The 144,179-nt window shown below is 35.8% G+C and overlaps 4 protein-coding genes and 1 non-coding gene across 9 annotated transcripts; 3 read left to right on the top strand and 2 right to left on the bottom strand.

Annotated features, from left to right (window-relative positions):
- The first annotated feature begins 27,209 nt into the window (after positions 1 to 27,209).
- Positions 27,210 to 27,513, top strand: LOC148845968 (signal recognition particle RNA). The gene has a single exon (XR_016102753.1).
- Positions 27,514 to 44,032: 16,519 nt separating this feature from the next.
- LOC148845967 (receptor-like protein kinase ANXUR1) lies at positions 44,033 to 47,521 on the bottom strand. The gene has a single exon (XM_088955737.1). The coding sequence runs from the start codon at positions 46,866 to 46,868 to the stop codon at positions 44,298 to 44,300; it is 2,571 nt and encodes an 856-aa protein (XP_088811863.1). The 5' UTR covers positions 46,869 to 47,521; the 3' UTR covers positions 44,033 to 44,297.
- An 11,415-nt stretch (positions 47,522 to 58,936) lies between these two features.
- On the top strand, positions 58,937 to 69,048 carry LOC148845966 (uncharacterized). The gene is made up of 11 exons (XM_088956157.1): positions 58,937 to 59,763; positions 61,080 to 61,259; positions 63,197 to 63,333; positions 64,186 to 64,382; positions 64,484 to 64,765; positions 64,872 to 64,930; positions 65,034 to 65,070; positions 65,334 to 65,405; positions 65,571 to 65,721; positions 67,116 to 67,259; positions 68,346 to 69,048. Exons 2-11 carry the CDS (start codon positions 61,097 to 61,099, stop codon positions 68,766 to 68,768), a joined length of 1,665 nt encoding a protein of 554 aa, XP_088812283.1. The 5' UTR covers positions 58,937 to 59,763; positions 61,080 to 61,096; the 3' UTR covers positions 68,769 to 69,048.
- An 8,560-nt stretch (positions 69,049 to 77,608) lies between these two features.
- On the bottom strand, positions 77,609 to 140,588 carry LOC148845964 (uncharacterized). Of its 5 annotated transcripts, none has more exons than XM_088955050.1 (9): positions 140,339 to 140,588; positions 139,843 to 140,251; positions 138,105 to 138,204; positions 117,856 to 117,921; positions 114,188 to 114,305; positions 95,634 to 95,716; positions 81,164 to 81,238; positions 78,272 to 78,333; positions 77,609 to 78,017 (listed from the first exon to the last, which is right to left on the bottom strand). In XM_088955050.1, exons 2-9 carry the CDS (start codon positions 140,064 to 140,066, stop codon positions 77,903 to 77,905), a joined length of 843 nt encoding a protein of 280 aa, XP_088811176.1. In that variant the 5' UTR covers positions 140,067 to 140,251; positions 140,339 to 140,588; the 3' UTR covers positions 77,609 to 77,902. The 5 variants fall into 5 exon arrangements, with proteins under 5 accessions (XP_088811176.1, XP_088811178.1, XP_088811179.1 ...); XM_088955052.1 differs by having other exon boundaries at positions 81,164 to 81,232; XM_088955053.1 differs by lacking the exon at positions 81,164 to 81,238.
- LOC148845965 (uncharacterized) lies at positions 78,313 to 105,671 on the top strand. The gene is made up of 4 exons (XM_088955054.1): positions 78,313 to 78,499; positions 104,728 to 104,826; positions 105,363 to 105,543; positions 105,622 to 105,671. Exons 1-4 carry the CDS (start codon positions 78,320 to 78,322, stop codon positions 105,648 to 105,650), a joined length of 489 nt encoding a protein of 162 aa, XP_088811180.1. The 5' UTR covers positions 78,313 to 78,319; the 3' UTR covers positions 105,651 to 105,671.
- Positions 140,589 to 144,179: the final 3,591 nt, after the last annotated feature.

The following is a 144,179-nucleotide window of genomic DNA, read 5'->3' as shown; positions in this document are numbered from 1 at the left end:
GACAAGAAGCCTGAATTTTGTGAAGTAGACAAAGAATTTGGTGTCGGGGAAATGAAGGTGACATGTTTTTTCCATAATACTCCTCTGCAGGCTGTACACTGCAGCCTGTCTCTTTCTTTTTCTCTTTCTATATTCAACAAGCATAGCAGAACCTAGTGTCACAGTAACTGAGTTCATCTCTCTCACTCTCTACTTCATGCTTGTGCAAGGTTTAAAGTATCGATATGTATTGGGGGCTTCCCAATACGCCCCTATAGAGAGTGCTTTGGGGTCTAAGCCAGTTAAGGGGATGGACAGACCTTAAACCAACCCCTCTGAATCAGATTTGAAAAAAAAATAAAAACTAAAAAAAGTAAAGAAACGGTTACCGATACACTCCAATACACCTCTATCGACATATCAGATGTATCGATAGTTTGAACCTTGCGCCTATGAAGCCAGTATTTAGGGAAGAGAACTTCCCCTAATAATTGATCAAACTATGCGTTTATTGTAGAGAACAGAGATGTTCACACTGTTAAGACTTAAGAATACCACCACCATTATTTGGAACATTACTTTTTTTTGTCATAAAAACCATTAAAGGTAAAAGATTTAGACATACCATGAGCTTTCATAAATTGACTTAAGTATGCCCTCAATTTTTAATTAGGCTTAAATATAACTTATCGCTTGATCCAACTAGACTTAAATATACCCTCTATTACTAAATTGTTAACATGTGGCGTCATGTGACCTATTTAAATTTTTTAAAAACTCCATTTTGCCCCTCTATAAGTCTATGCACTGTTCTCTTCCAACCCAGGTATGCTTGAGCCTATTACAACAATGGTGACAAGTGGAAGAAGAAGAAGCATTAGTAGCACAATTTGCTTTACTAAGATTTTCTTTCAAGGAATCACCAGCTCATTCCATGTTCACACTGAAATGGTGATATAGAGATATTTTTTTTTGGTATAGAGATTTTCTTTCAAAGAAATTTGAAATGAAGAATAAGGATATTAGATATCAAAGAGCTTCATTTAGAGGCCAGCGAATTCCATCAAGGATAATTATTATTTTTTTTGCAATGGAGACACCATGATCATGATGGGATTCATAAATGTCAGGAGATGTTACAACCATCACAAACTTGGGCAAGTGTAGGAGAAGACAAAAGCAAGAAGATCTCCTGTCAATTTTCTTGTTTTGCACTCAATTTGAGATTGAGGTCCTGTTGTTGCAGTTGCACAAGCAACAGAAACCAGCATGTTATAGCTGCTACTAGGGGTGTCAATCGGACTGGATTTGGTCCAATCCGATCCAGTCCAATATGTGAGTCCATTATAAAAGGACTCTTTCTCTCTCTCTCCCTCTCTCTCTCTCTCTCTATCTATCTACCTATCTCTCTCTCTAACCTACCTCCCCCATTATATAGGCCTGTAAGTGGTATCCAAAAATCTGATTCCAAACTCGAGATTCGACTTAAATAAATTGAATTTGGATATTCAAATCGAATAAACAATCAAATTCGAATTTAATTTTCTTATTGATTATTTAATCAGATCAAATTCAAATATGACTTGATTCGATCAAATATATATTCAAGTCGATTGTAATTACATATATTAATATATTATATAAATTTACATACATAACCCCATTGTATCTATGTTTCTTTGATAGTTTAAGGGTATAAAGGTAAAACAATTTTATCCTACACATATTCCAACAAATCTTCTCTCCCATTTGAAAATCTGACACATCCTCGAATAAATCTCCTTCCCCAAAAAATCAGCGAACTCTCCAAGAAATCTCCTTTCTCATTTGAAAATCCAACTCTAAACCCAAACTGAAAATCCCTAACCCTCATCGTCACCTTGTTCAGTACATCTCTTCTGTGTATTCTTTGAAGAGCCATAATGGCAACCGAAGTTGAGAAATCTAGCCACTACAACATTCCTTCACAAAGTTTAGTGCTAACATCTTTGCATAGGCAAAATGGCGAACGAACAAGTTCGAGAAACCTTTGCTGCTGCAACATTCTTCACAAATTTGAGTATTATTAGCAGCTTTCCAGCAAAGATTGATGTCCACATTGAGGTTGTTTTTGTCTAAGATGTGGTTTTTGTCGACTTCTTGTCATGGACAACGAGGAGCATTAGCAGCAATGGCAAATCAACTGATCAACTATAAATTTTCTAGTGTTTGTAGTTTTTTTTTTTCTTCTTTTGCTTACTTTTTACTATAGGAATGGTTGTTGAATTTAGGTTCAGATTTGTCAAAATTGTAGCTACAATATTTTGATTCTAAGTAATGATTTTGTATTTTAATTCACAAACAGAAATAGGTTTGGAACAGCAAGATTTAGTACTCATCTTTCATTTATCCCCAATTTCTTTATTTTTATTAGAATTTGGATATTATGTTTTTTGGCCAAACCTAGACATTTGAATTCGAATCGGTCAAATATTTGATTATTCACATGAATTCAAATTCAGTTACTGATTTTAAATATTCGGCAGATATCAAACTGAATTTGAATCTTTATTTATGCAATCAAATTCGAATTCGGATATAACTTGATTCGCTTTGAATTCGATCCGTTTACACCCGTACCATTACCCCCCACTTTCTCCTAAATTATCTCTAATTCCTATTTATCCTCTCCCCCAATTTTATTCTATATTTATCTAAAGAAAGTCTGAATTATAAAAATTATAATTATTTAAATATTCTAACTAAATTATATAATAAATTTAAAAAAATATTAAAAATACAAAAAAATGATTATAATCGATTTAATAATATTCAAATTATCAATAATTTTATATTTTTACAAAATTCATCATGAAATTATGTACTAATAATATATATTGTGATTTTTCGGATTATAAAATTTAAATGTTATTCAAATTATAAAAATTTAATACAAAAATTAAATATTATTTAAATATTTCAAGAACTAAATATCTTAAATAACAAAATATTAAAAATAGATAAAGGATTATATAACAACATAATTAATATTATGTAATAACTTTAATAGAAAGAAAAATCAAATAACAAAAAATTTTAAATATTTTACATATTATTTCAATATTTAAATAACTAAATATTTTAACTAATGAAATATTTAACAAAACTAGATTTTAAATAGTTAAACTAATGAAATAAAAAAAATTCTAAAAACTAGAAAAAAAGTTATAATATAATATTCAAATTCATAATAATTTAATTAATGGAATTATTTTTTTATGAGATTATTAGATTAAAATTAATATTTGAAAATTTATATTATGTTATAATTATGTTATAACATAACATAATTTTCAATGTAGTTATAACATAATATTCAAATTAATAATAATTTAAATAATGAGATTATTTTATAATGAAATTATTAAATTCAAATTAATATTTTGAAATTTATATTATGTTATAAAATAATATTCAAATTAATATTATGTTATAATTAACTAGAAAAATAGTTTTAATTAATGAGATTATCATATTTAATATTTTAAAATTTAAATAATGAGATTATTTAGATAAGTATATAATATTGTAAATAACTAATTTCACTTATATTAATTAAAAATTCTAGAAAATTACATTAAAAAATTAATATTTATTAATAATAAATCATAATCTTTATTTATTATATATTATTACATAATAAATTTTTTATTTATTGTATTTTGATTAATTATTTATTATTTTTGTGATAAATATATTTTCAATAATTATGTATAAATCTATTTTTGTTTTTATTTAACAGAAAACTTTCAATAATTATTGGAGATTAAACTACTGCTGTTTAACTTTTTAAGTTAATTTATTGTACTTATTGTATTTATTGTATTTTTGTTATAATTTATTGATTAATATTTATTAGAGATTAAAATTTTATTTGAGATTATATTATTATTGACTAATTTAATATATTTTTTAGTATTTATTATATTTTTATTATCAATATATTTTCTATAATTGTGTATTTTTGCTATAAATTTTCAAAAATTATTGGGGATTAAACTATTATTATTTATTAAAGACATATTAGACTATTAATTTATCTAAAATTAGGAGTGTTCACTAATGGTCACCCGAAACTGGCTGACCATTAGTGAAAACTGGATAACTTGGGTTGTATCAGTTTCTTATTTTTCGGTTTGGTTGATTGGTTGAAAAGATTTAAACTTAAAACATTAAATTTAAATTTAAAAATTATAGTGGAATTATTAAAAATAAATAAATTTATGATATAAAATATTTTAGACTAAGAAATATGAGAATTTTTCTACTTTCTCGTATTAAAAAATATAAAATATATTGCTAGGTTGTTTGATTTTGGTCGGTTTACAAATGGCCAAAGCAAAATTGATACAACTTGGGCAGGTTGGGAAATTGTTGAGCAAAAGTCAACTCGGAAATACTAGAAAACCAACCAACTCGGTTCAAGTTGGTTAGTTTCACCAATTTGATGAACAACCCTAGCTGAAATTAATTATTGTTATTTTCGTATTGTAAAAAAATGTTAAAAGTAATATATAAAATATAAGGAAAATCTATGAAGCGGGAAAGGTGTAGTACCAGAAGAGTTTTGATCAATCAAAATCCAGCCATGAATTTTGATAAATAACACCTGATTGGCTACCACATTTATGATACCAGTTTTTGTCAAAAAAAATTCAGATATCGTGCTTTTCCCATATCGTGGTCAAACCCAAAATATAAATAATTATTCATTATTTAAAAGATAGATGTATAAAACAATTATATACTCTTATGTGTTTCTATTGTTTAGCTTTTGCTTAACAAATCCCGTGCATCGCATGGTTCTCCACTAATGTATACTAAAACACAGTAATCTAGAAATTTTCTCATTTTTTTGAACTTTTTATTTTTTCCATGTCATTTTTTAAAAAACCATTAAGATGCACTCCTTCCCCATAAAATTTTACCTAAAATCACACACACACACACTTTCTCTCTCTCTCAAACACACACAAACAGACATACACATTCTTAACTTAAATAATCTCGTCCTAAAATTTTTCATAAATTACCTCCCCCACTTTCTACTAAATTATCTCTATTTCCTATTTATCCTCTCCCACACTTTTTATTTATATCTATTTAAAGAAAGTTTGAATTAAAAAATTTAAGAATTATTTAAGTATTCTAACAAAATTATATAATAATTTTAAAATATTTATTAAAAACACAAGAAATAATTATAATAACTTTAAGGGTAAATTTATTAAACTACTCTTATGGTTTAGCTAATTGAGTAAGTATTCCCTTACTATTTGAAAATTGACTAACACTACCCTTATTGTTTCTCACAATTGATTAACTCCATCACAATCTATACACATGTGACCTATACAATTCTTTTAAAACTCAATATTACCCTCATACCTTGAGCCCCCACTCTCTCTACTCAAGACCTCCCCTTCCGCCTCTGGTATCTCTCCCCTTCTCTCTTCCTCTATTTATCACTTTCTCTCATTGTATGCTTTCCTTATTCTCTCTTCCTCTATTTCTCTCTTTCTCTCATTGTATGCTTTTCCTTACTAGTTTGGCGTTCATCAGATCCACAGCATACTGATCGACTCAGATTAGTACTAATTCAAAATACCTCTTTTCATTTCCTCTGGTATTGTTTAACATTTGAATGTTCATTTTTCTATGCTAGTGTTAGTCTTTGGTTGTCTGCCATGTTCAGATCCGTCGCTGCAACAATGAGTTGCAGCAGTAACAGCGATGATGAAATAGTAAAATGAGAGAGGACGCAAAGGAGAGAAGGAGAAGAAAAAAAGAAGAGAAAGTGTGAGAGAAGAACAAAGATCAGAGAGAAAATTGTCGTCGCTGCTTCTTGTTCGAGTAGAGGTCGACAATGAAAGGTTCTGTAACAATAAAAAGAGGAATGAACATAAAGAGAGAAATGGGAGAGAATGGTGGAGGGGTGCCGCTTGTTCACCGCCGCGCCTCTGTTTTCGTTCGAAGAGAGAGAGAGAGAGAGAGAGAGAGCGGATAGGGCCACCCCTGGCTACACATCCCAATCAGCGTGCAAGCAAGAAGTCGCCATCAACGCTGAGCTCAGAGTGGCCTATTCCTAGTCACCGGATAAAAAGGGACAAAGAGGGAAGCCATGATCGTCTGGCCAAGATCTTTGGTTGCAAATGCATAACCTCTCTTTAAAGACAAAAGATCTTCCATCTTCGGCAGAAACTAATCCGCTAACCAAATTGAAGAACGAAGACTCTTCACTTCTTCGCCACTCTAGAATTGCATAGGGAATGTCGACGCTCTTTTCCATTCAAAAGGTTGCCACCGCTAGTGAAGAGAGAGAGAGACAGCCATGGGAGCATCCATTAACCACGGCAGACGGGACGGGAGCACCTTGCGTCGCACCCTCCGCCCCCTGGCGCGCCGAAGGGGTGCCACTGGTTCGCCGCCGCCGGAGTGAGAAGGCAATCTAACCTCGATCCATTGGTCTTTGATTGGTCCGGACTTAAATAGAATATGCTCACTTTCTCTTGGAAATAGATGTACTTCATAAGGCAATCGCCTTTTCGCTCTCTCTTTTTATCTTTCTTCCATGTCTTTTTTTCCCACCCCTTCCCTCATTTGTTTTTGCTTTTGGGTCATTGTTCACCATCGTCTTCAAACTCCCAAACTTGAGCTACACGTCATAGTGGTGGAAAATCGTAAATTCTCGGCAGGCAGAACCCGATGTTATGAAAGGGGTTCTTAGGTGCAAAAGTGACAGGGAAGTGCTGAAATCACTGAGTTCAGTGTTTCTCCCCCTCTTTTCTTTGTTTTATTTTGAAAATAGTTTTTTTAATTGACGTTACGATAAGGGAAGTATTAGTCAACTCCCAAAAACAGTAGGGGTAGCATAAGTCAATTTTTAAACAGTATGGGTATAATTAGTCAATTAGCTAAACCATAAGGATAGTTTAAGAAATTTACACTAAATTGAATAATATTTACATTATTAATAATTTTATATTTTTACAAAACTCATCACGAAATTATGTAATAACAAAATAAACCAAGATTTTATGATTTTTTGAATTAATCAATTTAAATGTTATTCAAATAATAAAAAATAAAATATTATTTAGATATTTCAATAACTAAATATCTTAAGTAACAAAATATTAAAATATCTAAATAATTATATAAAAATATTTAATTTTATGTAATTACTTTAAAATAAATAAAATTCAAATAATGAAAAGGTTTAAATATTTTACGCATTATTTAATATTAAAACAACTAAATATTTAAAAAAATGATATTTAACATAACTAGATTTTAAATAGTTAAAATAACGAAATTATGTAAAAAATTTAAAAATTTCTTAAAAGTAGAAAAATAATTATAACATAATACTCAAATTACAATTTTATGGATATATTATTAAATTCAATAAATAATTAATATTTTAAACTGAAATAATGATACTATTTAAATAACTAAGTAATATACTAAATAACAATTTTCATTTTTATCAATTAATAATTCTAGAAAGCAAATTTAAAAAAAAATATTTATGAATAATAATGCTAAAATCTTAATCTATACTTATTATATATTTATATATACTAAAATTAATATTTATTGTATTTTTAGTAGTTAATTATGGTTTTTTGTGATAAGCATATCAATAGTTATATATAAATCTAATTTTGTTTTGTTGTTTAACAGAAAATTTTCAATAATTATTGGAGATTAAACTTCTATTATTTAACATTTAAAATTTATTTTATTGTAATTATTCTATTTATTGTATTTTGTTAAAATTTTTTGAGTAATATTTATTAGAGATTAAACTATTATTTGAGATTATAGAATTTTTTAATATTTATTGTATTTTTATTAGTTATTTATTGTATTTTCATTATCAATATATTTTCAATAATTGTGTATTTTTGCTATAAATTTCAATAGTTATTGGAGATTAAACTATTGTTATTTATTAGAGATTATACTATTAATTTATTTGAAATTAGGAGTGTTCACGGGTTTGTTCGAATCGGTTGTAGGATGTTTGACCAACCAAATTGACCTGGTCAGGTTGGGGAGTTGGTCACCCGAAATCAACTAGCCATTAGTGAAAATTGGCCAACTCGGGTTGTATTAGTTTGGGTCGATTTTCTGTTTGGTTAGTCATTCAAAAGATTTAAACTTAAGAAATTAAATTTAAATTAAAAATTATGCATTATTAAAGAGTAAATTTAAAAGTTAAATATCATAAATTATATATATGGTCAGGTCGTTTGATTTTGGTTGGTTTATAAATGGCCAAAGCAAAACTAATCCAACTTGGTCGGGTTGGTCGATTTCATCAATTTGATGAACAACCATAGGTGAAATTAATTATTATTATTTTTGTGTTGTAAAAATACTTATTAAAAGTAGTGTATAAAATATAAATAATTATTAATCATTAAAAATGTTAAAAATAGAAAACAATTGTATACTCTTATGTGTTTCTATTATTTAGCTTTCGCTTAACAAATCTGATGCACGGGTCCCCACTTGTATTCTACTTAAAATGTGATTCAAATCAAGAACAAAGTAAATGTGTCATTGGTTGCTAGGAATAAAAAAACACAGAACACTTAAAAGTTAGAAAGTGTTAGACTTTTAGGCTACATTTGGCATTCCTTATTTTAAAACCCATCATGATTCATACCAGTATGTCCTTGGCCGTATCTCAATGGTGGTTTATTCATCATATTGATTTCTATAATAACTTTCTCAATGGTGTGCTTCATGAGGATATTTTTGAAGACATGTATGCAAACTACACAAAACATTATATGGGTTTTTGAACATTTAGGGTTGACACATCTTGTTGATGATGTTTTGATGATTGGCAACTCAGAGTCGGCTAATTGATAACTATATTGAGGAGATCTCACATACCTTTTCATTAAAGGACCTCGATCTTGCTCATTTCTTCTTGGAAATTGAGCTGACCTGTCATTCTCATGGTCTCAATTAAGAAAACAATATGAAGAAGGTGGTCTTAAAAGAATGGGTCGAATTTCATTAATTTGAGAGTATGTACAAAGCTGAATATATATAGGAACAATAGAGAACAATTTAGAAATAATTAAAAGTATAGAAATAGAAAAATAAGGAAGGAGCTTCAATGAAAAACTTCCTAAGAGGAGAGTTTTCTTTTTGCCTTGATTGGTTTCTCTTTGGTAAGAATCCATTGTATAGTAGCTGTTCCATCTTTAGTAGGAAGACTAGAACCTTCTTTGGTAGGAGACCTAGAGCTCTCTTTGGTAAGAGATCTAGAGCTCTCTTTAGTAGGAAAGCTAGAGTTGTTATTGGTAAGAGGAGGAGGGCTAGGGTTGGTCAGCTCCTCAATACGCCCCCTCAAGTGAAAGTGAGTTGCAAGCACACGAAGCTTAGACTGAAGCCACTCGAACCAGTGAGAGGAGAGCGGCTTAGTGAAAATATCAACAACCTTGTCCTAAGTGGGAAGAAACTGCACCACTAGAGACTTCTTAACAATAAGATCCCGAAGAAAATTAAAATCGACCTCAATGTGTTTAGTGCGAGCATGAAAAATGGGATGAGCTGCAAGGTATGTGGCCCCAATATTATTGCAGTATAACACTGGTGACGATCGGATCTTGACCCCTAAATCAGAAAGTAGAGAGTTTAGCCACAAGAGTTTCATGGTGGCCTTAGCTAGGGCTCGAAATTCAGCTCCTGTTCTTAATCAAGCAATAGTAGGTTGTTTCTTAGCACTCCACGAGATCAAGTGAGAGCCAAGAAAAATGACATATCTGCCAGTAGACCGTTTGTCATCCGGGCATCTGGTCCAATCAGTATTAGAGTACACAGTCAAGTTGTCGGACATGTGTGCTGAGAAAAATAATCCAGTGTCAATGGTACCTTTGAGGTACCGTAGGATACGCTTAACTGCGCCCCAATGCTCTTCAACAGGAGCATGTAAGAATTGACAAACTTTATTTACTACAAAAGCAACATCTGGCCTGGTGAGAGTAACATATTGAAGAGCACCTACAATGCTCCGATACTGAGTAGGATTAGATAATGGTTTGCCATCAAACCGTGAGAGGCATGAATAGGTAGCCATTGGGCTAAAGATCGGTTTGGCCAAAGCAAGGTTAGTCTTTAACAAGAGATCCAATATGTACTTACGCTGAGAGAGAAATAACCCTGTGGTGCCACAATAAGAATCAACACAAAGAAAATACAACGACCCCAAATCCTTTAGTGCAAACGTCTGAGATAAACTACTAATAAGTTGAGAAACATGAGCAGAAGAAGAACCAGTAATAATAATATCATCAACGTAAACAAGAATTTAAATGATAATCTACTCCTGACTGTAGATGAACAAAGAGGGGTCACACTGTGAACCACGAAAACCAAGGTCAATAAGCAGTTGCTCAAATGAGAGAACCAAGCCCGAGGAGCTTGTTTGAGTCCATAGAAGGCCTTGTCAAGTTTGCAAACATGATGAGAATAATTGCTGTCCTCAAAACCCTTTGGTTAACGCACATAAATGGTTTCAGAGATAAAATCATCAAGGAAGGAATTATGGATGTCCAACTGGCGAATGCCCCATCCACGGTAAACTGCAAGTGAAATAACCGTATGCACAGTTGAAGGTTTAACCACAAGACTGAAGGTCTCAATGAAGTCAACCCCTGGAACCTGAGTAAAGCCTTGCGCAACAAGACGAGGCTTGTAGTGGTCAATTGAACCATTAGGGTGCCATTTGATTTTAAACAGCAACTTAGATCCAACTACATTCATAGAAGTATCATAGGGAACCAGCTCCCAAGTACCATTTTGAATCAATGTGTGGAATTCAACAGCCAAGGCAGAGTGCCAATGAGGGGACATAGTAGCTTGTTTGTAAGAAGAGGGCTCCTCTTCATGAGAAGCAACATCATGAAGTAGAGCAAATGGAAGATGATGGCAAGTAGCAGATAAAGCTTGTGCTGATCTAGAGGTCATAGACCTTGTTGCCATGGAATGGGTGCACACAGGAGGTCCTACAGCAGGAGTGGTGTCGAGCAGCTCTTGAATAGGTCTGGTACGGAGAACTGGTAATACATCAGTACTGGTGGAAACTGCCTGTTCTGGTTTAGAGGAAGAAATAGCAAATTCCTCATTAGTAACAGATATAGATGGCAAAGAAGAAGGGGATACCTCAAGAGTAGGATCAATAGGAGCTAGACACGTGTCAGCATTAATGAGACCTAGGGAAGAGAGAGTAACACTAGTAGGAGTAGCAAAGATGGAGGGTGGCAATGAAGGTACCATTCTAGGAAAGGAATGTTCATCAAACACAACATGGCGAGCAATGATTTCTTTGTTGGTAGTGGGGTTGTAACAATAGTACCCTTTGTGATTGTTGTTGTAGCTAATAAATATACAAGGAGCAGATCGAAAATCCATCTTGTGAGAATTATAAGGACAAAGTAGAGGATAACACTTGCAACCAAACACCTTCAACATAGAATAATTAGGAGGTTTGTCAAACAACTTCTCATAAGGAGAGAGATTACCAAGATCTGGAGTCAGTGGTCTGTTGATAAAGAAGACTACAGTTTCAGGCTTTCAGTAGCATTGGCCAGAAGGACTAGGGGAGAGAGGAGGACGCCAGTAGAGACAATGTGGACTCAATAATGTGCCGATGTTTGCGTTCAGCATTACCATTCTGCTCATGCATATGGGGGCAATTGAGACGGTGAGTGATACTAGCATCATCAAGATAGCAAGAAAGAGAGCAAATTTTACCACCCCAATCACTCTGGAACATCTTAATTTTTGTAGAAAAAAGAATCTCAACATAATTATTAAATTTAAGAAAGGTATTAAACACATCCGACTTCCTCTCAAGTGGAAAAATCCAAGAAAGTTTTGAATATGGATCCATAAATAAGACATAATAACAAAAACCTTTATTGGACAAAATAGGGGCAGGTCCCCACACATTAAAAAATACGACCTCAAGAGGAGAAGAAAAAGTTGTATTCAAAAATAGTAAATTTAAACGATGGGCTTTTCCCAATTGACAAGCTTCACACACAAAAGAGCAATTAAGAGATCTAGAATAAGGTAAACCAAACTTAAAAATAATATCTTTCACAACTCTTAGAGAAACATGACCAAGTCGTTGATGCCATTCTGCCAATGAGGTTTTTTCGCCTACAAAAGCTACCGAGTTCTTTGTCTTGTGTTGAACTACTCCAGGAAACTGATAGAGTCCGTCTCTATTGGGTCCTCAGAGTAAAGCTCTACTCGTACGATCCTTCAAGACAAAGAAATTGGATGCAATTCAAATATCAAATTATTATCCTTGGTAAATTTACTTATAGAGAGCAAATTCTTAGTAAGAGAAGGAACATGAAAAATATTCTTCAAAGCAAACTGATTATGATTGCTAACTAGAGAAGCCAACCATGTACTATTTATAGCCAAATATGTTCCATTACCAATCTTGACTTGATCAGAACCTTGGTATTCAGTTCAAAGTTGTAAATTATCAGCATCCGGTGTCATATGATGAGTGGTGCCACTGTCCGGATACCAGATTAGATCAAACCCTAACCTAGACATAGAACCGTTATGAGAGACACCGCCGTGAAAAGCTATAGAATCTGCTGGATGCAAACTGCTCTCTCCTTGATATGAGAGATCAAACCGTTTGTAACACTTCAGTGCTCCATGGCCTGGTTTGTTACAAAGTTGACAGATAATGCTATTTCCTTTTCCACGGCGTTGTTCATGGCCTGAGGGTTGACCACTACGCCCCCTGCCTCTGCCATGGTTGTTGCCACCCCTATTTTGATTATAGGAGTTCTAAGAGGACTGAAAATTGTTTGTCACATTTTTATTAAGCATAACAACATTCGCATTAGGATTCTCACTAGAAAAATTATGTTATAAAAGCCTGGATTCATGACTCAAAAGTAACCCAAGAACATCACTAATGTTGAGTTGATTTGCATGATTGGTGATGGTTGTAATGAGGGATTCATACTCACTTCCCAAACCAAATAAAATATATAGAACCATATCTTCTTTTGCTATTGATTCTGAAGCTATAGAAAGCTTATCTGGAATGGTCTTGGCTTTCTAAATATAACCACTATTGAAGAGATTTTAGTACATTGGATCGAGAATGAGAAGAGAATGACCTTTCAAGAGCACTCCAGACTTTGGCAGTTATGGAAAGCCCAACAACTTGTGCCAGGACTCCCTCAGTTAGAGAAGCAACGAGCCAGCTTAGAACTAGTTGATCTAACTGTACCCAGGTAGAGAATTCTAGGTTTAGAATTTTCTTATTGTTATCATTAGGATCAGGTATCTCTTCTGAATGAGGCTTGGCCAATCCATCAATTAGCTCCACTAGCTTGTGAGCTCGAAGTACTATAAGCAATTGGGCCTTCTAGTGGAGAAAGTTGATGCCGTTAAGCTTGATTGTCAAGTAATGAGAGATGTTGGGAATTGAATTGATGCTCCTAGGTAGAGAAGAGGTTTGGGAAGGAGATGAGCTTGAGCTTATTGCTTCAGATGCAATGGAGGTGTTGTAAGCCATGGCTTTGATACCAAGTTAAGAAAATAATATGAAGAAGGTGGTCTCAAAAGAATGGGTCAAATTTCATTAATTTGAGAGTATGTACAAAGCTGAATATATACAAGAGCAATAGAGAATAATTAGAAATAATTACAAGTATAGAAATAGAAAAATAAGGAAGGAGCTTCAATGGGAAACTTCCTAAGAGGAGAGTTTCCTTTTTGCCTTGATTGGTTTCTTTTTGGTAAGAATCCTTTGTATAGTAGCTAGTCCATCTTTAGCAGGAAGACTAGAGTCTTCTTTGGTAGGAGACCTAGAGCTCTCTTTGGTAAGAGATCTAGAGCTCTCTTTATCAGAAAGGCTAGAGTTGCTTTTGGTAAGAGAATGAGGGCTAGGGTTGGCCGATTCCTCAGTAGTCTCATATTCAGTCATCAGCATTATATCAGTGATCTTCTTCAATGCCCTCACATGACAACTGCCAAACCTATCTCCTCTCCGATGGCCATCAATACTAAACTCTCCAAATATAGTGGTCAACCTCTCTTTGATCCCATTAAGTACAGAAGTATTGTGGGGCCCTACACTATGTTGCCATCATCTATCTTGACATTTCCATTGCTGTTAGCAAGACTTCTCAGTTCCTACAGTCACCATTGATGAACATTGATCTACGGTTAAGCGGATACTCCGCTATCTCAAAATACTGTCACTCATGGGTTGTATTTCTTTTGGGGGCCGTCCTCCTTCTCTATTCAGCATACACTAATGTAGATTGGGTTGGCTGTCTGGATGATTGCTAGTGGTGGCTATGTTATTTACCTAGGTCAGAACTTAATAGCTTGAAGCTCTCGTAAACAAGCTACAATAGCACGATCTAACACTGAATCTGAGTTTCGTGCATGCACCACTATTGCCACTGAAGTGCTTTGGATAACCTCTCTTCTTCGAGCTCGACATTTCCCTATCTGAACCTCCCACAATCTGGTGTGATAACATTAGTACAACCTACCTTGTCGCAAATCCGGCATTTCGAGCTCACACTCACCACATTGAAGTGGACTTTCATTTTCTTTGCGATCTAATGCTCATTCATCGGCTTTGCATTCAGTTCATCTCATCTGGTAACCAGATTGCCGGCCTATATATTAACTAATTAAGCCACTTGGTGGTGACTGTTTTCTCTCTCTTCGTGTCAAGCTCCATGTATGCAGCTTGAGGGGGCGTATTGGAGGTTATCTCCATGTACATGTGTACACATCTGCTGGTTGTGATGTTTAGCACTTATGTTGTTAGACGCCTATTCGAACTGCACTTATCATCTTGTAATCTCCCACTACACTTATCTCTTATCCTTGTAGTCTCCTATAGTACTGGTTGTGATCTCCTTGTGTATGTACAACACTAGTATTAATCATGGGTCCCCATTCTTTCCAAACCACCTAGTATCCTAACTCTACTAGCTGGAAGACCCCCACCTCTTTGGATCGTGCAGTTGATCTGATCATAGTTTTAAACTGTACCAATTAACCCAAAACAACTCCACTCTGTTTATCTTAAGTTGTCAAGTTACCAGAGTTTTTCTACTTGGAGAGATGGTGCAGTTGATCAGATCTGTAGTTTTAAGCTGCACCAATTAACCCAAAACCTCTCTACTCTTGTTTATCGTAAATTGTGAAGTTACCAGAGTCAACCTAGTAATTGAGTTAGTTCGACTTCACTCAATGGTTTCCAAATGGAGTAAGAGATGATTCTAATTTACAGTCACTAAAGAGGGCAAATCAAACTATGGGCAACATATTAAGTTTCCATTATTGGGTATACATAAGCTCTATATAGAATTATGAAATGGGTTCTTCTGCTTCAAAAAACCAGGCATTCAAGGAGATGGGATTTTCTGAAAGAGAAAACTGTGTGAGCACTCTGAGAGCACAGCATTCAGCCACATGTTAGCTTTTAGGTTGAATGGTTCTTTGAGTTTGTATCAGAGTTACTTTGACCAAGTGGTCTAACTAGTGTTTGATTCTCATCACCCCCATTATAATTAATTAAGTTTCAGCACAAGGTATAGGTGGGCCTGTGCTGTCCACACTTCAAGTCCAATGGACTTTCGTGTGAAATGACATATTAGAGAATAAAACCTATTCAAGGACCTCACTTAACGACTTACGCTTTTAAATTGAATGTTTATTTAAGAATAAACATCTCTCCATGAATTTAACATGCATGTATATATTGGAGATATTTTCAGTGAACAGCTAAATGCTATATTCCCAGAGTATTTTCCATGGATTTTGTTTCCAGGAGATCAGTTTCAAATAATTCTACCTTTATTGAATGGTCGGACACAGACCAAGACTAATCATAACTCGTAAGAAGATTGGGTGTAAGCCAAACACAAAGATTTCTTTCTTGGACCCGTTATTGACCAATATTATTAAGCCAACCTGGAAAAGAAATCATTATTCCTTGGGTGGCAGGTCAGTCAACAGTCGTTGAATCGTCTTAATCAAATGGATTAATCCTGATAAAAAAAATACAAAATTATAAAAATTTTATAAAAGCTAAATATATCTATAATATTATATATTCATTATATTAAATAAAAATAAACCATATTTATTATTATTAATGAACAAATTAAATAAAAATATAACAAATAGCTGGTGATTGGGTCAAATGGTTCAGGTTGATGGATTGACCGGCTTAACAATCTGGTTTGACCGTTCTGTTTATGATTGTGTATAATAAAACCTCTCGGCATGCAGGGAAAAGCGCATGCTAAGACATGTATAATAAAGAAGTTTATTCCTTAACCACAAAAGCAAAGGACATTGGCTTGAGAGAATTTCAAGTTTCAGCTAGCCCACTTCATTGCAGTGCAGCAATCAATTATATTTACATCAAAAGCATAGTTTTAAAAAACTATTTGAAAATGGAATTGTTCTGGTTACTGGTTTTTGGGTCATTGGTTTGATCGTTCAATTCAAATGGATGATTCGTTCTGACAATAAAAATTAAAAATAAAAAAAGCCAAAATTATTAAATGGGTCAATAATTTGGTTGCTCAGGTCAATGGGTCATTAATTGATTCAATGATTTTTAACCAATGACCGGATTTAAAGTAAAACAGAATTGATTGCCTAGACGATTTCCAGGCCAAACGGTCTGACCATCCGGATCAACAACGATTTGAGAACCATGCCCAAGAATGATCAAAAGAAATGATATCAGAATAGAAAGCAAATATGTTGTTCATGCCCTTTCACAAATTCATCAAAAGTAACTTGTCTTTTTATTTTATTTTTTACTGTAATTTATCACAAAAACGTTCTTTTCGGTAAAGGTTATGCAAAAACCATAAACAAACAGAGAAACGTTAAGTTTGTAATAAAAGAGTGTCTTTAGCTTCTGTTCCCATTATTACTTCAAGAATCTTTTTCCACATTTGACACAAACATTATTAGTCAAAAGAAAAAAAAAAAAAGCAAAGACTAGATATCAATGTTTATGAGAAAATACATGCACTACATGATGGGAAAGGAATCTTCTTGATTTGATTTGAAGGATCATTCAATTCATTCAAAGGCTGCTAAGCCTTGCGAGTGAGAGATCTCTTTCGATTAGAAGCAGTGGGGAAGGTATTCAGGACCTGTTCTGAAATGGTCGGAGACAAATTAATATTAATATTAAAAGAAGTCGCAGATCGATTGATGGGAAGTGGATTAATTTTATGCAACAAAATGTGTAGACATGTTGATCGATAGGTTCCAACACAGGACGGCGTCACACAAACAAGATGTTTCAATTGATATTTCCATTTGACAGAGAGAGGAAACAAATTGAATAGAATATCAGGATGGTTGTCATACTGACGTGAGGCCAAGAGGCCAAGGCATGTATTGTCATTATATAGTAAAGATCGATGATTGATAGTTTAACTAGAGCTACACATCAGGTTGGACTGTGCTTAAATATTAAATAATGTATTGTTAATACAATAATGTTACAAAATGTTAAAACAGTTTCTACTAAAGCGTTAGATGAGGATTTAAACTTATATAACATTAAGGAAGTGTTCGGTACCATGGTTAATGGCAATTGATGCTGCTCGAAATTGTCTGCTTCCTTTGTTGGAGAATAGTTCGGATGACGAGTGTGTATTGAGATCAGTGGATTAATCACTAAGATGGATAGGATTAGAGTGTATATCTGGGGGTTGGGATTTAGACCAGGGGAAAGTATTCCGATGCTTAAGTTAGTTGAGTTGAAGTGAGTAAGAGAGAAGGAGAGTATTGAGAGCTAGAACAGAGAGCATTTACACTTAATTATGCGTACCTTGTGAAAGAGTGTTGAGGTCCTTTTATAGACGTCAGGATTCAAGTTTTGTGTCTGGGATATCCGGGCATGCCGAGCCTTATCAGTTTGCTATCTTTGGAGTGCATTCATTCCACATTGGTGATGATTCTCATCCAATCTCTCCGAGTCATGCGAGAGCTGGGGTCGTCCATGCCAAGTAGAAAACATGTCATCGCCTAACTCGAGACCAACTGGTGCACTACCCCAGATAAGGGTGATCTGCCACATAGGTTTGTAGCTTGGTACCCCAGATGTCAGCTAGCTAATCAAGTCTTCGGCTACCAAGGTCGGAGTCAAGATGGTCTCCAAGGTCCTCGGATAGATCTCTCGAGGTGGTGTGTGCCATCCTATCGGGGGGCGATCTACTATCTTCTCCAAGTCAAGATGTAAGTTGGGCAGGTTGGTTTAGGTCATCTCGGACCTAGCTGACCTACTCCACACAGTGCGGACGTGTCACCAAACGGTTCATGCTTACCACGTGTCTCTTCGTGGTTGAGCAACCACATCACCCTCCATCAGCAACGTTTGAGTCTTGTTTTAGAAATCGGGGAAGTGGTCAGGTTGTAAACATAACCCGATCGATGCACATTTGTTTATTGTTGGAAATTAGGCATCAATGGGACACCAAAAGTGAAAAGGCCCCTAAGAGAAAGAAACCTCAAAAGGTTGTGCCTATCAAAAGTCACAAAGTGAAAGATTGTATAATTGGTTCGTGGCTCTACTTGAATTGACCCAACTAGGGCTTTGGTTACTTGAGGATAAAATGCCTACATCATGCACGCTAGTTGGTGGTGTTTCTTCAAGAAATGACTAAAGTTCTATAATTAAATTAGATGATGTTTTGTTCCATGGTTATTTCTACTTCAAATGAATTTAAATGTCAATTTTCAATTTGGTTAGCACTACGGGGTGGCAAATGAGTGGGTTGGGTTCAGTTGGATAAGGGTTGAATACCAACTCACCCACATCACCAATCCTTGTTGAAGGATCATATCCCACCCTAACTCTAACCCACCCATATTGACCCTTAGGCCTTAACCACCCTCACCCAAGCTAACCCATTTACCCTCGCTTATAAATACAAAAATGGCTGAGTTGGGACGGTTTGTAAACCCAAAATAATAAACTTTAAGAACTGCCACGTGACAAAAATGAGTCAGGTCAACCCGTATACCCAAAAATGCAAAAATTGTAGATAAATGCAAAAAGTAGTAGAAAATTTGTAGAAAATGCAAAAAAAAACAAAAAATTGTAGAAAATTACTAAAAAAAATATACAAAAAACAGAACTTTTGTAGAAAAATAAAAAAATATGCAAAAAAACCAGAAATTGTAGGAAATACATGAAAAACACCAAAAAAAAAATTATGCAAAAAAGCACCAAAAATTGTAGTGTAGAAAAATACCAAAAAAATACAGAAAATGCAGAAAATAACAAAATGCAAAAAATGCATAACTTTTATAAAAGTGCTTTTGTAAAGTGATTTTGTAAAAGTACTTTTATGAAAGTACTTCTATAAAAGCACTTCTGTAAAAGTGCTTTCATAAAAGTACTTTCATAAAAGCACTTTTATAAAATGTGGTTTTATAAAAGGTGGTTTTATGCTTTCATAAAAGTGTTTTCATAAAAGTACTTAATAAATGTGCTTTCATGTAAAAGTACTTTTGTAAAAGTGCTTTCATAAAGTACTTTTATAAAAGTGCTTTCGTGTAAAAGTATTTTTTGTAAAAGTGATTTCATAAAAGTCCTTTTCATAAAATTATTTTATAAAATTGCTTTTGTATAAAATTGCATGTAAACACAAAAGTTAATAAAATCTATTTTATTTTGCTTTTAATTTCAAGATGAAATGTGGCTTTGTGGTTTTGAACTATGATGAGATGTGAGCACGTTAAGAGGTTTGAGTTTGAATCATTGCAACCTCTTCTTTTGGAGAATTGGCGAGCATAGATAGAGTTGACTTGGACTCAATCCATCTTGACCCGTGCAACCCAACCCATTCTAACCCTAATAGGTACCTTCGACCCAACCCACCCTGACCCTTTTCCACTGACCCTAATGGGTTACTCAACCCATATTGACCCACCAATAGATTCGGTGAATTGGGTGGATCAAATGGGTTGGGGTCAAGATTGCAGCCCTAGTTAGCACTAGTTATTTGATTTAAAACATGAGTCCTAAAACATTTCTATTCATAAAAGGTTTATACAAGAAACATAAACCAGGGGGTGTTGGAGGAACATCAAATTCGCGTTTCCTCCATTAGCTACCCATTTGAAAAAATGGTACAATGATCTCTGGCTCTTATTTGGTGATGTTGCTTTGAATTAGTGACTTGGATGAGCTAAGAACTTCCAGCGACCTGCAAGCACAAGGATGACCAGAGGCCCCAGTGTGGATCCTCGAGTAAAGATTCTCTGCCATTCAAGTCAGTGACCTTAAGGGTGGTTGGCTAGGTCAAGATAAGATGAGCGTGGTGAGGTATGGGCTTAAGACAGCAAGGGAGCTTAGAGTGTCAGACTAATCTAATAAGCACTTATGAACGCTTGGTGAAAAAGCACTTATTTTAAATAGGGATAGCATAGGTATTTTTAAAATGATGTGATTGGTTGAGATAGGCCAGAAAGGAAATAAAAACTTACTGAATAAGCACTTACAAATAAACCCAAAATTTGGACTTCTCAAAAAAGTGCTTATTGATGTGATTCCTGCCCAATTAATCACTCCTAAACTTAGCCCAAGTATGTGACACTTAATGGGCTTAAGTGTAGGCCCAACACCCTATGGCCAACCACACACCTATGAGGTGAATACCCAAACTTGAACTCCTATGTAGGTGGAAACACTAAATTCAGTTGCATAGGTTTGGAATTCCTAACGTATTTGGAATTCATATTAGAATGTTTGATGTGTTTTATAAGGTAACTAAGAGTCTTAATGAAAAAGGTTTCCTATTAATTTCTAACTGGCGGGGACCCGTGCAATGCACGGGCTTTATAAATTGGGTTGGCCTCGAGCTGAGTATGAACTGAGGACAACTTATTAATAGACAATGTCTAGGCCCAAGTCCAAGCCCAGCCCTAAAGTAAAGTCTTAAAAAATGTTAAGTGATTATTAATTATAAATGTCTAGATTTTTCCTCCATAGATAGAACAAACACACTCCAGATCATCGTAATTCATCTTGGTCGACGAGGACCCTTTACCAAAATAGGAGATATGTGATATTATTATCGGGATGCGATTTACAAATGATCAAAGACAAATGAGTAGTTCAGAATTGATAATAGGTCTATATACAACCGTTGGATTAGAATTTTATGCTTCAATACTTGATGCATGCATATCAGATCTATTATTTGTTCCAAATTGTTTAAAAACCTGATAGAATTTTTAAAACAGTAATTAGAAATTACATTAAATTTAAAGCTATTAGTAAAAGGAGTGTTAATCACTACATGGGAAAATATTTTTAGATATCATATCCATGGTTTTTAAAACCGACCCTGTGATTGAACCGGTCAGGGGTCTGGTTATTGGGTCGAACGGTCCGATCGTTCGAATCAAATGCTCGGCCCATTTTGACAGAAAATTAAAAAATTTTCAAAAAAATAAAAAACGATCAAAACTGTTCAAATGGCTCGAACAATTAACTGCCTAGTTCAGCAGTTCACTGACCAAAATCAACTGTTTGGGGGAAAATGAAACCACTCAGGTAACCGATTCCGGTTTTTCTAGTCCGGTCCAATTTTGAAAACCATGATCATATCTCTTCCATATCATAGTTGAACCCATCTATGAAATATCAATTATCATAGTTTGATCAAAGTTTGATCTTTATGGCTCTTCATCGTCCACTGACCCCAGTAATAGCAAGTAGCATGGAATAAAAACCACCCCCTATTTCATGTCATCTAGGTGATCCAAAAAAGAATCATTTAAAACCCGAGTACATTGTCTTCATTCCTCACTTGGAAATTCATAACGGGTTACTACATCGTAATTCATATCGTCGTCCTCACTCAGAATTCAGAAATAAACTCAATTTCAAAACAGGTGATCATTCTGTCTATGTATCCTATCAGAAGAAAGAAGAGGAGGAGAGAGCAATGGAGAAAGAGAAAATTAGAAAGAAAAAAAAAAAAAACTAATTTCATTTATTTTAAATGATATTTGTCAAGTTGGAAAAAGATATTTGTCATTCCCAACTTGTTTAAATGTGTTTTAATCTGGACTTTGGTGTCAGCCTTGGTGAAAAGATAGATAAGCTAATCTTGTTTGGAATAATCATTTGATTCCTGTTTTTAAGAAATAAAATCACGTTTGACAACCAATTTCTTGGAATCAATTCTCGAATTGATCGATGAACAAAACTATGCCAATTCTAATAAATATAAATTCAAATGGAATTACATCGCACTCTATAACACTTAAATCGTTATCAAATACATATAGAAAAAAGGAGAATAGTTTATGTATTCACACATGTTCATTTCAAAAATAAAACGATACATATGATTAATAAAAAAATGCCCAATATGTAATGATCATGCAACACCTGCATTTAGTGATTGCAAAAATTTGATCCCTCCTTATAGTCTAGTTTTGTTGCCCAACAATATATAGGATTATTTTGTTAAAGAAACTATGAAAATACAAAATTTTTCATTGCCAGTGCCTCCATGCAATGCACACGAGCAGCTCACCAAGTGGAAATATGTTGTAGGTGGTGTAAGGTTGTTCTAGTGTTGATTTTATAAAGCAAATGATATATGGTGTAGGACCAAAAATGAATTAAAAACTTGTCTATCATTCGAAGTGAAACCCAAGTTTTACAATATTAAACATTGGACTTGTTTAGATTGGCGAGGGGGGGACTATTAAGTTGCATGATGTAAGGACAGATTGGGTATTTTGAACAATTTGGACTTGTTCAGATTATACTTTTCTATTGTTGATATATATATATATATATATATTTTGCAATAATTACATGTAAATGTTTTATCTTTGGCCTCGTTGTATATATGTTGTCATATTATAAAACATGTTTAAGGAATAAGTAAGTTTACAATTATAATCAAATAATTTAATTTATAACTTTACAATTTCAATAGAGTACAAGAGATGCTCTATAGTTGTAATCTCAATTCTAGCGCCACTTAGTGCTTTATTTGGTTCTAGATTTTGGTTTGTGTAAGAAGACTTTGATTTTTAGACAACCTATCAATGAAAAACAAAGTTAAAATAAGTATATACACATGTGCTAATCAAGATTGCATATGCAAAAGTATATATACTAACCAAAATTGTAAAGCTCTTGCTTTTCAGTATGAACATATTAACTATTATTTTGAGCATACTCTTGTTGAAAATGTATTTTTCCTATTATAAAACTATGTTAAATAAATATATAGAAGAAATTTTAAATAATTCCTACATATTATTAGAGAATTTGTAGCAATGTACCTTTGTATTATTTGTGAAAAACTTTTGTTGCATGGATGATTGGGTTAGAATCCATTTGATTGGCAATAGTCTTGCATTCACTTTTGACAAAACCGCCCCAAGCTAAAAAAAACTATAATTATCTAATTATTGTTTATATTATTATCTAATTATATAAATATATAATAGTTATTATAAATATTGTTAATAACTAGATTTTGAATCGTTCAAATGGTTTTGACCGTTTTTAATTTTTTTTATTTTTTTGTCAGAACAGATTAACTATTCGACCCGATAACCAAACCCCTGATTGGTTCGGTTTTAAAAACCATGATGTTCTGTCATTCGAGCGTGTGACTCATACTACGCGAAAATGGAACCATTCTGGCCACCAGTTTTCAGGTTGACGGTTCGACTGTCCAGTTCAAACGGACAACCTATTCTGACAACAAAAATTTTAAAAATAAAAAAAATAAAAATGGCCAAAAAACCATTGAACGGGTCAATGAGTTGATGGTTCAACCACTCGGATCAATGGGTCATCGACCGATTCAACGGTTTTTGGCCAAGGACCGGGATTGGGGTAAAATGGAACTAGTTGCCTAGACGGTTCCCAATTAAAAAAAAAAAAACGGACGACCCGTTTTGACAATAAAAATTACAGGCAAAAAATTGAGTGTATGAGGTCCATTAAGTAGTACCATACGTGTTATGTCATTCGAGCGTGTAACTCATATGACCTGAAAATAGAATTATTTTGGCCACCGGTTTTTGGGTCGATGGTTCAATTGTTCGATTCGAACGGATGGCCCGTTTTGACAACAAAAATTAAAAAAATAAAAAAATGACCAAAAACCATTGAACGGGTCAGTGGTTCGACCGCCCGAGTAAATGGAATCTACCCGTGTGAGTAGATTCCCACGTGAGAGAAACCCATTCCCTATTAATTATATAAATATTGTTAGATAATTAGATATATATATAATTATCTAATTATAAAAATATATAATAGTTATTATAAATATTGTTAATTCCATTTCCTCTTAATTATATAAGCATTGTTTATATGAGTATCTAATTATATAAATATATAATACTTATTATAAATATTGTTAATAACTAGATATTGAACCGTTCGAACGATTTTGACCATTTTTTTATTTATTTTCATTTTTTGTTAGAACAAGCCGACTGTTCGACCTAGTAACCGGACCCCTAATCGATTCGATCTCTGAGTCGGTTTTAAAAACCATGATGTTATGTCATTCAAGTGTGTGAATCATACGACCCAAAAATGGAACCGTTCTGACCACCGATTTTCGGGTCGACGATGTGACCGTCCGGTTCGAATAGACGGCCCATTCCGACAACAAAAATTAGAAATATAAAAAATGGCCAAAAACCATTGAATGAGTCAATGGGTTGATGGTTCGACCACTCAGGTCAATGGGTCATTGATCGATTCAACGGTTTTTGGCCAAGGACCGGGATTGGGGTAAAATGGAATTGGTTGCTTGGACGGTTCTCAATTAAAAAAATAAGAAAATGGACTACCTGTTCTAACAACAAAATTACATGCAAAAAAATTGAGTGTGTGAGGTCCATTAAGCAATATCATACGTGTTATGTCATTCGAGCGTGTGACTCATACGACTTGAAAGCGGAATCGTTTTGGCCACCAGTTTTCAATCGACGGTTTAACTGTTCAATTCAAATGGATGGCCCATTTTGACAACAAAAATTAAAAAAAAAAAAACCAAAAACCATTGAATAGGCCAATGGTTCATTGACCGATTCAACGATTTTTTGCCAGGGACCGAGATTAGGATTAAATGAAATCAGTTACCTGGATTATTCCCAATTAAAAAAATAAAAAATGGCCAAAAATCATTTTACAAGTGAACGAATCAATGGTTCGACTGCCTAGCTCAATGAATCATTAACTAATTCAATGATTTTTAACCAAAGATTTCATTCCAGCCCCTACAGGGCCCCTCGCTAGTGAGATCATTAAAAAACATATTATTCACCAATCAATAATAATTATTGAACTAATCCATCTATTTCATCTAACTTCTTATTGACCATTTTTTCTTTAGACATGTTCACTGCAATAGCTATGATACTTGCAATTTAAAAATATATTATACTTTGTTATGATAGAAACAAATTATTTATTAATTTATAGAAAAGTATAATTTGGTGGAGAAATTTTCATAGCAACTACAGATGAAGCTTGTAAAATAAGTTGTTGTAGAGGAACAAAGTCGATTTTGTTTTCTAGATGTTTGATGCAATCTTCTCTTTCCTCGTCAACTTGTGAATTTTTGTTTACAGTCATTTGGTATTGATTATTTACGATTCTACAACTTTCAGGATTTGGATTTATTTTTTAATTGATATAAAATATATAGAGTGCTTCTTTATAATGGGCTCGAAGTGATGTATATCATTGTTGAAAATTGTTGCTTGCATTTCATTTCCCTACGTAGATATAAGAAAGAAGAAAGTGTATAAGAAATAAGGAGTCCGCGTTCTCTGCACAGACGCGTGAACCTGCGAATGAGAAAACGACATGTCGACCAGCTAATGTTAATGCCCGTTTGAGCGTTAACGTAGTCTGGTCAGTTTAAACGGACGGTTTACCCAGACATGAACTGGTTCGTGCAGATACGAACCGGTTTGGAACACAGACAAAAGGGTCTCATTTCTTCGATTTTGTTTCCCTTGGAGAGCTCCTTCCACTGAACCCTACCTTTCCTCCATCGGCGGCAATAGAGTTCTGGCGGTTGATCGACAATGACAATGAGACCTCCGGCAGCAATGTGTTCTTCTCTCTTCTTCTTTTCCTCCTCCTCTTCTTCTTCTCCTCTTTTCATCGTCTTCTCTGAAGGTAGGCGGTGATGCCCAGCCTTTTAACTCTTCTCTTCTTCTTTTTTGTTTAATTTCATCTTCGATTTTGTTGTTCTAATGCAAGCTTACCGATAAAACTCTGTAGTAAGATCTTTTTCGTTTTTGTTGTTTGCTGTTCCCGTCTGTAGGAAATCTCAATTTGTTGTTCCTGTCTGTAGAAAATCTCATTTCGAAAATTTCAACAAATTCAACAAATCCCTAATCTCTAAGTGCTTTGTTTTCTGATCTCGTTAAACCCTAAAATTTCCTACGGATAAGCAATTGCTGCATCTACCATATGTCATATGATGCTTAGATATTCAGTCTGATTACTTTGATTCTTCAGAAATCGAGCTTGTTCTCCGCGACACTCATAAAGGTCTGTTATATATATATATATATATAGTTTTTTGAATTTTATTTTATTATTTCGTATATAAACAATTGTATACATCAAATATAAAACAAATTTTTTATTTTTTATAATTTTTATCTATTTTGATAATTTATTTTAAAATTTTCATTATTTTTTATTCAAAATTTTTAAAAAAGATACCTCTCATTGATTGTCTTGGCCAATGACCCAGTCTGGTCCAAGTATTTGCCCGCAGCACGACATGGCATGACCTGAGCTTGCCTGGGCCCATGCCTTGGGCCATCTAGGCCAGACCATTGAAGTATTCCAGAGGAAGCAAGCACGGGCTGGCTTGACCCGCCAAAAGCACATATTGTGTTGAATTGGCCCAACATGGCCTGATTTACACCTCTAATTTCATGCACGTATTTATGAAAATCAAACATACCCTGAAATTATTATTGCTATATGAAAATTTCACGTGCAATAGACATACATCTTAGCGAAATCAAGAAAGTCCCACATCGATCAGATACATAAACTGGAGTTAGTTATCTATTCTTTTGCAAGTAGGCACGTCGCTAAGCTCGGTAACGTGAGCTTGTAACCCAAGCGCATTAAAGTGGTCGGACATTGGCTCGGTTCTGACAGGCGGGATCTTGTAGAGTAATTCGCCGGCACGCCCGTCCCAAGTGGGGAGTTGAGTCATGGGGCTTGAGCGTAGGCTGAGGCTTCTTGGTCCTTAGAGCAGAGGGCACCGCGTCAGGCTGGCTTCACAGAGCCAGCGACAACCTCCCGCTCCCATCGGTGGAAAGATAACAAGTCGGTCCTCCGCTGCTCCACTCATCGCCCATGGAATTGATCTCAATCGAACGACCACTTTTTGCCCTAATTACCATCATCTCCACCACTCCGTCCAGCTTCCTCTCTAAGGTCAGAGTTTCTCAACTTTTTGCGTTGTAGATTTAGATTAAGTTGTCCTAGCTTGTTTCATTCCTTTCCCTCGTTCAAAATCAATCTATTTTTGCATTACCTTCTGTTCTGCATTCTCAAACCGCAGAAAACTGCATTGGCAGCATCCTCCTCTGGGAAAATTGGAATAATCCCTTTGTTAGGTCTGCCAATTAATCCTCAATCGCTGACAATTCAAAATGCTGGAAGTCCAAAAATGAAACTAGCAAAAATCAAAGTGAGCTTAAGAATTGAGACTGCTGTTTCCATCTAACGCTAAAGTGACAAGATTTTGAGACTGGATTGGTAAGATATGTGCATCACGTACCATCTATACAAAACTTATGATGATCACTGTCAAACTTGTTTGTCAAAGTTCATTCCTATTGAGAGTTGATACTGCAATCACTTGAAATTCTACAAAATGCGAAGTACCCTGTTGAGTAATAGCCTTTTTATATGTTTAGGCATTGGCAACCCAGATTAACCAAAAATGCATTATTGTCATTAGACACTGCCTAGCATTATTTTCTGAAATTCTCAGCGAGTTACCTCAAAGCCCATGTGGCATATTTGGGAGGCCGACCATCTTGGTTCCTGGTAGTTCTGCTACCCCTAATCTTTCAGTCCTTCAAATCTTTGTTTTTCTACCATCTTGTGTTTCAATTTCCACAAAATATGATTAAAGCATGTCAATACTAGTATCAACATTAATATGGAGATTTATAAAACATGCATTACTACAAAATTATTAATTTGAAAGATCTTGAGAAAGAACAATAGAATAGAAGGCTCTGATTAACTCATTCTATTCATAGTTTTAAAGGTGTATTTACTTTTCTGCCAAAAAAAAAAAAAATTGAAACACAAAATTTATTTATTCATCGCTAGTTTGCTAATGAATCTAGCACTATTAATAGTTTTTTCTCCACTACTAAATTAATTGGTCTTTTATTGATATGAATAAAAAATATACTTACTTCGATTTTAGTTTTCATATACTAAACTAAGAAGGTTACAATATACAACATTGGTTGCATGTGTCACTATCATCATCAATCCATCTTGGTTTTGTGAGTAGTTTCAATGATGTAGAAATTTTTACTCTTAATAAAGTAACATATAATTATCCATGTAAAAAAGTAGGCGATTATAATAAAAGAAACGGAGAAGTATGGACAGGCCCAATGCAGATTTTTTATTTTCGTTGCAGAGTTATAAACATTCAAAAGGTAAAAAACCCACATTCTATGCACTCATACATACCTGTAAATTGTCATCAATTTTGAGTTGACGCTTACCCCAAATGTACTTTGAGCTTACAAATTCTGATCTTGGGCTGAATCATCATTCTCCCTAAAAGAAACCAGTTCCATGGAAATCTTAAAGAAAAAAAAAATCGTAATAAAGATAATTAGTGTGGACACTCCAGACGGATACTTCAAATGGGCACAAGTTCATGCATCACTTATTCTCTTAAGTTTTAAGGAACGAACTATATATTCACTTAATAGGCGATCAATTGAAAGTTATAGAGTGTTGCTCACATACTTTGTCCCACTTACCCGTCTATGCAATGATGCATCTAGTCTATTTAACCAAGGAAAAATATGATTAAGGGTAACAACAAAGCAAGAAATCCATTACCAAAAAGCCATGAAATGCCATTTGGATTTGTATTGCAGCCCATTCCTGTCTCACAACCTTGAAATCTCTAGGCAAAGCTCTAACAATAGTGGCAAGTACAACACTAAAGACATCGGCTACGAAGGAAGAATCAGAACCCCCCACCCCCTAACCTTTTCTTGCAGAAGTTGAGAAACCCCAAAAACCAAATGTAAGGAAATAAATGGAACAAAATCAAAGAAAGAAAAAGAAAATGGGAGAAGCCCAGAGAACAAATGGGGATTCAAGATTACATGGTTGTCTTTCTCGTGCTTTTTTAGACCCATAAAAGTTTTCAGCTATTTTCCTGAAGCACCCATTTTTGAAAACCTCTTGCTCGAGCTGAACAAAGTCTCAAAAACCTTAAAACCCCTTGACGGTGCGCGATCTGGAAACTCCTAGCTAGAAGATTACTAGGACATTAGTCGCATAGCGAGCTAGACCAAGCTGTAAGACAAAGGATTAGAGAACCTGTGATGGCTAATCCGGCGAGGTCGCTCCGATGCTTAAGTTAGTAGTGTACTCTGATTGCGAGCTGAAAGCTTGAATGCAAGTAAGCTAATGAGCAAGTAATCGCACATACTTGAGTCTTGGGGGTTGATGCCCTTATATAGCTGGGCTGCTGTGGGTCTCCCGAAATGCTCCCATAATCATCACCTTGCGATGTAAGGATCTATTCCACTTTGGAAGGAGGGTAACGTAGCAGTTAATAAGGTTTACCGTTTTCCTTCAATTCGGGTGGGGTGAGGATAAGGCTTACAGTTATGCGACATGATCCTGAGAAGTTCGGAGACAACTGATAAGCTTCTAGGTTCAATTATGTGGCACCTCGGTGCACGTGGGTACCGAGGTGTTCCAGCTCCGAAGTAACCCAGCACCAGAGGTCCCCCGATTTGTTGATGTGGCACCACAAGCTGATTTGTCGTTTGGCTGGTAGGCCGCATCCATGTATCTTTTACTTATTAGGTCGGGCCGAATCACCCCTCATCACCCCCTACTTCTCTAGTTCTAAGAAGGAAAGTAGCTTCCCCTTTATGGGACTTTAAAATGCCTGCTCTTTAGAGGTTGTTAAGGGAGAGAGAGAGAGAGAGAGAGAGAGAGAGAGAGAGAGAGTGCAATAGCCAATAGGTATTCGTAGACAAATCATCCATAGGAAGGCGGACCTCCAATCGCCACTTCCCCTTCTTCGAGAGTACATGTGGACTGTATGAGGATGGAACAATGTGTTCTGGTATAGTCTTTTAAGGTAAAAGACAATGAACAATGTCTTTTATTGAAGGGTAGTTTTGATAATTTTTAAATTTTTAAGTTGTACATATCATCACGTGATATAAATAATTGATGAACTGCTAATGACAGAGACTAAATTGACACATTTTGAAATTTTAGGTATTGAATTAGCACGCTTTAAAGTTCAATGACCAAAGTGACACTAGGCCAAATTAGAGGTACTAAACTGGAAATTTCCCTCTATTTTTGGGAAAATCCGTATTAGTACCTTGTACGTTGGGTCTAGTGCCACTTTGGTTCCCGAACTTTAAAATGTGACAATTCAATACTCGGACTTTCAAAATGTGACAATCCAGTACCTACTGTTAACTAGCTGTTAATCAACTGTTAAGTGATATTTTAAAAAGACATAAATGCCTTTCAAGTGTCATCTAATTTTCTTTCTCAACCATGCAAACATTGACAAAAAAATTAATAGTCCCAAATTCTTGCTTCTTCTATTCAAGAAAGTTGGGATCACTAGAATGTCCACTATAATGTAACCCCAACTTTCTTGAATGGAAGAAATAAGGATTTGAGACTTTTAATTTTTTGTCAATGTTTAGATGGTTGATAAAGAAAATTAAATGACACTCAAAGGATATTTATGTTCTTTTCAAATTTCACTTATAGAATGTTAACTGTGATTAATGATTAATGATAGATACTAAATTTTCACGTTTTGAAAGTTTGGATATTGAATTGTATTTTAATGTTCGGGGACCAATAGACTCAAAATACAGGGTAATAATCGGAAATTTTCCCTTTATTTTTTAAACGAGAGGATGATGAATTGACGCACTTGACCCGATCGTCGGAGGAAACCAATACACCATTTCGTCTCTGCAAGTCGCAAATAACTCATATTTTCTTTCTTGTCGCCTTCGAAGATGTTGAGAACTCGCTTGGTCTCTTTCACGCTTGGTTTTTCAGTTGCAGGTGCTGCGATCTCCCATTTCGTGTGGAGAGATCTATGGGCTGATAGACACTCCCTCTCTTCTGATGTACTATTCCATCTCTCTATCTCTCGTTCTTTGTTCCTTTTTTCTTCTGTTGCTTTATTTATTGGTTCTTATCTTCATTTTCTTGCTTGTTCATTTCCGTGTAGATGAAGGAGAGGTTTGATATACTGGAAGCCAGAGTCTCGAATCTTGAGTCACTTGCTATCATCAAATCTGAAACAATTAAGGTAATTTCCCCTGCTTGTTTCAATATGAAACTAGATGAGAAAACCTAAAATTAAGGAAAGAAGAAACATTAAATCCTTAAATGAGCTTTGGGTATGCTAATGTTTTAATAGCTCTTCATTTGGTGGAGCTTAGAACAATGGAGGCTGTATGTTTCAGTAAAATTTCAGGTCCGAGTTAGCTGAAAAAAATACTGTGGTGGGTTTTATGCGAAGACCCACATCAGGGCCTTCTTAACACGCCCTCTGGTTCTGTTTATGTGTATTTCTTTCGTTAATTAAGGAAAGAAGAAACATTAAATCCTTAAATGAGCTTTAGGTATGCTAATGTTTTAATAGCTCTTCATTTGGTGGAGCTTAGAACAACAGAGGCTGTATGTTTCAGTAAAATTTCAGGTCCGAGTTAGCTGAAAAAAATACTGTGGTGGGTTTTATGCGAAGACCCACATCAGGGCCTTCTTAACACGCCCTCTGGTTCTGTTTATGTGTATTTCTTTCGTTAATTTCTGCATTGATTATTAGTTCTTAATGAACAATACAACGATGCTTCATTGATAGGATGTAGCGTAGATGAAGAGAACTGATAAGACGTAGCATCTGTGAAGAGTGAGAATCATTCAGAATCTAGGCATTTTGGTTAAAAATATTAGTTATCTAGCAATTCATTGCAGAACTTTTTAGATTCATATTCCCAGTGGTACGTGAATTGAAAGAAAAAGAAACGTTTATACGAAAAATGCTATTTTATGGTGTTTGGTTGCACAAAAGGCAGTAAAAAGAAATCATTTTCAGAAACACTCGTGATAGTTCTAGGAAAATGACATTCCTTAAGGGGTGTGCCATAATAAGCCCCGAAAACAGTACATTGATAAAAAAAAAAAGCCCCGAAAACAGTAAAGCAAAATGAAGCTTTCAGTATCAAAGAATTCTGCATGGGGAAATTCCCTGAATTCTTTCTGATAGACGGCCAAGAATGGGCAGCTCCAATTCCTCTTCTTAAGGCAGCTTCTTTGGGAGGGGTCCTGTTCCAAAAACTTTTCATATTTTTTTCTTCCCAGGCTAACCAGAAGATAGTGAAAAGGAACCAATGCCACAAAATCTTTCCCCTTCTGCTTAAACCTCTCAGACGCCAACGAGAGAGGGGGATCCTGAACTGACCAGAGGAAGCACCATTTTGACTTTGGAGATGTTCCAGAAGACAGCCCAAATATGGTGGCTGCAACTACAGTGTTGAAAAAGATGGCTAGCTATTCCATTCTCTCTGAACACAACAGACCAGGTTGGGAATATGCACATTTGTCAAGGTCTTCTGTCCAAACCAGAAAAACTATATTTAATGGGACTGTGATTCCGTACAGAACCTTCTTTCAGCTACATTAATCATTGGATCCATAGCCATTTTGAAGTAAATTAGTTCTGCGAAGATTACATCTTGCTTCACTTCAAAGTCTTTGATATAAAATCACTTGTTCTTGAGGTACATTTGATGTCAAGATGGGGGCCAAACTATTTGGCTGGGAGCCTACCAACTTTGCATCTTAAATTGTAGTTAGATCTACTAAGACTACTCACCGTACTGATCCCCATTAGTTCTCATTTTGACAAGTCTATGTGGATGCTTACACAATTTCAAACCATCTGACAATGAACTTGTAATCAATGTTTTAAAACACTAGAGGCGTGATGTGTAGTTCAAAATGCAAGATGTGTAAGCCTCTTGAGCACAAGGAGGCATAAGCCTTCTCAATAGGAGGAGGAGGAGGAAGAGGAAGAAAAACAAGAACAAGAAGAAGGAACAAGGAGAAAGATGATCTAAAGCTTTGGGTCTTGATGGGTTTACAATGGCATTCTATCAGAATTGTTGAGAAATCTTAAAGGATGATTTGCAGAAGGTTTTAAATGAATTTATTGGGCAATGTATTATCAATCCAGGGATTAATTCTACTTTTATTACTCTAATCCCCAAGAGACTTGAAGAATTGCATCCTAAGGATTTCAAACCAATTAGTCTAATCAATAGTTTATACAAATTCATTGCTTAGGTGTTATCCAGGAGAATTAGGGTTGTCCTGCCTTCTTTGATCCCTCCGTCTCAAGGGGCCTTTGTTTAGGATAGGCAAATTGTGGATCAGACATTAATTGCTAATGAATGTGTTGAACAAATAAGGAGATTTGGAAAGAAGGGATTGGTTTGCAAGTTGGATCTGGAAAAGGCTTATAACCTGGTTGATTGGGGATTCTTGTTGGATGTAATGAAGAGCTTTGGGTTTGGGGACAGGTGCTGCAGATGGATTCTTGGTTGTATAAAATCTTGTCACTATTCAATCTTGGTTAACGGGGCTGTGGTGGAGCACTTTCCTGCTATTAGGGGAATTAGGTAGGGTGATCCCCCATCCCCTTTTCTTTTCGCTCTAATAGCAGATGTACTTGGGAGATTAATTTATAGGGTTGATGCTATAGGTTTGATGAGAGGTTGGAGAATTGGTAGAGAGGAGATTCCTATCACCCATCTTAAGTTTGCTAATGACACAATATTATTCTGTGATGGGAGCGATCGAGAGTCTTAAGTGGATAGTTTTCTTGTTTGAGAGAATGTCGAATTTGAAAGTGAATTGGGGTAAAAGTTGTCTTGTGTGAACTGATCAACCATATCAACCACTACTGCAACTTGGGTGGCTCTGGAACTTCATACACTGCCAGGTAGCTAGCATCATCTGGAACTTCTTTCTACAGTTAGTCCGCTTCAGTTGGGTGGCTCCTAAGCATCTGCAGGATCTGATTTCTCAGTGCAAAGGAAGAGGTCTAAGCAAGAGAGGTAAGACCTATTGGCGATAATATTGCATGCTGTTCTTTGGGGAATTTGGGAGGAAAGAAACAATTGGTTGTTTGAAAATAGGTCCAAATCTAAAGGTGAACTGATCAACCACATCAACCACTACTGCAACTTGTGGGCCTCTAGTTCAGAGGAATTCACAGGAGTTAGTATCAATGATCTCAGTAGAAACATATATAACTTCCTGGTTTCTTCCCCTCCTACCCCACTCTTTACCAGAGCTCCTTTAGTTAGAAGGGAAGGAATCTGGATTCTCAGCTTTGATGGAAGTGCTTATGGTAATCCTGGAGCTGCCGGCATTGGAGGAATTCTAAGAGATGAGAATGGCCACACATGCTGGGTTTATAGTGGTCCAATTGGGATAGCTGACTCAACAAAGGCAGAATTGTTAGCAGCTCTAACAGGGATTCACCTAGTAAGAAAACTGGGTATCCAAAGCCTCTCAACTGAAGGTGACTCAGCCAATACTATAAGATGGTTGGAACAATAGGAAACTGGACCTTGGAGACTTGGTCACTTCCTATCAGAGGCAAGGGATTGGGGTCAGCCGGTCAGCCTGTTCTACATAAGATTAGGGGCTTTTGTTGGGAAATTTTCTTATACAAAGGAAAAAACCTAATTGCTGCTTATCCCCTCTTGGTGTCCTTTGTAAGGCTAATGGGGAGTCCACTCATCACTTATTAATGTCCTGTTCATTACACTATCAATTTGGGAATGGGCTTCTTCCTTATTTGGGTGGAGGTGAATCCCTCTGCCTAATGTTCATAGGCTGTTTGACCCTACCTTTGTTAGTTGGCAAAAGAAAAGGGGAAAAACTTTATGGAGATGTTTAAGGGCTGCAGTTTGCTGGTCTGTCCAGGAAGAAAGAAATCAAAGGATGTTTGAAGGCAAAGAAAGAAGTATGGATGGCCTAACTAAAGTCATTATAGTTGGGGTGATCCATTGGGTGAAAACTTGAAAGCTTTTAGATGGAATTCTGGCAGTTGTCTTGCTGGTCTGTCCAGGCAGTTGTCTTGCTGGTCTGTCCAGGAAGAAAGAAATCAAAGGATGTTTGAAGGCAAAGAAAGAAGTATGGATGGCCTAACTAAAGTCATTACAGTTGGGGTGATCCATTGGGTGAAAACTTGAAAGCTTTTAGATGGAATTCTGGCAGTTGTCCGGTTGATTTGAGAAGGAAGTGGAGAGAAGTGGCTGATTCCAAGCCTTTGAAGGAGTTAGTTGTGCCTAATTAGTCTTCCCCTACTAATGGTTTCATCAATCTGAATTTCATTGGTAGCAATGAGGGAAATCCCGGACCCTCAGGTATTGGGGGTGTTTTCAGGGATGAGGATGGCAATATTCTAGCTCTTTTTTGTGCTCCCATTGGTGTTGGGGACTCATTAAGGACAAAAATCCTTGTTGTTTTGGAAGGAGCTATGAGAGCCAAAGAGCTTAACCTTTGTAAGATGCTTATTGAAGTGGATTCTAAGCTGGTTATTCGTTGGCTTCAAAAAGAGGAGATGGGATGGTGGGGTTACATCAGTGAAAAAAGGAAATTTAGACGTTTGACTCAAGGAATGGATATCAAGATGAATTGGTGTTGTGGATGCATTTGTGGGAAGAATTACCGCCGCCGGCAGCAGCAGTGAGGGGGGCCCACACAGCAGATTATCTTGCCACGTCAGCTCTTCTTGCCAGCTCGCCAATGGTTTACTTATTCGAGTTCTGTTCTTATCTAGTTCTGTTCTTATCTATTAGAGATAAGAACTGAGTTCTGTTAGAAGTCTGTTAGAAGTAGGAGTTTGATTTAAAGTTGGATTATCCTAGCTTAGTCGAATGGAGTAAGGAGTCTCCTCTTGTAATCTCCTATTTAAGGAGCTGTGATTTGGGAATAAAGTATTCAGTTTCCAGTCAAGAGAAGAGTGGAGAGTTCGGGTGGTCTCTTGGACAAATCACCCATTCGGTTTTCCACAATAGGGTCTGCACGCAAGGGAAGGCACAAGGGGAAGCAAGAGGTTCTCCCCGTGGACCGACCCGTGATGAGATCTTATGCCCGGGCCCATAACAATTGGGTGACTCAAGGAATGGATATTGTAATCAATTTTCTTGCTTCTTCTGGAGGAGCTAAGAAAGTTTATCTCCTTATTTGTATCTTCTGTTTATGAATTATTAATGAATTAATGAATTTCAGTTATTGATCAAAACATAAAAAAGATAAGCGGATTGAGGAAGTGCTATGAAGTAATAGGCAATGAAAGTATTTGGACCCCGAGGTTCCATAGAAACTTTAATGATAGGAGCTTGAAAAGGTAGTGGTGTTTTTTCTTTCTTTCTTTCCTTTTTTTTTTTTTTTATCAAAGTGGCAACCAAAAAATGATGGAGTTGATCATTGGATTTGGAGGTGGGAGACATCTAGAGTTTTCTTGGTGAAGTCTTGTGCTAGAAGTTTAGTTAATGTGAGGGATAGCTACTTGCTGTCAAAAGTGGTCTGAGAAATGGGAGTCGCTTCAAGGAAAGCTTTCAAGGTCTGGACAACAGTATTAAATAAATGCCTAACTAGAAAGAATCATATCAAAAGAGGAGTGCATATTCGTTAATATGGTTGCATGCTGTGTGACCACCTTGTGAAATTGTTGACCATATTTTCACCCATTTCCAAAGTAGTATCAGAATTTGGTTTCTTTTTTCCCCTAAAGTCTCTGCATGTTAAGGAGACTTTGGAGAGCTGGCAGCTAGGAAGTTTGAATAAGAGGGGGAAGAAAGCTTGAGAGGCATTCCACTTGTTGTAATCGGGCTCTCTACTCATGATATTTTCAAAATGAAGTGCACCAAGAGGATGAAATGTTGAAGAGGAAATTGTTCGGAAACATTCCCTTTCATGATTGTTTTCTATAGACACCATAATGGGCTGGTTGCAAGGCTCATTCACGTTTTTGTTTCTGTAGAACCTTTTATAGTCTTTGTATGGTTTGTTGGTGTGTAGCTCTTGGGGGTCTCAGTTTTTGAGTTCGTTTTTCTCAATGCATACATGCTACCTTTTTCTTGAAAAAAAATTGCAGTGTTTGGACCTTTTTAATGTCTGCTCTCTTTTACTAGGAGCAGGTTATCTGAAGGAACCATTCGGAATTGGTATCCTCATGGCTGATGTGAGGTTTTCACAAAGAGGTGCTCTTTGGACTTGAGAGACTTGATTTCTTGTTGAGGATAAAAGTTCCTAGAAGTGGTGATAGGCAGAACAGGACAGAAAATGATTCTTAAAAAGGAACAGCAAGTGGTTATTGTTGTGGTGGATAGCCTTTTCAGGGGTTTCCAAGGTTTCTTCTCTAATCATTTTAGGACTCAACAAATCCATTTATTCTTTTTATGTATACATACCTCTATATTTATATTTTCTACATAGTTTTATGTAAAGCCCTTGTATATGACATGGCCTGGTAACTATTACTTTTTTGTCATAGACTTAATATAATCACTTTTAGGTTGTTTTTGGTTCAGGATTGAACTAAGGTTGCTGGAAAAATTGGTAGTCAGTTCTGTAGTCTCCATAGTTGTCAAGGTGACTAGGTGATATTTAGAGGTTGCCTCGCCCAAAGCCAAGATGGTTTTCGTATTAGGTGCTCACCCATATATATTATTGTTTTTAAATGCCCATATACGTTATTTCATTTTATTGGTTGGTTTATTTTATTAGAATACACCCTGTTGTATATTACAATTTTTATTATGATAATTAATTTTTTATTAAAACTATGAAAGTTTCTTTGGGTTTGAGTTCTTAACTGAGACTAAGAAGAGAAGACTGAGGACTAATAAGTTTCCATTGTTTCAGTCCAAGTCGTCCAGGACCTCCAGGGAAGTTTCTTCTTAAACGGTTCAAGTTGTCCTGTGCTCCTGTATTTTTTTTCTTACTATTTTTTAAGAAATGTTTTTGGGAACAAAACAGGGGCTCTTCCTTCTCCTCCTCCAAATCGTCCTATTACTCTTGTATCTTATTTTCTTTCTTTTTTTTAAATACTTTTGGGAACGAAACAGGGGCTCTGCCCCCTTCTTCTTCTTCTTCTTAAACAGGAGCTGTGTCCCAACTTCCAAAATTTTTTCCTCTATTTTTTTGTACTATTTTTTAATAGTTTTTCTTGGAACAAAACAAGGACTCCATCCCCTTATTTTTCTCTCTCCTATTTTTTTATTAGAAACGGTAACTTTCATTAGACAGATTAAGGTGTTTACCCCAAGAAAAGTGCTTTCTGATTACAGAACAGCCCAAAACAAGTTTTCCCTGAAAGTTCCTTGCTTTGCAAGGGTTTTGGCTAGTCCATTTATTGACCTCCTTGTCCACTTGAACAGTGCCCCAACCTCCCTTGCTAAGCAGTTTATTTCCCTCATGAATTGTCGATGTACCCAAGCTCCCAAGTTATGTGACTGCAACCACCCAATTAATAGTTTAGAGTCCCCTTCTACCTCAATCTGGTGTAGGCCTCATTGTTTAGCCAGCCTTAGACCTTGTAGCAAGGCCATAATCTCTGCTCTCAAAGAGTCTCCATCACCTATTGGACATGAATACAGTGCAACCAGTCTGCCCTCCCTGTCTCTGAAGGCTCCTCCCACCCGAGAGGGACCCAGGATTCCTAAGGAGCTCCCATCGAAGTTCAGCTTCACCCATTGATGTGCAGGAGGGATCCATTGCTCTTTTAAAACAGACCTCAATGAACAAGAGTTTGCCACAATGTAACATCCTCTAAACAAATCATCAGCTGAATAATCTTTAAATAATGGGGATGCTTTAAGCCAATGAATGACCTTGGTAGAAATGCAGAATGATTTGCTCCTTAGATCTTTCAGAACCCTGGAAGATCCTATTGTTTCTTTCTTCCCAGATTGACCACAAAACAACTGCTCTTGTTGCTCTCCACATTGCTCTCCCCTTCTTCTTTGGAGGTCTAAAGAAGTTTGGATCAAAGTGTCTTACTACATCCGAAGGAGGGGTCCACCTGCATCCAAAGAGAGAGGAAAACCAATTCCAAACAAAGGATACAAAAGGACAGGATATAAATAAGTGTTTAATGGTCTCGCCACAGGCCAAGCAGAGGCTACACACGTGGGGTGGAAGGCAGTAGTTTGGCCTCCTCTCTCCTTTTTCACTGCATTCTTCCTTTTTATTGGCCTGAAATAGGGTCTCTGCCCCTTTAAACACAGTCCAAGTTGTCCTCTTACTCCTGTATTTTTATTATTATTTTTTTCTTTTTTTAAGAAGTATTTTTTTGGGAACAAAACAGGGCTCTGCCCCCCTTATTTTTCTCTTTTTTCTTTTGCTGTATTCCACTCTTTTTGTTGGCCTGAAACAGACTATTAAACATTGGAATTAATATATTTAAATGATGTATATATGATGGCATTTTGTGCTTTTTATATGAAATTTATACTTAGTTACTTATTTGAATGATTTAATTGCTAATAGGTAGTATACAGGTACGTTGGTTAGTATAAAAACCTAATAAAGTAGCTTAGGAGGGGTAAGGATCTTTAGATTTTATACTTGTAGATTCCATTGCCTAGGCATCGCCTAGGTGCCCTAGGTGCCTTGACAACTATGGTAGTCTCCTAGTCATGTCATGTAGGTCCATTTCTGCTGTGAAGTGTAACTCAACAGACACATTAATGACTGGGTAATTAGTCATCAAGTACTAAAGAAGTGGAATTTAATTCCAAATCCACTCCACCATTCAGAACAGAGCCTTATTTTTTACTTTGTTAAGAATTATATTACTATAAAGAGGGAGAGGGAACACCAGAAAATATGTAAAGATCATGGAAAGTAAGAAACTACAATTACAGTATCATCCTTCCACCAAAACAAAATAAAAAAATGATGTGATCTTTCTGAATCCGGTTTTGATGGACAACTCTTCATCATATCGTTCAGGAGGTGAAATTCTGTGGTGGTCTTGGCAATGAGGAAACTCTGAAGGAAATAATATTTATTTCCTGCATTATTACTAGAATAGAGCATCCTTAGGTTCTAATCTTCTCACTTTATTTTATTTCTTGAACTGGTAATTCTTCTCTAACTGTATGTCTCCTTTTACAAATATGGTTATTTTTTGTTTCTTGGTTCCATGGGACTGACTACACAACAGGAGGTAGCCCATTCCTGAAAGCTATAACCTCCACCAGTCTGCTACAATACTGAGCCAGTTGGCACCTTTGGGATTATGGTTATTTAACAAAATAAATAAAAAATAAAAACAGAGAAGAGAATCTTTCTCTATGTGATTGCTCATTTAGTAAATGATACACATTAAGATGTATCAGTGGTTAAGATGTATTTTTATTGATGGTCTTTCTTCCTTTTGCTTCAGTAGCTTGACATTATTTCTTATGAATGTTTGATCAAATTTTCATTGCAGGATGAAAGCTAATTTAAGACTGAAGCCCATACATTAAGCTTCAAATGATTGGATTTTAGTTATTTTCTGCTCCAAGTTATTGGTAATTGGGTGATCAACACATATATAAGAGATGTTCCATATGGACAAAGGCACCTTAGAATTGTATCCTAATGCTTTGCTTGGAATCATTAGGTTCTTGATTTGTTCTAAGAAAATGGAGAATGACCTCTTATTTATCAAAAAAAATGGAGAATGACCTCTTTTCTGATTGCTAATATGAGAAGACTTAACATTTATCTTGTCAAGAAAATGGGAGAAGAAACAATTTATATTTGAGGCTCTAAAAGACATTTGCTTTTCTTTTTCTTTTGTTTTTTTCGGGGGTGGGGGGGATGGGCGGTTGAATCGTTTGTGTTCTTTTCATCATTTAATTGTTGGCAACAGGAAGGTGGATTTGAAATGAGTTTGGTATGACGTACATGCAAAGGATACAGTTTCGTAACATATTTGCAATTTTTGGTATGACATACATGCAAAGAATTGCAATTTTTGTGTTAACATATTTGCAATTTCCTATTTGCAAGTCACCTCAAGGATTCTATTAGGTATCTTTTCTATGACCTAAGTGAATAAAAGGTCTTTGCTACTTAAAATGGCCATTTCCTATAAAAGGATTATATCTCAAGTAATCATCAGGAAGTTATTCTTAATGAGGAAAACTTTGATGTAGTGGGAAAGGTCATACAAAATACAAACATCAAGCCTAGAAGATTTATCTTGGTGTCTAGACCTCCTATTAGATATTATTATAATCAAGAGACTTTCTTGGTGGAAATTAAAATAGTAAGGGAGATCCCTTGACTTATATAAAAGTTATGTTAGACATAGACTCCCTAAAGTGGGTAGATGCCATGGAAGTTGAGATCGATTCAATGAAATCAAAGGAATTTGGATTCTTGTAAAACTATCCTTTGGGGTGAAAACAATTAGTTGCAAATGGATCTTCAAGAGGAAGAATGACTCTAATGCAAAGGTTGAGACCTACAATGCTTGACTTATGGTGAAGGGTTATACTTAGAAAGAGGGAATCAATTATGAGGAAACCTTATTGCTAGTAGTAATATTAAAGTCAATTAGAATATTTTTGGTGATAGTTGTACATTATGGTTAGGGAATTTGGCAAATGGATGTCAAGACCACATTTCTGAATGAAGATCTCATAGAAGATATTTATATGTAACAATCAAAAGGCTTTGTTGTTAAGAGTTAAGAATACATAGTGTGCAAGCTCAATAGATCAATCTATGAATTAAAACAATATTCTAGAAATTGGAACATTCAATTTGACTTAATTGTTAAACAGTTTAACATTGAAAAAAATCCAAATGAGCCTTATGTTGCCCTCAATGAAGATATGACTTTTATAGCAATTCTCCATTAAAGATCTTGGAGAAACTTCTTACATCTTATGATTTCAATTCTATAGAGATAAATCGAAGTATTTGATAGGACTATCGCAGTTTACTTAATTAAATTGATAAGATTATCAAGTGGTTTAACATGTAGGATTACAAGAAGGGATTTGTCACTTTTAAACACAGAGTCACTTTCTCCAAGGGTATACCACCTATGACTCTTGACGAGATTGATTATATGAAAAAATGTTCACTTTCTCCAAGGGTATGTCACCTATGGCTCTTGACGAGATTGATGATATGAAAAAATGTTCCTTATGCTTCTGCCATTGGGAGCACCGTATATGTTATGTTGTGCACTCGACATAATATTACACAAGTTGTTAGTGTTATAAGTAGATATCAATTTAGGAGCACTAGATAATAATGCAAAATATACTTAATACCTAAGAAGAACAAAAGGTTATTGTCTTGTCTTCGATGGTATAGTTCACTATAAGTTATCGGATATATAGATTTCAACTTCTAATCATATCTAGATGATAGAAAATCTACATTTGGATATATTTTTATGTTTGGATCCTGTGCGATCAGTTGGAGAAGTAGCAAATAGGAATTCAAATTGAGACCAAGTACATTGTTGCAAGTGAGGCTACCTGGGAACTAGTATGGATGAAAAAAATTCATCCAAGAATTAAGAATTGTACCCTCTCCTCTAGCCATTCACCCATTCCATTGTTGTATGACAACACTAGATCCATTACTCAAGATAAGGAGTCAAGAGCCCATTTGATATCATGAGGAAGTATCATATCCTATGAGAAATAATTAGAAGAGGGGAGATCCAAATTTAGAAGGTAGCATCAGTGGAGAATGTAATTGACCCATTAACTAAATCACTAACATAGAAAGTCTTTAAGGGACATGCAGATAGTATGAGACTATAACATGTAACTAATTGAACCTTAGTGCAAGTGGGAGATATAGACAGTCTATGTCTTTAGCTCCAATTAGACTCGTGTGTGTTTTGGTATGTTTATGGGTATTACCCCTTAAGCTGGGAAAAGCTTTAACTGTTGGGAGCCAACAACCTATGTTGTTGAGAGAATTTCTTGAAATGCCACATTACCATGAGAATGGGTAAATTAGTAATTATATCTTAATTTATTTTGACTAAAAACGAAAGCATTGGCATGAATATGTGAACTACCCACAAACTGTCTCAACAGCCTATGCTATTGGGTCCCAACAGCCAAAATTAACTTAAGCTGGACATTTATGAAGCTTGTGTTAATTTTCAGCCAATAGATTTTAAGTGTGAACTACCACTTTGAGAGCTACAACTTTTCAGGTACGAACTTAATTTATTTTGGAAATCAAATTCGATCACCTAATCCTAGATTGTCCCTACAAGAATGTAATTTCTCCATGGGAATTCTCCCATTCTTGGACTGATAAATTAAAAGAGTTAAATTTCACATCTATAGACCTGACAAGGTTTGGCCTTTTTGGGTATAAATCAGTCCTTTCAACAATAACCATGCCAAAAGATACGATACAATACAATACGACGGATAAGTATCAAAGTTTTGAACCTTGGATTCAAGCTGTTCCATGATAATAATTAATGTGGGATAACATTTTAAGAATAGAGGTAAAGAAGTCCATTAATAGAATTAATAAAACAGTAATAATAAGAAAATATGGCAAGAGATAGAGTTGTTCGTGGTTGTTAATTCCATATACACTTAATTTGTTGGTAAAATGTGACTATCAATTACAATAGCCTAATTAGGAAGGAACATTCACATATATAACAAATAACAAAAGCATCGATCATTGTGTGAAGAAATTAAACCAAAATGAAAAAAGCGCTAACAGCAAGGATTATTTGCTCGAATTCCATTCCTGGGACACCTCATCCTACCTGATTCTAGCAGAACAAACAAAGATTGATCAATTAATGTTGATGAGAAAACTTTCCTCATCGCCCCTTTGGATTGATAAACTGAGAGAAGATCACGTCATCACTGCTGCCTCCAGCTCCAAGGCCTAGAGTGGCGTGATACATTTCTATATCAGAACTACTGGCAGCCATTGGAGCGTTGATTGTTTCGCTATCATCCTTCTCCATTTTCACACCGTCGGGGTTCTCTTGCACTTGAAGGCAATACTCAAGATTCCACAACACATCACCCATGGAGGGGCGGTCAAGTCCATGATCAGACAAGCATTTCTCAGCTGTCTCAGCGAACTTCTTGAAGCATTCTGGGGTGATCTTTTCCTTCAGGTGAGGATCGACGATGTCCTCCAGCACTCCTTTCTTCTGGCAGTGTAAGGCCCAGTCTGCAAGACTGACTTGCTCCTTGGGAAGGCTTGGATTCAGAGCTGGCCTGGCGCACAACACCTCAAACAGAACAACCCCAAATGAGTATACATCGGACTTCTCTGTCAACTGCTGCCGTCGGAAGTATTCAGGGTCCAAATACCCAAAGCTGCCTTTCACCACTGTGCTAACATGGGACTGGTTCATCATGTCGGGACCAGTTTTCGACAGTCCAAAATCTGAAACCTTGGCCACCCACTTGTCGTCCAGAAGGATGTTGGTGGTCTTCACATCCCTGTGAATGATTGTGTATTTTGCACCAGTGTGGAGGTAGTGAAGTCCCCTTGCAGCTCCGATGCAGATCTCCAACCTCTGCTTCCAGGAGAGAGGAGGTTTATTGGTCTTGTAGAGATGTTCCCTCAGAGTCCCAAAAGCCATGTAATCATAGACCAAAATCATCTCGTCGTTCTCCTCGCAGTACCCAATCAGAGACACTAAATGTCTGTGTCTCAACTTAGAAAGCATCTCAATTTCGGTCTGGAATTCATTGACTCCTTGTTCTGAAGATGGGTTTGCTCTCTTAATAGCTACCTTGGTGCTTCCATCAATAACTCCTTTATACACCTTCCCAAAGCCACCAACCCCAATAACCTGAGACTCATCGAAGTTCTTCGTACCTTGTTTTATCTCCGCCAGGGAGAAATGCCTGCACAGACTAACAGCCAGGGATGAAAGGTGGCTGCTGGCAGTACTCTTTCCGGAGATGGTCGACTTGCTCGTCGTGGTGTGGCTACTTCCATAAAGTGGCAACCAACCATATGGACCGGCGGCGTCAGCTCCGACGACTTTCTTCTTCCTCTGGTATGCAGCAATGCAGATAGCGGCCACAAGCCCAACGGCAGCTGCACCACCAGCAGCCCCACCAATGACTTCGGCATTTCCATTGGACCTCGGCGGAGCAAACTCCCTCATTTCTTCGGCCTTGATGAGCATCGGCGATGGCACAGGGTTGGGCCCTGCCAAGTTTGCGTTGCTGTCATTGAGCTTGAATATCTCCAATCCATTAAGGATGGCATCATAGTATTCAGGCCTCGCAGAGACAGTGGGATGCAATGCCACCCACAGCATTTCATCACCGGGTTCTTCGGTAGCAAACACTGCAAAATCCTTGTACATCGGTATTCCCCTTCCACCAGACCATAAGATAACATCGGCCCCCACCTGTGCCGTCTGGTTGTTGACGTAAATGTCGAACACTCTCTGATTAACCTTGGTCATGTCCAGTTCACAGAAGTGAAATCTAACTACATACATGAAACTCCCATCAACCTGGAACACCCATGTGAGATTAGCATTCGCATTGACAGTGGATTCTGGTCCCATCGTCCTCGCAGAGCTGTAGACATCAAGCGGAGCTGCAGGCTTCTGCTCGTCGGTATATTGGATAGTTACATTCTTGCCAGCCTCAAAGGAGATGCCCATATTAGCACCAAACAGATATGGAGAATCATCGTACCAGGTTCTGGTGAGGCCAGAATCATTTACAGGAGAAATATACTGCCCACCCACATTGAGCCTGTACATAGTCTGTAGATTAGAGCTCTGGACGTCAACGGGCTGATCGAGGAACCCCACCAGCATCGCATTCAGGAACACATTCGGCATCGGAATCACTTCAATGCCATTGATAAAAGCGAAGGAACCATCACGTTTGTCAGAAGGCGTGAAGGTGAGGCTGAGTTGGCCGGTGGGAACGGGGACCAGAGAGAATTCTCTGATGATGTAAGCCTGTGTGAGAGCTTCGGCTGTAATGTAAGCGCTGAAATTGTTAAGAAGTGTAACCCCACCTGCAACAACTGAGAAGAAGGCGTCAGTGGCGTTAAGGCCGCTGTAGGAAGTTGGATAGAAATGGAGTCTGACCCAGTGCCTGTCGTTTGGGGAAATGGAGAACTTGTATGAGGATGGAGCTGTGAAAACTCTGGCGCTCATGTATGGAATTGTAGAAGGAAGAGATGGGTCCTGGAATTCAGCTGTAGAAGGCATTGAATTATCCTGTGTCTCGAGGTACTTAGAGTCGGGCTCCCATGTTCTGCCATCGGAATCGGCGCCGGAGCTTGTAGAGCCGCAACTCAGGAGGAACGAACCGGCGGAGGCTTCGGTCTTAAAAATGACATTTGAGAGGAAGGAGAAGAGAATGAGAGAGAACAATAGATGAGTTTTGGTGATCATGGCTTCAATGAAGACCCTTCAGGTAATAAGATGAGATTGGAGAAAGAAAAGAAAGAGAAACAACGGAGAGGTTTGGGCGTACAGGAAAACAGGCAAAAGAGATGAGCGTACGTTACAGTTACAGAACAAACACAGAGAAGAACGTTTTCCTGTACGCCTAAGGAGAGGAAAACGACCTGTGAGTTTTGTTCTGCACTTATTATTCTGTCATTCTACACCATCTTCCCCATCTCGGGCCCGAAACAGGCGAACCAGAGAAGACGAAGAACACTTAGGATGATCCAAAGTTCCTCTTAATTTTTCTCTCTCCTCTATTTTTTTCTTCCTTTGCTTTCCTCCTTGTTTTCTTTGGGTTCGATCAGACATTGATTGACGAGAGGAAGGCAGTTAGAAATGAATGAATGAAAATGGGGAAAGAAGTTTGGCAGCATTGGTTGGCTCCGGAACAATCGAACGTCCGTTAATGGTAGCGCCAAAAGCTGGAACCCTGAACTTAGCAAATCAGTTTGCAGAGTTTTCAGATCTCGCTGACCTACCGCTGATTTAGTAAGTTTATTTTTTACTTGAGTTTCTCATGGACGAAAATACCCTTCATGTTTATACAATATTACAATTTCCAATTCCCAATTGGATACCCAATCTCATGATGTTTAAACCATGTATTGGGGGTTTCATTGGAAAACAAAAAGTTGTATGATTTTATTTTAAAAAATAAGAAATGAGAGAAAAAGGAACAATAAGGGTAAGTTGGTCAATGGAATTTTGGTTCCCATTGACCAAGAATTCAATGTTCTTTTCTTAGATTTATGTGGGTACTAGGAAAAGTTTATTTTCCTGGGCAGCTATAGGTAATACCCATCTCCTAGGCCACCTAAGGGGAAAGTTGCCACACTTGAATGGGATACAAAAATATTCTTTTTAATAATGGATTTTTATGACTAAAATGATTATTATCTTATTAAATGAAAAATAAAAGAACATAGATAAATGCACTTATTCGGGCATGTGTTTCTTAAAAAAAACATACCCAAGTAAATGCATTTTTCCAAGTAAATAATTTATCGAAAATCGAATGGAGCCTTAAACTTAAAAGATTCATCTTAAAAGATAAAAGTTAAAAGGAAAGAATACACTTAAACATGCATAGTTTTCAGAAGGAATTAAACCATACATTATGACTATTTTATCCTTCATTTTCATTTAAACTTTTAAAAGGAATCAAAAAGATATAAATCCGAATATGAATGAAGGCAGCACAGAATCTCACATTTTCCTCGCCAATCATTAGCCAAAGATGTAAGAGGCTTTTAACACAAATCTTAAGTTTGATTGATGAGCCCCACCCAGTCCAAGTCGAATTTTTGTTATATAAATTCCAATGTTGGATGTTTTAACAACCGTGCATATATATTGATTATACAATGCCGTTTAGTAATAAAAAATTTGCTCTCCCACCCAATTCAAGTTGGATTCTGATTGATGATTCCGATATCCAAAATGTGCTCTCTCATGTAATAAAAAATGGTGTGACTAGTAGTCCTAAAATGGAGCCAAGTCTTTCTCAAGAACAAAGAGAATGCAATTCTAACTCATCAGTGCTGAGCATTAGGATTTGGAGTTTGAAGCTTGAGATGATAGAGTTTTGCTTATCAAACTAATTTAAGTCAAAAAATTTCCTCCGCACACCAGCACTTCTGAAGTGCTGGTGTCCATCACTTTAGAAATTTTCTTTTCTTTTTTTTTTTTTTTTTCTTTGAAAAGAGCTTATCTAGTTGCTCTTTAGCTTTTTTAGACCCTCCACTATAATTGTGGCCTCAGCCCAAGTTGCTTTTCCTTTCAGAACTGCCAAGAAGCGGATCTGAAACTTTAGGTAACAACCATAGCGCTATCATCTTTGGAACTGGAATGAGTTCAGTTGTATGGTTTTGCAAGACTAGCTACAACAGTCTTCGGGCTTGAATTCTCTGTCACTATAGGCGTATTGGATCCTTCGCTGATTGTAAACTTACCTGTCGAACAGTGTTATGCACAACTTGGAGATCAAGCTCTAGCATATTCCCAGTCTTCCTAAATTCAGATCGGACCACCCTGGGAATTGATTTAGCTAGAGCCTCCGTTTTCGTATGGTCTTTGGTTTCGACTTAATTTCTCAGTTTTTTTTTATTTTTTTTCAGATGACACTCCTCCCTGTGTCCTTATTTATAATAGTAAATACAGTATTTAGGGGGGTCTTCATAGATATTTTCTGCCAATAACCTTCCTTCCCTAGGCTAACCCACACACGAGGGGAGATCTTTCAGTAGGCCCACCTCAACCAAAACCCTACCCAAAGTAGTTCGAGTCAGTCGCTTGGTCACATAGTCCACTTTCAACACACACCCAGCCACTTGCGCCATGGATCAAAGATAGTTTTAGGCTCCATTTGGTTTGTGGGAAAAGATGGGATGGCAAAGTGTAAAAAATTATATTTCCATTGTTTGGTTTTATATATGGGAAATTACTGTTACGAGGGAGAAGAGAGAAGAGGAAGATGGAGGGAGAGACAAAGAACTCCATGACTGAAAATCCAACAAACTAAACAGAGCCTCAAGGTTAAATAGAAGGAGAAAAAAGTTCACCCAGAGTGGTATAATTGATGGTTCCCAACCTAATTCCATTCTAGAGGTGCATTAAAGCAACATAAAGAGATAGATAATCTTTAATCAGAAGCTTTCCTTCAACCATGCTTTGACAAAATCTTCTGCAAACAAAAATCTAATCAGAATGTGACGAGAATCAATGGCAGTCACCATAACATCTGCTTGAATTTTGAAAGAGAAAATTAGGAAATCCTGGATTTCAGCCATGGGTGGCCGACTGTAGACACATTTTCTAACATGAGCATAATGAAGAGGAGAAAGAGACCTTTCGATCTCCTCATTTGTGACAACACAGCCGATTCCCCTCATTTGAAGGAAGAACTTTGATAGCAATGTCACTGGTGGGAGGATCAAGAGATGAGGGGAAAGGTGTTGAGAACGAAGTAGCAACAAAAATGGATGCAAAGAAGGCTTTCCTCCAGGGGGATTGCCAAGTTTTTCCACCATGGTGCTCATCTTGAGGACTTTATAGGGCTATCTCAATATACTTAAATAGATAAGGTCATGAGAAGGTTCAACATGCAAGATTCTAAGAAGGGTCCAATACCTTTTAGGCATAGAGTCACTCTCTCCAAGGGCATGTCATCAAAGGCATCTAAGGAGGTGGAGAAGATGAAGGCATTCCCTTATGCCTTTGCCATAGGGAGCCTCATATATGCAATGTTGTGCAATCACCCATACATAGCACAAGTTGTCAATGTGGAAATTAAGCAAATACTTGTCATTGGACTACTATTGAAAATATACTCAAATATCTTAAAAAAAACCAAGGATTATTTCCTTGTCTTTGAGGATAATGCATTGTAGGTTGTAGGGTATAAAAATGTCGATTTCTAGGGAAATCCAGATGATAAAAAGGTACCATTTGGACTTATCTTCCTATTAGATTTAACAACTGTAAGTTGGAAAAGTAGCAAGCAAGGGTCAGTTACCAAATAGGTCGTATGGATGAATAATTCATTTAACAACTTGGAATGGTTTCTAGCAACACATCTTTTGTGAGGTCATGCTTTGGAGCCAAGAGCACACTTGAAGTCAAAGCACATCGAGCGTAAGCATCACATCATTTGTGAGATCATGAAGCATGGGGATGTTTAAATTTAAAAGGTAGAGAGTATGGGGCTATGGCTAGTACTTGATTGGAATTGAGTGTAAGCGGGAGTTGTTGGATAGTGTATGCCCTTAGGTCCAATTGTGTTTATAATTGATTGTTACTATGAATAAAAGTGCAATTATTTCATGTGTCATGTGGTGCACTTTTGCTAAATTAACCATTGTATACATTAGGATTATATTTAAAACATCATATTTAGTGTGTAGTCTAAATGTCCTCAACCTGTGTATAGACTTTGATAATCTAATCTTAACAAGGTTGACATTCACACACTACCTAAGTGATGGAGCAAGCTGTCTCACCTATTAGTGTTGTGACCCAAAGTATGAGAATGGGTGTTTACTTGAAGCATTTAACCAAACCAAGTTTTAGATTGTTTTTAGACTTTTGGATAGGTGTAATAGTTGAACCATTGTTTTTTTATCCCTAACTTAATAATGGTAAAGATGCTTTTGATATGCCAATCAATGGGATTCTTTTGGGGTCACATCTAGGTATGTTAGAGTATTTATGAAGAATATCTAAGTAAGTGATTATTGAAATAGGATCAACCACTTTGTCAAACAAAGATAATATCTATGAACATACCCCTTTTACTGGATAGAAAAATTATCCATAGTAGATTTCAAGAGCTATTCAGATCTACTTTGCAAAAGTATATATTTAAGAGTAAATTGTTGAAACCTCCCTTGAACTTTGTAACATAGATGCAAATAAACTTCATTTATTAGAATCCTTTAACAATTGGCACAAAATACCCAAAATACCCATGCGATTAATTTTTAACCAAGTAGTTTATTTTCCAATTTTTCTGTTCATATCAATCACTACCCCAAAACCCCTTTTAATCTCTTTTCTGAAACTGATTTATTTTTTAAATCTGCCCTTCATATTAATGGCTCAAAGGTAAAGCTACAACTTCAAACTCTTTTTTTTTTTTTTGTTCATAAAATTTGTATTGTTTTTTCTATAAAAACCAACCTCAATAGTAATTACATTAGCATTTTGGACATTTTTGTTCCTCTTGTTAGAGGATTCTAATAGAAGAGGCCTACTTACAACTATTTCAGAAAGTTCAAAGGAGGTGATTGCAATTGCCAAACTTCAAAGGAGGTTTTAGCAGTGCTTAGGCTCAGTTTGGAAGGAGTACAAATGCAAAATATGTAGAGTGCAAAACCTTATATATTTTATTATTTTGTATGTATTTGCATTGTACATACTTGCATTTGTACTCCTTCCAAACTGAGTCATTGAAACTTCGAGAGAAGTTTAAAAAATTTACCCTATATTTACTTATAAATAGTTTATTTTTGAAAAGGTATTTGCAAAAAATTATTATTTCCTGAGATCCTCGTGTTGGATATTGATAGTTGGGAGATCATGTAGCAAATATCTTATTAATCCGAAAAACTTGATGGAGATTTAATTGGAATTGGACCAATAGGACTTGGGCTCATAAGGTAGATGAAGCCCAAGTTGTTACAATTAAGTACTAATGGGCTGAAACGTTCAGGACCATAATTTAATGGACGAGTTACTATTTAATTAGAGTTAATTCTGTCTAGTAGTCCCAACTTAGTTCAATTGAGTAAGTGGGCTCTATTATGGTTCAATCCAATTGGAAAGTGGGTCTCACACCATATAAGATTGCCTTCTCTCCTATCCCTTGAGAAATTAGAAACCTATGGGAAGTGGTTCAAACAAGATTGCAAAAACTTCTAGTATGAATAGAAACCTAACTAGTTTTGACTAGCCAAACTTGGACTGAATTTGTGGCTCATCTAAAACCAACCATTACCCATTATTTGAGACTTATTAGAAGCCTTTAAATACCTATTAGAGGCTAGAAATATAGGACACATGTTCATCTATTGCAAAGAAAAATATTCAATAAAAAAACCCTAGTTGATACCTAGTATCAAACTTACAATTTTGTCCTTCTTTCTTTACCATCTTGAACCACATTCAAGAGACTTTTCGAGATTCTTCCACAAAAGAGAAATCCACCATTATCAGAGGTGGGTCTGATTATAATATAACATTTATTAATTTTAATATATAAGTTGTATATAATTACATTTAAAATTATAGAAATATATTCTATATATTATATTATATATGAATTTATGTATGTAATAAATTTAGTGTGTTATATTTATATTAATTTATTATATATAAAGGTTAAAAATAAATAAATTTTCAATATTTCTGATATTTTAAAAAATTTGTAGTGGAGTTGGATTAAATCTGAATCCGATCTAAGTCCATTAGGATTCAGATTCGAATATAAGTCTTTAAATCCGATCAAATTTCAGATCGAATTCAGGTGTATGCGATCAATAATCGGATCAGATGCGGATTTTGCTACATTTGATCCGAATGTGATTCAATTACAGCCCTAGTCCCTATCACGGCTGGGTTAAATTAGGGTTTCTAGGAGTCAAGGGGGAAGAAGAGCAAGAGATTGGAGAAATCTAGGGAATTTTCCCCTCCCTTCTTAATTCCTTATATAGAGCACTCTCCTAGTCTAATTAAGAGCTGATCCAAATCACATTTGGATTAGGACTTCATTTTTAATTGATAAGAATTATCTTCTTAAGAGAATGGATGTTCCATACCCAGATCCATGCCTATTTTCAACCCTAATCACATGACAACTTAAGTTGTCAAGTGATCTCTTAACTAATCATATTAGTAATGGGCCTTAGGCCCATTTTCTTTAATGGTCTAGGTGCATGGCCACTTTGGGCCTGAATATTGTATGGTGCAGAATCCACTAAGATTTCACACAAGTCCATAAGGGTTTGGCCCCACCTCTGGAAGAGGTTAGGCCGAATTCACTGTGTTAGGGGTAGTGAACTCCTAACTCAATTAGCTTGTACTCAGTTTGGGTCCAACATTTACACATAATTGGTCATTGGATTCAGCCATCCTATGAAGACCCAAGGATAATGGACTTATGTAAGATAAATCACATTAGGTAATCATCCATGTAATGGTCTCTTAAACCTAACATCTCGGTCAATAATCATCAAAATACTACCCACAAGAAAGAACATCTTTCCTGACTACAAAATGCAATGTCACACTCTTTGCTCGAAAGGACCCCGGATTAAAACTTTTTGCAAACCTATTTCATAAAAATACTTTTTATACATAAGATTTCAAATACAATTGAAATCCATTGCTAGTAGTTTAGGTTTCCATCAAAAAGAGTGTAAACCCTAATATTCACTTTGTCCGACAAAGGGGCTAATTCTAACACTATGATCACCCACTAAGATAATTTCCTAAACTGCCCCAACATACCTAGATATTCAACCCTTGATGAATCTCATTGATTGGCATATTAAAGACAGTTTAGTTGAAAACCTAGTAAAATATCAAAATCAAGTTTGGAGTTAAGTACAACTTTCCAATTTTACCCATTTATCTCCAAGGTCCAAAGCATAAGTAGAAATTGGTTCAAGCTCAATGTTTCTTCAAAACACCCACTAGCTATACTTAGGGTCTAAGCTTAATAGCTGAGACAAGTCGCTTCACCAATTCAGTAGCACATCAATGTTAGCCTTGTCAGTATAAACTCCCCAAATTTAGAACATTCTAAATTAATGCAAGTCTCATAAGTGTCCAGTTTAAGGAGTAATTCATAGAAATATATCAATTAAAACATAAAATAATAATGTATTTTATTCATTTATTGACATATGTTTTATGTACATCAATCTGATTAGAGCTAAGGGCATATATTGTCTAACATGATGTTGATTGGGATGGGTACCCTGACAGTAAACGTTCTACTACGGTGTGGTGTATTTTTCTTGGACAAGGTTCTAAATATTGATACAAACTAATATGTCAGATGGGACATATCAATTTGTATTGTTGAGTGCTTTATTTTTTTATAGTTTTTTTTTTCAAACCTATTCAAGGGGGGCGATATAAGGCCTGTCTACCCCATAAAACAAGTTAAACCTCAAAACAATGCCTATCCACCAATACATTGTGAAATTTTGATCTTAATTTGATCATGGAAGTGTAAAAAACATCAAATTGTCTCTAAATTCTCTACTAAGGTGGAGTACTATATATAGGAGCCATATTACCTGTCATCATGTGTTGTTTGGTCTTCAGTTAGTAGATTTCTTTACCAAAGCTTTGATACGTGCTTAATTTCTTACTTTCTTAGTGACAAACTATGCTTATTTCTGGGCATCAATTAAGGGGGTGTAGAGATATGGGGTTATGAGACCATGTTTACATTCTACATTGTTTGTACCTTATCTTATTGTATTTTCTCTTTTTTCCTTTTTATTGTTTATCTAGCTGGGTGAATCAAACACACCCAACTCAATTCTATGTCATTTGAACTGCTCTAACAATTGGTTCCACTTTCGATTTCAAGTATTGCAATCAGGCTACTCTTGAGAATTTTAGTTAATAATAACTACTTTCGGTATTTTTTTTTATGGCAGCTCGATCGAAGGGATAGTAGAGTAATTTTGCAAAAAAATTGTTCATGTACTAGAGGTTTCTACAAGTCAAGGTATGTTTAAGAGAAATGGAGAAAGGTGAAGGGGAGTTTTAGATAATAACCCTAAAATACTGGTGTAAAGTACTTGACTTTAACATGGAACTGCCAACTCTTTAAAACTTAGGGTTCAACTATGATGTTGGAAAGGCATGATACCAAAAAAACTTAACCAATCAATCGGCATCACAAAGTGATAACCAATTAGGTGGGTTTTCATCAAAATTCATGGGGGTTTTGATTAGTCAAAGCCTTCTGTATCATGTCTTTAGGACATCATAGATTTTCCCTAAAACTTATTCACTAAAATACAAAGCAATAAATTTTTGTTATCTCAAAGGGGAAGTACATAAAAACTCCCATGGAAGATCTTAAGATTGAAAGAGTAAAAGCCCTCATTTTGAGAGAACCATATTTTAAATTTTGAACTTAGAACACCAATTGCCAATTAGGGCAAGAATTGTAAGGGTTAAATCTTTGAAATTCTTCTGACTGAAAGGTTAATATGGTTTTCTCATATCTTCCTTTGTCAAAACTCTAGTAAGTCCTCTCATCCGATCAAAGGAAAAAGATGTTCTAGAAGAAATTTCGAACCCACCTTTGTAGACCATCATAATTAGTAGTCTTTTTTTTTTTTTTTAAGCCTGATAAGGCAGACTATTATAATAGTCTATAAACGCTTTATTTTACTAAATTGATAATTTGATATAGGCACTAAAACTAGTAAGTCATGAGTAGATAGTCAAAACCCATGTAGTCTCCAATGTTTTCTAGGGAAACAAACAGTGATTTTAGGACAATATAATCATGTTTTTCCAGTTGTCTCAAGAATTAGAACACCTAGCAACAACCACCATTGATGATATCTCTAGATAGTCTCTAACCTAAGTATTTTCCAGGGTTCAGAGAATTGAAAATGCATGCAAAAAATATTGGAAAGGTAATATGATTGAAAATCCATATAAATTCCAGAAAAATACATCAATAACATTAGATTTGAGGTTCAAATGATTAGGGGTGCAAATGGATTGGATTCTGATCAGATATGAGCCAAGATCCGAACCTATTTTGTTCAACTTGGATCTCCCCTGTTCAGATCTTCAGATTGGATCAGATCAGAAAATAGGATCTGATAAAAAATCAGATTGGATTTGAATCACCCCCTATCCGATTCAAGAAGACTCAATCCGATATATATATATACTATTTATTTATTAATAAATATATTATTTATATTGCATTTTTACAAATTTATTATATTAATTACTTTTTTATAATATATATATATATATATGATGAAAAGAGTTGAAAATTTTTGTTATTGTTTGTAATAACAATAGAATTTATAATAGTATATAAGTTTTTGCTACAGAGAGAGCACGCAGAAAATTTTTGCACAAAAATTTATTTTTACTAAAACATGATCCATATCCTGCACCCATTAGGCTTAAAATAAATCCTGCACTATTTCTCTCATTCAATATTTCTTATATTAGTTCACACAAATATTTCTAAAGAAATATGAATTTATAAAATATTTTTAAGGGTTTTTTTCTTCTTTTTTTTTTTCTTTTGCTTCATGGGAGACAATGGGGTAGGCCATCCAGGCCATCCCCCGAACTCATAACCCACCCAATCCTGGTGGCAGCTATATTTGGTCCCAGGTCTCTCTACAAACAGTCGGAGAGAACCTTCAAACTGAGTCACCATTAATTGGTTTTCTTTTCAGAGTTTTGATGATTGTGTTCCTTGATGTGAAATTTATTATTATTTAGCAAAAACCAATGTTGTTTTTCGTTTATATATGATTATTGTAAGAATGCAACTGCAAATATGTTGGATGTATAAAAATGCAAATTTGGTTTGGTTTTACATTGATAAATTTTGTATTCTACTTGATTGTAATGGATACAAATACAATTTTCAAGATTAAAATTTACTTCTCTTTTTTTTTTTTTAATTTGAGTGCAAATTTAAATGCAAAAACATTAAAAAAGTTTACTTTCATTTTCAGCACAAAATAAGTATTCTTACCAATGGCCCATAAAACTGAACCGAAGTATAAATTTGCTTCCATTAACATTTGACTCTTAGGCTCAGTTTGGAAGGAATACAAATACAAATATATAGAGGACAAAACCTTGTATTTTTGTATTATTTTGTATGTATTTGCACTCCTTCCAAACTGAGCATTAAGAGTACAAATGTAAATATGTACAGTATAAATACATACAAAATAATATAAAATATAGGCTGTGTTTGGAAATGACGCAAATATGTGTAAATGCAAATATTTAGGGTATAAAACAGTTCATATAAATTGTAAAATTGGGTTAATTTTGCGTTGACAAAGTTAGCTTATTACCAAGCAGACTTTTAGCTATAATGGATGCAAACACGAATTCTAATAAAACATTTTTTTTTATCAAAAGCCCACTTGAATGCAAATTTACTTCTTTTTTATTGATATACTTTTACATCTTATTATCAATGTAAATATGCATTGGTCAGTCATTTGTCAATGTAAAAATGTAATGTTGTCAAACACAGTCTAAAGTGAACCAGAGTGCAAATTTATCCTGAACCAGGACCTACACTCCATTTGCATCATTTCCAAACGCAGCCATAAGATTTTACACTCTACATATTTGCATTTGTACTCCATCCAAACTCAGCCTTACCAAATGGGGAATTCTGTTTAATTGAAAAAAGGTGGGAGAACCCTAAAATGAGTAAAAATTCAATTAAAATATTATAAAGGATTCTACTAGGGTGTGAAAATATAATAGTAAGGGCAAACCTCATCCTCTCAATTGATGGGAGCTAAGTTAATAGAGTGAGAATAAGCATGCCAATTCACATGGTGGGAATGTGGCTCATAATTGTTTTCACATCATACAAAAAAAGACATTTTTACACACAATAGCATTATGCCTAATTTAGGATGAAAAATTTTCACCCTTTTCACAAGGAAAAGTAGAAAAATAATTGTAATCCAAAAGAATCTTATAGTGGACCCCATCCACTTTCCTTCTTTCAAGAATTAATTGAGAAGGCTTTGAATATTTCTTCTATTCACACACACATTAGTTTTCTAGGGAAAGCCGGAAAGCAAAGGGAGCCTAAAGTCTACCATTCATTTATTCCCACCACCAACAGAAGAATAAGGGAAATTTTGAAATGTTTTTGAACCGCGATTGATTCAGACGGCACCATTCGACCCAGGAATTCTTAAGGTAATTGGTTTCGTTTTACCCAAAACCTGGTTTCTAGCCAAAAAATATTGAATTGGTCAATGATCTATTGATCTGGGTAATCAAATCGTCGATCTGTTTGATGGTTTATAGCTGTTTTTTTATTTAAATTATATTTTTTAATTTTTTTAATTTTATTGTTTAGAATGGGCCATCCATTTGAATCGGATGGTCAAACTGATGGCCAGAACGGCTTCAGTTCTGGGTCGTTTTTTAAAACATTGAAATTTTGTGTTACAGTTCCTCTGTTATCCTTTTCACATGACATGGTTTGATACGTGGTTTTAAAAAACGAGCCGGAAATAGAATTATTCTGGCCACCGGTTTTTGGTTCAATGGTTTGTCCATCCAGTTCGAATGGATGGTCCATTTTGACAAAAATTTTAAAAAATAAAAAAATAATTAAAAACAAAAAACAGCCAAAAACTATTGAACGAGTCAACGAGTCAATAGATCATTGACTGATTCAACAGTTTTTGGCTAGGGACCGAATTTGAGATAAAACGGAACCGATTGCTTGAACGATTTTCAGGCCGAATGATCCGACCATCCGGGAGAGCGACGGTTTGAAAACCATGGCTTGACAAAAGAAGCAAAGCCAAACTGTCTCTTCCGCTGAGTCAAGTTCAGACCGTCAGACGCTTACATAAGATAGAAGGGACGTGAAGACCGACGACTATACCCATGACCAGCAATTGTCGTTTAAGCTGACCAGAAACTCTGTTTCTGTTCCTGTTTTTTGACCATTTTAATAGTTTGTACACTTTTAACGCTTAACAATTATTTCTTATTCATCTTGTTCTCGGAAAGGAAGTTTTTTTCAAGTGGGTCTCTTTGACACGGGTCTTTTGGTGATTTATGAAGAAGAATTCGAGATTAATAATTTGCTTGGAAATCAGTTGAGGTCTTTAGCCTCCACTTGATTGCGCGTATATGTTCTTTGAACTGGGTTCTAGAAAAGTGGCTGTTTTGATTATTTGAGAAGATGAGATTTCAGAAATACAGAAAGGACTTTTCTTTAGCCTCAGTTGGAATTTCTCAGTTTCTAGACATGGGTTTTGTTTATTTAAACCTGGAGATTGGAAATTTGAGTTTTTAGTCTTGCAGAGATGGGATTTGAGTAATAATAGAAACTGAATATGATCGAACATTTAGAGTCTGAGTTTGATCAATTTTCACTGTAACGAGACATAGGTCTTGAGATATTAGACATGGGTTCTATGAATTCTGTAAGTTTCAAGCCATTATAAAGCAATAGAGACTGGGAAGAGCTGAGCTTTAAATCGAAGCTTGAGGGTTTCTCTGTGTTCTGGAAGTAGGAGCTTCTGCATCAGAGACTTGAGGATTTTGAACTCTGGTAAGTTTACATGAATTGTAATCGTCTTCCTTTGGCTCTTGCCTTGAAGTTCAAATTATATAAACACAAAATTATATATTCATTTGGTTTGTTTTCTTCTCTACAATACCGTAGATAAATTTAAATTTCCTGCTTTATGCGGAAGGGAACCATTCAATAAGTGCTTATTGACTAAGTACTTAAAATAAGTGCTTATTATAACCTCTTATGAGTATTTGGTGAAAAAACACTTATTTTAAATAGGGATAGTATAGATATTTTTAAAATGATGTGGTGGGCCAAGATAGGTAGAAAGGAAATAAGTACTTATTGAATAAACACATAAAAATAAGCTCAAAATTTGAACTTCTCAAATAAGTGATTATTCTCAGAATAATTACTTATTTTGGGCATATTTCTCAAATGCAAATAAGGCTATGTTTGGTTACAGTGCAATTTTATTTGCACTAGTACAAAGGCATAGGAGTGCAAATGGAAAAAATGCAAATTCTCATTTAATTTTATTTTTGGGTTTTACTTTATTCTGCTTCATGTCTTAAAATATTTCATTTGTACTGCAATCAAACAATATAAGTTAAAATTTGAAACAAAAATAGGTCAGAATTTGCATTCAAATCATTTGCACTGCCATAGGTCCTGACCCAAAATCAGTGTTTATTCCAATAAGCACTTATTTTTAAGTATTCCCAAAATAAGCACTTATTTTTAAGCACTTCCAAACTTATTTGATCTCTCTCTACCTAGCAATATGGTAAAAGATCCCTCTCTATCATTTTCTAACTTGTTTGTAGGGCTGCAAATAAGTCGGAGCAGATCTGATACCGATCTGCTAAGAGGCAAATTTAGATATCCCTCTTGATCCTAACAAATTCGATCGGATCAGAAAAGTTGATACATTAACTTAATGGCTGGAATTCAGATATTAATTGATCCGGTCCATTAATTATAAAATATTATATATTATATATTATTTACATATTATATATATATATATATATATTTCTATATATTATTTATATTACATAATATAAATATAATTATATAATTATAATCGAATCAGATATCCGATAATACATTCAAATTTGAATTCAAATCATGCTTTTAAAAATCCCACAGATCTTTATCAAATCAGTCGGATTTTCTTAACAGACCGGATCGAATATACTCTTACCGAATCCCATCGGATCCATTTGCAGCCCTATTTTGATTTCTTATGGCACAGGGGTAATATGTTAAAAGACCTTTTTCTTATGGGCAATATGATAAAAGATCATGGAAATCTCTAATGTTCACCTGCTTTTTTGACATAATGATAGGATTTTGAGTTTTGAAGATGGACTATACCAAATGTACACGAGTTGTTGCATTCTTCGTGTTGACAATTCTAGCCACGAATTTTATGGAAATTAGGGCTTATGCCCCCGAAGAACCTCTATATGAGCGTCATTACACGGAGCGAGAAATAGGACTTAGGCATTGGTATAGTTCTGAAGCAGGTAAATTTACAAGAAATTATTTTTGCCATAATATATGAGTTTTGTCTTATATTTTCATAAATTTACAATGCCATTAATCACATAAATTCTCTTTTTTTTTTTTATTTAGGGTCATTTACTAAAACACTCTATAATTTCTTGAATTTACTAAAACCTAGTAACTTACCCTATAGTTTGTGTTTTACTAAAACATCCCCTATAGTTTGCAATCAATTTACTTAACCGACTTATCATTAGTTGAAAGTGGAAAATGACAGTTTTAATCCTAACATCCATTCAAATAAATTTAATGAAAAGAAAATAAAAACAAAAATGTCATCTTTTCTCCTAGTAAACAACCATGGATCCGTATCCTTGAACATTTTCCATTCAGTTTAAGAATATTTTTAGAATAAACAACCATGGATAAACACTTTTTTACTTAGTTTAGATTATCATGTTACCGTGTTCAAATGGTAAAACAAATATAAGATCACTAAGTAAATAGGTTGTAATTTGTAAACTATAAGGGGTGTTTTAATAAAATGCAGACTATATGATATATTTAATAAATGACTCTCTTATTTATTATTTTGTATTTGTAGTTATTTCTTTCATTAATAACAAAAATTTTCATTTATCATACTTATTCAGCTTATTCAACTATGTTAGTAGAAAGGTATGATACCAGAAAAACTTAAAACCAATCAATTGGCATCACAAAAGTGCTAATCAGTTAGGAGGTATTCATGAAAATTCAAAGTTTTGCCTTTCTATTATAGTAGATTTTTCAATGAATATAAACATATTCAGTTTGATTTACTTTTTAATTTCTTATAATTTTATTTATTTTTATTTTTTGTTCAATTTATGACATCACAGGTTGATGGATTTAACCGGATGGTAGAACTGCTGAATCGGCTTTTAAAACACATGCCTATCCCTTTGTCAAATTCATGACCCAAATTAAGGGGGTGTTTGACAAAGTTGGTTTTGTTTTTGAAAATAACAACAACTGCCATGTCAGCAATAAAATATTCTTGATGTGTTGAATGATGAAATTGTATAGTTGTATTGTCTATGAATCTAAACAATATATACCCTTAACATGGCTCTTGCCTGTATGCTGCTTTGTTCAACTTTCCAAGGGTAGCATAATAAATAGAATTAGGATTAAGGCCTTGTTCTGTCTTGGTAAGTCATTTATCCGGGTAAATGTTTCTTTGAAAATACTTATCCAGGTAACTGAGTTTACCGATATTGTTTGTTCTAGAGGTGAAGTTGTACAATAATTGTTTTATTCAAAAAAAAAAGTGACATTATGGAAGGGACAATATTATTAACAATTTTCAGCACTGATGGTTAAGTGATTTATCCAAATCTCAGGAACGTATTACTTGCTATACAAATATGGATCTAATTATTTTCTGTAGGACCCACACCTAAGGGACATTTAATGGACCATGTATATGGGCTAAGGGACCATGGGCTCTAAAAAATGGGCTATTTGGATTAAAAATTTTGATTCTCCTATTGCTTGACATCAAAACTAAAAAAGCCCATACCCATCCGAGTCCAACCTTAAACACATTTTTCAACCCCTAATAAGGATGTCAACTTAGTCGGGTTCAGCAAGGATCTGTCTCAACCCCGAACCAGAACCCAATTCAACTAAATAGGTCCAGTCCATCATAACCACAGGAATACCTCAGCCTAAACCTTACCTGAAACCGGATCAAGCCCAACCTGACCCTAACCCGTTTACTTCACCTGAACCGAGTTGGCAAACTTGGCAGAACTCTCAGAATTACTTAGATTGTTGTGAATTGTGATAACTGGATAAGGCTTGGCATAATTGAAAATACTTTTTCAGTTTATTGAATTGATTTGCATATCTCCTCTTCCCAACACAAGGAGATAACTGAAGGAAGATAGCTAATAAATGAATCACTTTATAGGCAGGAAGTTGCTTCAAAGTGAGATTGGATCAGCACCGAAGAAACAGAGGGATGATGGTACAGTGAGGGTGGACCCCTTGGATCACTTCAAGAAATATAGAGGCGGCTATGACATAACTAATAAGCATTACTGGAGTGTAAGATTCTACTTCTTCTTCTTTTACACTGTATCCATAAGAGGGCTCAATGGATCCGGACCATCCGATCCATGTCAAGCTCATGCTTACCCATGACCTAGTCCAAATTGACTGAATTGAATTGCTTATTGGTTTATGTGTACTAATTAGGGGTGGCAATGAGTTGAACTTCTCATGAGCTATTCGAGCTCAACTTGTGAAAATGGCATGCCATGAAGCCATTAAGAAGTTTGCACCCTGGTTGATAAGGTCTCCTGCTGGTTGTAACAAAGATTTGGGATCGAATCCCGTCTGCACAAGGGTTAGGGGCATGGGACCATGGGTTTGGGGATAGGCTACCCCACGTTGTGTTACCCCATAGAGCAAAAAACAAAAAGAAAAAGAAAAAGAAAAAGAAAAAAATTGGATTTACTTGCTTCCCTTCTCTAAATTTCAACATTCTATATATTCATCTGCTTATCAGGTTCCAACCAACCAGGTCCAAACTTAGACCTGATTTCTAACGCATCTAAGATTTATTGACTGAACTGGACCTGATTATGATGGAACCAGACCCTACTAATCAGAGTATAATGGGTCCTGTATTTGGGTATATATGGACATGCCCATATCCCACCCATTGACATCTCAAATGATTAGAACCCAAATTGGGTTTATACCCAATCTCAGTATGATCACTTCATTGACTACTCTACCTGAAATCAAACTAAAATCTGTTCCTTTTACATGAAAAACAAAGTAAATTATTACCCATCATCATCATCATCATCTGTATTTGCTTATTTTAAAGGGGGGAAGGAAACAAGAAAAACTGACTGAACTTTTTATTCTCCATTTTGTTGCTTTCTATAGTCAACTGTATTTACAGGAGTATATGGATATGCCATTGGGATAATATGGCTTTTGTGTGGCATGATTTATGGTGGGTTTTTACTCGCAACCAATCTATGCTGCACAAAGAAGAGAAGGCTCAAGAGAAGACAAGCCTGCTCTAAACAGCATTATCTCTGGCCTATTCTTTTGGGGACTATCTTCACATTTCTAGCCATGTAAGTCCCTGCAGTCTGTGCTCAATAAAGAACAATGCGTAAAGTAATTCTGATCATCATCTAACAAAGTGCAAACCCTGATACACCCCATATCTCTGCAGAATAGCATCTGGAGTTGTTCTTGGTGGGACCTCAAGATTCCATTCGAGGGCGAAAACAGTGATAAATATCATCATGGACACAGCAAATGAGGCATCCAGGACCCTATACAACACAACAGAGGCAATGAAAGACATCCGCGACAACTTAAAATCATCTGAAGAAGTTAGAAAGGCTTCTGGCTTCCTTAATTCTACATCCCGGAGGCTTGACTATCAAGCTGCAGACATAGAAAGGCAGGCTAGAAAGAACAGGCGTTTGATCAACAGGGGTTTAAAGATAGCGTAGTTCTCATTTCCTCTTCCTATTTAAGCACACAGTTCAATCAGGGATACTGTTCACAAGGAAGATGCTTGCAGTTCCCATACTAACATGCTTTTCTGTTTGCAGGTATGCAACAACAACTGTGGCTATTTCATTAAACCTGGTTGCTGTTGTTGCACTGTCAGGTAATTAACTACCTTATAATGCTTTAATAGGTTAACCTAAAATTTCAGCTTAATCAATCCAAAATTCCAAATTTAATCCATTCTAAAATTTATCCTATTGCAGTCTCTGTATATCTGAAGTTGCCCCGAGCATTTCACCTGTAAGTAACTTCATTTCAATCCACTTAAAATGTCAACATATCCGGTCATCATCATCATGTGTAGATATAAGAATGGGACTTATTGTGTAGTAGGTCACAATTCCCCACATGCTCTTTGCATATAAAAATGGTTCCCCCATGATGATATTGTTATTGTTCAGTACTGTAAATTTGATTCTTTTACTTGAATGACTGGATTATCCTGCATGAGAACTCAAGGCATGAGTTTGAAGCTGTCTCAAGGACACCTTTTTCTGTTTCAGGCTTATTATAGTATGCTGGATATTGACAGTTTTGTGTTGGGTGGGCTTTGGGATTTATTTCTTTCTAGAAAGGTAAATTTTATTCTTCTTGTTCTACAGTTTCACATCTTATCAAGAATCCATTACTTCTCTACGATTGTGAATAAGGAAGAGATAGAATCAATTAAGAACTTAATAAATGCAGAAAAATGTATAAGATTGAAAATCTCCTAAGAATGGAAGATATTTGATTTGCAGGTTCACTGGCGACACATGCACAGCTTTTGAAGATTTCCAACAAGATCCAAGCAACAGCACCTTGGGCTCAATCCTTCCATGTGATGAACTAGTTTCAGCAAAACCAGTCCTACAAGATGTCAGCAAAGGAATCTATAATTTGGTGAATCAGGTAAAGGAATTTGTAGATTTTAGTACATAACTTGATGTTCTTCTGTCTTTAAGTTGCCAAATGGATCTCTTCATTTATTCTGCTAGTCTTCTTCTGTGCAGTCTTTCCAAATAAATAGTAGTAACTTTCTGAACTAAAATCAAATTGCTAATAATTGAAATTTATTGAAGATTGACATAAATAGACAGACAATATAGAAAGACACATTAAGTTGGTCATTAGTGATTACAAATCATTAATCTCAAAGTGAAACATGAGGGAAAATAAGAGCAAGTTGATTGTGGAAATATGATACTACGTGATGGAGCATGTTCAAACTGACCTATCCCTTGGGAAAGTCAGGGGATTGAGTAAATAAGACCACCAAAAAGAGAAAATAAAGAAAGAAATAAAGAAAAAAAAGAGAAATATTTATTGGCAAATCAACTAAACTTAAAAGATAAAAGTTGTTGCTGTGTGGAAAACTAAGGAATAGAAAGGAAGCTAGAAGAGATCCGATCACATGGTCTGGTGCTAAAAGATGCCCATGTTAAAAGGGAGTGATTCAATTCAGTTGGATCAGTTGTAAGTAGCCCCTGTTTGATTTTTTTTTTTTATATTTTAACTCCAAAAAACCACAAAATTCGTATAGATTACACAATATTTACATTGTTTGGCATATTGTTATGTCCATATAGAGGATCCTTTATATATTTTTGCTATTTCTTAATCATCTATTTAAACCCTAGCAAGAATGTGCTAGCATTTATATCATTTAATTAGGGCTTCTTTTTAGTATCTTACTAGAAGAGACCCATGCGATGCATGGACTGATGTTAAAAAGATGCCCATGTTACATACTGTTTCTTAACTGAATTGGTTGTGAATGAGTTTGATTAGTGGTGGGTAAGCTTAAATAACCCCATATTTAATTTCTTATTTGTAAAATTTCAAAACAAAAACACAAAATTCTAAAGGGTATATATATAGACTCCGGATCTCCTGCCCACAAGAACTTTGCCCATGTCTACCCACAACACACTACCCCCATGGGAACATCTCCCCATGCATAATACTATGTAGGAGGATGGGATGTTCTCCATGTGTGACTACAATGTTATATGTGTAGACGTGGGCAGGAGATCCCGACTCATATATATATATATATATATATATAGAGAGAGAGAGAGAGAGAGAGAGAGAATATCAATATGCAACTATCTCAACTTGAGATCAGAAAATGATAAATTAATTATTCATGTATTCAGCACGGGATTTCCTTGGCATCCAGTTCTCCTTTCCTAATCCAATCACTTCTTATAAGATAGGAATTCCCTGGGCTTTCTATATAAATTTATCAACTTGCATCTAGCTTTCTTCTGAGTTCTGACTTCTTTTACAATAAAATATTACAGGTGAATGCAAACATATCAGAACTGAAGGCATCCACTTTTCCAAATATTGCTTATATCTGCAACCCTTTCTCGGCACCACCAGATTACAATTACCAACCAGAAAATTGTCCTCTCAACACAATCAAAATAGGAGACATTCCCCAGGTACTCATAAATGTCAAAAATTAAAGATGAGACACCAAGCCTGTTTTTGGTATATATGATATTACTTAAGTGAGAAAAAAAAACAGAAAGCTGAGTGAAAGTTCTGAATTATTTTTGTGAAATTGATCCTTGAGAACTTACCCTCAACTTTCTTTCTCTTATTTTCTAACCGATCAAACACAGGATAATAGGGTGGATATAACGGTCTGTGTTGCATGATAATCAGCATTTTGGCACACAAATAATGTTGATCCCCACTGTCTTATGGATATCCTTCCAAAAGGATCTCCTAGGACTAAATAGGCTCAATGCAACACTACCAAATAGCTGATCAATGATATTTACATTTTACAGGGTAAAGTGGAAATTTTGTTGCATGCAGTCAAGGCCATGTTTGGCTTGCTGCTTTGGGCCTCACTCTTTTAATTCTTGCTCGGAATGAGCAAGAATGGGTAAGAATGAATAATATTAGAGTTCTTGGTTACAAAATTCTTGCCATGAGTCTCATTCTTTTCAAAATGAAAAATCAGCCCCTAGAATTAAATTTAAGGTAGCCTGCAGCATGAAAAATAATAATGTCTCATCTTGCTCATTTTCATTATTTAAAGAAACTCTATGATGGCGTTCATAAACCACTGACCTAGGTCTACAAAACCACTGCCATAGATGTTTATTAGCAGATTTCGTAGAAACTTACGCCAACAGACCTTGGCTACTCCCAACCATCCGCTAATAAACATCTATGCCAATGGTTTTGGAGACTTGGGCTGGCAGTTTATGACCACCGACACAGTATTTTTGAAGAATGAAAATGAACAAGGCACTTCCAGTCTGAAAAGAATTCATTTTTTAGGAAAAAAGTGTTTGGTTCATAGCAATATTTTCTCATTTGCTTATTTTTACCCATTCTTGTTCATTTTAGAATTTCATCTTGGGTAAGAATGAAAGTTGAGCCAAATATGGCCTAATAATATTCCAAAGAAGATGAAGAATCAAGTGATATGGATTGGTGTGCACATGAGCTCTCAACAAACAAAAAACCTTTCTACTAATTTTCCTTTACTCTTATGTGCTGTCTTTTTGCAGGTTTTGAAGGCATTCACTTGTTCTGGGAATACTGGAACCTGTACAGGAGAGCTCATTTCAGATGCTGATTTTAAAACAGTGGAGGCATACACAAGCTCGATTCAGAATCTACTGAATTCCTTTCCTGGTATGGAAAGCCTGGTAGACTGCCAGTTAGTAAAAGATGCTTTCAGTGAGATCCTTTCCAGGCACTGCCGTCCAATGAAGAAATATGTCAGGATGGTGTGGGCATCAATGGTTGTCCTCTCAACAATCATGGTGGCATTGGTTCTGACATGGATGACAAAACTTCATCATGACCAGAAACGCCATTTTAATGAAGGGTCGTCTGTGAAACCTCATTCAGCCAGAGCCAGTATGATGGAATTTGATGCAACTGAGGTGGATGCTTATAATGAACTGGAACCGAAATCAATGCCATAACCAACACTATATATAGTTGCTCAGATATTGTCTAAACACCCAATGTACCACTGAGTTGAAGAGACAGAGGAGGAAGATCCAAGAGATAAGCTTGCAAACTGTAAAGAGGAGAAAGAAAATAGAAACAGATGACTAACTGAAATTCAGAAGATGTTGAGAAATATTGCAGGAGGTCATGATTTCTTAGTGAGTGATGGACACTTCCTCCTAAGAAGAGTCCATCTTGGCAAGTTCTTTTGCACTAGAAATGATGAAGTGAATTCTTTCATTGATACAAAAAGATTATTTCTTTCTTGTACAAATTAAGGCAAAACTAGGCTGAAAATTTAATCCTTATCTTAGAGTGCACAATATTTCTCAAGCACATAATAAAGTATGATTGGATACCTATCAATCTTTGTAATGAATAGAAACTTCTGCATTTTTATGAGATACTTGATAAAGCTCATGGAAACCTCAATAACCTTTCTTTTCGCCAATGGGAGGAGGTGCTCAACATTCTGGTATTAGAGCATCTCAGACCGTGGGAAGGAAGAATGCAGAAGGGTAAATAACAATGAAAAGAATCAAGAGGATATCAGCGCATGCTTAGCTGAAATCTTGGATTGCTTAGGCGTTGTTTGGGAGTGCTTATTTGAACAACAAAAGTGCTTATTGAGCAAGTGCTTTTATCCATTAAACACTCAAAAGGAAACAAGACTGGCCAGAAAGGAAACAAGCATTTAAAAATAAGCCCAAAATTTGGGCTTCTCGAATAGTAAATGATTATTCAAGAATAAATATTTATTAGGGCTTATTTCCGAAACACAAATATGTGATATTTTTTCAGTAACTGAGGCTGCATTTGGTTTGTGGGATGGGAAGGACGGGATGGGATGTGGACCAAGATTTGGGATCTATAATCCCACCTTTTCCCCATCCAGTCTTATGACATCCCACAAACCAAACATGGGAAAGGAAGAATATTCTGGAATATTCCATAGTATTCCTTCCCATCGACCTCACAAACCAAACGGAGATTAAAATTATATTAATGAGAAAAAACACATATGTTCTTATTTCCCAAATACAAATATGTTCTCTTTGGTGTGGTCCCTGCCCAAAAGTGTTTATTCAAATAATCACTTATTTTTAAACACTCCCATTAGTCAAGGAGAACACCTAACGATGGTCCAGCAAAGGTAACCACAAGCCAGACCAAGAGAGCTTAGGAATCCACATAGAATGCAGGTTCTTGATCAGTTTCTACTAGTTTCTTAAGATTGATCTTCCGCAGTTTGGCAGAAATAATCTGAACAACCACATCCTTATTTGACAATACCTCGATGACTTGATCTCTTGGAGGTTATCAATCTATCTATATATAGAAAGCAAGGTTGTCTATGTAACCATGCCTCTACTTGCTTCAAACTCCCCTTCTTAATTTTTTGTATTTTTTTAATTTTTAATTTTTTAAATTACAAATAATTACCCATTAAACCAATAAGGAAACAATATAGGTTAAATTATCTCTAATAACCAAAAGATAAAGAAAGAGGATTTGCTTTTCTAATGCAAGCCAAGTGGCACCACTATCCCCCACTTTCTCCTAAATTCTCTCTAATTCCTATTTGTCACCTAAATTATCTCTAACTTAGTAAAGAGTTTATCTCCTAAATGATCTCTAATTCCTATTCTAGTATTTCCAAATGGTTTTGGTTCAGCAACTTTCCAACCCGACCAAGTTAAGTTAGTTTCATTTGGCCATTTGTAAATTGACCAAAACTAAATTGACCCAACCATAGATATATATTAATATTTTATATTTTTAATATAATTTTTTTAATATAGAAAAATTATAAATTCTCATATTTCTTAATATAAAATATTTTTATCATAAAATTAATTCTTTTTTAATTTATTTTTTAATAATACCACTATAATTATTAAATTTAAATTCAACTTTTAAGATTAAATCTTTTGAACAAACCAAAAAAATACACCCAAACCGTTATAACCCGAGTTGACGGGTTTTAACTAATAGTCAGTCAATTTTAGGTGACAAACTCCCTACCTGATCAAGTCAATTTGGTAGACAAAACAACCTACAACCCAACTAAACCAATCCTCGAACAATCCTAATTTTAGCAAAATTAATAGTTTAATCTCTAATAATTACTGAAAATTTATAAAAATACACAATTGTTGAAAATAAATTTATAATGAAAATACAATAAATACTGAAAATATATTAAATTAGACAATAAATAGTGTAATCTCAAATAAATAGTTTAATCTCTAATAAATATTAATCAATAAATTATAAAAAACATATAATTACTAAAAATAAATTCATAACAAAAATACAATAAATTAAATTATAAAAGTTAAATATTAGTTTTTAATCTCTAATAATTATTGATAGCTTTCTATTAAACAAAAAAAAAAACAAAAACAGATTTATAAGTAATTATTGAAAATGTAATAAATATTTATTAGTTTTTTTAAGTTATTTTCTATAATTATTAATTGATATAAGTGAAATTCGTTATTTAAAATATTATTTAGCTATTTAAATAATATTGTTACTTAAATTTTTAAAATATTAATTATTTATTGAATTTAATAATCCATAAAATCATATTTAGTACTATTAGTACATAGTTCATTATTAATTTTGTAAAATACTAAATTATTATTAGTATGAAGATTATGAAATCTACTATAATTATTTTTCTACTTTTAAGAAATTTTTTAAATTTATTACATGATTTTGTAATTTTAACTATTTAAAATTTAGTCATGTTAAATATTTCGTAATTTAAATATTTAAATAATATGTAAAATATTTAAAATTTTTCATTATTTGAGTTCTATTTATTTTAAAGTTATTACGTAATATTAAATATTTTGTTATATAATTATTTTTGTATTTTTAATGTTTTTTATTTAAGATATTTACTTATTGAAATATTTAAATAATGTTTTATTTTTTAATGTTAAATTTTTATTATTTGAATAACTTTTAAATTGAATGTCATAAAATTATAATTTATATTGTTACTACATAATTTCATGATGAAATTTAAAAAAAAAAATAGAACTATTAATAATATGAATATTATTATTTCTATTATAATTAATTATTTTGTCTTAAAAAACATTTTAAAGTGAGTATATAGTTTCGTTATAATATTTAAATAATTCTAAAATTTTTTAATTGACACTTTCTTTAGATAGTTGTAGATAAAAAGTGGCGAAGAGGATAAATAAGAATTAGAGATATTTAGGAGATAATCTATCTACTAAATTTGAGATATTTTAAGAGATAAATAGGAGTTAGAGATAATTTAGGAGAAAGTGGGGGAGGTGCCACTTAGCTAAACATTAGATGACAGTGGAAAGGGTCATTTACTAAAATACTCCTTATAGTTTCATGGATTTACAAAAATGTACCCTTTAGATAGCATTTTACTAAAACACCACTTAATTTGCAATGGATTTAATTATGGATTTAATCAATCTTCCATTAGATGACAGTGGAAAATGACAGTGTTGACCCTAATGTTCATTTAAATAAATTTAATCAAAAGAAAATAAAAAATATCATTTTTTCCCTTAATAAGACACGTGCAACCACTCTATTGGCTATATTTGGTCAATTTTGTTTTTTGTACAAAAAAAAGTATTAAGGGTATTTTTAGAATAAAAAATAATGGGCCTAAATAAGTAAGTTACAAAATATAAGGGATGTTCTAGAAAATGACCCTAATAGAAACACATAAGAGTATACAATTGTTTTATATTTTCAACTTTTTAAATAATTAATAATTATTCATAATTTATATATTATTTCTAATAAATTTTTTATAATACAAAAATAACAATAATTAATTCAGTTAGGTTTATTCAACAAACTGATGAAACTGACCAACCTGATCAACTCGACCCGAGTTGGTCGGTTTTCTAGTATTTAGGACGACTTTGGTTCAAAATTTCCCAATTCGACCAAGTTGAATCAGTTTCACTTTGGCCATTTGTAAACCGACCAAAACCGAATGACCTAACCATGGTTATATATTAATATTTTATATTTTAAATATAATTTTTAATATGGAAAAATAAATTTCCCATATTTCTTAGTCTAAAATGTTTTATATCATAAATCTAATTTTTAAATTTATTTTTTAATAATTGCATTGTAAATTTTAAAATTAAATTTTATTTATAAGTTTAAATATTTTGTACCGACTACCAAAAAATCGACCCAAACCGATACAACTTGAGTGGGTTGGTTTTCACAAAAGGTTAGTTAGTTTCAACTAACCAACTCCCCAACCTAACCAGGTCAATTTGGTTGGCCAAATAGCCTAAAACCGAACCGAACCAACTCATGATCACTCATAATTTTGGTTAAATTAATAGTCACATCTTTGATAAATAACAGTAGTTTAATCTCCAATAATTATTGAAATTTTATAACAAAAATACACAATTATTGAAAATATATTGATAATGAAAAAAATACAATAAGTACTAAACATATATTAACTTAGTCAATAAATAGTATAATCTCTAACAATAGTTTAATCTCTAATAAATATTAATCAATAAGTTATAACAAAAATACAATAAATACAATAAGTAAAATAAATTAAATTTAAAGTTTTCAATAATAGTAGTTTAATCTACAATAATTATTGAAAATTTTTTGTTAAATAAAAACACAAAATATAATTATACATAATCATTGAAAATACATTTATCACAAAAGACAATAAATAATTACTAAAATATAATAAATATTAATTTTAGTATATATAATTATATAATAAATACAAATTAAGAGTACAAAATTATTATTAATAAATATCAATTTTTTTGAAAGTTATTTTCTCGAATTCTTACTTGATATAAGTGAAAGTTGTTATTTACAATATTATGTAAAAATATTAAATTATTATTAATTTCAATATCATGTTATAATTATTTGACTATATTTCATATTTTTTAAATATATTACATAATTTATTTATTTTAACTATTTAAAATCTAGTTATGTTAAATATTTTTTTTATTTAAAATATTTAGTTATTTAGATACTTAAATAATATTTATAATATTTATATTTTAAAATATTAATTATTTATTGGATTTAATTATCCATAAAATCATAATTTATACTATTATTGCATAAAATCATTATTAATTTCGTAATATATTAAATTATTATTAATTTCAATATTATATTGTAATTATTTTTCAACTTTGAAGAAATTTTTTCAATTTTTTTACATAATTTCATTATTTTAACTATTTAAAATCTAGTTATGATAAATATTTAGTTATTTAAACATTTAAATATTCTATAAAATATTTAAAATTTTTGTTATTGGAATTGTATTTATTTAAAGCTATTACATATTATTAAATATTTGAAAAACATTTAAATTGATAATCCGGAAAAACATAATTTAAATTGTTAGTACATAATTTTGTGATATATTTTTTAAAAATGTAAAATTATTTTTTGTGTTTTTAATAAATATTTTAAAGTTTAAATATCATTTTTAGAATATTTAATAAATTCTTAAATTTTGTAATCCAAATTTTCTTGTGAGAATGACAGTTCAACCCAGGGTCATAATTTGTTGGCCCAAAGTACCGTTGGGGTAGGTGCCAGCTCAAAATTGATGCCAATTCACGAGCATGCATTGGTTCATAAACTGTGGGTTGTTGACCTTTTGAATGTTTATTGCTCTGCATTAGAAATCACAAATCTACATTGGGTTTGTCCATACTTTTCTGAAATTTCTTTAGATGGACATAGATAAAAAGTAGGGGAGAGGATAAATAGAAATTAGAGATAATTTAGGAGAGAAAATCTCTACTAAATTAGAGATAATAGGAATTAGAGATAATTTAGAAGATAAATAGGAATTTGAGATAATTTTGTAGAAGGTGGGGGATAGTGGGGGAGGTAGTTTAAGAGAAATTTTAGAAGAAGATATTATTTAGGTTATTGGGAAAGTGCATCTCATTGGTTGTTCAAAAATGACATGGAATTAAAAATAAATAAAAATGAGAAAAAAATGAGAAAATTTCTAGACTTCCTTGTTTATATAATAGACTTAATAATATTCATATTATTAATTATTTTATATTTTTGCAATATTCATCACAAAATTAATAACAATATAATTATAATTTTACAGATTATTAAATCCAATAAATATTTAATATTTTAAAATTAAAATAATGATATTATTTAAGTAACTAGTCTAACTTATATCAATTAATATATCTAGAAAATAACTTTCAAAAAATTAACATTTATCAATAATAATTCTTATCCATGTACAGCTTGACTTGTATATAAGCTAACCAAATAGAGAATATCTCTGAACAACCCATCGAATCACCAAAATTTGTGATTGATTTTTCTCTCGAACCTCTTGTGTCGTTCATGGTATCAGAGCCTCGCTGAAATTCACTGCAGTCAACTTCAACACCTACTGTGGATGGTTCTCTCTCCCATCATCCCATGTCCCTCTCGGATAATATTACATGCACCCAGTTGGATCTTACCACTCTCATCGCATAGCTGATTCTAACAGTACGGGTAAGTCTAAATATGCTAATAACTCCTGTTAGATCTATGGGGTTTGCAATCACTCGGCCATCATCGTTACAACTTACAAGCAGCAGTTCAAATCAAGAGAGGTACGTACAAATATAGTCCCAAGACTTTCCTTTGTTATTATTATTATTATTATTACTACTCTCTTCACCCTTCAGCACTACGATGTAGCCTTAGGTGTGTGTAAGGTTTAAAGTATTGACACGTATCGGCCCTGTATCGGCTGATATGTATCATTTTGGGACTCCTCTGATACGCCCCTACAGTGGATGTATCGAGAGGGCCTGACCAGTTCAGGGGGTGGAAGAGCCCTAAACGGCCCCCTGAACCGGTTGCGAAAAAAAAAATAAAAAAAGGCATCAAAAGCTGTTTCGATATTTTGAACATTGGGTGTGTGTGCATTAATTGGTTAAAAATGCTCAACCCAGTAATATGGCTACTTTATTGCTCTGTCCCTCACGTACCAGGAATGCTAGAGTTTGAATATGCTGACCAAACTACTTGTAAAATACAACCGATATTTCCAATTTGCAGCCAGTAATGTGTTGTGGTTAATAGATCTAGAATACTGACATCCTATTTGTATTTCAGATTTGGCCCTTGCAAGACCGTCGTCAGTCCCTTGCAGCCGTGCATTACGAATATCTTCACATGAATAAAACACCAATGCATGCTGCAGAAGGCAGTGAAGACAGTTTTGTGAGTACCAAATCCGAATTCCTGATACAGACCCATATATATTAGTTTTTTAGGTTATGAATATGTGCATCTGATCCCGTATAATTGGGATAAGACATGGATGATGATAATGATGATGATGAGGTGGTTATGGATATGTGGCACAGGTGGATTTGCCAAAACACAAATCCATTCCATTCATATCAATGGTATCCACAAATGTGCCCCGAATTGGGCTCTATCATGTTTTGTTTTTGTATCAGGGAATGGGCATTGGGCAATATACTCCTTTTGTTAATACACTTCAATTTGATCCCTTGTTGAAGTTCATTGATTACTATATATATTTGATGTTTTTCTTTTTATCTTTTAACTTTAATCCCTGTGTAAGACGCTTTTGAATTCAAACAATACCCTTATTTAATGCTAACTCCCCATTTTAAACGAATTCAAATTCAAATTTTTAACGTATTTGATGCTTATTTCCATATCCTAACTCTTTTTTCGACCTATAAAAAGAATTCAGCTTGTGCTTGTGAAAATCAAACCCAAGTAGCCTGTATAAATTGTAAAAAAATCTTGCCACAATCCTATCCATGAAACTTGGGCGGGCCAAACGAGAACCTGGACCAACCCAGCCCACAATTTTACATGAGTTGTACTTGGATTTTTGATCCTCATATGCTGGGTCTGGGCCTAAAAGTTTAGGTTTAATTATTTTTTTGGACTAAGCCCGACCCTAACCCTTATAGGTAGCCCAAGCCTGGCCTGACCCTATTCTAACCCAAGTCCAGCCCAACTATATACAGATACATATATAAACATATTTTCATATAAGTCATACAAACACACACACATATATATATATAAACACATTTTAGTGTAGAGTGATTAACGCGATCTCAGACATAACACAGGCCTTAAGGTTGCTCTTGGGTTGAGGCTGCCCGACGTGCACCTCTGCACAAGCCCCTTAGGACAATGGATTGGATTTCCAGTTCAATAACAACGCAAGAGGCTCGATCCAAATCCAGTCCCATCCAAACCCAAATTATGGCAGACGAATCCAATCCATTTACACCCCAATTCAATCCCACGAGTACAAATTAATGTATGACCATATTAATATATTTTCTGTACATAATATTTGGTTTTCTTCCCTTTTAGGGCTTACTTTAATAATAAAAAGATAATGTAAATGAATTTTGAATAAATGAAAACAATCTTGACTAATGCTCTCTATGAAACTAAAACCAAATCCCCAATGGTTGATTTCTTAACAACCATGCTGTTGTATGTATGGAACAACATTGATTTAGTAAGATAATTCAAACTAAAAAATGCATGTATTTATGGGCTTTTACAAATTGAACATTGGTTGTGATGGTTGAGTATGGGTTAAGTAACGATTTGCGCCAATTAAGTACTCAGTTGAGTATGGCTTTCGATGGTTGATTCCAATAAGCATAATGGAATATCCAGATCCGATCCAAATCGGATCCATTGGCAGTCCCACCTTGTAAGAAAGCAAAAAAGGAACTCATGAAGAAGATAGTTAAATAATTAATTGTTCAATTAGGCATCCATCCATTACACAAATCAATCCATATACCAAACTGACCCACAAAAGATAATTTCTAGAGAGGATCTTTACTTTTCTACGGCCATACAAATTATTTCTCTACACTGGAAAAGGGGACTTGGATCAACGCAACCCACGTGATTATTCCTGTATTTAAACCAGTGAATTCCACCAAGATGGAGGTTGATCTCAATCTCAACTGAAGGCAACAGGCTGAATGTCTTCGTAGGCCCAATCAGTATTGAGAATTTGGAGTTATGATTGCTGCATAAGATGACTTGTCCGGGGAAGGATGGAGTTGGCAAGCTCTTCATTAATCTTTACTGGAAGTGGTGGCATCTGCTTCATTATACTGGGCATGTCGTTCAAGCTGCAACGTGCAAGTATTAGCACGTATGGTACAGAAGAGTAATGTTAAGCAATAGAAGTCTGTATTTGTGTCATTTGAATTTTGAATCTGGGACCCACAACTGTCAGTACACTGGACCCCACATACAGTTCCATATATGTGGTCTGAGATGGGTTTTTAAAGAATACAGGGAAAAAGAATGTTTGCAGAATTCCTCAGAAGAATTTAGCAAAGGTACAAGACCAAGGATGTCAGCAACTGAATTTGCTACTTACTCATTCAAGATGGTTAGGATATTATCTCGAGCTTGGCAGAAGAGATTGATGTTCTCCTGTAACTGCAATGAGGAGAGAAAAAATGAAGATATCAGTTCAGTTCTGTTCTGCTCTCTGACCAGAGCAAGGACACTCCCATCTTTCAACGGAGCAACTTTAACATGGACTGCATCAAGATCATATATCAATACAAAAGACCTCAGGATAAATCTTTCTTTTTCACTTCAGGTAACATTGGTTGATTTTTTTTTCTCAATTACTGATTTAATGGGTACAAGGCTATTTATGCTTTCCTTTTCTTTCTCATTTTTTGATTGGAGAAATTTATAGGATATGATATCTCTTCCATATTTTTACCTTTATTAATAGAAAGTAATTTTGAATTCTTGATTGATTTTTTATGGTAAAAGAAAATTTTTATTGAAGAAAAAGAAAAAAACAGATTACAACTACTTAACAGATGCTAAGATAACCCCTCACAAACAAGCTAAATATGACCGTTCCTAATAAACTAAAAGCAAACTAAACAAGAATCCTTTCTTACAAGCATCAGACACCAACCCCCATTAACTCCTAATGATCAATTTCAATCCTCCCCATCAAAAGATTCTTCCTGCCCACCTTCCCTGTTCCATATTTTCCCCCTTCCCCTATTATAAGAAAAAAAATAGTGAAATAAACATATTTGCTTTTTTTTATTCTTTTTTTGGTTATTTCGCTAAGATTAAGAAAAGATACTTTGCTTTGGAAAAAGAATACTTACAGAATTAAGGAAACTTGAGAGAATAATGGGAAATAATGGAGAAAACTAAAAACAACACAAGCCTATGCCCGTATTTTTCCACTGGCAATTTCCAAGTGTGGCAATCCTTTTTTAAGTGCAACAAATTAGAAATGAATGGCAAAAACTAGAAGGAATAGAATCAGAAATGAGTTCATTTCGAAGGAAAGTCAACTGAAATGATTTGGTCATGTAAATTGACGACAAATGACTGTACCAGTGAGGAGAGAACCAGTGCAAGTAGAAAATCCAAAAAGAACAATAAGAAGACCAAAGTAAACATGGTTCTTGGTAGAGCACAATGGTTGGATAGGATTTATGTAGCCAGCCTCAAATAATTGGGAATAAGTCTGAGTTGAGTCTTTCCTTGGGCCCATATCTCATTCTGGAGTGAGGACTGGAACAAAAAATTAGTAATCCAAATGGGTCATGTATACATATACCCATCCTTGCCCAGAATCAGCAAGAATTTGAAGGGCCATAGCAGTTGACCAAACATGGCCCTATGGCTACCTTTTCTACCTCCCTTTGTCCTGATAAGATTATCTTCAACTATACTCCCATAATTTCAACATTAGACATGCATTGACTTCTCCTATCAACCTTTTCTTCAGACACAAGAAAATAACCATGAGGGTGGAGTAATTTTCCCTCAAAAAGATTCTCTATCTGGTATCTGGAGACATGCTGACCCTGCCACATTTTTATCTGCTATTTATAAGTTGTACATATAGTTCATATGTATTCCAACATTCCAAAATATGAAAATGTGTGCAAGATGTAGGTGTCTGCATGAAAGCACAGATATGATTTAAACTTGTTTTATGTGTGTGTGTGTGTGTGAGAGAGAGAGAGTAGGATGAGAACCACATAACAAGGATATTTTATTTTTTTAAATCTGGACATGACAAACACCATGTCACACCCATATCAAACACAATGGTAACTTGTATGTAGTAGTTGATTTATAAGTATCTCTTGTTTTATGCATATATTAATCACAAATTCAAATTATGGTAATTATCATATTGTAGGCATATTCTTATCAAATTTCATTTCAACTAAAACATGCTAGATAAATTTCTTATGATGCATGAGGTATGGGTCATGTCTTCTTGATAAAATCATTTTTCATTTCAAAACTTCCATGACAGATATGTTGCACTTATTGTTAGGGTAGGGGCATGCCAAATTCTGAACAATTAGCATTTTCCTCAATGGAAACAGCTAGATCTTATTTGACACCTTGAATCGGTAATCCATAACAAGGGAGAGATTGAGGAGGATATCGCCCATGGAACTAGAGCAGGATGGGCAAAATGGAGGAATGCATCTGGACTTTCATGTGGTTGGCAAATACCACTTAGGCCCTGTTCATTTTTACTTACCTAGGTAAGTACGTTTACCTGGGCAAGTGTTTCCCAAGTAAAACTTGCCCAAGTGAGGTTCCATCATTCTTGTGCAATACAACTTACCCAGGTAAAGAGAGAGACAGGAGGGAGAGAGCGTTATCAGCACATGGGTAAGTTGTTTACCTACTTGCAGGAGGGAATAGTTACCCATGTAACTGGTACTCTCTAGTATCTTCGGATACCATTGGACCCAATATAGTGGCAAATGAACGTGGGGGTTGTCGTCAATTTACCAATTTACCAACTTACCCCCTGCTAAATACTGGAAAACGATCGGAGCCTTCGATTAAAAGGAAAGTTGTATAAAACAGTTGTAAGGCGAGCTATGTTGTAATGTTGTATGAAGTACAGAATTGAGCAGTCAAGAAACATGTCCAAATATGCATGTGGCAGAAATGCATATGCTGAGATGGATGAGTGGAAAAACCAGATAAGGTAGGATCAGAAATGAAAGCATTCAAAAGAAATATAAATAGCTCCAATAGATGATAAAATGAGAGGAAGTAGGAGGGATAGGAGTAAACCATCAACAGCATTCATAAGAAGAAGTGATCTGTAGTAAATTAAATGAACTAGGAGGGATAGGGGTAAACCATTAAGGACATGGACCAAAACAGTAAGAAATTATTTAAGCCCCCATAATTTAACAATATGGCATTAAACAGAACGGAATGGAGAAAGAGGATTCATGTAACCAACCACATATACATGGGATGAGGCTTGGATGATGATGATTGATGATGATAATCCTTGATGGCCACCAAGCATCTGAACCTATTTGCCCAACTAATTATTAGGTTTTCATGACCACAAGAAAAATGTGAAACTAAGTCAAGAGTCAGTCAAATAAATTGGATGGCTAGGATCACCTACCTGATATAACAGGTTCACTTAGATAAAATGCTCAATTAATTGGATTTCCTCATGTTTTATACATTATGGTACTCTGGTTGAACTATTTATCCATGATATAACTTTTAACAATTTTCATATTTCATTAATCAAATATTTTCATTGTTATCATTTTTGTTTTGAACAATGTTAATATCCAGGCCTGTTGAAAATCTCCAGGCAGTTGCTCTTTTATTATCATTTTTTACATTTTTGCATTTTGCTTTTGGCCAATGACAGTATACAATTTCAAATCCAACTACTTGAACACCAACACAACTAATTCCCAATTATCCATTGTGCCCATATTGTAACATCGTACAGTTTAAAATAAATTTTCGGAACAAGGAAATTATAAAAGGATACAATACTGGAATCCAAATTATAGGAGCAAAATGATAACTATACAAAAATCCTATTCCATTTTACAGGTTGCTTAACTTGATTGATAAAAAGGAAAATTGATGAATAGAAAACAGTAGAAATTGTGTTGAAGTGAAGAGGAAAAGAGAGAAATCAGAGAAGAAAGAATAGAGAAGCAGTAAAAAGTTCTATCTGCTGCCCCTTCACATCTATTCATCTTAAGTATAATGTGATATCCAATTATATTTATACCCCTGCCCGCTCAATACTCAATAAATAAATAAATAAAACAGGTAATAAACAAACAGCAATAGAAGTAATTAGCAACTATAATGGAAGTAAATATACAGCTATAAAATATAAAACCAATCCCTCAACAGTCTCCCTCGAGTTGGGAATATATATTGGTCATTCCCAACTTATTTAAGTCATTTTTCAGATTGTTTTTTTTTTGTTTTTGATATGCAGATATGCTCTGAAGGGATATACACAATGGGAGTAGCTCATCCCCCAACCCAGGTGTAGGTAGGATTCGATCCCAAGTCTCCACTACGACCAACAGGAGACATTACCAACCCACTGGTGGGCACCTTACACATCATTTTTCAGATTGTTTCTAACATTTCCTTTAGAAAATATCTGCCAGCTGCATGCAAGATGTAACATATGACAAATAAGTTTCACCTAAAGCCACCCTTTCTCTAGTGAAGTGCTGATCAACCTCAATATGCTTAGTCATATCATGCTGAAGACTATGAGCTATATTAATCTCAGCTTGATTATCACAATATAACATTAAGGCTTGTTCCACCTAAATCCCTGGCTCCCCAAGCAAAGATCTGATCCATAACAACTCCAACACCCTATGAGCCATAGAACAGTACTAGAACAAGCAAACACCAACTACTTACTACTCTTCCAAAAGACTAGATTACCACCAACAAGAGTACAAAATGTATATGTAGAGTGCCTATCATCCAATGAACCTGCCCAATTTATATCTATAAAAGCTTCTACTCTCATGTGACATAATTAGCGAACAACAGAGCCCTACCTTGTTGCTTCTTGAGATAAGCAAGAATCCTGTCTGAGAACTCTTTGACACATGCATGCATTGGCTCACAACTAGGGGTGGCCACGAGCCGAGCCTTTCACGAGCTATTCTAGCTCGGCTCATGAAAAGCTCGGCTTGGCTCGGTTTAAACCAAGCTTCAAGCCAAATTCGAGCATGATAATATAAGCTTGTTTGCTAATCGAGTCGAGCTCAAGCCAAGTGAAGCTCGACTTGTAAGGCTCGTGAGCCTAGTATTAAATAAATAATTTTTATTATATACATACATACATACATATATATAATAATATTTTTTTTTATGTATAATAGTAAATAATTTTTATAATTCTTATTTTCTTGTATGTAAAATAAAAAAAATTATAATTATTTTGTATATATAATATTAAATCCCTTTTCTAATTCTTAATCTTTTGTTTGAAAAATAAAAAATAATAATTTTATACATATAATTTTTATTTTTCAAAAAAAATTGGCTTATAGTCGAGCTTCAGCTGAGCCAAGCTCGAACTTTCGAGCTATGAACCGAGCCGAGCTTGAGCTCAAGTCTTTAGCTCAAATCGAGCTCGAGCCTGATACTATTCCTGCGAGCCAAGCACAAATAGCCAAGTATTTGGCTTCGCTCGACTCAAATCCACCCCTACTCACAACACTTGCTGCATATGAAATATCAAGCCTGGTCATGCACAGGTAGAGAAATCAACCCACAAGTCTCTAACAGCTCACAATAATGTTGTCATTTTGCATTTTTTGTAGGGCCCAATTATAAGTCTTAACTTGGCTAGATATAGTTTGTTTATGTTTAAAATTTCAGAGTCATTGCATAAGTAGTATTAGAGTTTTTGAGTCTTCTTCGAATTGAAATAGGATATGACAAATTAGTTTGAGTCTAACGGTTTGACTCCTAGGATCATTATGAGTCTAACAATTTGACTCCTAGGATTATCATGAGTTTAGAGTCTATAAATATGTATGGACGTTCTAGGATTATTCAATTTATTGAGTTTTCTTCAACTCCTAGGATTATTATGCTAACTAGGTGTGCATGAGGCACATGAGGCATATGTCTCAAAGGTGCCAGTGCCCCTAGCATATGCCTCAAGGTGTTCTGGGGGTGCCTCACTTGGAGGCACACCTCCAAGCATACGCCTCCCACGCCTTTTAAACACTAGTTAGAATCAACCTTCTTGTGCCTTTGGTACACTTGTAAATACCCCTGATAACTTATAGTAGTAGAATTAGAATAAGAAGTAGAAGGAATCGTCGAGACATCAAAAACAGGACATGGCAAAGGAATATTAGTAGGAATAAGAGCCCTCTCCTCACCAAAACATTACCCTTGTGTAGTAGTAGGAAAAAATATGAAAACCAAGGCCATAGAAACAAATGGGATCAAAATAATAGTACCCCTTCTAATTTTATGCATACCAAAAAAAAATACATCTCCTAGTTTTAGGATAAAGCTTAGAATGATCAGGTCCAAGAGTATGAACAAAAACCTATGCACCCAAAAACTCTCAAAGGAAACGAAAGATCTCTCATTAGGATATAATATGTTCAAATGAGTTTTAAATCCCAAAATATAAGAGGGCATGTGATTAATCAAGACATAATAGTAGTAACGGTATCCTTATGCAGTAGGGCTCGAACAAACTATCACAAGAGAGAGAGAAAGAGAGAAAGGGTGGAGAAAGAGAAATGAGAGGGAAGCCCCAAGGAAACACTCTAGGGTTTGTAGGAATCACTCCATACAGCAAACTCGAAAGAGAATTCTAAAGACATCTTCATTCATTCATTGGCTTCAAAAGGAAGAGAACACATCTATTTATAGAGTGACTTGTGCGGCCGGAATACTGTTCACCATAATTACAAGAACGCCACTCCTTGTCTTGGGCATCAAGAAACACAATAACTTTCTATCTACTAATGCAAAGATATTGAAAATTGAAAGACGAGACCTTCTAAACTAGAGGAACAAGATGTTATATCCCAAACCCACATAGGACTAGTTAAAATGACGAAAATATCCATACTATCCAAATATACAAAAAGACAGAAAATTTCAAAAAGTTCCAAATTTGATTCTTTAGCTCTTGCATTATTCTCCCCTGGTTCAAAAAAAAAACTCGTCCTCAGGTTTTGAAGAACTTGAGGATGAAAAGTTGATGTACCTCAATGACAAAAGGAGTAGTAATTCCCATAGCTACTTCAACACACTTGGACTGCAGAGTAGATGTCACACACAGCTATAAATGGATCTTGAAACCGATGTATGCCTAAATACTGCCTTCCATAACCATCATTGTTAAATCACCAATAACATTAGCTTCTTGAACACTTACATCATCCATCAGCTTATCTTGTGGTGAATCTTCCCCTTGCTTATCACTATGAACTTTCACATCCAAAATCTCAACTGCAACTTTTCCTTCAACCTTTAGTAGAGAAATCTCCATCTCCATGGCTTCAGCTACCCTTGGTTCTTCAGCAAGCTCTTTAACTTCTGCCACCATTGATGTCGGTGGAACTTTTACTATGCCAGCTTGTAATTCTTGCATTGGTTCCAATTGAACTTGTAAGGCAAAGTCATGACTTCCTTGCTAACATCTATTACAACCACCACATTTGCATCTTGCACCTGATTTCTCCAACCTGCTCCACTTCTATCTCTTCTTGATCATTAATTGAACTTGTAAGGCAAAGTCATGACTTCCTTGCTAACATCTATTACAACCACCACATTTGCATCTTGCACCTGATTTCTCCAACCTGCTCCACTTCTATCTCTTCTTGATCATTAACCCCAAGCTGACCATGGGTGTTGGAGGTTTCTTCTTCAACGATTCCAACCTTTTCTTGGCCTGCACCCTTTGAATCTTCAATGTTTACAACTTCTATAGGTTGAAATTCTTCATTCACAACTTCAGCTCTAGGATGGGCATCAACATGCAAGAAATCAGCTTCTTTATCTTCAACTTTGTATTTTCTTCTCATTGGCTTCAAATTCTTTGTTATAACCACCTCCTTCTCCATCTCAAGAGCCAATTCAAAGGCATGGTCTAAGTCATATATTTGAATTGTAGACAATTCATTCTTGATTACATTCCTTAGTCCATTCATGAAACAAACTAATTTGTGGCTTTGACTTTCTATAGTGTCACATCTAATAGATAATTCATCAAAACTATGTATATATTGAACTATAGATAGCATATCTTGCTTGAGATTAGTCAACTCCACATATAGATCATCATGGAAGTATTGTGGAATATACTTTTGTTGCAAACACCTCTTCATCTCTGCCCATGTGGTTAGGATATTCACCTCTATTTTATAGTCATTGTTCAAGAGTTCTCCACCATACTTTAGCATTAACCGCAAGCTTCATGCGTAAAAATCTAAACCTTTGTTTTTCAGACATATCATGACAATCGAAATATTCTTCTAGTTTAGCAATCCAATCAAAAAATGCTTGATGGTCTTCGTCTGCCTTGAAATTAGGCACTTCCCTTTCTCTTCTAACGTTCTTGAAAACCTTACTCCTATAGCTGACATTAGTAGATCTATTTTTTTCCATCAAAATCTCAAGTAAATCAACCATAAACCCTTCATATGGTTCAAAAACCCTTTCATCATCGATTCTAGACCCATGAGATTGTTTAAATGATACCCTAGGCCTATAGAATCGGTCTCTTTGTGAAAACATGGTGACTAACCATTAGCTCTGATACCAAAAGTGATGCAGTAGGGTTGGAACAAACTATCGCAAGACAGAGAGAGAGAGAGAGAGAGAGAGAGAGAGAGAGGAGAAAGGGTGGAGAAAGAGAAAAGAGAGGGAATTCCAAAGGAATCACTCCAAGGGTCCTAGAATCACCCCAATTTGCACAATATCAAACAAAGAAGTACTTGGTAAAAAAGAAGTTTGCATGCCATTAAATGGCCATTATAATCCAAACCAAACACCTCAGCAAACCCATTTAACTTGGGAAATAAAATATGCAGTGAAGAAAAAGAAAAATGACCCAATTAATTATGCCAAAGCATAATTTAACTCAATGACTTTGACCCACTACTACTGTTCACCTCACGACTACTCAATGAATAGAAACAGCAGAAATTTAGAGTGAAGTGAAAAGAGGGGAAGAAAAAAATCAGAGAAGAAAGAATGGGAAGCAGAAAAAAATTCTGGTTGCCACCCCTTCATATCTATTTCTATTAAGCATAATGTGGTATACACTGACCATTATACCCCTGGCTGCCCAATACTCAAAAAGAATTAAAACACAACAGTACCAAAACAGCAATAAATGTAATCAACAACTATAGTGGTAACAAATAAAGTAGAAAACATAAAATCAATCTCTCAACAGTGGCGAATAGTATTGTTAACTGTGATGCAGCTTAAGTTTAGGGTGGTGGTGTGAGTATTCGTGGGGTTTTGGATAATGGATGGGACATTGGTGTATCGGCTAGAGCAACAAGAAGGCCATTCACACTATTCTTCCACTATTCTTTCCTCTTGTAAGGAATGATCCTTGTTTGAGCAATAATATTACATTCTAGGAACATGTTTGGCTGGGGCCTTCTCCTCTCAAAGACTAGTTTCAATCTTTGTTTGCACTGTCTTATAAGAATGATCCCACTGGAAAGGCATGAAGAAATGTGCAGCCAGTTGCCAAGTTTTTCAACAACAGTATATAGCTCAGAAGCCTGCAAGCCTCTTACAACCCTTACAAATACCTGAGCTAGTTTGGGAAGAAGTAGCCATGGACTTCATCATGGGCTTGCCTCCTTCAGCCAGGAAGTCAGTAATCATAGTTGTCATTGACCATCTCAGCAAGTATGGTCATATTTTGGCCCTGCACCACCCTAGACTGTGGTCCAAGTTATTTAGAGTATTTGTCAGGGATGCCATGAAGTTACATGGTATCATGTACCCCTAAGGCCATAGTCTCAGACCAAGACCCTCTCTTCATGAATAACTCCTGGAAAGAATACTTCAAGCTCCAAGGTACCCATCTCAAGTATTCTACCAGCTACCGTCTTCAATCCAATGGCCAAACTAAGGTGGATAATTGCTGCCTTGAGACATACCTCAAATGCTTCACCAATTGTTGACCCAAGCAATGGCTAAGTGGTTACGCTGTGGTACAACTCCTTTGAAGTTGTAGATGGTCAAGCCTCCCCCCCCCCTGGCCATATTACCTTATGAGAAAGGGTCCACCTCTGTGGAGTCAATAGACGAGTTACCCACTACAAGGGACCAGGTGCTTCATGAATTGAAAGCCAATTTACTTCAGGCCCAACAGCAAATGAAGGCCTATTACCAAACCATGGTAGCCCACAACCATTGGCCTATCAACTTCAAGGTGCTTGAGAAAATTGACTCTTTAGCCTACCAACATGAGTTACCCATCTGACTTTCCACATCTCACTTCTCAAGAAACATATCATTGACAAGATCATGTTCCATCTCACATTACCTGAGTGAATTCACAGAAGAAGTCAGATCCTTGCAGAACCCAAACCTATATATCTTAGGCAAGTGAAGCAAGAACAAACAAAAACTGAGGCATTGGTTCTATTTTCTAACTTACCAAATGAAGATGCAACCTGGGAGGATTATTACAAGCTTCAACAAGAGTATCCCCACATCAACCTTGAGGACAAGGTTTTCCTAAGGGGAGAGGAATTGTTAGGAACCAGAACCAGCCCAACCCAGCTACTAGAGCACAAACAGGCCCAACTAGGAGCTTGCAGCCCATCCAGCAAGTTTATATCAAGGGTCCACATCAGATTATTAGTTACAACTAATTGTAGACTCTTGTAACAGTTGAATCTCATATAACTATATAAGGAAATAATAAGAAGGCAAGGAGTGAGAAATTTCCCTTAAAATACATTTTCCCTCTCTTTTTCTTCTTAGGAGGTTCAGCTCCCTCAAAGCAGCTGCTCTATTGGACCGAATCTAATAGATTTGGTATCACTTACTAATCTCCTGTCCTTTGGTTGCATACATTTGAGATTGGTTCTCCCTGTTTGAGTGCAAGTGGAATCTTCTGATTGATATGTTAAGTTTGTTTACCTCAACAACTTTGGTGTGGCCAAAGAAAAGAGGAAGCATCATGTAGATATGTACAAAATCTGCACTAATTTGGACAATATGGGAAGAAAGGAAAGGAATTCAAGAATATTCTTGGAAAAGAAAAGGAGTAAAGAAGCCATAATTGAATGTATCACTTCAAGGGTAGCCATTGGTTGAAAACTTGAAATCTATGAGAAGTTTCCTTCCTTTTAAATGGAAGATATGTTAAGAAATTGGACAAAAGTACTTTTACCTACAAAAAAAATTGGACAAAAGCAGTGGAAATTTTCTTGGAAAAGAAAAGGAGTAAAGAAGCCATAATTGAATGTATCACTTCAAGGGTAGCCATTGGTTGAAAACCTGAAATCTATGAGAAGTTTCCTTCCTTTTAAATGGAAGATATGTTAAGAAATTGGACAAAAGTACCTTTACCTATAAAAAAAAAAAATTGGACAAAAGCAGTGGGAACTTCCATAAATAAGAATGTCACCACCGGAAGGCTTCATCAAGTTGAACTTTGATGGAGAGATGTACAATCCAGGCTTGTCAGGAGTAGGAGGATTTAGAGATGGAGAAGGTCATATAATTGCTTTATACTCAGTCCTTTCAATGAGTTAAAAGAACTGTTAACAATATGGATGATACATTAACTAAACAAGGGGTGTGGAGACCATTTTATTTGGGCACTGTTTGTCCTGTAGCTACGGTAGTTCGAACCAGGAGAAGAGCAGAAGAAGAAGAAGAAGAGAATAGTCGAACATGATAGCCTAAACCCTATCAGTCGACCCTAATATGGATTAGCCTCTAATTAGTAGTACAAAGACTAAGCTGCCCCCACTTAAGTATGGGACAGGAAGTCTATTAAAACTGCCACATAAGCACATAACTTAACAGAAATAAAATGACTAATCTACCCTTATTCGGCTAGCTCTAACACTCCCCCTCAAGCTAGAGAATATATGTCATATAATCCCAGCTTGTTACATATATAGTTCACTCTCCCTGAGCTTAAGCCTTTTGTAAACAAATCTGCCCATTGATCACCTGAGCCCACATGTTCTGTGCTCATCTCTCCAGTAAGGACCTTCTCCCTCACAAAGTGGCAATCAATCTCTATGTGCTTTGTTCACTCATGAAAAACAGGGTTAGATGAGATGTGGAGTGCAGTTTGATTGTTACAATACAATTTCATAGGTCTATCCATGGAGAACCTGATTTCTTGTAGAAGATTCTTCAACCATACTAATTCATATGTAGTGTGTGCCATGGCTATGTATTCGACTTCAGCACTGCTCCTTGCCACAACCGTCTACTTCTTACTCTTCCATGTCACAAGATTTCCTTCAAGAAATGTGCGGTAACCTGTATTAGATCTTCTATCAGACACAGAGCCTACCCAACCTGCATTTGTATACCCAATTACTTCAAGTCTTCCTCCTGGTTTATACAATAACCCACGGCCTGGAGCTCCCTTCAGGTAACTTACAATTCAAAGAACTACATCCTAGTGAGGTATCTAAGGGTTCTACATAAATTGGTTCACCAAACTAACTACAAAGGAGATGTTTGGTCTCTGTCTATACCTTCCAGGATCATCAAATATTTCCCCTGTATCACTGCTCAACTTAGCATTTGGCTCCATGGGAGTTTCAGCCGGTTTTGCACCTAACAGTCCTGTTTCATCCAACAGATCAAGAACAAATTTTCTTTGGCACAGGTTTACACCTTGTCTTGATCTAGCAACTTCTATACCCAAAAAATACTTCAATGTCCCAAGGTCTTTTGTTTGAAAATGATTTTGCATAAAGACCTTTAGTTTATCAATCCCCAATTTGTCACTACCAGTTATGACAATATCATCCACATAGACCACTAATAAAATCTTTCCGGCTTCTGAATCATAGCCGAACACCGAGTGGTCAACTTGGCATTGTTTTATTCCAAAATTCTTCACCACTTCACTAAACTTCCCAAACCAAGCACGAGGTGATTGTTTCAACCCATTAATTGCCTTTTTCAATCTGCACATCTTACCATCCTCCCCCTGAGCAATAAACCCAGGTGGTTGCTCCATATATACCTCCTCCATAAGGTCACCATGAAGGAAGGCATTTTTAATGTCAAGTTGAAACAATGGCCAATCATACATAACTGCCAGGGAAATTAAGACACGGACAGAGCCAATCTTAGCCACTGGAGAAAAGGTCTCCATATAGTCCACCCCATACAACTGCGAATAACCTTTAGCAACAAGTTTGGCCTTCAGACGCTCCACACTACCATCTAGTAAGTATTTAACAGTATACACCCATTTACAACCCACAACATGCTTACCAGGAGGAAGAGTAGTGAGCTCCCACGTATGAGTATGCTAAAGGGCGGAGAGTTCCTCCTCCATTGCCTGCCGCCACCCAGGTGAGCTAAGAGCCTCCTGGATATTCTTAGGCATAGAAATAGATGACAACAGTGAAACAAACTCGCGATGTGAAGCGGAAAGGAAAGAGACCGAAACAAAATTGGAAATGGGATGGAGGGTACAACTATGTTTACCTTTCCGTAAAGCAATGGGAAGATCAAGTCTTAAAGGTTCTGGGACAGAAGCAACAACAGGATCCGCAGACAAGGTAGAAGCTGGAGGAGGAGCCGGTGTCTGTCGATGAGTATACACGTGCCGGATTGGTGGTCGTTCAGTAGGGATCTGCACTGGAGGAGGTGAAGGGTCAACCCCAACTGGAACACCCGGAACGAGATCACTGACTAGAAGAGAAAGAGGAAGCAAAGGTGGAGACACCAATGCTTCAGGTTCCGAGAAGAAGGGGACAGACTCAAAAAAAGTGACATCAGGACAGACATAGCACTTCCGAGTAATGGGGTTGTAACACTTGTACCCTTTTTGAGTTCGAGAGTAGCCAAGAAAGACACTTAATAGAGCATGCATCCAGCTTGTCTATCCCAGGACTCAGATTGTGAACAAAGCATACACAGCCAAAGATGCAAGGTGTTAATGGAAAGGGAGACAAGGTGGGGAACAAAATAGAGAAGGGAGACCGACCATGAAGAATGAAGGAGGGCATCCGATTAATAAGGAAACACGCAATAAGTACAACATCACTCCAAAATCGTTTAGGAACACTCATATGATGAAGAATAGACCGAGCAGTTTCAAGGAGATGACGGTTCTTTCATTCAACCACCCCATTTTGTTGAGGAGTGGATGCACATGAAGTTTGATAAATGATGCTATGCTGTTTTAAATACTGTTGAAAGGAAGTAAGAAAGTATTCACAATTGTTATTTGAACGAAGAAACTTGATTGGAACACCAAATTGTATACGTATTTCAGCATGGAATTTTTGAAAAATGGAAAATAATTCACTCATTTCTTTCATTAAATAAATCAATGTCATCATTGAACAATCATCAATAAAAGTGACAAAATACTTGTAACCATTATAAGGCTCTATTTTAATCGAACCCCAAACATCTGAATGAACCAAAGCAAAAGGACTCAACATACGACTATCAACTCTAGGACTGAAGGGAACCCGGCGATGTTTCCCATACTGGACACAACTCACACTGTAAAAACAACAAATGACTCAAAGACGGAACTAGTATCTTGAGTGCCTTGAGAGATGGATGTCCCAGTCGACAATTCCACTGTAGAGGAGTGAGTGAAGTCTGAAGTGTAACTAACGATCCACCACCGTCAAGGTAATAGAATCCACCAACCTCATGCCCCCCACCAATCTTCTTCCACATCTTGAGATCCTGAAAAACACAAAAGGAAGGGAAAAATGTAATAGAGAAATTAAGAGTCTTGGTTAATTAACTAGCAGACATAAGATTGAATGGAAACTTAGGGACATAAATAACAGATGATAAAGAAAGAGAAGTCGTGTCAACATTATCAACACCACAAATGGGAGAAGAGGAACCATTGGCAAGGGTAACAGTTTGAGATGTGGAAGTTTCAGAGAGGGAAGAGAACACACCTAGAGTCCCGGTCATGTGATCAGAGGCTCTAGAGTCAATAATCCAGGGAGAGGGTTTGGATGCCAGACAAGCTATACCTGAGTGGGCAAGGGTGGTTGTAGTATGCTGTGAAGTAGCCTGGAGGAACCTCTCATAATCATCACGCGGTACACTCACCATTTCCTTCCTGGAAACAGATGTAGATGTGGAAGGTGTTAGATCTGCCTATTGGTTCTCACTGACATCAACCCCACCAGCTACTACATGATTGGCCCATGTAGGAGGGCCATGGAAATCATAACAGAAATTCACCGAATGTCCGTCCCTGCCACAATGGATACACTTCCTTGTAGAGTTACTTTTTCCTTTACCACGGCCTCCCCCTGAGTCACGACCACCACCACGGCCAAATACGGAACCACCACGACCTCCTCGGGAGGCATGTCCTCCCCCTCTAGTACCACGTCCACCTCCTCTGGCTATCACAAATGCTGATCTATCAGACTGTGTGGGATTCTCTGTAGGTCCCAAAGAAATCCTACAAAGCCGTGCAAAAACTTCCTCAAGTGTAGGAAGAGTAGAGCCTCCCAATGTTTGGGCCCTAACTGGTTCATATTCTGATTTCAACCCCACTAAGAACCTAATGACATCTAGTTGTTCCCTCCATTGTTGCTGAACCTTAACATCTGGAGTGAGGGGATGATAGACATTGAGTTCATTTATGAGGTTCTTTATACTAGCATGGTACTCTTCTAGGGTTTTATTCCCTTGCTGCAGATCGAAATACTCCTGATAGAGTTGATATACCCTTGTAGTATTATCTTGCCCAGAATAAAGCTTCTTGGCATGTTCTCATATGTCCTTAATTGTATCTAAGAACATAAAGTTGGCACTTATTTTGGGCTCCATACTATTCCATAACCATGTCATGATTTGGACATCTTCCTGTTCCCAGTCATCAAACCCTGAAGAGTCAGCTAGTGGTTTATCTTCCTTTACATGCTTCACTTTCCTCTTTGCCTTGAGAAAAACTTCCACTGACATGGCCCATGGTACATAGTTTTCACCATTAAGTTTAATTGAAGTCATCTACACATCCAAATAGTTAGAGGGAATCACCACACTAGGTTTCTGATCATTACAACCATCTCCAATTGCTGCCATGATGCTCTTCCAATGCTACCTCTAATCTGAATTCCCAGTCGCCAACTAAGTACTGCTGTCAGGAGTTTGATGTTCCAGACACTACAGCAATCCCCAAACAAAGATGATAGGCTCACAACCAGTCACAATCAATCACCACTGTTCACAACCAGTCACAATCAATCAGTCCCAAACACACAGATGTCCCAGACACTACAGCCGTCCCCAAACACAGTTGATAGGTACACAAACTTTTGTTCTTGTTCACACCACTACTGGTTTCACAAAACCATGAATCACACTGACATTAATTCAGCAACTCACTGACCACATACAAGCCCTCTTGAAGCTGCTCAATAGAGATTGAGCATCACAAACACCACCACACAACCATAGCTGTCACACATGGTACAGATCTGTCTGACCTTTTCAAAGGACACTACAAGTCCAAAAAAAACATCAACTACTGCCACTGCAGTAACCTGTCATTCAATTCAGGTCACTTGTGACCAACAAAGGCTTCAAAACAACTATAGACCCACATAAAAGGGTCAAACATACCCTTACACCATTCGGCCACTGTAAACACAGCCTGTTCTTGGACCTTTTTCTAAGAACCAAGGCTACAAACAACCTAGTTCTCTAGGTTCTGATCAGTCCAAGCAGATTTTGAAGGCTTTCAACCCAGAAATACCAAAAGCACAAAAAAAAGGTAACCAACCTCCGATGGAGAGCTTCAGTCGACCATCCACTTCTGAAGTTGTTTTTTCTCTTGAAAAACAGTCAAGTTCTGCGCAGAGGAAGAAGGACTGAAGTGTTCTCAGGCCTAGGTTGAATCTGTGTTCTCCATTTTCAGCCCAGAAAGAAGAAAGAAAAAAATGAGGTCACAAACAGAGAGGAGCAGGGGAGGGGATTTAGAGAGCAACGTCCTGCTCTGATACCATGTTTGTCCTATAGCTACAGTAGTTCGAACCAGGAGAAGAGCAGAAGAAGAAGAAGAGAGCAGTCGAACATGGTAGCCTAAACCCTATCAGTCGACCCTAGTATGGATTAGCCTCCAATTAGTAGTACAAAGACTAAACTGCCCCCACTTAAGTATGGGACAGGAAGTCTCTATTAAAACTGCCACATAAGCACATAACTTAACAGAAATAAAATGACTAATCTACCTTATTCGGCTAGCTCTAACAGGCACAATTGTAAGAAATTAGAGGAGAGATAAGAGGTCTTATCTCTCCCCATGTCTTGTATATCTTTTTATCGTTAATAAAGTTCATTGTTATTTGATAACAAAAAAAGTTCAGTTAGCCAATCAGGGACACTTAATGCCAAAATTCCACTACAAAAAAGAAAAGAGACACTAAGGTTTAACAAATAGTTGTCCGCACATTAATAAAATCCATGGTTATTTGATAAAAAAGTTCAATAAGCCAATCAAGGGCACTTCATGCCAAAATTCCACTACAAAAAGAAAAGAGATGCTAAGGTTTGACAGATAGTTGCCCACATGTGTATTGACCATATTAAAACAACAATTCATTGCAAAAATTAGGTTGTTAAATTGAAAAAAAAAATGTGTAGAATAGAGCAACATTCCTTCATTCATTAAAGGAAATAAATTTGATTGTAATACCGGAACTGACCTGATAATTAGCTAGATTTGCTGAAATTTGATTGAAAAACTGTGCATTTTGCTCAAGGAGCTGCCCTGTTGTGCCACCAATATCTGCAAACAACAAATATAATCTATCAATAAAATTGCAACTCTAATGATGGCATATGGTTCTAGTATTATAGACTTAAGTCAATCCATGCACATCATTGTCATGCATAAGGCATGCCTTTCATGTCCCCAAAGCCAAGAATTGACCTTTATTATCCATTCAATACTTTTACTCAAGATACTTTCTATACTCAAAAACATACCAAACAATATAATACAATCGGTGGCTACATTTAAGAACTCATATACTAGAGTGTCATGTGAATCTTGTCTAAAGCTGACATCAACAGATTGTAGCATGTCCTATCTGTATTCATATAGAATTCAAACATCCAACGAGTTAAACACTTGATATGGATGTTAAAATATGTTTCAACCCAATCAAGTTAGACAGTTCTACCTTTATTTTTTGTGATCATCCAAATCTTCAAGAGAAGAAAGAATTGAAAGCTTAAAATCTGCAAGTTTCTGAATTTTTCTATGCTATAAAATTGGAATCAAATAGCCACATATGGAAGTTTGTGGGTTTTTAAACTTACGTGTTTTTGTGTTTTTAGAAAGTTGGGATACTTTGGCCATTCTACAGGTTTCATGGAGTCCAATGGTTTGATTTGTATATCCATAGTTTGTGTTAAAATTGCTAGTCATTCATTAAGAATTATTGATTTTTTTTAATCAAGTAAGACAATGACATTATTATTAAATATGTTTTTCTTGGTTCTAGTAAGAGCAACTGTGTCATGGTGAAAGATACTGGAGTGAATTTTTCTGCACATTCTGCTTATGGTGAGTGGTTCCAATAAATTCAGTAATTCTAGGTTCCCACCGAGTGATTCCAGAAATTTTCTCTCCACTTTCTCTCTTCTCTCCAATCTAAAAGTAGCTATTACAACCATTAACAGCCCAAGAATTTTTCATCAAAGGAGTCAACATCAATAAAGGAATAAAAGCCCACTTTCCTTTTTTTATATCAAAAAACAAAATTTTCTTATTTCAACCATTTGTCCTTTTGCGCCAAGCCATCTCTGATTTCTTTCAACTTATCACTTAAAGGCATACCATATTTCATCCCAAAACTCTATTTAAAATCCTATTTTCCAGAATTCTGATAGCTTCTCTCACAAAGGGAATTTTTCACCATTTTATGAAAAAAAAAAAGCTACTTAGAAAGCCTTCATATTAAATCACTCCATCATTAAAACATATTTACAAAGTCTGATTAAAAAATCCCATCTCTATAATTGGTTTTCAAATTTTCTATATTTTCACTGTCCCATTAAGAGCCTGCCCAATTTATGGTTGCCCTCCTAGACTCAATCTTGGGTCATACTCGTTATACACCAATTGGTATCAAAGAAGTTGGTTCTACATCAGTTGGCATCAGAGAGCAATCAGCAGGAGCGATCAGATGATCATTCATACATACATACATATTATATAACACAAATAATATATTGTATATAATATTTTATATTTAATAAATTCTAACAAATATTTTATACATATCATATATGATATAAAAATATTATAAATATTAAATATAATGTATTTAATATCATAGGCCCAAAGCTCAGCCCATGATCACCTATAAGCAGGTTATAGTCCCCTCAACAAATTGCAGTTCTGCCCAATACAAATGAATCATTAGCTTTTGCATTATTAGTAATAATCTAGTTGTCTCAACTTCTCAAGGAGGAAGAAGGGCTGGAGTTTAATAGGTGTTCAATGGAGAGCCCAGGTCTATTGAGGACGCATGGTGTATTTTGAAATGTGATCAAAGCTTCTTTGCATTCTTTTCCTGGTCCAATCTTGCAATTCAATCAGAACAGGGATCATAGGCTGTTCTATGCTGGGGAATATGATTGTTTAACACCTTAATTTTAATCCAAGCACAAGAAATAATAGAGAAGCTCATAGTGTTCGAATCTATTGATATCAAACTGCCATGTACAAATTGACCTAAGGCTTAGACAAGGAAATGATCTATGGTCTCCAATCGTCACATTTCCATTGAGTAGTGAAAGGGACCTACCTTCAATCTAATGTAATGTATTGTCAATTGAAACTCCAAAGCATGGAGTGAATACCAAGACCAAGCTTGATAGAATAATAGATAAGTCAAGCTCAGCTTTAAAAATCAAAGGAAGCAAAAAAGAAAGAACAAAGCAAAGAACTAGTCAAGTTAGGAACAAAATCCAATTGTCAAAAAAAAAAAAAACAGTTGGCAACAAAATTTTTCATATTCACTTACAAAGGCCAACAGAGAAAGCCACTATGGTAATAGCATATTCACTTTCAAAGGTCACTTTTTTTGCATAGGCATCAGATTCCTTTTCCCTCTTTATTTGGGTAAGCAAGATAATACATAGGGGTGTTCATTGTTTGGTTCAAACCGCAAAACCTAACTGAACCAAACCAAACTTGCAGTTTGGTTCAATCTGCACCTGAAAAAGGGTTTGGTTCGGTTTCATATTTTGCAAAATTGCAGTTTGTGGTTTTGGTTTGGTTACTTGGACTTTATAAACCGAACCAAATAGTAAACCATAAACCAAAATTATATATATAGTTATATACAATATAATTATATAAATAAATGATGTACGAATATTATATATATAATATAATATAGTATATTTAAACCAATTTTATATAATTATAAATATATAATAAACTCTTATTTTATAATAAAATACAAGTTTTAATTTTTAGGGGTGCTATTTGGGCTTTCTAATTGATTCAAGTGCAATAGAATCGATCAATCGAAGAATGGCCCAAAGTTTCCCAAACCATATTAGAAACCACACCAAACCGTAATAAAGCGGTTTGGTTTGATTTGGTTTCCATGCCAAAACAGTTTGGTTTGGTTTAGGAATTTCTCAAACCGTAATTTATTGGTTTGGTCTGACACCCCTAATAGTACATTAAAACAAAGTGTTGAGCATGGTTTCATATGTTGCCAAATGTCGCTAATGTCGCCCAACATATGTCGATGTCGAGGCTCACCGACATGAAAATGGATGGTAATATAAAAATTACATTATGCCGGTCGACATTTCCTATATTTTGTAAATGTCAACCAAATCGGTCAAATAACCAAAAAAAAATACAGTTTTTCCTATTATGTCGACAGGATGTCGACTAATGTACATTAAAAATATAATATATTAGTATATTATATTAATATAATACAGTATATTAATATAGATTATTCCATTAATAATTTCTATTTAATATTTCAAAAAAATTATAAAAAGAATTAACAAAATATAAAAAGAAAAGAATAAATTAATTACTCTATAATATAAAACATAAAATATTTGTCAAGTAATAAAATATTAACTAGTTAGTCTTTTTTAAAATATTTATTAAAATCAGAAAATGTTTACTAAATTTTATAATAAACCATATTCTACATTTAATATAAAAAATTAGAATAAATTTAATAAATTTTATACTAAATCATAATTTATTATAAATTTAGTATTAAAAATCATAATAAATTCACTAAGTTTTATAAGAAATCAGAATTTATCATAATCTTAATACTACAAAAAGGAGAATCAGTTTATTAAATTTATAATAAAACATAATGCATTATAACTTTAATATTTAAAAAATCAGAATAAATGTATTTCTATTTACTAGTGCGAAATAAATATATTAGAATTTATAATAAATCAAAATTAAAAATAAGAAAAGAAAATATCAGATAACCTTGTAAAAACATCAAAATGCATAATAAATCAGTAAATCGTCATTTACTAATTTGTTATTGATCTTAGTTTCTTAGCTTTATATAATGGTTGGGAATAAGATAATAGTCTATAAATATGTATTAATGCTTCTTTTATCATTTTACAAAATATCTTTGCATATTTCCACATACTTCATAATATTTCCACAATGTCTATTTTTTACATTATTTCCCCTCGACATTTCCAACATTTCCGACATATGTCCTATATTTTGGTAAGTGGCATTTCCAACGACATCGACATTTTAAACCTTGGTGTTTAGATATTGGATCGAACATCTCCCTAGCTGTCCCGTTCTTTATTTCTTTACTTTTATTATTGTGGGCTTAGTTATCATGAGCCTCAGGCCCCTTTTGTTATGTTTTATTCTTCTGCTTCTCTCATTGTTATTTACAGCCACCCACTAGGGGCATCTGTGTAATTTTCTTTTAATTATGATAGATCAAATAAAAAAAAAGAGAAAGCAGCTGGGAAAAAGTCACAAACTCTTCTTCTAAAGGCCTTCCTCCTTTCTTCTTCTCTCTTCTCTCTTCTTTCTTCTTCTTCTACCTTATTGTTTCAGATCTGTTTTCTATTTTTCTTGATTAGTTGGTATCAGAGCCAGGTTACCTCTTTTTCTTTTCTTTGATCCCATACACAGTGTGTATGGAGAACTAAGTTGGAGATTTTGAGATCAGTTTCAATCAGTTTCTGATGCCCAAGAATTGTCTTGGAGAGCTGGCCCAAAAACCTAGCCAACTAGAGAAGAGTTGCAGTTTAGGGTCAAGAGGATCTTTCCAGAGTGGAGCTCAAGGTGTGAACAACTTCTTGGAGACCCTTATTGAGATCAATCCACGTTGGAGAATTTTTAGCCATCACTGGTAAGAGTGGCTCAATTTTTTCAGTTTCTCTCAGGTTGTCAGGTACTGTGAAATTCTACTTCTCTTGTTTTTTCCCTTCCTGTGTGTTGGGAATTGAAGAAAGGGAACTTAGAAAACAGGAATAGAGAACAAAGGGGACTAGAAAACAAAAGTTGAAGTGGGGCCTTGAATTGAAGAATACGTGGGCATATTGTTGATAAGAATACGTGTGGGCATCTTGTTGGAACATGCATATGCAACATAAAACCATGAGCCACTTCAAGGAGAAGTCAGTTCTTCCTCTCAGCAATACCATTCTATTGAGGAGTTCTTGGGCATGTACTTTGATAAATGGTACCATGCTGAGAAAAAAACTAATTAAAATACTCAGGAGCATTGTTTGAGTGAAATATTTGTACTTATAATGAAATTGAGTAAACAACATTCTTTGGAAATCCTGTATTACTTCAGGAACTTCATCCTGTGAGTGAAGCAAATAAATCAAGTAAATCCATGTATATCATGAGAAATCATCAATGAAACTAATAAAATATCTATAACCTCCTTTTGCAATAACAATAGTAGGACCCCACACATCTAAGTGAACAATTTGAAAAGGAAATTCAGCAATTTGTTCTACAATGCTTACTCAAAGGACAAATTGCATACTGAAATGAAGACTCAAACACTGACTTAAATAATTTTGGGAACAAGAGTCTCAAAGACTGAAAAGACAAATGGCCCAAACAATAGTGCTAAAGCAAGATCTAGGCTTTATTACAAGGACTCTCAAACTAACCCACAAAACATGTTGTATTACTTGACTCGAAAGCAGTAACATCATCCAGTACATAGAGACCATCAACCACACATCCCTTACCAATCATTCTCCCAAAAGTCAAATCCTAGAGAACACATGAATCAAAAAAAAACAAAAAAAAAAAAAAAAAGTTACACTACAATTCAGTGACTTGGTAATACAACTAATAGATAAATGTTTAGTTGGAATTTTGGGAGCATGGTGAACTAAATGTAAGTGAACACCATTTTCTAAGGATACAAGTACCCTGGCCAACAATGGTAGTGTAAGAACCATCAGCTAGCCTAACTTGTCCTACCATAAAGTAAACAATATGCTGAAACTAAACTTAGCTTACCAATCATGTGTTTGGTTGCCCCATAATCAATGATCCAAGGGTTGGAAGATGAAATAGACACATGGAGTTCAGAAGCCCGGTTACCTGAAGTGGACATGTGAGGTAGGAGTGATAGAAGACTCTTCAAGATGTCAAAGAGTCCTACCATACTCTTCCAACTGATCACATTCGGTATACAGCATCTCCTCCTTGGAGATAGAGCCTGTTGAGATACTCTCCTGAGACAAGTCACCAGAAACTAGATTGGCTGAATTAGATTTCTTCCCATACTATTGTGGTTGCTTCTTCTAGACGGACTGAAAGTTCTTTGGCTTGCCCACAAGGTCCCAACATGTTTCTCTGGTATGTTCTACCACAACGAGAGCATCTCAACTTATCTTTACCAACAGCTTCAGCCCTCTTCATTAGCATCACTTACCTTCCTACTTCCACCACTCCCTTTGGCCAAGAAAGCAATCTGCTGCTCCCCATCAAGAGAATACATGGCTATCCTCCCACTCTCCTCAGATTGAACTAGGGAATACACTTCTTAAATTGATGGGAGCTCCTTACTCCCCAATATATGAACACGAATAGGCTCATAACTGGAATTAAGACCAACAAAAGAAAACAAACACCTGCTGCTGATTTACAAGTCTCTTATACTCCTTTGCAACTGATTCATTTTTCCAATCAATAGTCAGATAATAATCAAGTTCTTTTCGCATGAAATTGAGAGTGGAATAATATGATGATAGGCTCTCTGCCCCTATTTACAAGTGGATGACTCTACTTGAAGTTGATATATACAAGCATAGTGCCTTTGCTCAGAAAAAAATAACCTTAGCTTGGTCCCAAATCTCCTTTGCCATAACAGCCCACATAAAGTTCCTCCTCATACTTGAGTGAATAGAGGTCACCAGCCAAGACATGATCAAGTTGTCTTGGTCTCACTGATCACAAGCCAAACCAGCCCCCTATGGTTGAGGAACATCACTAGACAAATACCCAAGCTTACCAAGCCCACATATAATTCACACTTTTTGCCCACTCCATATAATTTAGTCCATCAATAACAGTGATAGCAACAGGTAGGGCTGTTCACAAACATCACCAAACAGACCAAACCGACCAACCCAGCCCGGCCCAACCCGAGTTGGCTGGTTTTTTCTTCAGCACCGGTCGGTTTCGGGTTGTAAAGATGGGTAAACCAATAATTAGGTTCGGTTTTGGTTTTCATGTAACCGAGTTATTTAACCAAGTTATCTCTATCCTACTTCTTTCTAGTCACTTACTAACTTAGTTACTTATTTTTAGCATTAATTGTTTAGTTATTTCTTTCTAGTTACTTACTAACTTAGTTATCTATTCTTTCTACTCTAGTCTTTAGGATTGGAATTAATGGAAAGCATTGCAAGGCAAGCAAAATCCCTAGTCCCTACACCTTTAGAAAGATTGGCTTCTAAAAGAGAGGTTCCCTACTCTCTAAGGACCTTTACACCAAATAGGCAAATAGGAGTCCTTTCTTTCCTAGACTAGAGGTTCTCTACTCTCTAAGCATTGCAAGTCCTAGTCTTCTTCCAAATTCATTCTCCTTTGACTCTTTCTTTCCTGGTCCGCCTCCTCAAGGCTCTCATTCACTTGGCTCTCCCATCTTCTCAAATCTCAACTCTCAAGTTTCAACTTCTCAAGACTCAACCATCACATTCACAGGTTACTATTTATTTATTTAATATTTTTAAAATTTAATGCATGTTAAAAGTTGATATATTTTATTTGTGTTTTGTTTAAGCTTTGAAAAAAACCCAATTATTTATGATATAGTTGCGCAAAAAAACTTCAATTTTGTATGAAAAACCTAATCTATTTAAATATATATTTCGGTTTTAACTTAAATATATATATATATATATTTTAAAACTGTTAAATATAGATATTTTGGTTTTGCATAAAAACCAAAATATCTGAAAAAATATCTGTTAAATATAGATATTTCAGTTTTAAATAATAAATATATATCTGAAAAAATATATATTCTGAAATATATCAGATATATATTTCCGAAATATATATTTCCAGAAAATATATATCCCGATATATTTTTGTTCTAAATATATATTTCAGTTTTAAATATATATTTCTGAAATGTATATTTCAGTTTTAAATATATTTCCAGAAAATATATTCTGAAATATTATATATAATATGTATATTTTTCGGAAATGCATATATTTTCTGGAAATATATATTTCAAGAAATATATATCTGATAATATCAGAATATATATATAGTAGTAGATATTTATATTAATTTCATATGCACAAAACTATATATTTTTATATATTTCAGTTTTAAGTATATTTCCAAAATACATATTCTGAATTTCAGGATCTGAAATATATCAGATATATATATTCTGAAACATATTTTTATATATTTCAGTTTTAAATATATTCTGAAATATTATATATAATATATATATTTCAGTTTTAAATATATTCTGAAATACTATATATAATATATATAATTCTGAAATATATCAGAAGTATATATTATATATATTTAAAGCTGAATATATTATTTCGGAAATATATATATTTAAAACCAAAATATATATACAAATATATCGGTATATATATTTCCAGAAATATATATCTGATAATATCAGAATATATATAGTAGTAGATATTTATAATAATTTCATAATTTGCACAAAAACTATATATTTCAGTTTGTGTGTGTGTGTGTGTATATATATATATATATATATATATATATATATATATATATATTAATATTATATTCTGAAACATACTTTTATATATTTCAGTTTTAAATATATTCTGAAATTTTATATATAATATGTATATTTCTGAAATATATATTTCAGTTTTAAATGTATTTCCAAAAATATATATTTTCACTGAAATATATCAGAAGTATATATTATATATATTTAAGGTTGAAATATGTATTTCAGAAATCGGGAAATGTATATATTTAAAACCAAAATATATATACAAATATATCAGAATATTATATATATATATATATATATATATCAGTTTTAAATATATTTTTGAAATATAGTAATTTCATAATTTGCACAAAAACTATATATTTTTATATATTTCAGTTTTAGTGATGTTAGATAAAAAAATAACATATATAGTTTTTTTGACTAAAACCAATTAGTTGCTTTTTTCTTAACTTGTTTTATTAGGGATGTTCATCTTGAGAAACTCAATAATCATTATAAATTTATGATGGTATTTTATTTTCAGATGGATCCTAAAAGAAGTGAAAATGTGCATGGAGTTGAAGAAGTTGAAGATCCAATAGCAATGGGCTCAAAGCAACAAGATTCTGAGACTGCAAATCCGGTAAAAAATCCCCCTGCTCCTTGTAAAATTACTAGGACACAGCCCACTAAGCAAAACAAAAGGCAATGTTCTAGATTAAAATCAGAAATTTGGGATCATTTCACTAAAATGGAGGATATGGATGAACCTAGGGCTGCATGTAACTATTATGGCAAAGACTACGCATGTGATACAAAAAATCATGGCACTAGTAACAGGTGGAGTCATTTGCAGCAACAATGCACTAAATATGCCAATAGGGTTGATAAAAGGCAAAAGATATTGTCTTTATGTCACATCGAATGCATTTTTTCATGAACTTGTGGCATTGCAAACTAGGTTGGTTCGTTTGTCTAGAAGTGGAGACAGTCTCTTGAGTTCTATGCAGAGCGCATGAAACAAAAGTTTGATAAATATTGGGAGAACCTTGAAAATCTGAATTTCTTGTTATATGTTGCCATTGTTTTGGATTTTTATTACAAATTAAAATATGTGAAGTTTTGTTATGGTCAAATATATGATAGCAAGGGATGTCTTGGCCATGCCAATTTCTACAGTTGCTTCTGAATCGGCATTCAACACAAGTGGGTGTTTACATGATCCATTTGGAAGTTCACTATCTCCAAAAATGGTGGAGGCTCTTATATGTGGCCAAGATTGGTTACAGGTCTAAACCAATCCCAATTGATGTTCGAGAAGCTATGGATGAAGTGGAAAAATATGAAGAAATCGCATTAGGTAATATTTGTGATCTTGTGAATAAAGAACTTATATAATTTTTTGGGTTACATACTAATATTTGTTTCTTTGCTTTAGAATTCTCAGGAACAATGGAACAAGTGTAATTAAGTGATGATTGATGTTTCGGTAAGACTTAATAATCTTTACAAGTGTAATTATTTTTTCTACAATTTAAAATTTCATTTTCCAAGTAATGTGACAATCTAAAACAAACTTTTCTTTTTTGTTTCTTGACAGTTGAGTCATTGGCAGGGCAGCATTTCTTCTTCAAACATGAAGTTCCAAAGTCCATTAGGCCACCTAGTTTTTGAATGGCTGCAAAAAATTTTGGATTAGTGATTAATGAACAACTTTTGTCATTAATTTTTCATTTAAATTTTATCATTGGATGGCTGAAATGATGTTCAATTTATGACTGTTTTTACACCTTAACACTTGTTTTTAAGTCCAAAAGTTAGTGATGTTCAGTTACAACTTACAAGTTTAAGCTTTATTGGAACTAGAAGCTTTATTAGAAGCCAAGATGGCTTTATCAGTGATGTTCACTTGTTCAGTTATAAGTTTAACTGTTTAAGCTTTATTATTAGTGATGTTCAGTTCAGTTTATGGCTGAAATGATGTTCTGTTATAACATGGAGATCACTACTATGGCTGAAATGATGTTCAGTTCAGTTCATGAACTTATAGGTTTAAGCTTTTATTATTAGAAGCTAAGATGGCTTTATTAGTGATGTTCATTGTTCAATTACAGGTTCAATTTATGGCTGAAAATTGAAATGATGTTCAGTAACTTCAGTATGGTGCATTGGTAGGTTTATTTAGCAGCCAAACCAACCAGGTCGGTTTTGCTTAATAGAGGGTCGGTTTCGGTTTACTCTTTACGTAACCCAACTAGGTCAGGTCGGTTGAAAAAAAAAAAAAACTAGTAAATTGACCCAACCCGACCCGTGAACAGCCCTAGCAACAGGAAAACCCCAACTCTCAACACTTGATGGTCATGTTTTGGTTTCCAGTAAATTCTGAGACAGCTGAATCTTCAGTAGACATTGTCGTTACACAAAATAAATGGTAATTGCATGTGAAACTTGCACCAGAAAGTAGTACACAGCACAAACCACCACAAACTCAGACCTGTTTATCTGTTAACAGCACCTACAACTGGCTGGAAGACACAAAACCAGCAGTAGGAAAAAAAAAAAAAACTTCAAGCACCATCAGTTCAAAAAAGGGAAGAGAAAACACCTCCAGCCAACCTTCACAGAATGTACACTACAAAACAACAGATGTGCAAGGTAAAAAGAGCACTCCCCAAGCCCCAAACACACCACAATACAGATTGCCAGGTCTGGAACTTGGTGTGAGATCCATAAAACAGGGCACAACACAGCTGAATGGATCTCAGACATCAACAACAGAACAACACAAAAGAAACTCCTCCATGAACTTAAAAAAACATCATATGAAGGCTGAAAACACCCAAAACAAAAACCTTTTTTTTCTACAACCAAAAGGAAAAGGAAGAATAGCAGAGAACACTTAATCGATTCTAGAGAAAATATGAGTGGGAGGAAAGAAAAAACAAATAGACCCAAGCCTCAACTGATATCAGTCCTGTTCTGATACCATCTAGAAGTAAAGAGGGGAAGGGAGACAGGAGAAACATCAGAGAAGAAGAAAGAGTATTTGCTGGGAAAGTGTCAGTGGCGGCTGCCTCACTGACTTATATATTAGGGTATTTAAAGAAAAGAGGAAATTGCAATAGTACCGTTGGTTACAACTTAACAAAGAAAGAAAATAATAACAGCCTAATAAGAGCCTAACAGTAGTCCTAACAACAATCATCATTGGCCTTCCCACTCAAGAGTTCCAGTCAAATTAGAACATGAAAACAAGGGACCGCCCATATTTTTGTTATTCTTTTCTTCAATGAATATAGGTGTTTGTCGCATACCCTTTTATGCCATGAAAACCAAGGGCTCTATCCACATCTTCATCTTTGTCATGAAATGTATGCAAAATATTCATGATCAGTAAAATATATGCATATTTTATAGGAATGCAGTGCTTGAATTTTAAAACAACTAAAATGTATGCATGATCTCAGAATTTAATTTTTTTAAATTGTATATAACTAAGGTTTATACTGTGCTAATGCATATTTTCAATTATCTTGAATGTCTTGGTATTATACATGTTGTTAGAATGCTTGAGTCAGGGGTATTTTGGTCATTCTGGTGTATCTTCTTGAAAGTGAAAGGTCTATTGTATCTGAGTTTAAGTTATGTGTCCCATCTTCTATGAGGGACAAAATTGTCTTTCTTGTAACTCTAAGTTTTATGAATAAAATTCAAGTGGGTCGGCTAAGAGAGTGATTTTTCAGATTTTCTCTTCTAGTCTGGCCGAATACTCTTCTTCTCTCCTTCTTCTTTCTCTTTTCTTTCATCCTTCTTCTCTACTTTGACCTAGAATCAACTAGGGTTTATTCACATGGTATCAGAGCTGTAAGGTCGTATCCTCACTTCTTTCTTGCTGCTGTTCTCTTTCTGGGTTCACCACCAACCTTCACAGTCATCTTCTTCTTTTCCGACTGACCTGAGTGGAGGTTCGATAAGGGGCTGAAAAGGAGCTGTCGTTTTGTGGGCCTGGAGGTGAGAATGCCTCCAATCGTTGCTGTGGTGGTCATTGGAGTGGTATATTAAACCCTCTATTCTGTATGGAAGAGGGCTGAATGTGGACAGGTATGAACACTACTGTCGTTTGTCCAAGTAAGGGACTGTGAATGTTTTCTTTTTGCTTCAAAAGTTGGTTGTGGTGATGCTCAGTGTGACTGATATGCATTTCAGTCGTGTTCCTCTGCATTTCTCTTCATATGTATGCTGAAAGAAGAGTTGTCGACTGCTGAAGTTCACAACAGCAGTAGATTGGTGGTGGTTGTGTCGTGTGATTGGTGTATCTATGTTTCAAAATATTTAAAAGTTGATCTCCTGGACCTTGTGTGTAATCAGTTCTGCAGTGTGCAGCCCCAAGTGTTTGATGTGAAGACTGAGTGATTTCAGCCTTAGTGTGTTGATGGTGAATGGTTCTGCAGTGTGCAGCCCAGGTGTTTGATGTGAAAACTGAGTGATTTCAGCCTTAGTGTGTGGTGTGTAATGTGTATTTAAAGAAGCTGGAGTTAGTGGTGTTATAAGTGAGATAAGCCTTGTGAAAGAGTGTGAGGTTGTGTTGTATATTTGAAGGTGAAATAATTAAGATGGCTTCATTTGAAAATGGGAATGATAACAAAACAGGTGTCATGCTTTCTCCAGACTATCTAAGTGTTCAAATGACATCCATCAAATTGAATTGTGAGAATTATATACCATGGGCAAAATCTGTGGAGGTGTTCTTGAAGGCCAAGAGGAAGGTAAAACATGTAAGAGAAGAGAAACCTTCCTCTGATTCCCCTGGGTTCAGTGACTGGGAACAAGAAGATGCACAGATAATGACATGGCTCTGGAACAGCATGGAACCAAAGATTAGTGCGAACTTCATGTTCCTAAATACAGCTAAGGAAATCTAGGATCATGCTAAGGAGTTGTACTCTGGAAGAGACAATACAACTAAGGTGTATCAGTTATACCAAGAGTACTTCAATTTGAAGCAAGGGAGTCAAAGCTTGGAAGATTACTATGCAAGTTTGAGGAACATTCGTAATGAGCTCAATGTGTATCACCCTCTAACATCAGATGTCCAGATCCAACAACAGCAACGTGAACAGCTTGATGTGACTAGGTTTCTTGTGGGCTTGAAGGCTGAGTATGAGCCTGTCAGAGCACAGATATTGAAGGGATCAGCTCTCCCCTCACTTGAAGAAGTTTTTGCCCGTCTTAAGAGGGCATCCATTGAGTCGGTGGAACATTCTTCCTTCTCTGATAGATCTGGTTTGGTAGTGACTAAAGGGAGTGGACGTGGAAGTAGAAGTGGTGGTGGCAGCAGTGGCCCTCCAAGCAACCGTGGTGGACACATGTTTAACCGGGCTAATGGCCGGACTGGAGGCCAAGAGTCAGGGGGAGGCCGTGGAAAAGGAAGGAGTAATGCTCAGAGAAAATGTACACATTGTGGCTTAGAGGGGCACACAATTAATTTATGCTATGATTTGCGTGGTCCACCCAACACTTGGGCTAACCAGCTACATCTAAGAGTAATAGCACACTTACTGAAAGCCAACAAACTGACCCAACCCCCTCCACACCCGCTTGTGCTTCCGGGCAGGAAATGGTGAGTGTACCACGGGCAGTCGTATTACCTTGATGGTGGAGGGCATGAAGCAGGTGATTTGTATTACCTTGATGGTGGTGGCCCCCCAGTGGCTTTTCAGTCGTCCCTTACTCCTCTTCAATGGCACTGCAGACTTGGTCATCCCTCTCTCAAGGCTTTGAAGCTACTAATTCCTTCCTTGAGTCATCTTTCATCATTAGATTGTGAGTCATGTCAGTTGGGAAAACATCATCGAGTCTCATTTAGTCCAAGAATTGATAGTCGTGTATCAAGTTCTTTTGCTTTAGTTCATTCTGATGTATGGGGTCCAGTTAAAGTGGTGTCATACAATGGGTTTAAGTATTTTGTAATCTTTGTTGATGACTTTTCAAGGATGACATGGATCTATCTTATGAAAGACCGTAGTGAATTGTTCTCTATTTTTCAGAAATTTCATGCTGAAATACGCACTCAATTTGGTGTTCATATGAAAATACTTCGCTCCGATAATGCCAATGAATACATTTCCTCACCATTTCAGCAATACCTAGAACATCATGGAATAATTCATCAAACTTCTTGTGCCTACACCCCGCAACAAAATGGTGTAGCTGAACAGAAAAATAGACATCTTCTTGAAACTGCTCGGTCCTTGATGATCAATATGCATGTCCCAAAGCATTTTTTGAGTGATGTTGTTCTTACATCTTGTTTTCTGATAAATCGGATGCCCATGTCAATCATTGGAAGTCAATCCCCTTTCTCTGTGTTGTTTCCCACTTTGTCTCCATTTCCTCTCACCCCAAGAGTCTTTGGTTGAGTTTGTTTTGTTCAACACTTGGGGCCTAGAGTAGACAAGTTAGATGCTCGAGCTATGAAGTGTATTTTTCTTGGCTACTCAAGGACTCAGAAAGGGTATAAGTGTTATAACCCAAAATTTCATAAATCGTTTGTGTGCTCTGATGTCACCTTCTTCGAATCAGTTCCATTTTTCTCAGATGTCGGAGTCTCTTCTTCTCCCTCTGTGGTTCCTCTTCCTGTACCGGTTGTGTACCCTCTTCCCGTAGCTCCCATTCCTACTGCAGATGCACATCATATGCCTGTTGCTACAGAGAGGCCGCCAATTACTCAAGTGTATACCCGCATAAGTGTTTCGGACCCTCCTCCACTTCAGCACCTGTCGACAGATCCTGCTACTGCTCCTTCTCCCTCAGATCTTGATCTCCCTATTGCTCTGCGGAAAGGTAAATGTACTTGTACTTCTCATCCCATTTCAGACTATGTTTCCACTGCTCACCTTTCTGCTTCTCATTGCAAGTTTATATCATTACTCTCATTGGTTCCCATTCCCAAGACTGTACAGGAAGCCCTTACCTCCCCAGGGTGGCGGCAAGCCATGGAAGAAGAACTCTCTGCTCTATAACATAATCACACGTGGGAACTCACCACCCTTCCTCCTGGTAAGCACACTGTTGGGTGTAAAAGGGTCTATACAATGAAGCATCTTCCTGATGGCAGCGTGGAACGATTGAAGGCACGGTTAGTGGCCAAGGGCTATTCTCAGTTGTATAGTGTGGACTATATGGAGACATTCTCTCCTGTGGCTAAAATTGGGTCAGTTCGGGTGTTGATCTCATTAGCTGCTATGTATGATTGGCCTCTCGTACAACTTGACAAAAAAAATGCCTTCCTACATGGTGATCTTGTTGAGGAGGTGTATATGGAGCAACCACCAGGGTTTGTTGCTCAGAGGGAGGCTGGTAAGGTGTGCAGACTCAAAAAGGCAATCTATGGACTGAAACAATCTCCACGTGCATGGTTTGGCAGGTTCAGTGAAGTGGTGAAGGCCTTTGGGATGAAACAGTGTCAGGTTGATCATTCTGTGTTCAGCTATAACTCAATGGATGGAAAATCTTGCTAGTCGTGTATGTGGATGATATTGTCATAACTGGAAGTGACAACAATGGAATTGACAGGCTGAAAAATTTCTTACAGGACCACTTCAATATGAAAGATCTGGGGAAGCTAAAGTATTTCTTAGGAATAGAGGTTGCGAGGTCAAAACAGGGGATCAACCTATGTCAGAGAAAATATGTTCTTGATCTACTTGAAGAAACAAGGTTGTTAAGTGCTAAACCAGCAGAGACTCCTATGGAACTCAATGCCAAGTTAAGTGTGGATGCAGGTGAAGAGTTTGATGATCCTGGAAGATATAGAAGGTTGGTGGGAAAGTTGAACTACCTGACCATTACCCGACCAGATATATCATTTGCTATGAGTGTGGTGAGTCAGTTTATGCAACATCCCCGGGCTCCTCACTAGGAAGCTATTCTGAGAATTGTTAGGTACCTAAAGGGTGCTCCAGGTCGTGGTTTGTTATACCAAAAGGGAGGAACTCTTGAGATAGTAGGGTACACAGATGCTGACTGGGTTGGCTCTATATCAGATAGGAGGTCAACCACAGGGTATTGTACCTTCCTCGGTGGAAATCTTGTAACTTGGAAGAGCAAGAAACAAACAGTGGTGGCAAGAAGTAGTGCAGAAGCAGATTACAGGGCTATGGCCCATACCACATGTGAACTAGTATGGCTGAAGAACTTACTACAGGAAATGGGTTTCTCAATTGACAAACCCATTAAACTATACTGTGATAACCAAGCTACTGTTCACATCTCATCCAATCCCATCTTCCATGAAAGAACTAAACATATTGAGGTGGATTGTCACTTTGTGAGAGAGAAAGTGATAAGTGGAGTAATAACAACATCTCATGTGAGCTCAGGAAATCAGTGGGCAGATCTCTTCACAAAAGGATTGTCTCGGGGAAGAATAGATTACATTTATAACAAGCTGGGACTATATGATATATACTCTCCAGCGCGAGGGGGAGTGTTAGAATGCTCGAGTCAGGGGTATTTTGGTCATTCTGGTGCATCTCTTGAAAGTGAAAGGTCTATTGTATCTGAGTTTAAGTTATGTATCCCATCTTCTATGAGGGACAAAATTGTCTTTCTTGTAACTCTAAGTTTTATGAATAAAATTCAAGTGGGTCGGCTAGGAGAGTGATTTTTCATATTCTCTCTTCTAGTTTGGCCGAATACTCTTCCTCTCCTTCTTCTTTCTCTTTTCTTTCTTCTTTCTTCTTCTCTACTTTGACCTAGAATCAACTAGGGTTTATTCACACATGTTATCTTGGTTGTCTCATGTCTGTAACTCGATTTGTTTAGCTTTCAATAATTTACCAATTATAGTTAAAATAATTAAAGTTGAACTTGATCATACAATTTATTAACTATTGATTATTACATCAAGTCCACTAAAATCTACCTATGCGATGTATAAAAGATGAACTTGGTGCAGTGAAAAGTCATTTTTCTACTTGTCCCAATATCACTGCCACACATTTTATTATATATTGATGCTGAGTGGAAGGACAAAGGGCAGACCCTTTTTTAGTTTTCTATTTCAAAATAAAACCCAACAACAAGGTTCAAAAAATCAACACATATCGGCCCGTATCGGGAGCACCCCTATATGCCCCTACAGAGGGTGTATCGGGGTTTTGACCAGTTTAGGGGGTGAAGGAACCTTAAACCGCCCCTCCTGAACCAGATTTTAAAAAAAAATTAAGTAAAAAAAGTACCGATACTGCCCGATATGCCCCTACTGGCATATCGGGCATATAGATATTTAGAACCTTGCCCAACAAAAGTCATTCTACAAGATAACCCTAATTTATAGTAGTTAGTTGAACTACCCTACACAAGGATACATATGCATTGCCATTGAAAGGTTCATGCCAGCCCTCCACATGGCCAAAGAGGAAAACAGGGCCAGTAGCTGGGTTCCTGCCCCAACGAATTGCCACATAACATATATAAGGTTGCACTATTTGGTTGGTCCTACCTAAGAGAAAGCCACTGCTTGATGAAATGGTAAAATATTAGACAAGTCTGAGAACATGTTCAAGTCTAAGAGCAGCCATTGTGCAAAAAATAAAATACAATACCAAAGGCTAGGTTCATGTTCAGTCCACCCCTCCTAAGATCCCAGATAGATGGGACCAATGGGTAATGGCCAGTTTTACCTAAGAGAAACAATATACCAAAACTCAGCATGATCAATAACTTTTAACCATCTGATTTTAGGTTCTACTTTTTTGAGATTTACAAGAGTTCCACAAGAACTTATCTCCACCTTCCATGCTAGTCAAACAAAATACAGTTGCAATAATGTTTCAACCTGTGCCTTTTAGCCAATATATTTTCATGACGGACTTCTATTGGATGATGCTTTTAAATATGGCTTAGTTTGCAAGTTATAGGGCCTTCTGGCCCCAGACCACCATCATTTGCCACAAACCAAGCAAGAATGGTAATTAAGACTGTGAGAAGCATAAACCAACCTTTATAAGAAATACCATCATCATTATCCATAGCAATCATAGGTAGTGCATACGGCGGAACATTGGGCCGAGCTGCCAAATGAGATGAGGACTTCACAGAAGATTCCACAACTTTCTCCTGAAAAATATAACGAGTAACTATTCAGTTTCTAAAAACATAAGAAAGAATATATATATAATCTGGCAATATAACAGTAAATGGTTACCGTGATTATATTCTAAATTTAAATATTATCAATGGTTCAACTATAAGTTTAATTATCATGAATTATAATTTGAAAATAAATTATAAAATGATAAAATAATAATAAAACTAGATTATTTAAAATGAATTCACTTTCAAACTATAATTAACAGTAATTACATTTAAATTGTATGTCAAATTTGCATTTTGAATTATATATTTAAATATAATTTAATTTTAAATTATATTTAAGTTTTAAGTATAATTATATATTTAAAAATAAATTAGAAAATGACAAAATAATTTTACTTTGAATAATTTACAGTTTTAGTATTTATACATTTAAATTATATTTGAAACTATAACTAATATAATTAAATTTTAAACTATGATTAACAGTAATTGTATTTAAATTATATTTTCAATTTGAATTATATATTTAAATATAATTTACGCTATAAATAGCAGAAATTTTCATTTAATTACCAAAAACTGTCATAATTTAGTAGAAATGGACAGAAATTAGCCAGCAAAATAGCCAAAAATAAAGTACCAATATTTCTTAAAATATGATAATTTCCATAAATTAATAGAAATAGCATAAAATTACCAATAAATAACAAAAATTACCAAAAATTGAACCATTGATAATATTTACCAAAAATTATCCAAAAAATTACCAAAAATGATTTTAACAATATTTCCAATAAATATGATAGATTACCAAAAATCAACAGAAATAACCATTAACTGTTGAATTATTGTTAAAATATTGTATACTTATTTTATAATAAATTCATAATAAAAAACTATCAAAATCTACAGAAATTATAGTAAAGAATAGGATAAATAATATAAATAGATAATATGATAACCAAGAATATGATAAATTAGTTACCAATATTTTCAGAAAATATGATAATTTACAAAATTTAATAGAATAAGAGAAAATTATCAATAATTACCAAAAATTGTCATAAATTAGAAGAAATGAACAGAAACTAACCAAGAAAATATAGATTATCAATATTTTTGGAAAATATAATAATTACAAGAAATTAATAAAAATAGCAGAAAATTACCAATAATTAATAAAAAATGTGTTTACTATTATGTATTTCCATTGTTTCACTTTCACTTAACAAAAACCGTGCATCACACGGGCCCTGCTAGTTTAAAAATAAAATCAAACATATAAAGCATTTTCAAGCATGTAAAACCCACAATCCCTATTTTTCTTCAATTGCATTATTTCAAGTAGCTAAAGTGATGTAAAACATATTGCATTCCTGATTCTACGAGCTGCATTTTTACCATGCCCCTCTAAGCAAACCAAAACAAGTTCTCACATAAAGAAAAAAACAATGATTTTATAACTTTAATTGCCTTTTAAGAAGATATTTTATTAGAATGAATGAATGAACAGGGCACATGCCTAGGCGCATCAGGCGTACGCCTTTTGAAAGGGCTGTGCCTAGTACCTAGGCAAGGCACATACACTAAAATGCATCTTGCATGTGCGTTAGGCACGCCTTTTAAATCACTGGACCAAAAGACATAACAATATAGATACTTCCAACAGAAACATCATCCAATCCTTAAATTCCATTAGATCACCCCATGAACACCCAACTGGATTTACTTCACAGTTCAAAATAGAGGAATATTTCAACAGTCAATCTTTTTACAAGTTGACCATTCCAGGCAAGAATGGAACAGTGCTTCAGAATTTTTATATATTTAGGAAAATCTGAAAATACATAAGACTCAAATAGGAGAACCAACTCACCAAGAACTTAGAAGCCAATTTCTTCCACTTACAGGACTGGATCCCGATCCATGGTCCTTAATATGTCTTTTATATGTAAAGGACTAAAGCCAGCATTTTAAAACAAGAAAAAGCTTTCTTATAATGTTGTTAAGTCTAACAACTTCGAAATTTGCTAGTGGGGTTGCAAATTAATGCCAAATCATTAAAAGCAAAGAAGTCTAGGTCAGCAATTGAGCAGATACCATTCCTTTATAAACCAGGCATTCCCCTATTAATTATAAGAAGTACTTGGTTCAAAAAACACAAATAAACCGTGTATAGAATTTTTATCATTATAAATAGTTGTTTTTTTTCATCTTTTCACTTGGGATTTTCCTGGCTTATCAACAATGGGATTGCCAAAACCCTAAATATATAAATTCAACAGAATTACTTGTATTAAAAAAGGAAACAAAAAAAATAGTCAGCCCATATCAACTAACAAGGAAATGGAAAATATTAAGAGATTGAAGACCAATTTTTCCAATTAAGTTGATATTGACTATTTATGAGTTGTACCCTTCAATGAGTGCAACTTGGGGGTTGAGGACCAGACCAAAAGGTTAACTCTGCCCCCCCCCCAACCCCCACCACTACCACCATGGGTAAAGTATTCAGAGTACAACAGAACAGCAAAAATGCAGGCAAAGACTATTACTTTCCACTTTTTACAAATCGCCCCGTCCCTTCTGTTTCCCATACAGTTTTGTTTCTTGTGACCCCAGCCCTAGGTAAGAATGTGCCAAACTAATAGCCTATCTACAGATCCACCTGAAAACCAGTTCAGGTTGAAGAATAGAGCCCTTGCTTCTCTAACCAGGAATCTGAACATCCACAGAACTTCCCTCAAACCCAGTCATTTTATGACAACTTCACAGTCCCCTACCACTTGTATGCAGCTCTACCACTAAAGAATTGCCATAACCAACTGACCCCAAGTAACTTGGTTTAATATTTCTCCTATTGTCACTAATCACCACCCCAATGCGCGAATCTCACCAAAGCTGCATCCATCAAAGCTTGTTTTTTTCCACCAACTTCTGGATTAAGTACATTTAAAAATGACCACATCCATTGGAATCTAGTAATAGTCCTGCTAGGTGATTAATGAGGGGAAGTAGACTAAGATGTGTGTGCTTGTAATAGAAGACAACCTAATACATCATAAGTATTCTGATGTAAGTTCATGGTTTTAGAAGAGATAGGTGGAGGCCAAATGAGACATTTGTTGAGGTAGTAACAAATTTGAAGGCTCACAATTTGAAAGATAAAATGGAATATTGAAGCAGGATCATATAGTTGATCCCATAGTTAATAGCACTTTCTAAGTTTAGTCGAGTTATTAACTTACATATACATGCAAATCATCTGGCAGATTCTTTAGCAAAATCAAGGGACATGCAGGAAAACCTGTTTGGAGATGTCCTGGACCTGGGATGGAATTGTAAACACTTATTTCTAATTATTTATGTGTTTGTGAGGTCAGGCTACTGCTGTTGTGTATCTTTCCCGTCAATATCTAATGTTGGGCAGTGCACACACACACACACACACATATAGTCAACCCTAGAAATGAGCAGCAAATACAATTATGCCCAATATTAAACAGCATGGAACATCAATAGATCATTAAACCATTCATCATCTACAAAAGAAAACAGAAGAAAAGCAGACCTTTTTATCCTTGCTTTTTCTTGTTAAGTTGTGATCCTCTTTCCTTCTCTTGCCACTTTCCTTTTTCTGGAGAAAGAAAACTAATCAATTAGCAGATCAAATATAACTTCAAGGTAATAGAATATTATCTTGATAATTTGAACTGAAATTAAATGATGAACTCTAAATGAAAATTATGCTACTAAAAATACTGTAGAGAACACTGATGTGGACCCCACTGCTGTGGTCCCCACTGTGTTCGTATGGCAGCATAGCATATTTTTTGTTAGTTTATTTTTGTTAGTTATGGCAGGGTTAGTTGGTAGTTATTTCAGTTTGTTATTACAGTTTGTTATTTCAGCTTTATTATTAGTTTATTTTCCATGTAAGCAATAAGGGCAATTCAGCCCTTTAACAATTAGTCAACATATATAAATATTAAGGGTGGGTCAGCAGATCAACTGATCAACCCTCTCTCTCTTTTCAAAATCTCTTCGTGTGCTTCTTTTCTCCCTCTCTTCTTCTTCTCTTCTGAAATTTCTTCTTTCTTTTCTTTGGAACTCAAGACTGATTGTAGTCTTGATCGACTACTTGGTATCAGAGCCGACCTAGGAGCTCTTATGCTAGTCTAATTAGATTGACTACATGAGAATTTCCTAGGTTTAGAAGTTTTTCAACAAAGGAGGATCGACTGGTTCTTGGAGGTTACTGGTAGTGTGCGGCTACTACTAAGAAGATTGTAGAAGGCTGGGAGAGTTCCAGTAGTCAGGAAGAATTAGAAAATGCTTCAGATCCTCAAGATTAGGGTTTTGCATCAGACAGAAGGTGGCGGTCAGAGATTTTCTTTCATAAAGTAAGTTTTTTTCTGGAGAATAACCTTGGAAAAAATCATCTTAGTCTATTCTGTGAGGTGCGGCTGGAAAATCTGTTTTTTTCCTTTAGGGTTTTGAGAGAAAACCCTAAAATCCAGAACTGTTGTTTGTTCCAGATCAGATTTTGAACTAGTTTCATACAGAATTCTGTTTTCTTTGTTTTTTGGACCTAGGCTGGCTGTTATCAGCTGTTTGGGTGTTGTTTTCTATTACAATAGTTTAAAAGGTTTTTTATTATTAATTCTTGACCAAGAATGGAGTTCAAGAATCAGGGGGGAAGGTGTTTTTGGGACTAGCAATTCTGGTAACATGTCTGAGAATGCCTTTCAGATTACAACTGTGAAGTTTGATGGATCAAACTACTTAGAATGGGCTCAATCGGCCATGATGGCCATTGGGGGTAGAGGAAAACTCAGCTACTTGTTGGGAGATGTGAAAGAACCAACTAAGGAGGACCAAACTTATACCAAATGGGTTCAGGAGAACTATTTGGTTATGACATGGCTGTGCAACTCTATGCAGCCACATATCAGCCATAACTATTTGTGGGCAAAAACAGACAAGGAAATCTGGGATGTCATGAAAGAGACTTACTCCCAACCCCTTAATGTTGCTAAGGCTTATGAATTGAAGTGTGAGGTTAACAACCTTAAGCAAGGAGAGAAACCAGTCTCGGTTTACTTCTCTACCTTGAAATCTTTGTGGCATAAAATTGACCACCTAGAAACACTTGAGTGGGAAAATCAAAAGGATGCACAGACTCGTAGAAAGCAAGTTGAAACTAATAGGGTTTTTGAATTCCTAGCTGGTTTGAATCCTGACTATGATATTGTGAGACAACAAATACTAACAAGGGATAGTGTGACCTTATCTCAAGCCTACTCCTTGGTGCATAGTGAAGAGACTAAGAGAAAGGTTATGATGCAGCATCAGCCCTTCCCACCAACCTTGGCCGCAGTTAAACCTAAGTCTGGGGGTGATACGGAGAGAGATATAAAGAAGGAAGATAAGCGGGATCTAGTGTGTGAACATTGCAAGAAACCTAAGCATACTAAAGACACATGTTGGAAGTTGCACCCTCATCTAGTTCCAGCAAAACTGAGGAACAAAAGGAGTAATGCTCATATGGATGTTAATACATTCTGCATCCTCATCGGGCACAAAAGGCACGCCTCTAGACACCCTAGCTATGTCCGGGCTGCCCTAATCAGTTGGAAAAGGAAGTTGGGAATTGAGCTCAATCATCTCATCCACCATCAGCTCCTCCCACATCAGCCTTTGCTCATTCAAGTACTCGGGCCTCAGCTTACCATGCTTCAACTCCAAGTAACACCGAACATTGTTGGGTAATAGACTCAGGTGCATCTAACCATATGACTAGTTTGCCATCACTATTCACTACCTATCACTTATCTTCTGGTAGAGATAAAATGTCCATTGCTGATGGTTCCCTTGTTCCCATTTCTTGCAAGGGAGACATCAAGTTGTCTAATACCATTTCCTTATCTTCATTTTTGCGTGTTCCTAAGCTTGATACTAACTTGCTTTCAGTCAGTAGTATTACAAAACATCATAATTGTTCAGTAACTTTTTTTCCTGACCGATGTGTTTTTCAGGACTTGGAGACAAGGAAGGTGATTGGGACTGGCCGTGAGACGAATGGGATCTATCTGCTAGGAAAGAATTCTCATTGGAAAGATTGTGAAGATAGGAAGTCTTTTGTTTCTCAGCCTGTTAGTCAGGTTATGCTTTGGCATAATCGGTTGGGTCATTTATCCTTTCGGTCTTTGAAGAGTTTGTTTCCAAATTTGTTTGAGTTTGTTCAGATGTTAAATTTGAGATGTAAGAGTTGTGAACTTGCAAAGCATTGTAGAACATCTTATTCCTTGAGTAATAAAAGAAGTAGTAATTCTTTTGATATTGTGCATACCGATGTTTGGGGCCCGTATCACATCACTTCTATAGGGGGATACAGATATTTCTTGTTGTTTGTTAATGATTATACTCGTTTTTCTTGGGTTTACCTTATGTGTTCTCGAGATGAGGTTCCTGCTTTGACCTAGATCTTTCATCAGATGATTTTAACCCACTTTCGGGTCAAAATCAAAATCTTTAGATCTGATAATGCGAAAGAATACTTTGCCAACCCATTAGCCTCTTATTTGCTTGATCATGGGATTATTCACCAAAGTACTTATTCTTATACACCACAGCAGAATGGGGTTGCTGAGAGGAAGAACAGGCACGTATTGGAGGTGGCTAGAAGCATTATGTTTAACTCCAATGTGCCTATTTGTTTCTGGGGAGATGCTATTCTTACAGCAGTGTATCTCATTAATCGAGTTCCTTTATGGGTTCTTGACATGAAGCCTCCATTTACCCTTCTATACCCCGATAAAGAATTGTTTATTGTTCCCCTTAAAACCTTTGGTTGCACTTGCTTTGTTCAGATTCTTGGACCTCATCATTCCAAATTTGATCCTAAGGCCTCCAAATGTATTTTTCTCGGTTATGCACAAACTCAAAAGGGTTATTGCTGCTATGAACCTACTTCTGGGAGGAGATTTGTCTTGATGGATATTACTTTCTTTGAGGAGGTACCCTATTACCCTAGGGTTTCTCCTCAGGGGGAGAGTAGTGAGAGTGGGGTTAACTCATCAGAAGTTCCTTTACCTGTTCCATTGAGTGATGAGGGATGTAATGGGGAGGGTTGTCAGATGTGTCAGGATTTGAGAGTCTATCACAGGCGGTGGAGGCAGGTTGGTTTCGGTCATCAACAGTCCAGGCCAACCCCAGTTCCTTCTGCGGATCCAGATCCAGGTACTACAATCCCTTTATCAAATCTAGGTCCCACTGAGATACCTTCCACTGTTGCTACTTTACCTCCTTTGAATGACCTTGACCTCCCCATTGCAGTTCGTAAAGGCAAACGGCATTGCACCACATCCACAGCTCACTGCATTTCCCAGTTCCTATCCTATGATCACATGTCCCCCTCTTATAGGTCATTTCTCACATCCATTGCTAATATTCCTATTCCCAGAACAGTGCAGGAAGCCTTGTCAGTTCCTGAGTGGAAAGATGCAATGAAGGTTAAAATTGATGCTCTTCTGAGGAATAATACTTGAGAGCTAGTTGACCAACCTAAAGGAAAGAAACCACTTGAATGTAGAAGGGTATTTATTGTGAAACATAATGTTGATGGTTCCATTGAAAGGTGTAACACCCGGTTAGTTGCAAAGGGATTTACTCAAACTTATGGTATAGACTACTTGGAGACTTTTGCTCCAGTAGCAAAGATGACCACTATTAGAGTTTTGTTATCCCTTGCAGCCAGTTACTCTTGGCCCTTGTTCCAGATGGATGTTAAAAATGTCTTCCTCAATGGAAACTTACAGGAAGAAGTCTATATGTAGTTACCTCCTGGATTTTATGATGCAGAGATAGGAAAGAAGGTTTTCCGGTTGAATAAAGCCTTGTATGGACTAAAGCAGTCCCCCAGAGCTCGGTTTGATAGATTCAGACAAGCCCTTGAAAAATTCGGCTATGTACAGGCCCAGTCAGACCATACATTGTTCATTAAAAGAGTGGACTCTTCCTTGACTTTTCTTGTTGTATATGTGGATGATATTGTAGTGACAGGGAATGATAACAATGAGATTGAGTCTCTTAAACAACTCCTTCATCATGAGTTTGAGGTGAAAGATCTGGGAGAGCTACGATACTTCTTGGGTATTGAAGTTGCTAGATCTAAACATGGGATTTTTATTTCTCAAATGAAGTCTGTTCTTGATCTATTGGAAGAAACTGGAAAGTTGGGTATTAAGCCTGCAGATACACCTATTGAACAGAATCACAAGATCAGTGCAGAGGGTGGAGAGCCACTTGAAAACAAAGCTATGTTCCAACGGTTGGTTGGAAAACTCCTCTATCTTTGTCTCACACGACCGGACATCAGTTATGCAGTCAGCATAGTCAGTCAATATATGCACTCTCTTAGAACTACTCACCTCCTTGCAGTTGAGAGGATATTAGCATACTTGAAGAGATGTCCAGGTAGAGGTATATTATTCAAAAATAATGATCACATGAAGATAAAGGTTTATACGTATGATGATTGGGCTGGGAGTGTTGATGACAGAAGGTCTACCTCTGGATATTGTACCTTTGTAGGAGGTAACCTTGTCTCCTGGAGGAATAAGAAACAAAGTATTGTTTCTTGCTCTAGTGTTGAAGCTGAATATAGATCTATGGCTAATCCTATGGCTGAAGTCATTATTTGAAGAGTTGGGTATTGCTTATGAGAAGCCCTTAATGTCGTATTGTGATAATCAAGCTACTATTAATATAGCTCATAATCCGGTACAGCATGACAGAACTAAGCATATTGAAGCCCTTAATGTTGCATTGTAATAATCAGGCTAATTATGAGAAGCACTTTATCAATGGAGTTACTTCTCATAGACTTTTCTCTGAACTTCCACCTCTATTTTGTTTCCTTCATTTTTGTTCTTCACTCCCCTCTTCTTGTATACGCTATACCTTTATAAATTTATTAGAAGGCCCCACCCCCAAAAGACCATCTTTCAGACAATGAAAGACCTTAGTGATATGAACTAACCGCCCATTATTTGTTCTTTAGGTTTTTTTGATCTTCCTCCAAATTGGCATCCTCGGTAATCCCTTCATCTATTTTTACCATCTTTTGCCATCCCCAAATTGACCCCTAGTTTTCCCACAAACACCTCTGTAATGTCTCCTAAGGAGTTCATCTCTAACTCTTCTCCTAAACCATTAAGTTCACCAAGACTCATTTCCTCTTTCTTCTCATTTTTATCTAACCCAATCTTTTCCAACTCTACAAGTCCAGCCTCAAAGTCAGGTAGAACACCAACCTCCATTAGGCAATCAACTTTTTCTAAATCAGTCTGAATTCGTTTCCAAGCCAAACTCAAAAAGAGTCCTCCACCACTCAGAGCATACCAGAAAATAGAGCCACCACCATACCTTTTGCATCCCTGAATGCACCTCCAATTCCTAACATTCTTGGATTACTCAAGGAGATTCCATCAAAGTTCAGCTTCATTCTATTATTCTCAAGCTTCCATTCCATGATTATTGTCTTTCACAATGGAGGAGTTTGCTGCTTCTTTCCAAGCTCTTAGGAATTAGGATATCATCTACTACAAACACTTGCAATGTTTCCATTGTTTTTACCCAATGAGCAACCTTAACATTCTCCACGATATCTTCCTTGGTTCTGCATCTGTCCTCAAAAATTCCTTCACTTCTGTTGAGAATGTGCATTTGATTTAGAGGTATTGTGGTCTTTTCTGTTATTTGTATTTTGGGCACCCTTATAGGGGCATAACTGTAATTTCTGACTACATATAATGAAATGTTCTGGGTGTGAACTGAAACACCCATTCTCTCTCTCTCGTAACTTTTCTTCTTGCTCTTCTTCTTCTCCTTCATTCCTACACTCAACAACTTGGTATCAAAGCGGGAAGAAATCTTGGATTAGGTTTCTTTGCCAACTCCTGAACTCAAGAAGACCTGCTGACATCATACCGCCACCAGATGACGTAAGCAGTCTATACAGGTACCGGCGGTAACCCTTGAATCTTATCTACTCTGGTGTGCCCTGATTTTAGGGTTATTTTGGTATGGGTATTATCTTCATCTGATGTGTCTATGATTTTTCCCGGATTTTACAATCAAAAATTACAAAAAAATACTGGTTTGATATTTGAATTTTTTCCTCCTTGTCTGAGTTCAATGTATGCTTGAAACTTGTTGGTTTTGGTTTATTTGGCATCACTAAAGTTATGGGAAGTGGTTCCACATTTTTATGACCTCTAATCTTTCTTTTGGAGGTCTTTTTTTCCCTCATATATTGCCGTCAATTCAGTTTTGGGCCTCCCATTGGATTCCAACCAAGTGTTTCCCATCTTTTGTGGGTCTTATGTGTGTCACTTGGTTGTTGGAGTGTTGTAGAACTATTAAAAGGCCTACCCAACTCAAATGGATGTGCCTAAGGAGTTATAGACTGTTTCTGGAGTGCTTCCAGGTAATGTCGATGTCTCCAGTGATATGATAACCACTGTAAATCTTGATGGAACCAACTTCCTAGAGCAGTGGAAATCAGCCAAGCTTACTATCAAAGGTAGGGGTAAGCTAGGATTTATTACTGGTAGAGAGGAGAAGCCTAAAGCTAATGACCCCAAACTTGTTAGATGGGAACAAGATAATTCCTTGGTTATGTCATGGCTGGTGTGTTCAATGCAGCCACATATTGCCCACAATTATATGTTCTTCCCCATTGCCGAGGATATTTGGGATCATGTTACAACCACATACTCCCAAGCAAAAAATACTGTTCGAGTTTACCAACTCCAAAGAGAAGCTTGTAATATGCATCAAGGGGAGAGGACTGTAACCATGTACTTCTCTTCTTTGCAGTCTCTATGGGAAGAAATGGACCATTTGGATAACTTGGAATGGAAGAACCCTGAGGATGGTGAGCGGTATCGAAGTATGTTGAGAATAACCAAGTGTTTGACTTCTTGGCTGGATTGAATGGTGAGTATGATTTTACTCAACAGCATATTTTGAGTGTAGATATTGTTTCCCTTGCTACTGCATACTCCTTAGTGCAGGGAGAGGAGAGTAGAAGGGTTGCCATGAATGCAGACCCCAGTGATGGATCATTTTGCCTACATGTCTTCAAGGTCCAAGTCAAGTACAAAACTACAAATAGATAGGGTACTAATGAAAAGCATGATGACGTGGTATGTGATTACTACGAAGGACAAGTGTTGGAAATTGAATCTACATTTGAAGCCTGACAAGTTTAAAGCTACAAAAGAAAGGTAATGCTCATCTTGCTACTGTTGGAGCTGATTGCCCTCCTAATGTACAAGCTCCCACACATGATTCCTTTGATGTGCTGGAGAAGGTCAGGATTCTGCTGACTCAACTTGAGAAGTCTAGCCCTTTGCTTCTACTAGTTCTAATAATCCTTCTAGTGCTTTTGCAAAAACACGTACTACACTTGTCAATCTTCTGCTACTAGCTCCTAGATTGTGGACTCTGGAGCTAGTGCACATATGACCAGTATGCCTTCTCACTTCACCTCTTATAAGTTGGCTCCAGGGGAAGGAAAAATCACTGTAGCTGATTCAAACGATCGTCCTGTTTTGACAAAAAAAAATAAAAAAATAATTTAAAATAAAAAAACAGCCAAAAACCGTTGAACGACAGGTTGTTGATTTTTCAACGGTTCCCGAGCCAAACGATCCGACCATCCGGGTCAATGGCGGTTCGAAAACCATGCCTACAAGTAATAAAAGGAGTGATGTTGCTTTCAACTTGATACACACTAATGTTTGGGGCCCATACTCTATTCCATGTATGGGCAGCTATAAATATTTTATATTGTTCATTGATGATTACTCTAGATATACTTGGCTTTACTTGATGAAGAGTAGAGATGAGGTCCCTTCCATTGTTCAAAACTTCTTCAAGATGGTGGAAACACAATTTGAAAGGCACATCAAGATAATAAGGTCTGACAATGCTTAAGGAGTATTTTGAAAAGCATCTGCAATTATTCCTTGAAGGAAAGGGAGCAATTCATCAAAGTTCATGTTCTCATACTCAACAACAGAATAGGCTTCCTTGGGGTGGCTAGAGGCCTACTCTTCCAGATGAACTACCAACTCTATTCCGGGGAGATGTAGTTGAAACAACACTATATCTCATTAATAGGCTTCCTTCACAATCCCTTTCTCTTCAATCCCCTCATCAACTCTTGTTTCCTAAGGGTCCTACTTTCAGTCTGCTTCTCAAAGTCTTTGGTTGTAATTGCTTTGTTCATGACATGAGTCCTTCTCGCTTAAAACTTGACCCTAAATCTATTGATGCATATTTTTTGGCTACTGTCCAATCCAAAAGGGGTACAAGTATTTTGATCCCCTTACTGGCCGAAGGTATGTATCTAAGAATGTTACGTTCCTTGAGTCTACTCCATATTTTCAATCCACTCGTCCTTCTCTTCAGGGGGAGAGTGTTTATGAAGATCGGACTCCTTTTTGTTTTCCTGTTCCTACCTCTGTGGGCATTCCTGGTTCATCTTCCTCTTGTGGTAACAGTGTTTCTACTCCTCCTCCTCCTCCTCCCCTTGTTCCTCTCCAACGATCTTGGCAATAGTGGTTTATAAGGTGCAAAAGGATACTCCTAAAGTTGAATGCCCACAACAATCTAATCACCTAGTTCTGGGTAACTCTAAAAGCAACCCTGAACTTCCTTCTCCTACTGTTATTGAGCCTAATGTCTCACAACCTGACCTTGACCTTCCCATTGCAGTTAGAAAAGGAAAAAGGAAATGCACTGCCTACCCCATCACTATGTTTCTTATGATGCTCTTTCACCTTCCTATCATGTCTATGTTACTGCTAGACCCTATGTTTCTATTCCTCGTAATGTTTTAGATGCAGAACAGTCACCTCAGTGGAAAGATGCTATGAACCAAGAGATAGAGGCTCTCTTAAAAAACCACACACAAAAGCTTGTTCCTCTTCCTGAAGGCAAAGTCCCAATGGGATGCAAGTGGATGTATACCATTAAACATCGGGTTGATGGATCAATTAAAAGATACAAAGCTAGGTTGGTGGCAAAAGGATACACCCAAACATATGGAAAGAGACATTTGTTCCTATAGCCAAAATGAACTCTATTCGAGTTATTATGTATCTCATTGCTCATTGCTCATTATTCATGGCCTCTATATCAGATGGATGTGAAGAATGCCTTCCTAAATGGCGATCTTCATGAGGAGGTAAATATGGATTTACCACTAGGGGTAATCTTACCTAACAGTGAGGGGAAGGTTTGTCATCTAAGAAAATCTCTTTATGGGCTTAAACAGTCCCCTAGAGCTTGGTTTGATATATTCAGGAAGGCTATTCTCATAATTGGGTTTACACAACCACAAGCGGACCATACTTTGTTTATAAGGGTTAATGGCCTACTACCTCGTTGATAGTGTATGTGGATGATATTGTTGTCACTAAAGATGATCACTCTGGGATAAACCAACTAAACTCATTCATTGCTTCTGAATTTAAAACCAAAGATCTTGGGAATCTCAGATACTTTCTTGGAATTGAAGTGGCAAGGTCAAAGGGAGGGATATTCATTTCACAAAGAAAGTATGTCCTTGATCTCCTTCATGAGGAGGGAAAACTAGGGTGTAAGCCAGTTGAAATTCCTATTGACCCCAATCATAAACTAAGTGTTGATGATGGAAGTATTCTTCCAAACAAGGAGTCAATCATAGGCATGGTTGACTTTGTTAGAATGCTCGAGTCAGGGGTATTTTGTTCATTCTGGATTATCTTTCTTGAGAGTGAAAGGTCTATTGTATTTGTGTTTAAGTTATGTGTCCCATCTTCTATGAGGGACAAAATGGTCTTTTCTGTAACTCTATGTTTTTGAATAAATACAAGTGGGTCAGCTAGGGAAGGGTAATTTTTTACTCTCTTCTAGTCTGGCCGAACCTTTCTTTCTTCTTCTTCTTCTTCTTCTTCTTCTTCTTCTTCTTCTTCTTCTTCTTCTTCTTCTTCTTCTTCTTTCTCTACTTTCTTCTTCTCTACTTCAACCTAGAATCTGCTAGGGTTTATTAACATGGTATCAGAGCTGTAAGGTTGTATCCTCATTTCTTTCTTGTTGTTGTTCTCTTTCTGGGTTCGCCGCCAACTTTCACAGTCATCTTCTTCCTTTTCGACTGACCTGAGTGGAGGTTCGATAAGGGGCTGAAAAGGAGCTGTCGTTTTGTGGGCCTAGAGGTGAGGATGCCTCCGGTCGTTGCTGTGGTGGTCGTTGGAGTGGTATACTAAACCCTCTATTCAGTATCGAAGAGGGCTGAATGTGTACAGGTATGAACACTAATGTTGTTTGTCCAAGTAAGGAACTGCGAATGCTTCCTTTTATTTCAAAAGTTGGTTGTGGTGGTGCTCAGTGTGACTGATATGGATCTCAGTCGTGTTCCTCTGCATTTCTCTTTGTATGTATGTTGAAAGAAGAGTTGTCGACTGCTGAAGTTCACAACAGCAGTAGATTGGTGGTGGTTGTGTCGTGGTGATTGGTGTATCTATGTTTCAAAATATTTAAAAGTAATCTCCTATACCTTGTGTGTAATCAGTTCTGCAGTGTGCAGCCCAAGTGTTTGATATGATGACTGAGTGATTTCAGTCTTAGTGTGTTGATGGTGAATGGTCCTGCAGTGTGCAGCCCAGGTGTTTGATGTAAAGACTGAGTGATTTCAGCCTTAGTGTGTGGTGTGTAATGTGTATTTAAAGAAGTTGGAATTGGTGGTGTTATAAGTGAGATAAGTCTTGTGAAAGAGTGTGAGGTTGTGTTGTATATTTGAAGGTGAAATAATTAAGATGGCTTCATTTGAAAATGGGGATGATAACAAAACAGGTGTCATGCTTTCTCCAGACTATTTAAGTGTTCAAATGACATCCATCAAGTTGAATGGTGAGAATTATGTACCATGGGCAAAATCTATGGAGGTGTTCTTGAAGGCCAAGAGAAAGGTAAAACATGTAAGAGAGGAGAAACCTCCCTCTGATACCCCTGAGTTCAGTGACTGGGAACAAGAAGATGCACAGATAATGACATGGCTCTGGAACAGCATGGAACCAAAGATTAGTGTGAACTTCATGTTCCTAGATACAGCTAAGGAAATCTGGGATCATGCTAAGAAGTTATACTCTGGACAAGACAATACAACTAGGGTGTATCAGTTGTACCAAGAGTATTTCAATTTGAAGCAAGGGAGTCAAAGCTTAGAAGAGTACTATGCAAGTTTGAGGAACATTCGTAATGAGCTTAATGTGTATCATCCTCTAACATCAGATGTTCAGATCCAACAACAGCAACGTGAGCAGCTTGATGTGACAAGGTTTCTTGTGGGGTTGAAGGCTGAGTATGAGCCTGTTAGAGCACAAATATTGGGAGGATCTGCTCTTCCCTCTCTTGAAGAAGTCTTTGCTCGTCTTAAGAGGACATCTATTGAGTCGGGAGAACATTCTTCTCTCTCTGACAGATCTGGTTTGGTAGTGACTAAAGGGGGTAGTCGTGGAAATAGAAGTGACGGTGTCAGGAGTGGACTCCCAAGCAACCGTGGTGGTCACATGTTTAGCAGGGCTAGTGGCCGGACTGGAGGCTGAGACTCAGGGGGAGGTCCGGGAAGAGGAAGGAGTAATACTCAGAGAAAGTGTACACATTGTGGTTTAGAGGGGCACATAGTTAATTTCTGCTATGATTTGCGTGGTGCACCCAACACTTGGGCTAACCATGCTAGGACTAAGGGTAGTGACACAATTACTGAAAGTCAGCAAACTGACCCAATCCTCTCCACATCTACTTGTGCTTCTAAGAAGGAAATGGTGAGTGTACCACGTGAAGTATATGAGCAGTTCATTCAAACATCTCAGCAGAACACCGCCACACTTGCCCATTCAGGTATGGCTTGCTTAGCTTCCAAAGACTCACACTGGATCATTGACTCCGGGGCCTCGGACCATATGTCTGGGACTCATGATGTATTTTCTTCCCTTTCCCACTCCTCCACACCTCAAACAGTTACACTTGCTAATGGTTCTACATCTCCTATCTGTGGTGTTGGTGATGTTAATCTCTCCTCCTTGTCTTTATCATCTGTTTTATATGTTCCTAAGTTTCCTTTTAACCTTATATCTGTCAGCAGATTAACCAAGTCTCTTAATTGTTCTGTAACCTTCTACCCTTCTTCTTGTGTGTTTCAGGATCTCAAGACGGGGAGGAAGATTGGTGGAGGGCATGAAGCAGGTGGATTATATTACCTTGATGGTGGTGGTCCTCCAGTAGCTTTTCAGTCATCTCTTACTCCTCTTCAATGGCACTACAGACTTGGTCATCCTCCTCTCAAGGCCTTGAAGTTACTGGTTCCTTCCTTGAGTCATCTTTCATCATTAGATTGTGAGTCATGTCAATTGGGTAAACATCATAGAGTCTCATTTAGTCCAAGAGTTGATAGTCGTGTCTCAAGTCCTTTCTCTTTAGTTCATTCCGATGTATGGGGTCCAATTAAAGTGGTGTCATACAATGGGTACAAGTATTTTGTAATCTTTGTTGATGACTTTTCAAGGATGACATGGATTTATCTTATGAAAGAACGTAGTGAGTTGTTCCCTATTTTTCAAAAATTTTATGCTGAAATACGCACTCAATTTGGTGTTCATATTAAAATTCTTCGCTCCGATAATGCCAAAGAATACAACTCCTCACCATTTCAGCAATACCTAGAACATCATGGGATCATTCATCAAACTTCTTGTGCCTACACCCCACAACAGAACGGTGTAGTTGAACGAAAAAATCGACATCTTCTTGAAACTGCTCGATCTTTGATGATTAATATGAATGTCCCAAAACATTTTTGGAGTGATGTTGTTCTCACATCCTGTTTTCTGATCAATCGGATGGCCATGTCAATCCTTGGAAGTCAATCCCCTTTCTTCGTGTTGTTTCCCACTTTATCTCCATTTCCTCTTACCCCAAGAATCTTTGGTTGTGTTTGTTTTGTTCAACACTTGGGGCCTGGGTTAGACAAGCTAGATGCTCGAGCTACTAAGTGTATCTTTCTTGGCTACTCAATGACTCAGAAAGGGTATAAGTGTTATAACCCAAAATCCTATAAATCGTTTGTGTGCTCTGATGTCACCTTCTTTGAGTCAGTTTCGTTCTTCTCAGATGTTGGGGTCTCTTCCTCTCCCTCTGTGGTTCCCCTTCCGGTACCTATTGTGGACATCCTTCCAGTAGTTCCTGTTTCTACTGCAGATGCACATCCTATGCCTGTTACTACTGAGAAGCCGCCAATCACTCAAGTGTATACCCGCAGAAGTGCATCGAGCCCTCCTCCACTTCAGCCCCTGCCGACAGATCCTGCTACTGCTCCTTCTCCTTCAGATCCTGATCTTTCTATTGCTCTGCGGAAAGGTAAATGTACTTGTACTTCTCATCCCATTTCAGACTATGTTTCCACTGCTCACCTTTCTGCTTCTCATTGCAAATTTATATCATTACTCTCATCTGTTCCCATTCCCAAGACTGTCCAGGAAGCTCTTGCCTCCCTAGGGTGGCGGCAAGCCATGGAAGAAGAACTCTCTGCTCTACAACATAATCACACATGGGAACTCACCACTCTTCCTTCCGGTAAGCACACAATTTGGTGTAAATGGGTCTACACAGTGAAGTTTCTTCCTGATGGCAGTGTGGAGCGATTGAAAGCGAGGTTGGTGGCCAAGGGTTATTCTCAAATGTATGGTGTGGACTATATGGAGACATTTTCTCCTATGGCTAAGATTGGTTCAGTTCAGGTGCTGATTTCATTAGCTGCTATGTATGATTGGCCTCTTGTACAACTTGACATCAAAAATGCCTTCCTGTATGGTGATCTAGTTGAGGAGGTGTATATGGAGCAACCACCAGGGTTTGTTGCTCAAGGGGAGTCTGGCGAAGTGTGTAGGCTCAAAAAGGCAATTTATGGACTGAAACAATCTCCACGTGCTTGGTTTGGCAGGTTCAGTGAAATTATGAAAACCTTTGGGATGAAACAATGTCAGGTTGATCATTCTGTGTTCAGCTATAACTCAATGGATGGAAAATCTTGCTAGTTGTGTACGTGGATGATATTGTCATAACTGGGAGTGATAGCAATGGAATCAACAGGTTGAAGAAATTCTTACAGGATCACTTCAATACGAAAGATCTGGGGAAGCTGAAATATTTCCTGGGAATAGAGGTTGCGAGGTCAAAACATGGGATCAACCTATGTCAGAGAAAATATGTTCTTGATCTACTTGAAGAGACAGGGTTGTTAGGTGCTAAACCAGTAGAGACTCCTATGGAACTCAATGCCAAGTTGAGTGTTGATGCAGGTGAAGAGTTTGATAATACTGGAAGATACAGAAGGTTGGTGGGCAAATTGAACTACCTGACCATTACCCGACCAGATATATCATTTGCTGTGAGTGTGGTGAGCCAGTTTATGCAACATCCTCGGGTTCCTCACTGGGAAGCTGTTCTGAGAATTGTTAAGTACCTAAAAGGTGCTCCAGGTCGTGGTTTGTTATACCAAAGTGGAGGAACTCTTGAGATAGTAGGGTACACAGATGCTGACTGGGCTGGTTCTATATCAGATAGGAGATCAACTACAAGGTATTGTACCTTCCTCGGTGGCAATCTTGTAACTTGGAAGAGCAAGAAACAAACAGTGGTGGCAAGAAGTAGTGCAGAAGCAGAGTACAGGGCTATGGCCCATACCACATGTGAGCTAGTATGGCTGAAAAACTTGCTTCAAGAGATGGGATTCTCAATTGACAAACCCATGAAACTATACTGTGATAACCAAACTGCTGTTCACATCTCTTCCAATCCCGTCTTTCATGAGAGAACTAAGCATATTGAGGTTGATTGTCACTTTGTAAGAGATAAAGTGATAAGTGGAGTGATAACCACATCTCATGTGAGCTCAGGAAATCAGTGGGCAGATATTCTCACAAAGGGATTGTCTCGAGGAAGAATAGATTACATTTGTAACAAGCTGGGACTATATGATATATACTCTCCAGCTTGAGGGGGAGTGTTAGAATGCTCGAGTCAGGGGTATTTTGGTCATTCTGGATTATCTTTCTTGAGTGAAAGGTCTATTGTATCTATGTTTAAGTTATGTGTCCCATCTTCTATGAGGGACAAAATGGTCTTTCCTGTAACTCTATGTTTTTGAATAAATACAAGTGGGTCAGCTAGGGAAGGGTAATTTTTTACTCTCTTCTAGTCTGGCCGAACCTTTCTTTCTTTCTTCTTCTTCTTCTTCTTCTTCTTCTTCTTCTTCTTCTTCTTCTTCTCTACTTCAACCTAGAATCTGCTAGGGTTTATTAACAGACTTCTTTACTTGTGCCTGACTTGACCAGATATATGCACAGTCCTAGAACTTCACATATGCAAGATGTCAACAGGATTCTTGCCTACCTAAAGGGGTGTCCAGGTAAAGGAATGTTACACTCTAACCAGGGACATCTCAAGGTTGAGACTTATACTGATACTAATTGGGCAAGTTCTATAGATGATAGAAGATCCACCTTTGATTATTGTACCTTGGTAGGAGGTAATGTTGTGTTTTGGAAAAGCAAAAAACAATCAGTTGTTGCCCGATCTAGTGCTAAAGCCAAATATAGAGCTATGGCTCATGGTGTATCAAAGTCGCTATGGTTGAAGTCTTTGTTATCAAAGATTAGGATCCAAGCTGAAACCCCAATGATGCTACACTTTGATAATCAAGCTACCATAAACATTGCTCATAACCCTGTTCAACATGATCGCACAAAGCATATTGAAGTCGATAGACACTTCATTAGAGAAAAGATGGCCAGTGGAGAAATATGTATGCCTTTTGTTAGGTCAGAGAACCAACTTGCTGATTGCCTCACTAAGGGTCTCAACAAGCCAAAACTTGATAGAAATTTAAGCAAGCTGGGCACGATAGATATCTATGCTCAGCTTGAGGGGGTGCGTTGAGAATGTGCATTTGGATTAGGAGTATTGTTGTCTTTTTCTGTTATTTGTATTTCGGGCACCCTTATAGGGACAACTATAATTTCTGGCTAAACATATAATGAAATGTTCAGAGTGTGAACTAAAACACCCATTCTCACTCGACAACTATTTCCTTCCTTCCCATAGTGTCCAAATTGTTGCTGCCCTAGCTGCTTTAATTCTTGCCTTTTCTTTCCTCTATTTTTTTCCTTAGGTTGTGTTTGGTTGCAATTCAATTTTACTTTATTCTGCTTCATGCCTTAACTTACTTCATTTGTACTGCAATCAGACAAAATAAGCTAAAATTTGAAACAAAAATAGGTCAGAATTTACACTCAAATAATTTGCATTGCCATGGTTTTGCATCAGTGCAAATTTATTTGCATTGCAACCAAATACAGCCTTAGGCTCAGTTTGGAAAGAGTACAAATACAAAATTGTAGACTGCAAAACCTTCTATTTTGTATTATTTTGGGTGTATTTGCACTGTACATATTTGTATTTGTACTCTTTCTAAAACAAACCATAATTCCAATTCCGTAAAGACTCTTCTTGTTGCCTCTTCACCCAACACCTTGCCAACATCTATTTCTCTTTCAATATCCTTTCCAACATCAACCTTCCTATTAACATTGCATACTCCATAAATTAATTCCTCCAAATCTTTATTTGCCTTCTACTTCCCCCTCTTCATCCTACCTACCCATATTGTTGTTATAAATGTCCAAGCAATGATCACCTCCAATGACCACTGACCTTTAGTTTTTCATTGAATATACTTGATAAACCAATCCTTTCCCTCTTGCCACTTCTACCCTACAGTTTCTCTCTTCCAAATTTAACCCCTATATGGTATCACTTACTTTAAGTACTTATTTGAACAATACTTAAAATAAGTGATGAGACCACACAATAACTGGCAAATAAGCACTAATTCACATTTGGCATAAAAGGAGCAGATAAGTGCTTATTTTCAAAATAAGTACTTAAAAGAAAAAGCAACCTAGGGGCTGCTTATTTTAAGAACTTATTCAATAAAAACTTAATCCCCATCATTATTTTGAAATCCCGTAGTGTCCCCAATACAAAGAAGATGATAGGATATCGTTTTCTCTATTTGAGCTCCAACATGAACCAGCAGCGGTGACTCCAAGCTGAGAAATCATTCCAGGTATGTGAATCCCCCCTCTTTTTCTCCATTTTTTTCTTCCAGTTTGGGCAACTCTTCATGGCTGTAATTGTCATTTTCCACAAATATAAGTATTCATTGGTTAAGCAGCTCACCAAACACTATAAACCAAATAAGTACTTAAAATAAGTGTAAGTGGTTTGGGAAAGGACCTCCCAAACACTAATAAGTACTCATTTCTCAAAGCACTTATTCGCCAAACATAGCCTTAGTGCTTTGAGTAAGCATCCAAATCCCTCATGGACACTTTTACTCATCAATGAGTTGCATTAGCTAAACTTGCCTGAACATTCAAAGCTTCTCATTGTAGGAGAGAAAACCTCTACTCTTATCACCTTGTCAAGTATAAGCAGATGCCTAGACACCTATAGATTCTCCAAACTTTGTTTCTTGAGACCTCACCACTGCTCAGTTTATTTTTCCATCTAAAATGTCACTTCTATGTCTTCTGTGCTGCCTTCACTTTGAACTTCTTCTCATTATCCTCGTCACTTTCATCTACTTCAATCCATTTTTCTTTTTTTTGTAATGGGCCCTGTCTTAGTCCATTTAACTGAGCCCCATTTTTACCATTTACTCCACAACCAATATTAACTTCTTTGTCAATACAAATTCTTCAAGATTCCCATAGCCATAAGTTCTGTTCAAATTCCACCAACCATTCTTCTCCAATTTACTAATGCAATCCAAATATCCTTCGCACAAATTAATTCCTATGCCCCTGTCCACCGTCATTTTTCCATTTATAACCCTAGAATCTTCATGTTATCATTCTCTTTCTCTCAATGATCCATCTTCCCCCTTTCTGCAACAACACTATCCTCCCTCGACAATTCTTCTGAATCATCAAAGAGAAAGTAAGAGACGGAGAACTGCTACAGAATTGTCAAATTGTCTGAAAATCAATATCAGTTGGGAGAAAGGTAAAGCATAAGAAAGACAAGATGCTATGGGAAGGATTTTTTTAAGATAAATAAAGAAAAATTTTATTACTAAAAAGAGTTTTACAGCTCGTAGTGTGACAAGAGGTCACCTCCAGAAACAACCAGAAGAAACAAAAACAAAACAGGCTTAAAAGAAAAATACATCAGAAACCCAGAAAATTAAGCATACAAAGAGCTCCAGGAGTCTGCCCGAAAATCTTCATTCTTTAATCCCTGGAAATCTGGCAGAATTAAAACCCAACCTATGACTGATGAACCGATTTGAACCACCACCTCTTATGGGAAGTTGTATGCATAGTTCCCTTTGACTCTTGTAAGTATCAAACATAACAAATCTTTGTACTCATTTGGGAGGTCTAAAACATAGCTCTCTTTATGAGGGATTTCCATTTTGAATTATTCCTATAACCAATTGAAGTTTTAGTTCTTGTTACAAGTTTGAGCATACCACATTTAACCAATACATTATCATCAAACAAATCAAAGTGAGTTGGGTGAAAGTGAGAGCATAAGCATACTAAGATGACCATGGGAAGTTGTATCGGTGCTTTAAACCATGCACCTTTTTTTAGTTTTTTTTTCAAAACTTCAATTTTATATATATTTTTATATCATTTAATAAATAAAACAAAAGGCTTCATGAAAACACCTTTAAATATGTGTATCGGAGCCCTGCCGATATGATACAATATGCCCGAGATGGGGCGTAACGTATTGATACTTTGAAGTCCAAGTTAGAGCTCTCTTTGCTAGGGAATTTCATTTTGATTTGGGACATTAAACCTTCAAGACTTTTAGTCCTTGTAGCAAATTTGAGCATAATGCATAGATTTGGGATTCTTAAACCAAATATTAGCTAAGAGAACCATAGGCTTATTGATTTTATAGCCATGGAAAGCATTCATCAGCACCTCTGAATTGGTTTTTCCATTGTTTCTATAAAAGAAAAACACTTTTATATTTTGATTGAAATACCATCATAGCAAATAATTGGTTTTGTTTGATTTATTGGTATTTATCCCACATAACATGTTTGGTTAACAAGAAATTTCAAAAAACCTTCTAAAAAATAATTAAAATTAAGAAATTGCATATTGAAACCACATCCATTCTGAACATGCCAGGATCAAGCCATTATGAAAATGGGTCATATGAACACTCAAATGATTTGCAAGGACTTGGTGTTTCTATCAAAAACTAAAACATTGGATAATAATCAGTTAGAATTAGATGTACAGTATCAACCAAAAAAATAAACTGACTGATTAAATTGAAAAAAAAATGAAACATCAGACATGACCTAATACAGGGGCAGGATCCATCCGTTGGTCAAACCTAGATCTCATAGGAAAAAGATTTGAACTGATTAGATCTTCCCACTATCCAATGGTCCAAACACTCTTTTAACCAAACATGTAACTCTAAATTTCATAGACTTTTTGATCTGAAGGGCCATCAAAAAGTGGACAAGACCAACTGCATGATCTGCACTCTGCAGAACATATATCCATATTCAATTGATAAACAGATAGGTTACACTACACTTTCTCATATCATGCACATGGTGTTTGTTGATAGTATCAGCAACCCATGAAATCACCAGTTCAAATGATAACTCACCGTCATCCACCTACAACGCAATGCCACATCCCGAACTGTCTTATCTTGTAATTGCATAGCAATCTTTGCATACCTGACTATGATAGATTCAGAAGCATATCTGCAATGTACATTGTGTCACAATATCTGTTAAATCTGCACAGACTCGATAGGAATCCAAAGACATGGATAGAGATATGAGTTAAAACTACCTAGAATATATTTTCACCACCCAAACCCCAGTTTCTCAAACATTAAATAGAAAAGTGGAAAAAAATCCACCCTTTATTTTTTAGATAAGAATTACTGTAAGCAAATGTGAATGCTTAAATGGATGAGTATTAAAACTAGTAAGGACAGGGTTAGAAATGGAGTTATACTGTCATACACTCGGAACCCAGGAGCAGCTCCAATAGGTGATAAAATGAGAGAAAGTAGAATGAGATGGATTGGTCACATGCAAAGAAGACCATCTACAGCAACTGTTAAAAAAATTCATCTATTACAAGTTCAGGGGGCTAAAAGAACTAGAGGCAGACCAAAATGGACTTGGGTGAAAGTAATAAGAAATTATTTAAGCACAATAATGGATACAGCACTGAATAGAATGGAATGGTGAAACAGGGTTCAAGTAGCCAACCCCATAAAGATAGGACAAGGCTTAGATGACAATGATGGTGAAGGAAAAAAATAAATAGAAAGTTAAAAGAGTCATTTCTTTATCCTAAATTCAAGATTTTATATATAGCTGCAAAATCCAAGGAAAGAAGAAGAAACAGTCCCAACCATAGGAATGGAATAGAATCAACTAAGCTGAGCCATAGTTGTCAAGGCATTCACTTAGGTAGGTGAGAAGGCAGTTTTGAAGAGCACCTATCAGAATACGATGATTTAGGATAAGGATCTTAACAATAAAAATTTAGAATATCTCCAATGTAACTTGAAACACAAACATTTAGTCAAGAAATGTCAAACTAGGAAAGATGGAACCGTAGTCTGTAGTGAACTTTATTCACGTCATCCAAGTAATAGAGAGCACATGTTGGTATAATTATTACTTCATTAGGCTCAGTTTGGAAGAAGTACAAAAAATATGTAGAGTTCAAAAAACCATACATTTTCTATTATTTTGTATGTATTTGTACCCTACATATTTGCATTTGCACTCCTTCCAAACTGAGCCTTAGGGCCTTCTCACATTCGTGTACCTTAAAGTACCATAAACTCTTATTAAGCACCATAAGTAGAGGTTATCTTCTTCGTTTCTGAGGGATTAGACCAAAACAACAGCAAAGACAAATACATCTGGAAAAGAGAAGGTACAATTAACAGCTATAATTGCAGAGAACTACTCATAAAATATAGCATCCAAATTTAGTAAGATTTTTCCAAAAAGACACTAGATACAAGCAGGTAAAATAAACCCAACAGAAAGTGCATGAAAACTACAAATAACAGCAACACTGAAATGAAAAATAAATAAATAAATACTTAACAACGTGACTAGAAAGAAAAGAAATTGAGAAGGTAACTAAAAAGTATGGTTACCTAAATGGCTGAAAACCAGAAAGAACGCATGAATTCAACCAAGCTTAAAAAAAGGAAAAAAGAAAAGAAAATAATTCAAAGAGAACAATTCAACGAAAAAGAAACAGAGAACAAAATTCTAAGCAACCTCGAAAGAAAGAACTCGCAATTCCTCTAAAATTGCCAGAACCCAAACATGCACAGATCAAGAAAAGCAACAAAAATCACTCACTTGGACAGCCCTTCGTCCAAGATCGACTGCTCCTCCGCCGTCCACTCTGAGGACAGACCTGGGTTGTGCTTCAAAGCATTGACCGGAGCCGAATTCTCCGGCACCGCCCCGGAATTACCGTTACTAGGGTTTCCACCACCTCCACCAGCAGCTGCGACGCCATTGAAGGAAGTTGCAGCATGGCTCCCCTCCTGATTCCCAGATGGGTTCGCACTTGCAGCCATCAGCAAGCAAAATCCAACCCCAAGAACCTCAGTCTGTACCGTTGTTTCCCGCCAATTGGGTCATTCCCGCCATTAAAATAATCAAAATCTTAAACCCAAAAGGAGCACCAGAACCAAAAGGCAACCAGGAAGAAGCAGTTGGAAGCTTTTGAGATACTTGTACGCGACAGAAGGGAGCTCCAAGTCTGTGAGACAACGAGAAGATTTACAATCATTGAAAAAGCGATAAAGAATTTATAGATGGATAGAAAGAGAGAGAGCAAAATCTGTACGGATATGAGGTGTAACACGTCTCTCTCCAAAGGTCCGAATTTGTAAAATCTTATTTTAATTTCGTTGTTGAGTCGTGTCTTTCTCTCTCTCTCTCTCTGCAACTTCGTCCGTTGTTCTGCTCTTTCCGAATATATATACACAGTCACCAGAGCTTTTCATCGAGTTGGAATTGCATGTGAATGGAATTACCATCTTGACCCTACAAAATCCAGTATATGATCAGAGTCTCTTCCGATTTTTGTATGTCGCGCGACTCGCGACCCAAAATGGAAATATTTATATTCGGATTTGCAAGGTGTGTCGTGACTCGAACGAGTCCTCCGAGTTGCCGTGTCGAGCATCTAATACTAGTAGTGAAGTGACTCGGTTGGTGTAGTGGTGGAATAGCTGCAGGGCCCACATCTCTAACTTTAAGACCTGACTAGCTAGTTGGTATAACAAACTAGTTGCTGGGCCCACCAAGGAGATCTCCATGACCTGACAAAAAAAGGCTTCCCACCGTTGTAAGCTTTAATGTTCCTAAAGAACGTTCTGTGATCATAATGAGCTGACAACCGTTGGACCAGAATCAACATGGTTCCAAATAAAGCCAGCCCTTTATTTCAACCGTTCAGATTTTGATCCGATGGTTCAAAATGTTCTCTAAGAATTATAAAAATAAAATAAAAATTGCTCCTGCTCGATAGTATATCGAAAAGATAGATTCGGTATCACATGATTTGCACAGAAGTGGTGTACGAGTGTTATATCCATCGTAGTAAGTGGGAAGGACAATTTCCACAAGAGGGGCAAGTCAGGCCGGATTAGGTCGGGTTGAGGTCAACCCTCACCCAATCCGAGTTGTTGATCCCAACCCTAAAATTTTGAATTGGGTTCAGATGGGACTCGGGTTGGTTCCGGGTAGGGGTGTCAATTGGATGGATATTGTCCAATATGATCTGTTCCAATATGCATTAATCATAGATGATGGACCAGGTCCAATTAATTCCAATGAATACTCTGGACCAATCCAATTCAATGTCTCGACCATTCAATGTATTTAAATTGGTTTTAATTTAGATTGGTTATTTAGTTCCAACCCAAACTTTGTCCACTGGCACTTGTATTTTTATCTTCTATTGATGGATCGAACATTGGTTCGACCTGATCCAATCCAATATGAACCAATTATATATGGCCATCGGCCATGTCCAATTGAATCCAAGAAGTTCTTTAGACCATTAAGTCAGGACTAGTCCAATTTAATATGCCTTCATCAATCCAAAGTGATTTTGATTTGGATTAATTTGGATGAGGTCCAACCAAAACCAGTCCATTAACATCCCTAGTCTTGAGTTGGTTCCATTTTTTTACTTCCTTTTGTCAAATGTACTTATTTCTTAGATTATAGGGCTCATGTTAATTCAATATTAGCATTATTGTGCATGAAAGAGCAACGGTTATCATGTCTTAAAAAAAATGTCTTTAAACTATGAGGGTGTGGAACTTTCTTTTTTTCTAAACAACCCCTATTTTTTAATTTAGTTCCTCTTTAATTCTGAGGGCTAATAAATTAATATCCTTTACAAATTTTCACCTTATTTAATTTCCTCTCATTAAGCCTTATATTTAAGGAATTAATTCACATTCTCTCACATTAAATTTTGTATCTAAGGTATTTATTATTTAATAAATTATAATAATTAGATATTTATCAAGTACTTTTTAACAATATGAAACCCGTGTTTTTTAAAGGGTAAAATGCTACAACCTCCCGTAAAAGTTTTTGACCATTTTTTAAACTTCCCCTGAAGTTTGGTAATTGCAATCACATCCCCTAAACTTTTTAACAAAGTTGCAACTTGTAAGTAGGCCCATTCTCTTATAATCATCTAACAAAAGGCAAGAAAATGTCCAAAATAACCATATAGTTACTTTGACTAAAATGTTTATTTTCCAAATTATCCCTTCATATCAATCACTACCCCAAACTCTTCCAACCTCTTTTCCGAAATTGATTTATTTTATAAATTTTCCCTTCATATGAATCCCTTAAAGGTAAAATTGCAATTTTAAACTTTCTTTTTTTTATTGTCCAAAGTTTGCATTATGTTATGCATAAACCAGCCTCAATGGTAACTACATGGGTATTTTAGACATTTATTGTGTACCTCTTGTTAGAGGATTCTAAGAGAGGCGTCTATTTACAATTGTATAAGAAAGTTCAAAGGAGGCAATTGCAATTACCAAACTTCAAGGGAGATTTCAACAATGGTTAAAAACTTCAAGATAGGTTTCAACAATGTATCCTTTTCTGAAATTAACCAAAAAAATGAAATCGCTCTTCCATCCAAGTGGTTGATAAGACAATTCAACCATCTGGGGTCAATTGGGTGTTTAAATTAATCATAATAAACAAAAATAAGTGTCATAAATAAGAATTGTTTATATTGATAATGGTAATGAAACACAAATTTTAAAACCAATACTTTTAACAATAAATCTCATTTTTTCAAAATTTAACAAAAAAAATGAAATTATCCTTTTGTCTAGGTGGTGGATAAGCAATTCAACCATTTGGGTCAAATGGGTCAAGCCATGATGTCATAATTAAATATTAATAATTAAAGAAAGACAAAAACAAAAAAAAAATACATAATATTTGTAGAAAACATTTAGGACATCTCTAATATATAATTATTTTATATACATAGAAATATGCTTATTGGTCCATAAGGTTCAAAGTATAGGTATTGGGATATGGATGTGTATCACAATATGCTTTGGATATGCATGGATATAGTGGAAAGATGTGGATATGCTTGGATACATCAGAAAAAATCTTATGAATCCCACTTCAATAATAATACATGTAAAGTTGGAATAACTATGAATAAAGTATAAACACATAAGAAATGCAAACTTTAATAGTTTATACAAAGAGATGCATTACAATCAACAATAACACGAGTCTAAAACATGTCCATATCATACAATAGATTTACTAATTACACATTAAACAATGTTTGAGCTTCCAATTTATTAAAAGTTCACTACAAGACTCATCAAATCATTGAATCAATGAGTCTTGATATATCATTAATAAATCCATCTTGTAGTTCTTCCTTACCATGAAAAATCATTTGGGATATATAAAATGAATGGTTTTCAACTATAACTTTTACTAAAAATTAAGAAAAATTCATGTTTGGCATATAAATTTATAGGTCCATTTGTAGTTCTTTCTACGATGAAAATCATTTAAAACATTAGAAAATCATTTATAATTACTTTTTGTATTTTGTTACATGTTGTTGGGGGAGCCAAGATAAACTACCGAAAGAATCAATTTTTTTTACTTATATAAGTGGTTATGAATCTATGGTAGCAATCTTAGACCATCACTATTGGTCCATGATGGTTGGCATAGGTCATATATTTTTCTACCCATGCCATGAGCTATATACTCACACATTTGAAGATGGATATGATACACCCCATATTGGGCATATCATATTGGTATTTTAAACCCTAATTAAAAGAATTGGATATAAACCCAATTGATAGAATTTATTGGTGAGAAAATTTTAGTTTAAATATAGGATTTAATGAGAGAGAATGAGAATTAATAATTGAAATATAAGACTTAAAGAGAAAGAATTGAATGGGGTGAATTAGTAATTCAAATTACATTTTCTGCCCTTACAATTAAAGAGGGACCAAATTCAAAATTTTCATCAAGAATTGGATTTAACGAAAGATAAAGGGAGTTAATACATTAAATATAAAACTTAATAAGAGAGAATTGAATGAGGAGAAAAGTAGTAGTTCAAATTACATTTTTATCCTCATAATTAGAGA

Source organism: Nelumbo lutea, chromosome 7 (genome assembly GCF_056320005.1).
Source record: "Nelumbo lutea isolate HS-2025 chromosome 7, American lotus-T2T, whole genome shotgun sequence".
NCBI lineage: Eukaryota > Viridiplantae > Streptophyta > Magnoliopsida > Proteales > Nelumbonaceae > Nelumbo > Nelumbo lutea.
Note: the sequence above shows the minus strand (reverse complement) of the source record. Positions and strands in the feature narration are given on the sequence as shown.

Coding starts and splice junctions, on each gene's coding strand:
- LOC148845967 (XM_088955737.1), bottom strand. CDS start 46,868: ATGATCACCAAAACTCATCTATTGTTCTCTCTCATTCTCTTCTCCTTC.
- LOC148845966 (XM_088956157.1), top strand. CDS start 61,097: ATGGACTATACCAAATGTACACGAGTTGTTGCATTCTTCGTGTTGACA. Junction 61,260..63,196: donor TTGGTATAGTTCTGAAGCAG/GTAAATTTACAA, acceptor ATCACTTTATAG/GCAGGAAGTTGCTTCAAAGT. Junction 65,722..67,115: donor TCTATAATTTGGTGAATCAG/GTAAAGGAATTT, acceptor AAAATATTACAG/GTGAATGCAAACATATCAGA.
- LOC148845965 (XM_088955054.1), top strand. CDS start 78,320: ATGTTCTCCTGTAACTGCAATGAGGAGAGAAAAAATGAAGATATCAGT. Junction 104,827..105,362: donor ATTCTGAGACTGCAAATCCG/GTAAAAAATCCC, acceptor CAATTTCTACAG/TTGCTTCTGAATCGGCATTC. Junction 105,544..105,621: donor ATATGAAGAAATCGCATTAG/GTAATATTTGTG, acceptor TCTTTGCTTTAG/AATTCTCAGGAACAATGGAA.
- LOC148845964 (XM_088955050.1), bottom strand. CDS start 140,066: ATGGCTGCAAGTGCGAACCCATCTGGGAATCAGGAGGGGAGCCATGCT. Junction 117,922..138,104: donor TGCGTTGTAGGTGGATGACG/GTGAGTTATCAT, acceptor TTCTTTCTCCAG/AAAAAGGAAAGTGGCAAGAG. Junction 78,018..78,271: donor ATCCTAACCATCTTGAATGA/GTAAGTAGCAAA, acceptor TGCACGTTGCAG/CTTGAACGACATGCCCAGTA.